Consider the following 134,471-nt stretch of genomic DNA (forward strand, 5'->3'; position numbering starts at 1 on the left):
AGTCGGCTGGGGTTGTCGATCGGCAACTGGTTGAGTCGGCGGGCCCTTCCAAAATTTACCGAAATACCCCCGACGAATGAGGGCTTCAATCTCATCCTTGAGCTGGATGCACTGCTCGGTGTTGTGGTCGTGGCCTCGGTGAAATCGACAGTACTTCCGACGGTCGAGGCCTTTTGCCTTCAGAGGTGGAGGCCGTCGCAGGTATTCTTCCCCCTCGATCTCCATTAGAATCTGTGCACGAGGAGCGGAGAGAGGAGTGTAGGAATCATACCTGGGGCGTGCCGGTCTTGGAGTCTGTTGCCGGGGTGACTTTTGGATTCGTCGGGGTGGCGAGACCCGACTATCGGTCGGGGGCCTGCTGGGTTCGGCGGGTTCCCGACCCTTCCTCCGCTTCTCCTTCGGGCCTCTGGGCTCGGCCAAGCATCGGTCGGATGCTCCTTCGTCCGCGCGCATGTACTTGTAAACGCACTCCAGTAGCTTGGCGTACGTTCGGGGGAGGGTCTTGTCCAGAGAGTAGATGAATCGGGACGCCCTCAGCCCCCACTTCATGGCTGAGATAGCCATGTCTTCGTTGAGGTCCCGGACCTCAAGCGTGGCCGTGTTGAATCGTGCCACGAAGTGTCGGAGCGTCTCATTCTCCCCTTGTTTGAGGGAGAAAAGGCTGTCCGACGTTCGCAGCGGCTTCCGGCTGGTGCTGAAGTGGGCCACGAACGAGTGCTCGAGCTGCCCGAAGGAGTGGATACTTCCCGATCGAAGATCGGAGTACCAGGCCCTGACGGCCTTGCGGAGTGTGGCGGGGAAGCCGATGCAAAAAAGAGCGTCGGTTGCCTCTTGGATCGTCATGAGAGCTTTGTAGCTCTCAAGGTGGTCGATCGGGTCTGTGGAGCCGTCGTATGGCTCCACGTGTGGCATCTTGAACCGACTGGGAATCGATTTGTCGAGAACTAGTCGGGAGAGAGGTTGGGCGGTCTGGAAGTCGACGTCGTTCGAAGATTTCTGGCCATCCACCTGCAACTGCGCAAGCCGGCGATCGATTTCCTCGAACCGGCGCTCGTAGTCGTCCGTCCGTCGGTGCTGGGAGACCCCAGGAGTGGAGTCTCCGGAAGATTCCGAGAGGGAGGCGGACGACGTTCGCGGTCGCTTCTCCTTCCTCGCTCGTTCCAGCAGAGAAGGAGAGGGCTGCTGGGACCGTCGGTCATCGCGCCATGGCCGTCCCTCCTGCTCTCCGTGGGAGCGCTGTTGTGGGCGCTCGCGCCGAGGCGACGGGGATCGGCGCGGGCGTCGGCGGCTGCTCCTGGAGGGCATCGGACGGGCCGCCGGCTGTTACTGGAGGCTTTTGACCGCGTCCGTCAGTACGGTCATTTGCCGTACGATGGCCGCGATCTGCGCCTCCGTGGTCACCGCGGGGTGCGGAGAGCTGGGCTCCACAGCCGATGGTGGCGGGGAGGCCTCTTCCCGGTGGGAAGAGCGCCTCGCCGACCCGGTGATCCTCGATCGTTGGGCTCTTATCTTCATCATCGTTCCCCCTACCTGGCACGCCAATCTGTTGCGGCCAATCGCCTCATCGTCTGATCGTCGGGGAACGTGCGCCTGCAAAATGAGAAGTCCACACTGACCGGAGGCGGCTCCGGCGGGGACCCTCCGACGGTCAAGTCAGAGAGGTGACTGGGCAACAGTGAAATGAAGACAGAGAGCTCAATCGAGAGAGAGAGAGAGGAGCGAGCCTGTGGTTTCCCAGTCGAGGAGTGGAGAGATCCCTTGCACTGTTGCCTTCCCCGATTTATATAGTGGAGCATGGTATGGCGCCGTCATTAATGACGCGGACAATTGAGGAATTGTCAACTCACTGTAGACTGTCAGAATCGCCATAAAAGTGTCATGTCGTCGTGGGGCTGTCAAATCACTAGGGTTGACAATGCCCTAGGCGGGACAATGCCCCTAGGTGGCAGTGCCGCATGTTGCTGTCAGAATTGACAAGCTCTGGCGGCTGTACGGCGATCGGAAGAGTCGACCGACCCTAGGTCGGTGGCCAGCTGAGTGGCGACGGGCCCCTCTGTTGGTCGGCGAGTCTTACGTGAGTCGGCCAACAGACTTCTAGGTTCAGTCGGTCGGGAGAAGTATGCCCGACCAACACATCCTCAGTCGGTAGTGGGCTGTTAATCGGCCGGTGATGGCGCCCGTTAGTCGGTCGCTCCGGCCGTCAGTCGGTCGGTCGGTCCCTCCGGCCATCGGTCGGTCGGCCCGGCCGTCGGTCGGTCGGTCGGTCAGCCCGACCGTCAGTCGGTCGGTCGGTCCTTCCGGCCATCAATCGGTCGGTCGGTGGGTATTCTCCAACATAACATAATTTTTCTTATTATCAAATCATGCACAATGTAATTGACATTTTTCCCGAGAAAGAAAAAAATAGGAAGACTTCTCTCTCATTAGCATGAACTTGAATATATTTATGTATCTCTCAACATCTTCCATATTGTCTTTATCCTCCTTGGCGATTGCCTTCCTGTTTAACATCCATGTTAACATTTCCCATCTCCATGCCTCTTATAAACTATGATGTAAGTTTCATCATTATCAATCTGTTCTCATTTTTTACTCATGAATGACACAAACTCACTATATTTTGCCATGGGCTTTTTCAATCAATAAGATACTATCGGCACTTGCAATTGATACAAACAAAACTGCAATTCAATTAATATCAAGTTGGCAAACCATATTTATTTAAATTGCATTAAGCTAAGTCATGCCTTTTATTGCCATCAATAAATAAAATAGACATTGTAATTTATACAAGCATAACTGCAATTCAATTAGCATCAAGCTCACAAATCGGGCTTATTTAAATTACATTTAGCCAAGCCATGCCTTTTATTGCTTTCAATAAATAAAATAGACATCCTAAATCGTTGGAGACAAAGCTATAAATGCCTTCATCATTATTGTTGCCATCATTGTCATTGTCACCATCATTTGGAAATTTTGAATGGCTACAATTCTCTCGTACAGCTTTCATGTAGAATATGGAAAATTCAAAAAACAAGCAGCTCTTACTTAGATTTAAGGCATCCATAATAAACATGCTATTGATCTTAGTCTCTTCATCATATGATGACATTCATCACAAAGAATCTATTAATTTTTTCATCATTTTGATGGTTTTCTGATATCTAAATTTATGTAGAAATCTTGGTTAGAAAGTAAATAATTTCTCGATTTCTTATTATGGCACACAATTCAAAACCAACACGAACCATATCTTTCATGACCCCCAGCCAACCCAGTCCAAGCGAGCTCGGTTGAGAGGAACCAAGACAAGTTGAGCACCGGTGACCGCACCCAAGAAACCCAGGCCACTCTCTATCCCCTGTCCCCTGCGCGGCTTTTATTCTGTGGAATCTGCACTGATTCCCCCCAACCATGATTGCGCCAGAGGGGCTCGATCAAATACCACGCCAGCCGTCGGATCAACTCACGGAGGCGCCACTGCGAGCGCGAAGCCCCTCGCTGCTGCCCGGGATCGGGTTCGCCGCCGTGGGTGCGGCGGCAGGGATGGGGGAAGGAGGAGGGCGGGAAGGGGATTGGGAGTGCGGGGGTTGCCGGAACCGCAACTACGCGTTCCGGTCCCTGTGCAACCGGTGCAAGCAGCCCCGCCTTTTGGTGGACACCAAGACCCCTGCCGACTCCAAGTGGCTCCCCCGCATCGGTGACTGGATCTGCACCGGTTCGATCACCTTCCCCTTCCTCTCGATTCTTGTTCCTATCTTTCTTTTGATTGCTCTATAGCTTTCTCCAAGTTGCTTTGGATTCAGAGAGTGCTTTATTTGTTTTGTAAGTCGGATCGAATTGTTTTTGGATTTTAATGGAATTTAACCTTAACCTTTCTGTTTTTTGGATTAAAAAAATTGATTGGTTAGTTGAGGAGCTTACAAGAATTAGAAGTTCTTTCAAATTGAAACTGGAGTGCGAAAAATGGGTGGGAATGAGTTTTGAGTTAGAAAAGATGGTGGAAAGGAACATTTTGTGTTGGTCATGGAATTTGTCTAGCTGAGAATAAGATGTGGTACTAGAGCGCTAGTTCTTCTGCTAAGGACACTGGTTTGTGTACCAATAACACTATTAAGCCATCTACTGCTACTATAGAGACCTTGAATTCTACTACATATCTAAGCCCAGTGGCTTTAGAGGTGTTCTATCCTGTTGTTCAGTGCCAACAACTTATTCTTCTTCTTCATTATTAATAGTGTTCTTGGAACGGCGTTATCCTGATTTGTGAAAAGAGGATTAGTGGGAGTATGATTTGTGTGACTCAGTATATCATGGCTTTAAGTGTCCCATGTCGGTGCTGTGTTTGCTTGATGCTGGCATGTCATGTGCTGTTCCAGGCTAGTGTTTGGCATGCAACCATGCCATATATCATGCAGCTTATCATGGTACATGACGAGTAGCACGATTGGCACATTAATCCTTGCAATAAGTACACTCCAACTTTTAGAAGGTGCAGTTTTCTTGTTTGTGTCTTTAGAGTAAGAACAAAATTAAAGAGGTTTTTGACTGGAGGTTGTCGAGGCCTATAATGGGAATGGGAATGGGTGACTACCATTCCAATCATTTGGTTGGAGAGACTCCCATTCTGATTTCGATTCCAAGGTGGATTGGGAATGGCCCAATCTCGCTAAAACTCAATCCTGACTATTTCCTAAGGATTCAAATCTTCATTTTGATCTTGATTCTGATTCCAATCATGAACTAAACGCTTCGAGGGATATGACCATTCTGATTCTCATTCCAATCCATTCCAATTTCGATTCCAGTCACGAACCAAACACCCCCTAAGTATGTGTTTTCATTAAAGATCATAGAGGTGGGATGTGCGAAGAGACTCTTGGTCTTTAGAATTATATTAAAAAGAAAAAAAGACAATGTTGGATGCTAAGCGAAGCAAGACTCAAAAGTATTTCAAAGTATAGGTATATTGAGAGACTCTATAGCGGAATATAGCAATTTTTATTGTGGCTATCAGTGAGGCTATTGCCTCAAGCTCTTGAATTGACCTTCACAATCTGACAATAGTTAACCACATTAGCACCTATATAAATGATCTGAAGTTGTTAGTATTTTGCTGACTTTAATTATTTTCTTTCGACCTCACCTGTTTTCATTCTCCTCTAACTTTTATGTCATTTGGTTTAATATGAGTGGAAGAAATCTGTGAATATCTGCTTGGTCAATAAATTTACAAGTAGGGGGTGACTAAGCTTGTGATACTTAAATTCCTCCATTGTTTGAATAAATTAAAAATTGGTTGGTATTGCTGTTTGTCTTACGTTACTGTTGGAACAACAGGGTAACTCTGATGGGTTGCAGATGTAGGTCTAATGATGCAGAAATCATTTTCATTGGCATATGTCTCAAAAGCCCTGTTTGGACCAAATATTCTTGTGCTTTGCTATTAAATAAATCTAAGATATTTTATTTTTCTCAGAATAGAAATTTCTTTCTAATTGTCCTTTGGTATTCATCTGAAATATGTTATTCTGAAGATATTAATGGTTACATGATAGACAAGGGTTCTTTATGTAGCAATGGCACTCACGAAATTTCTGTTTCTTCAAATATGATCATGGCTTCTTTATCACATTGGAATTAATTTTGGTTTACTTTATAAAGGTTGTCCTAACACCAGTGGACTGATGGAAATAGTTTGAAGCCATATGACCCCATGGACAAAAGTGTAAAAATTACATGATATCACAATTCATGGTTAATATTGCATGTGCTGGTCTTAACTTCTGGGTTTCTTGATTGAAGGAGCAGTCAGTGACATGGTTGTTGTTCTGCTATCCATTGAGGGCAACTTTTTTAGAATTAAATTTTTGAGCAACGGATTACTAATTTTTTTCACAGTTTGTGAGTATGGAAAACTGGATTTCGATTTTACTGCACTCTGTGGATAACCTTCTTTTTTTTTTTTTTTTTTCTTTTGGTTATATGTTCTTTTTACGTCTGCAGATAGTTCTCGATGAATGGATGATGTTTTATTCTGATTTTGGTTGTATAATTTTGTTGTTGACAAGTGTATCAGCAATTGAGATGTTGGAATAAACCCAACTTATTAAACCCAAAATACTCTAACCTGTATTCTTGTTTACAAGTCTATTTAACTTGAGATAAGGAATTTTGCTATATACTTCATGATGATTACTGCATGACTGCTTGTTTTATGCGTGCCTTCATCTGTATGGCTGATTGGTATTATGTTTATCGGCTGTGCTGTTCTTGCTGGCTGTACCACTGGTTGAGTCTGGGTTTGGGTTTGTATGCCAAATGGATTCAATAGGTTGCAGTAACAACAATTATGCATCCAGAGAAAAGTGTAAGAAGTGCGGCCAGTCAAAGGAGGAAGGGGCATTGCCAGCAATTGCAATGCCTGGAGTATCTATGCCAACTTATGCACAATATTTTGCCATGATTCATGGACTACCTGGATCAAAGATGAATTTTGGGATAACAGGGAATCCTGCTATTCATCCACTTCCCCCAAGTTCTGATTGGTCATACAGGGGACCTGATAGATATAGGCTTCAGCCTGCTTCCAGCTGGTCCTTAAGTGGTAGCAGTGGAAGTGAATACTCACATGCAAGTAACAGAAATCAGCTTCCTGTGGCCCCAAAAGGATGGCGCAATGGTGATTGGATATGCAACTGTGGCTTTCACAACTACTCATCCCGTACACAGGTAACTTTTTTTCCACTCAGTGGACATATTTATATCAACAGCTTGCCCCTATTTTAAGTGGCCTCAGATACATTCTCTATTTATTTTTTAAAAATTAATATTGTTCCAAGTGTTATACAATTATCTTTTTCATCATTTTGGAGGAGATCTAAATGTTCTATGAATTAATAATCATGTAGTTTTTCATACAAGGATTTAGTGATTTCAACTTCATGGTTCTGATTAATTCTCTAAGCACTTTGTCCTAATGAAGCATGAACATGGATATCTATTGACAAGTGTCCATGAATCTTCTATTTGCACTGCTGCTTTTGAGAAACAGATTCATTCCTTGGTAGATAATGCAACCACTTAGGATTCAGGTTCCAGGCTCCAAATCCTGTGGGTGTTATTGAGTAATTTAAGATTTTGCTGCTCATGCACATGTACATCATGGTATATTTTGACATGTGTATATTATTACATACTGTGCAATCTATGAGCACTTTATATTTGTTATTTCTCAAAGGTGCTAGCTACAAAGTAACATACATGGGATGTGTTAGTCAAAAAATCATACATGGAGTTCCTAGTGAAAATGAAACTAGCATATATTTCTTGGTGATCTTATACTTGAAATAGATCACACTTCATGGAAATGTTAATCTATGGATGTTCTCCTACTTCATCACTTGATACACATTAGGAAAGTATAACTAAATATATAGTTGTTATTTTCTCTCCTTTTATGTTAAAATGATATGAAAACTCTCATTGTTTTTGTTCTAAAACATACATTCACAATCATAATACTTGCACATGCATGTAAATGTTATACTCTTTTCTCTTTGGTTACTGAAGTGCATTGTTCCCTCTTCTTTTTTAAATGAATGCCCCCGAGTCAATAACTTTAAAGTCAACTTTGGTGGAGATTTACATCTCAGTAAATGATGGGTTAGAGCAGGAATTCTCATCAGAGATGTCAACTATTTTGTCCTGGGTCTACCACCGATGGTAGAAACCTTCCATATGGCTGAACTTGAAAGAGCATGGACAGGATTACCTCAGTAGTGAATTTACAGATTGCAGAGTCATGCTAGAGGGGGTTTCATTGGTGCTGATTAACTTGATCCTTAAGGAACGATTGTTGATTATCTGCAACCTTCGTGTTGAGGACATTGATGCTTAGTGGAGGAAGATGTTATACATAGGGTTATTCATGTGCATGGAGACGGAAATGGACCTGCTGATCGGTTGGTTAAGAGCGCCTTGGCTTTTGGAGGATCCTTTATTGTGGAAGGATTTTTTTTCCTTTCATCTTCTTGAGCTGGTGAGAATAATAATGCAAACTGTCTTATGTGCAGTGATGTAATTATGTAATTGTCTCTCTCTTAACACACCCCTTCTTTTCCCCAAACACACAAAAGGAGGGAGAAAATATATCAAACTCACTGGCTACTGTATCTGATTATGAACAATTTCTCATGTTTAAAACATGGATCTTTGTTCCGTATGACCAAAAGTGAAAATAAAATCGTTAGCTTAACACATCCATGACACATGGGCCTGCACACATATGTATGTATGCATTTACAAGATAGTTTTGGGTAATTGTATAGCCTCAAATACACTTTTTTGTTAGATGGTATGAACAAAAAAGAGTTTTTCTTATCACATCATAAACACAATATGAAAATAATTTTTTTGTTGCCTTCAGCATTCCGCACATTAGGAAAAGCTATACAATTTCTTTAATGCTTTGAGCTTTTAGTTTTATGCAAATTACATACCGGAGCTTAATTTCTTCTTTCTCCTGCAGTGTAAGAAATGCAATGCACCTGCATTGTCTGGTGTTACTTCTTCAGCACTGAGTTCAGCAGTTTCAGATACATTTCCAGGTATATTCTTTTTCATCTATTTCAAAATCAAATGATGTGCATCTCGATGTGGGGTGTCAGGCTAGTTCTCATTGATGATTCTTTTATCACTTTCATCATATTATTATGTATGCCCTCTCTTCGGAGGCACACTATCTGATTGGTTGGATAAACATGATGCATTCTGTTAAGAATGTTTGTTTCGCATTTCTTTTTTGTGAACCTTATCATTTCTCTCTTTATGCCACATTTTTTTGAACTAGTATCTGCTCTAACTTAGAATGGTAAAGATGGGGTTTTCATACTCACAAAATAGGTAAAGAACTTTCGGAAAGCAAGTGCAAACCTGATGATTTCTACTTTGCTGCATACCTTCATCATGTGGAGGACACTAGTAGTTTCTAGATCACTGTCAATGTATTTTCTAGTTAATGTGCGCATTTTCCTTCTAGAGCTTTTATCCTGCTGTTGCTATCATCTTTCTAGTTGTTTCCATTACAGTTATTCTTTATCCTTTTTCATATGCTGGTTTAGTCCTGTAAGACCAGATGCAAGACAGATAACTGAACCTGTTATGATGCATTGTACTAGATAGACATGTGCGCAGATATCTAATGTTGTGGAGGAAAGGGTATCTACTGATTTGCTTCATCAGAGCAGACTACGATACTTGATTAATAATACATTATGTTGCTTGATATGGATTCTCATTCCCCATGCGAATGGTTGCAAATTACTTCTCAAACAGATTTACGTAAATGGTTTCCTATGATTGAATTCTATGTGATGCATGTCATCCTTAAAATTGTTACTAGCTGTAAGGGCTCTATTCTTTTGATGCATGTCTATTGTCACTGTCTTAGTATATTGATGCAATAAAAAATGTTTATCCAGCTTTGAGAACAAAACGATTGGCATCGGAAGAGCTTGTTACTGACTGGAATAATAAAAGGCTGAATGCAGGAGATATAAATAGTCAATTTCTGGTAAGCCTATTATTTAGCAAGATACTTATTGCTGTTTTACCTGGGATGAAATTTTATAGTCTCATTTCTTCTTCTTCTCCTTCTTCTTCTTCTTCTTTTGTGGGAAATCCAAGACAAGTGGACAGCAGCAGTCATATCAGGGTTTCGAGCAACCAGTAGGATCCAGTTATGATCAAACATTTGGGATGTATGCTAAATATTCCTGTGGGAAATTGTTGCCAACACCAACAATGCAAGTAAATATGCAGCCTGCACAACAGAGAGCAGTGCCTATGCTTTTAGGAAAAGGGTGATAGTGACTTCCTTTCCACAGTCACATATGTTGATGTTCTTTTTTCTTGTTAAGTTGCTATGATATTCTTCTTGATTATCAGACATGTATTACACTACCAAGTAAACACTTGATCGGACCATTGATTTAGTCCTATCCATTTTTTTTAATCCTTTTGACAATCGTAATATTCAAGGTTCGCCGCTTTGGTACTAGACCCCATACTAGTACTATCCTATGATAGTGTCGATATGCGGTTTGGTGTGGTCTGCTAGTGTCGGTGCTGTACCAGTATTGTACGATATGCTGTATACCGGGGCGGTGTGGGATGGTACGGCAAATCTTGGTTATAGTTGTTACTCGCCCAATTTAGAAGGTTATCTGTTATCCCCTGTTTTGCAGAGAACTGAGAGAAGTATTGACCGATATGATGCGATAAATTTTTTTATTGGTCGATGATACTTTTCTTTTTGGTTGATGAGGATTTTTGCAAACAACAAGTTAAACTTTTAATTTTCTTTCGCAGTTGTTACATAAAATTCTTCTAAAAGTTATTTCTTAATTTTGACACAGTAATTTGAAAAATGCCACTGCCATTTACATTTTCTTATGACATAATGTTTTTGTCACTTATGTGTTTTCCGTCATCTTATTCGTTCATTTGCAAATGAAATTTTTACTTTGACAGCAAGATATTATGAATTTACATTGACTTGAACAATATGGATGTTGCAGCCACTAGAATCTTAGTGGTGACATGTATTCTGAAGTTGGTCATTTTTGTTGGAAATACGGTAGCCAGTTTGGAAAACTTCATGGAGTATGTACGTAATATTGTTCTTCATGTTTGTCCCAGTTGAGGTTTTTATTTCTCAGTCTATAAAATTTGTTACTTCATTTTAAGTTCATTTGACAGGCTTAGTTGATAACCATGAGCTTGTAGTGCCGTGTTAGGTGATGCATGAATGAGATGCTGAATTTCATTAGACAACTTTTATATTTACTACCTTACATGTCTTGATTGTGTGGTGCGAGTCTATGGAATTGGTTTGTTAAGACTAAGGCCCTATTTGGCCAAGCTTTTAAAGTGCCAGAAAGCATTTTCTGGCTCTCAGAAAGTATGTTTTTTGGCTCTCAGAAAGTACTTTGGAGTGATACAGTGATGTTTGGTAAAAATGTTGAGAAACTATTTTGGCTTTGCCAGAAAGCTGAAAAGCTCTACTTGGGGAAAGCTGTATCTCCAAAAGTGCTTTCTAGCTAATATCAAGAAGCTGTTTTACTTTCCCCAAAGCACTTTATCAGTATGGTTACCAAACAGCAAATAGCTTTTTGTAAAAGCTCTACCTCCAAAAGTTTCACTTCTCAAAAACTTCAAAAGCTCTACTGCCAACAGCAATCTTAAACAGGACCTAAATATGCCAATTAATTCTTGCTCCATTTATTAATTTTCTTGTAACATTTATTAACTTTGTTCTTCTTATCAGTGCAAAACAATGGCGTGAAGGGGATTGGATGTGCTGTAACTGCAATAATCATAATTTTGCATCTCGTTCTTATTGCAATAGGTACTATTATGTTTTGTGAATGCTTTATAAGATTATCGATAAGCATGGTTTAAATCTGCAAACATTTTTTTTCATTTATGAACAGCATGGTGAGTTTCTAGTTTATTTTAGCAAAAAGTTTTGCAGTGAAACAATAAGAGATCCCATGATCAGTACTGATGGATTACTTGGTTCAATGAACTGATCTGTCTTGCAGCTAATATTAGTCATAAAGCTATGGGTCTTTCCTGTTCTTTAATTTGAAACATCTGCATTATGGATAACTGTAAGGAAAACTCTATCTGTCTATGTAGATTACTTTGATATGTTAGGATCTGTCAGCTAATCCTTTTTTAAGCTTACACATATTCTCACAGCAAAGCCGATGTTTTCATATTCTCTTTAAAATTGAACTGCTAAAGTAAATCCCCGTGAAGTGTAGAAAAAACCAGTTTCATGATGGTAATGAACTAAAATACTTATTCCAGTAAAATAATTTCGGTAAAAGACGAATTACAAGTTGACAGTTAACTAATTTCAGCAGTCATGTCGATTCTTGATGAAGAACAGAACATCACTAAGAGTATCTCAGATTGGATTCACAGAGTTCAAGCAAGCAAAATTTCGGGGGAATAACAATCTGTGGTCAATGGTCAATAATTAATCTTTGCAATGCATTAAGATATTTTAGATTTCACATTTTTACAATGCATCACCCTGTAGACTCATTGTCTTCACCAATCATCACATTTCCATGGATGGTAATTTTGCAATTTGTCCATATGTAACACTTGTTCAGCTTATTTGTTGGATACTCTTTTTCATCATTTTGATTTTTAACCTAAGTTATAATCTATTGTTCATGCAACAATTTCACACAGATTATCCTTACCCAAATTCTCATTACAATTTAGATAGTTCAAGTATGTCCAGGCCTATCCACCACACACATTGCATGTGCCTGGCAATAGCATGTATGATGTGAGATATCTACATCAAACATGCAACAGAAAATACCATAACAAATCCACCAAAAAGCAGTACATCTGTGACGTAATCATCGGTCCATTGGTGTTTCTAGTTAGAGTTTTCTTTAGTGTAAAATTTTGAGACAGTTCTTTGGGCATGAATTGTGAAATCAATAATTTATTAGTATTCCTGCTACTGTTTCTTTGTTTTTGTAGCATCCACAATGAAGCAATGCATTGTGTGTTTAATTCATAGTTTTTAGAATTTTAACGCATCTTTTCATTCTCCAGTTGCTTTATTTCACTATCTGAAGCTTGGATCTTATCAATCTGATGTTGACTGATAATTGATCCGGATTGCTTTCAGTTGCCCTTTGATTTTATTGTGCTGATCCAATTTTCTTTTCTGGTCCAATTATTCAAATATCACGCAATTGGTGGATCGGTGATTCTAAATATTTTCTTCATGCAGATGTAAAGTTCAGAAAGACGTTGCTTTGCATTCTGGAAGTGTTGGGTAGCATATCTCCTTTGTTCCTAGACATGGCTGATTGGTCTTAGAGCCTAATTGAAGGCTGGTCTCAGAACCTACACTTGATGAGAAGAAAACCATCAGACGAGAAGTGGGTTTTTTCTAGTGCTGAATAAAGATTCACTAGTGTGCTTAGTTTTGTTTATATTCTTATAGTACAAATTCATTGGTAATGTGCCTTCTCCTGGATGATTGCAAACAAATATGTACTCATAAGACACTAATATTTGAGTTCTTAACTGAAGATGTAACAGGGATGTAATTATGAAGATTATGCTGCGTGTCTGTTAGTTTTACAGAGTATATGCAACTGGCTCTAACCAAATTGTTTAGGTGAAGCTTTATCTGCAGGCCTTCTTTTACTGTACAGATGCCCTGGATGTTGGAATGTGTTAACCATGCAGCTATTTGTTTGTGCTGAAACCCATTCTAGCATTAGATTCTAAGTTGGTCTATCTTCTTATACTTTCTAAGAAGTAGATTCTGAGTTGATCTTTCTTTCAAACAGGAGAATGGTCTACAATGCTGCTCAGATCTTCCAGAGACCAACATGTAAGGAAGATCATGGCTCCTGGCATGACATTCATGGATCTTTCATGAATGCTTCCACCCCTTTCTCATATGTCAACTCTTTTTTTTTGGTAAACTATATATCAACTCTTTAGTCTCGTATTTTAACTCTTCATGGAACTAACGTCATTCTTGGAACTATACATGTTCATCATGCTATATTGTACTATTTATTTATTATAAATTTTAGCATTTGCGGTGCTGCCATTCCATCTAGAGGAAGTTGTACTCCATGAAAACATGCAATCATGCAATGACATAGAATATCATGGAAGATTTTCTTCTTATTGTTGTGGTGTGGGATGGAGGGTATCTTTAGTCCTATATTAGTTGTGAGTTGAGAGAGATTTTGGTTTATATAGAAAGGGGTCATTCATTCCACGTGAGGTATCTTTTGGATTGGAATTTGAGGAACAAAATCGTGAGACCCATATGTTAGGGCAGACAATATCTCACGTATTGAGTTACGAGCTTTTGACCGCAATAATGGTGCATCATATAGGAAACCATCTCTATGACTGTAGGATCCCTCGTGTTCGTACATAGACTCCTGCTTGACTGGAGGGGTTATGGTAAAAACAAGGAGGTATGTACATAAATTTTTCTTTGACTAGAGGGTTATAGTGTGGTATAGGAGGAAAGATATCATTAGTCTTATATTGATTGCGAGTCAAGAGAGACTCTGGTTTATATAAGAAATGATCACTTTTCACACTTGAGGTACCTTTTGGATTGAAATTCATAGAGGCAAAACTATGAGGCCCATAAGTCAAAATGGATAATATCTCATGGTTAACGGCTCATGGCTCGGATGGGTTGGTCTTCGTTCCTGCATATGTGAAGTATTGTTCGCTTTGGTCTCTGATACTATGGTCTGGAGTCTTATAGTTTTATTTTTTAAAAGATGCCTAATGGGAAAGAGAAAGTCATATTTTATATAAGTCAGAGTCTCTTTCGACTCACAATTAATATTGGACCAGTGATGTCCTCTCATCTATCCCACGTCACAATACTTATAATATAAATTTATATATATAATGGACTGCATATGAAGAATTTTTAGTAATAATGTGAATTTTTTTTAAGTTGATATCTCTCTCTCTCTCTCTCTCTCTCTCTGACCTCCTCTCTCTATGTGGCTCTGGCTTCCTCCTTGCCCTCCTGCCCAATTTTCGCCCTTGATCTTGCCATTGAAAATTTTCCAAACGGACAACCGAGTAGAGGGCCCAATTTTCTCCTTTGATCTTGCCATTGAAAACTTTCCAAATGGACAACCGAGTGGGTTCTGCTCAGTAGATTTTTATACGAGACATAGGTATCAGTATAGCCTATACAGAATTTGCCCATCGAAGTAACGAGATTGGGATCGATAGACAATTCTAGTTGCAGCATTGGGGGAAAATGTTCACCGAACTCCAAATTATGCAACCACTTGTATGATTTTAATTATGTGGTGCCTTTTTACTTTAATTGAACTTGTCAAAAGAATCATAAATCAAATATATTATGCAAGAAAAAATAATTTAGTAACATGAAAATCTCCTACAGCTCCTTCCTAGCAATTATAGGTGGATAAGTAGAAAATTTTCAAGTTAGCAAAGTAGCTTTTTTTTTTTTTTTTTTTTTTTTTAACATTGTGATTTTGATGTTATTAAGAATTTCTCCATCAAAAAAAATGCTAAAAGCCACCCATTTAATCACTTGTCACATTATCAATTTAATGTGATAACCAATGATTATCAAATCAATGTTAGAGCCCCATCCCACATCAGTCGACGCTATTTACAACACCAATCCCTAACTTCAACATTAGTCCAGTGACATGAGTGGTGAGCTCAAGTGACTGAAGAGATGATGAGCAGAGGTAGTCTTTCTCCATTGTCTACTAAGAAGTATTTTGAAAACATCAAAATTATTTGCTATAGTATTTAGTAAGAAATACTTCGATCTTTTAATAATATATATGAATTATTTACAGTGTTACTAAATTAAGGTCCATGCATGTATACTAGACATCCCAATCCCAATTGAAATGGGAGCAATTTGAAAGCTACACTTAATGCAGCAGTTGAGTAACAATTTTATAATATATTTTTCTTGTTTTTGAAGTTGTTGATGTGGTTACCAATAAGTCATCTTCTTCATTTATATATATATTTTTATAGTAAATATCTAAAATAATATATCTTTTTTTTGAAAAATATTTTATTTAATATTTTATTATGTATTTCAAATAAATAATATTTAAAAATAATATATTTTATTATTTATAAATATTTTATTAGGATAATTATATTTTTGGCCTTCTAAATTTCATAAGTATTTTTAACTGTCCTATAATTTAAAAATTTTTAATTAGCTCTCTCGATTTTTCTATATAATTTAATATAATATTTCTAGCTCATTCCCGCTGCTAGAAAATTACACGTAATGTATAAGTGATATTTTTTTCTTTTCAATATTAATTTAAGCATATGGATGATGGTGGTATATAATAACTAAATTTTTTTATTTTGATAATATAGTACATGAATGGTGAAATAGCATCTAACATGTATCATAACAAAATTTTTAATTCACAAATTTTACTATATCGTCAAAATAAAAATTTTTAACAATCATATCATATCATCATTGATCTATTAATATTGAGGACAATAGGAAAAGAATGTTGTGTAGATTACGTGCGGCTTTTTAGTATCAAAAATTGATCGGAATCAGCTAGAAAGTATATATCAAATTATATTTGAAAATCAAACGATCTAATATGAAACTTTTAAACTATAAAAATTGTTTAAAAATTCTTGTGTATAATTTATCTTTTATTTAATACTCCGGTCTGGTGTCACGTTTGTAATTCATTATATTTGGCTCAAGTGTCCTTCCCCTTTATCCATCGGCAATAAGAAGGTCATATCCGTCTTCTGACTCTGATCAGGCCGCAAACCGAAAGCACAGGATAAAAGAGGGAAAAGAAGCCGGCAAACGCGGACCGACGCCTCCGTAGGTACCAATTTTCGGATCTCAATGCCTCGATTTGATTCTTTTTTCTCCTCCGAATCGATCATTTTTCTCTTCATGTTGGAAATCGTCTCAAAACTAGGGCTAGGGTTTTATGAGTTCAAGGTTTCTCTGTAACGAAACACTTGATAGTTCTTTCCGATTCTTGAAACTGGGTATAAAGGGGGAGCTATTGACTGGTGAGGGTTTATTGGTGTTCATGGGACGCTAGTAGTTCCCAAAATGTCATCTTTAATCGTTCTTAATTGGTTATATTTGGAGCTTTGTTTTCTTTGCTATTTCTGATTCATATTCTCTTTGGCTATATGTTTTTCATGTTTAGTTATGTGTGTTAAATTCTCTTATTGAAGTACGAATGTTGAGTAGAAGATCCTAATACCCCTTGATTTATTTTTTCCCTGATAGTTTATTTATTTATTTTTTTTAATGCGCTGGGACCAACGCTTTCTCCTTTCCATCCATATACATGCTTAGGTGCTGTCTATTGATATATCTTTAATTCTTCATACAAGCATTTACATTGACGTTCAGGTTAGAGTGTGTATCTAAGTTGTTACTTGATAAGTAGGAGTGAAACTTGTGAGTTTTTGAAACTTTGGATGTGATTCAACAGTTTTTGCTTTAGTTTTAGTAGGAATTACTGACATATTTATATACTCCAAATTCTCTAGTTACCCTAATTCATAAAACAGCTGAAGATATGTATGGGCTTCTTCATTTGAGTGTTTCTTCTTTCTTTTGCATGCCAAGGAAAGCTTTGACCTGTCCATTAGGCTGCTATGTCTACGTGACTCTGTACATGTGACTCTAGTACTTGGTTTTACATGCCTAGATGTTGGGTGCATTTTTTTCCCCGTTTAAAGTCAATAAAGATCATGATTGCTTACAAGTAGGTTTTAGCAAATGGTGATTAATAGAATGTACATTTAGTGATTCGTTGCTCTCTTTTATTATTTTATTATCTCAATAGTTCATTTTCTCTTGTTCTGACCATAACAGGTCTCAGTGTGCCACAACCTAGTGAGAGGTCATGGAAAGTCAAGTTGAGGATAGTGGGCTGTTGACCCTGAAAAGTCCATGTAATGAGACAGACATCACTTGGAGGCAGGAGTTGGAGCGGCAACAATCTCAAGTTGAAACATTAGAAGAAAAACTTTTGGAGGTTAAGGGTAATACCCAATATTCTGAGGATGAAGCAAAAAGTGAGTTAGAATTTCTTTGGCATAGAGTCAAAGCTACTGAAAAATTGATAGCCAACTTGAAATCAGAGGCTAGAATGATGGCTGATCCTCATTTAACCTATACTTCATGTGGGATTAAATATCTAGAGGGGGTTGGGTTTACTGATAAGCGTGGCATACCATTAGCTGGTTGGTCTAAGGATGTTGATCTTTCTTCTTTTGAAAGTTCAGATGAGGAGATGCAACTGGCAGGTAGCATGGACATTGGATCCATCAATGCTAAGGCTGGAGCATCTATTAGTGATATATTGAAGTCAGTTCGTATTGTAAAAAATGTGATGGAATCTCTTGTTAAGAGAGTTATAATGGCAGAAACTGAAGCTGCTAGTGAAAAAGAAAAAGTGAAGTTTGGTTTGGAAGAAATTGAAAGGAAAACGCTCCAAATTGAGACCATGTCAGCAAAAGTTGAAGTGATGGAGAAGTTTGCAGTGGGTACAAATAGTATTTTGAATGAAATGTGGCAGAAGGTTGAAGATATGGTACAAGAAACATCTAGGCAAAGACAACGAGCTGCAGAAAATGAACAGGAGCTCTGTCGTGTGAAGCAGGATTTTGAGTCACTGAGATCCTATGTTAACAGTCTTATCAGTGTCAGAGAAAACGTGCTTTCATCAGAGAAGCAATTTCAAACAATGGAGAAGCTTTTCGGCAGGTACTTTTATTGTATATTACTTGATACAGAGTTACTCTTTTAAACATTTAGAGACATATGAGCTACCTGTTAGCTGGAACCCAGCATAATGGAACCCACCTAGCAATTTAAAATGTATCCATCTTGGTTATTTGCAAAAATGTGCTTGTCAACCAAAATTCTGAATTTAGATTTGTCATGCATGAACATGAAACTTTTGAATATGGGAGCCTAGAAGGCATCTGTCCTATAATGCATGTATATCCATCCTTGCTACCTGAATTATTATGCGAAATTAATATTACTTCTATACAATTACACTAATTTGCAGAACTGTTATTTTCCTAATTGTGTGTCTTTAGCTCCTAATCATTCATAGGCATTAAACAAATGACAACAGAGCATATGCTAACTACGATTGTCTATATTTATTTTTTATTTTGTAAAAGAATCTATTATTGTGGATTTTTATATGCACGGGATGATTTTATGACAGATTCAAATTGTTTCATGGAACAGGCTAATTGCCAAGACCACTCACCTGGAGAATGAGAAGGCGCAGAAAGAATCTGAAGTTCAGAAGCTCATGGAGGAGAATGTTAGTCTAAGAGCTCTGTTGGACAAGAAGGAGGCACAATTGCTGGCCATGAATGAACAGTGCAAATTCATGGCATTGAACAATTCTAGCATCTAGTTCATCATTTATTATCCGTCTTGCGACCCGAAGGCTGCCTTATAATGGTAAAGTTCCTTGAATCATATTGGGTTTTACTTTTTTTGCTTCACAAAGTAAGATTCTACCGGTATTGCATTTTCTTATAAGGGGCTTGCAGTTAGCGGACCTGCATCTATTACTTGAAACAAGAATTATTGAAACTCACATTAATAGTAGGTGCGCATGACATATTAGGTCATTTCTTATCAAAAGTAACACTTAAATTCATCATAGAGTTGAAATCCCATGATATAGAAGTATATTTTTCAAGATTCGCTGACTCAGTACCGGAATCCTTGCTGGTTGCCAGCCATTATGGTACCGTACCATACCGACAATAAAATATCGAAAAAATTTCATCCAACGGCAAAAAAAAAAAAGAATGAAAACCGAGCCGAACTGGATTGAACCGGTACCGTACTGTACCAAACCGGACCAAACCGTCTGGTTTTAGGCGGTTCGGGCCGATACCGAACCGATCGGTTCGGTCCGATTCAGGTCATTTTTCAAAAATTCGGTTTGAACCGGACTAGTTGCCTGTCAATACGGTACGGGATGTATGGGCCGATTCAGACCGGTACGGAATACCATGATATTCCTGTAGTCGTCCTTTATATATGTCCTTATCAATTCAGGTATGCTTAAAGGAAGAGTGCAACATTGGAGAAGCAAGACAATCATTTTGGAGGATACATGGACATGGTCATATTTGTGATTTGCCTTTCCTTTCCAATTGGATATCAGATGGCTGCTGAGTGGTTCTTAAACTTCTAAACCTTTGGAATAACATGAAACCTGCCGTCATTTGTTAAAAAAAAAAAAACTATCTGAATTGTACAGTCTTTTATTCGCTCTGGGTTATATGACATCTGTATTATACCTGAAAATAAAAAAACCAAAAAATCTTTATCTTCTGTTAGTTATACCAATATGTCATTGTTGAATTCCATGTTGGCAGATTCTGTGCTTCAGATGGTATGAGAATGGTGGAACCTTTGTCTAAAAGTTTTCGATGAAAGGTATCCTGTAAATTGTGTGGTTTTCCTTTTAAACTATGCTTTGTATGAAACCTGACCGCTCATTTATCTAGTCACCTATCCAATTGTTGCATTTTATATGGAAGGAACCAACTAGGAGTCAATATCTTCTCTGAAAATACTTAAAGAAGAATGCCTATATGTGCTGTTTCTATAATTCTTCTTCCATGTTATTTTTACCTTTCCAACTTTTGTTGCCTTGTTGATGACACCTGTTAGCTGGCTCTATTGCTTTCAGAACTAACTGGCGACCAAGCATCTGCATTATGACTGGACCAAATGTGGGTTCGAGGTTGATGGGCTTTTTTTTTTTTTTTGGCAATGAGATGAAAATTAGAGAAAATGCCAACTGACCAGATGGTAAAGTGTCTTGGTTGTGTTCAACCAATCCTGCCTTCACATAGGGTGGGTTTGTTTAGGAGTTTCCAGGGAGGGATAAAAGGGATGTGAATAGGCCAGGCCCAGTTTTAGTTGAAAGCTTTAATGAAGCTGGCCAGAGAATATTAGTCTGAACCTGGCGCTGGCCTAGGCTCTAGTGGGGTCCAGTTTAGCTTATGGCCAAGATCTGATCAGCAGGCCTTAGCTGAAAGTAATTCAAGCCAACATATAAGAAGCCTAGGTTAGGCACTGGGAAAAGAAAACCTGAGCCTGTGCCCAGATTCCCACAGGCCACAGCCTCTGAGTCTAATCAGCAAATTGACAATCGTAGGAGGCTAAGCCTGTTGGTGAGTTTATAAAATTAAAAAGGAAAAATGAAACAACTTAATCTTATTTATTATCATTTTGCTTTTTGAGGTTTCAGTTAGTTTTGTAGGGTTTCACAGTTTTGGTTTTTGTAGTGCTTCAGGTTTGTATGCTTTTATCTTATTTTCTGTTATTTTTGGTCGTTTAGATTTTTGTGTTTGAGGCAATGGTTGGCTGTTTTTTCTTTGTTCTTGCACATATGTAAGTGTCCTTTTGGTAGTTTCCGTCGAGTTGTTCAAGAAACTTATTTGTTGATCAATTTCAGTATTTCACCAACTACTACATGGATGAAGATCAATTTAAATGGTTTCTCGTGGCCATAGATGAAGCAAAGGCCAGTCTCAAGGCAGAGTTCTGTCCGAGCCATCATGTGGTTTCCTTTGCGATGCAAGTTAATATACTTGATGTTTATTCTGCCGGCTGAGCTTCACCTACTTTTAAATGCTTTTAGTTTTTCGCTTTATAACATTGTTTTCATGCTAGTCCAGATCTATGTTTCTGAAAATCCAATCAAGTGACAATTATTAGCAAATTAATATATAACATTTGAAATTATTTTTGTTATTAATATTTTTATAATCTAGTATTTGCAAGCTTGTTTTTTTAAAATAAGAGTGAAAGTGGTATGGATATTTCGGATCCGTTTTCGTACTTGAATCAATCCGGATATAGACAGAATTTTTTGAGGATCCGACTAATATCCATATCCATATCTATATCTGGCAAAGAAAGATAGATATGGATATGGATAGACAACTATCCGATCCGTATCCGAATCTACATATAGCCCTATAAAATTTTATATTGTACTTATTAATTTTTAAAGAAAATATGTTTATGTTATGAACTTGATTAATCATCTATCTAGTAATATTTTTGATTATGTAATCATAAAATTTAATTATCTAAGTTATATTCGTCATTATATCCATACTTTTAGTATACGAATTGTATCTGTATCCATTTAAAACATATATAGATATGAATTTTTGCATCTGGATAATATCTGTATCTGTATTTGTATTGATTAGACAAAACAAATATGGATATGGATATGTTGATATCCTATTCGTATCCAATCTGGTTTCAGCCCTACTTTAAAATCCTCTTTCTAGGCAACAGGGCTGTGTGCTACTCGTATTGGTGCTTGATTTTAGGTTTCTTGCAACCCAAGAGCAAAAGGGAATAAAAATTCAGTAATCAATGGTACTTTTATCTACATGAGGCATAGTTCTTTCCTTTCACTGACTTCTGCTTTCAAATATTGGGTCATTCACTGTTGGTGCTCCTGGAAGTTGATTATTAGAACCATCTATGTCAAGCCTTTAATCTAGCCAATCAACACTTCTTTCCAGTCATTTTATCCTTTTGGTACATCCGATATTCATTCAAACTTCTATGTTGTGTTATTTTACATCTTCTGGAGGCTTTCCCTCTGCACGTCCGGCCTCATGTCAGGATGTAGGTGATTGAACTGCAGTTCAGTGTTGAGCTTTGCAAGAACCATTTGGTAACCCCTGAGCTCCTTTTCATTGAGTTCTTCCTCCAGATGACCATGTCCAAATGGAATCTTAGTTTGTGTTTGTTTCATTTCTCCTATGCTTTGTGTTTATTTGCAGAAGTGAGGGGCGTCCAAATCTTGTGTATAGTATTACAAATCTTGACCAAAAAATGGCCGAAGGTATAGGTTGGTCATGATGTGTTCTCAGGGTCATGTTTTGCCTGCATTTTCCGATAGACTGGTTGCTGTTTGAGGACACACAAAGCTTTCATTAAGAAACACTATGGGGTGCTGAGTCTTCCCTGGAAACTTGTTGGATTAATTAAACTCCACATTATAGTTCTTGTTTTTAGGTTGGATTGGGAAAAGATCAAGGTACTACATAATCATCGTTGTACTAGATATCCAGCTTACTTTTATGATTTCTTTCTCAGTTCATTCCTGTAAAGTCTGCTTTTTCTGTGTTCCTTCATGCCAACACGTAGTGTTAATATATTCAAGTGCTTCCTTGATAACAATCAAACAAGTTTGCTTGGTTGAGATATCTTGAATTTTTCCATCTTTCTGAGGTGAATGGTAATTTGCTTTTACAACGCACAATGCTTGCAGGGTGGAGAGAAGAAAATTAGGAACAAAGAGAACCTACTGTGACTGCAAGAAAGTGAACTTGTTTTGGATTAAAAAAGGTGGCCATGATGTATTTCAATTACGAAGTGCGAGGAAATAGTCCCCTGATCCTGAAGAGCAGCATGAGAAGAGAGAACAGAAACCGTTGGTAATCTTGATGTGCATATGGTCCTTCAAAGAACCAGCAAATCCAACATATGTTGAGGATTAGGGTACGAAGGACCACTTGAGAAGAAAGATGCTCTGTTTCTCAACATTTTTTCTTCTAATTAATCTGTGACATGATTCAATAACATGCACCATTCAGCTTGAGGTCTTGGACCTTATGCCTCTTGTGTGTTTTGGAGAGGTTGGATGTAGATGCATGTGGGGAGAACTATCTGCACAAAAAGAAGCCGAATCATGTATTGTATGTGGTTTGGCATGCGCAACAACTATTACAGGAATTCCGAGTTTGTCTGTTCTTTTGGATGTCTGCTGACAGGATGGTTCTCAAATTGTTACATGACATCGTTTTCTGAGGGGCTAAAACTGGCCCATTATTTTCCATAATAGAGTAGCAAGATGGTGAGGTTGAGACGGGGCATTGCATGGAATGTTTGCAGAGGTGTAATACATGCAGGAGGATGTCTGAAAGTGCTTTTCACTGCTAATGATCAATTGAGGCACTTGGGGGATTGCATTAAGCAAGAACGAGATGAAAGCATCTCTGTAATCCGAACCTTACTTGTCTTCCTCCTTCCACATAGTCCTGATGGTACCTTGTGTTTGGATGGATATGTTCTATGTGCCAGAACATGTTCATGAGTGTGACCTCTGAATGGTCCTTATTCCTCCAATGGTGATAGACAATGTTTGGACATGTGATGTTTATCTTGAAAGGGAAAGATGATGCCATGAACTGGGTATAAGACGTAGAAAGCAAGGTCATTGTCATAAATAAAGTCTCCATTGCCCAAGATGTCATGGTAACTGAAAATTACTGAATGGCAGTTCCCCCAATTCACTGGTCCATTATGGATTCATTACCTCATCTGGGGTGCTCATCTTTCCTAGGCTAAGCTTGTGGTAGACTAATGCCATTGCTCTATGCAAGAGGGTATCTTGAAAACTTAGTGAAGTGTGCATGGGATAGTAATCATAAGAGGGCTTTTAACAAGGGAAACAGAGAGGTGGTCCAGATTTTATTGCCAGTGATCATGGTTTTGAGGGGAAAATGATCATAGTGTGGTTATCCTGGTGCCCATACCAGTTTTGTGGAAACATTCTGTTCCTATCGATCATCTTAGTTTGGTGAGGAAGGAGTATCTTGCAGGGAGTGCTTTAGTATTATCTCACAGAATGAAGTTGTGTGATTGATCTCTAACTTTTCTATTGATCCCCAGTCTGGCAGCCTGTGTGTTGCTAGCTCAAAATCGATGGACTTTTTTTAATGGGCGATTTAGCATAGGTCAATGTTTGAAAGAGACCCAGTGACTATCATTTGCTGACTTAGCAAGCACACCCAAAATGGTGTTCATGTGTAACACCCAAAATGGGGTTCATGTGTAGGTTTTGGGTTGCATTGTATGGCTTAAAAGCTATTAAGTCTCTAGTGACTCAAATTTAGAGAGAGGCATCTATCTTGCAGATTGGTGGATCATCTATGCCAGAATGTGTGAATTGGTAAATCAAGTCTATTGCCTTTTACAAGCTTATACATAAGAAAAAGGTGATTGGAAGATGTGCTCAAAGGAGCTCAAGTTTTCATTTTTTGAACCATGAAGGCTAGCCTGATCAAATAATAATAAAAAAAAGGTGAAGCACTTGTTACATGAATGAGGTTGATGGACAATTAGGATCCCTCAAAGTGGTTAACGTTTTCTTTTTGTGGTTAATATTGTTGCATGAATATATGCGCAATTTTGTGAGGTGCACTTCTCTCAGTTTTTCATTTTTCTAAGCATTAAGCCTCAACATGATCCGAGGTTTAGGTTTAATCTTATATATATATATATATCTCTGAAAGCAAGGTGATGAGGTTATTTGTTTATGGGTGGAGAGGTGGCAGTGAGCTTGCTTGATTTCAATTAGGCTATATTAGCCCACACAACTTTTCTCCTATGTATACAAGGTGGAACAAAGGATGGTATATTGTAATTCATTACTAAGAAAGGAGCCAGATAGCTTGCTATTAAAGAGTCTTGGGGGTTATACTAAGGTTATGCTAGTGAAAAAAAATTGAACAAAGATTACATCATAGATGGTAAAATTAATGTAAGGTCATTAGCAGGCAATTTCCGACTTGCGAGAATGGCCTAATTGCTCCATCTCCCAACTGAGCTTAGGTGCAACCCCCTCATGCTCTGGCACATACTCCTGCAAGCAAAATTAATCTCTAGCAAATGGAAATGGAGACCAAAAAATGAGTCGCAAATAGTATTAGACTAATTTCTATTCACTTAAATCCAACTCTAGATTTCTGCTCATAAACTTCAACAATGCCCACCTGGAAAAAATCAGTACTCGACAACACTCATGATGCTGATCTTGTTGAGCAGTAATGGTGTCCAAAAATGGCATGGTCGTATAATAGGGCTGACAAAGATACTTTTGTGGCAATGTTTCACAGTTACCTACATTTGTATTTTGATCATCCTGAGAATATTTTTTTGGGGTACTCTGAGACTGTTCATTAAATTGAGACCATGCATGTAGGACATCTGATTAATAGTACCTTGTTTTTATGAGGCCCACACAACATGTGAGTTTGTCATACTGATTGAGTCCACACAAAAAGGATGTCTGTAGGTACGCTTACTGTGTGTCGGTGTTTCATTTGCACGGCTACATTTTTTTTTTTCATAATTTTTTTTTTTATAGAAAGACTTTATTAAGACAAATTCCACGTAAAAATTTTCTTGTGACTTTTCTATTGCTCCTCAATAGGAAGTCTATAAGGTGCTGGATAAAAAGTTGTTACTCTGCTCTTTCATTTTTTTTTTTCTTTCATCATATACATCAAATATGCAATATTATATTTTTTCTTTTATTTAATTGAAATATCAACTTGCAAACCAGCATGAGCTCAGCTGGTTGACATTGCACTCCATGTTGGAGAGAAGTGTAAGATTCTGACTTGATGATGGCCTTCCCCCATATTGCTTTTTTTTTTTAAAAAAAAAGGGGTATGTTCTATCATTATCTACATGTGAAATTAGTAGAATATTGCATCATAATCTAAAATGTATGATTATTTGATTAAAATATCCTTCTGCTCTTCCACACTAGGTGGTTTTTGAAAAACTTTTCATCAAATTAAAAAAAAAAAATTATCAACAGATGAAGCAAAATGATTGTGAGAGAGAGAGAGAGAGAATTTTCACACCTCAAGTTTGGATAATAATTCATGGGCATTTTGTGCAGAAATGATAATATGACGAGCAGCAGGTGCAATGAATCCCTCATCAACAGCCTTGTCAATGAAAGACAGCAAGGAGTTGTAGTACCCATCGACATTCAACAAACCGACCTGGTATGAATTATAAAATATTAGGTCAAGAAGTTAAGATGATCTTATATCTCTATTACATTATTCTTATAGCTACATTAATTCCATGCGAAGGACATAGAGATAGTTAAAACAAATGAAAAGTTTTATAATTATGGGGTATGTTACATGGCATACCGGCTTGTCATGGATCCCCAACTGAGCCCAAGTGATCACCTCGAGGAGTTCTTCTAAGGTTCCATACCCACCTATAGAGCCAATCAACACAAAAAAAATATTTTTTACATTATACATGAATGTCATAGGGTTTGTTGAATGTTTACTTACATTTTAAGTGCAAGTAATATGTTGGTCTTGTCTTATTGTTCTTTGTCTTTCTTTTTTCCCCTTTTCTTTTGGTTGGGGTGGGGGGTGGTGGGGATGAAGCCATGTCAGTTGAGAACAAAGGTGGAGGCACCACATGTCATTTCAAAGAAATAATGCCAAAATCATCTGGATGAAAGACACATGGAGTTGCCTTTCTTTGAGCCTAAAACCTTTTTAAAGTGGAGTGCAACTGCTAGGACATAGCTTAATTTGCTATTAGATTACTCATGTGTTATGTAACATTAAACAATATAAACCTACTTAATTCCCTTTTGTATAGATTTCTAAGTGATTAATCATTAATTAGCACCTTGTACTTAATCATTGACTCCTTAGGGTAAGACTAGCATCATGCCGAGTCAAGGTGAGTTGATCTTTATGGGGACCGAGCAAAGAATAATTTTGCACCTGTTCATTTCAATAATGCTATGGGGCTCTTGTGGATAAGCCAATAGGGGATTGGTATGATCTAAGATGCTGGTGCAACTCATCACAAGAGAAACAGTGACAAGAACTGATGGCTAATGGAGTGAAGCATATCTTACCATTTTGTTCATCATGGTTATCAGATTGTTCAGATGGGATCAACTTTTCCTTGGCAAGGTCATTTGTCAACTAGTTGATGAAATGAATTTAAGTATTACATAACAGCACCATAATTAAAATAGATGCATGTACAAACAACCAGGGTGTACTTGCACTATTTTAGCGACTTTGATTACCTAAGCATGCTCAATTTTTAATCTAGGAGTGCCAGTGAACCCCAGTAAAGGAGCAGATCAGAAGGAGACCATTGAAATGGTGATGAGTGAACTTTTGTTCTAGACATTAATCTAACATCATCAAAAGCAAAGGGTGCACTACCAAGTATCAAATATATATCATGATGGCAAACTAGGATGCATGGGGCTTGGTATGCATACCAGGGAGCGCAATGAAAGCATCAGCTTGCCGTGCCATCTCGGCCTTCCTTTGGTGCATGCCCGAGACGGCTCTCACCTCTCCTACTGTCTCTCCTGTTATCTGAAATTTTTTTTTTTTTTTTTTTTCACCAGAATCCTTCCATTGTCAAGCTCCATCCATTGGTTTTAAGGTCATTTTATGACTCCACTTTTGCATCCAAGACTTGAAAAAAAAAAAAATGAAAGAGAGAGAAAAATATTTACAATACCTCTCTTGGCATTAGAGTCTTGGGAATCACCCTGCAATATAATATCGAAAAATTATTTTATAATATATGTATATGTGTGTGTTATAGATCAACAGATGGATGAAAGACAGACCCTATGACATGGCGGCCACCATTATAGACAGCATGTGAGACAAGACCCATGAGACCAATACTTCCTCCACCGTAGACCAAATCTATGTTCCTCTCCACCTGATATCATTTGCAAAAGAAAACAAAAAAGAATCAGCAAACAAGGGAGCAAATCACACAAACTATACTAAGTATAACTAAAGGCAGTTTCGACTTCCATGAAGGCTTTGTCTTTGAAAAACCAACTCCATGGATCCCTTCAACCATACAGAAGAGAAAGGATATGGGACTTCTCGTGCATGGGGTTAACACAAAGAGAAAGGAAAGGAATGAGAAGGGAAGTGATGACCAATTCGTTGCCAAGCTGAATGGCTGCAAGCTGGTAGCTGGCCTTGTTCCCGGGGCTACTCCCACAGAAGACGCACACTCGTCTGAACCGCGAGGGTGATCCCTTTGAGCTTATCATCACCCGAGCTTGTCTTTGGGCTTCCATCTATGGCCTACTCTATAGTAGAAGAACAAGGCTATGGCCTATATATGGATCCTACCAACTTCTAAGGTAAGAGAAAGTTTCCTCTTGCTCTAGGTTTGCAGTGCGAGGTGGGGGGATAGCTAAAGAGAGAGGGCTTCATAAATAGACGTTGGGCAACCTAGAGAAATAGCTTTTTATTTCCTTTTCTTTTTCTTTTTTCTTTTCCCTCGAGTAGGACCGGTGTGTCTTTTTGTTTTTACTGCCATCACTTATTGCAGCCTTAAGCTTAGCTTGAAGTATGGAAGTTGTCAAGGACCACAGGCAATAGAAACACTACTGCTCTTATCCAAGCACATTTAACTATAGAGTTCTGATGGTATCTAATGGGTTAGTGTTGATAAGATCGCATTGCAGATCATTTATATTTATTTGATAGAAAACTTTGGTGCATGTCATCTATTTTATTTTCAAGAAGATCATCCCTAAAAGGTATATTAAAAGACATTAGATTAGAGAACCAAGAAAATAATTGGGAGAGCCCCCACTCACCGAACTTATTCGTCAAACATGTACCTCAAATTATGGGGCATATTCTTTGGCTTTGGTTCCTAAAGCTTCCCTTCGTTCTTGCTAATTGTGGTTATCATGCACTCAAAAGATGTTTTCATTTGGTGTTTGAATAGCCCTGGTCAAACCAAAAGTCATGCATCCAAACCTATCACTTCCTCACTTTTTGGTTCGGTGCTGATTTTATGATGTTTCTCTAGCTAAATATTGCATCATGAGAAAGTTTGAAGCAGAGTCAGCTTGAGGAGGGTCCTACCTCTGTATGATGATCCGGGTCAAATAGAAGAGGATGAAATAATTAATATGGTTTAAGAATCTTAAGTATATATCAATAATCAAGTCCACCTTGTATTATATCCCAAGCAATTGGCAATTAATTGGTGCTTATCATACAATTTCCCTAATATTGTCACTGCACATTTATATATTTGTCGCTCAAATATGAAGGCCAAAGAAAAATTTCTGACAAAATGATTTGGTATTTAATTTTCATAGTATGAGGTGGATGTGATAGGCTCTATCTTGCTCAAGTTGGAAGTGTATCTTCATCGCAAAAAAAGGATTTATTTTTCTTGTATGAATCCATCATTGGATCATGCAATGATTACTTTAAAATCTATGCAGATAGATGAATGAAAAACTTAGAGTGCTTAGAGATTTGTGCAAAATGTGATTCAATGGTCAATATCATGAAAGAAGATCAATCATTCGTTCATACGAAAGATATTACCCAAATCCAGCTTGCCCTCTAACATATAGAATGGTCGATGGAAAAATGATGTAAAAGTTTCCTAGATGCCTCAAATCTTAGATTATACGGATAAATGAAGTTATGAGGGAAACTTGTCTAAGATTCCAGGAGAAAATAAACTAAAGTGTAAAAATTAGTATGTGACAAACAGGTTCATGAAACTATTTAAAGTTATATTACTCAAAAAAAAAAAAAAAAAGAAAAAAAAAAAAAAGGTTATGGGATGCATATCAAAGTGTGGCCCCAACAAAATTGTTGTGGCTTTGCATGCCAGCTACATAGAGTGGGACAAGTGCAGCGGTGGGGGATGTAATTTTAGTCAGATCCACCCATGCACACGTGCATGTCCCCACGCGTGCAACGCCAAAAATCGGGCGGTGGGAGTGGTGGGTGATTAGAAGAAGCTTCCTAGCCATGCACTGAGTCACCTTTAAAGTCAGCAACGGACCCAACCCAACCCAATAATAAAATCCCCTTCACATTAAGTCAAGAATTAAGTTGGGAACTATGAAGACATTGATGTTGAGGTGATGTTGCCACGATTTAAAAATTTGATGTCACGCATTATTAATTTTGGGCACCCTTGGGAGACATCATCCTCCAATTTATGTCAAGGCTTTGGGCCTCCTCCTTGTCCCACGCGTCATCAGCAGCTCATATCATCCCATCTCAATCCATCCACCAGCCTCATTAGGCTGGCATCCACTAATTCCCTTAGATGGCTCTTGGCAGGGAGGATAAGTTTTGGAGGAACATCCTTGTATTATAGAGAGGATAGACTATTCAGTGAAAGAAGTCTTCTTTTAGCATTTTGACTGAAGAGATAAATGGAGAGAATAAAAGAATATGTTTCATTTTTGCAATGACAGGCTTTATTATGAGGATAATATTGTCCTTCCACCTTTTTTTTGTGTTCAAAGAGTGGATTGGAGCAACATAGTAATTGGAGGAGATAAGTTTTCCGTGAGATACCTCTATTCCAACAAAATGATGGAATAGAATCCTCCTTTCTCTGTCTTAATGTTTTTTTTTTTTTGGTTGGTTGCACTTATCCAAATAAGGCTATTCTTAGGGTGTTTTGAGATCCTCATTTGGAGGGATATCCTTCTACTTATCCCCTCTACAAAATGTAGCCTGGCTGTGCTTGGATAGGGAATAAGTGGGAGGACAACCACCCTTGCTCTTCCTAGCTATTGGTCTTTCGAGTTGATAGTGCAGGTTTATTCCATACAATGCTTGAGGGGTTATCCATCCCACTTAAGTCATTAAGTTAATTGGATTTTATCTGATTAACATTATCCGAATATGGCCCACATTAATATATATCGGGGTTTATTTTACATATTTTTTAGATTGATCTACTTTGACTAAGAATAAACATTCGATAAAGTAATAAAGATATATTTAATGGTTATTATAATAAAATCAAACTTTATACCATCATCATGGATAATATCCATCTTTTAGTCTCTGGTGGCTAATTTAGAAATTACCTCTGATGGATAAGATATGTTATAAAAGGATATTTCTTATGGACTTGGTCTTCAACTCACCTAAGAGTAAGGCTGCAAACGGATCGGGTTGATCCGTGATCCGACCTGACCCAATCCGGTTAGACTCGACCCGAATCCATTTAAAAGACCCATGGAGCCGGGTCGGGTTCAAAAATTAGATCCGTTCATCTTTCCGGGTCGGGTCTGGATTTTCTGAATTTGGATCCGATCCGACCCGACCCGATTCGTGAAGATTTTTGGATTAATTTGGATCTCAAAATATGTGATCTGATCCGATCCGACCCGAACCGGATCCAAATATAAGACTTGAACTCAGTTAGAATGGCTCACCCAAATAAAAATTTGAGTTTGGGCCAAAAAAGTGACTCATCCAAATTCTTTCTTAAATCTCTTACTAAAATCTTTAATACTGTCGCATTGCCACAAGATCATTAATGCACTGCACAAAAAATGCCATTCTTATAGCTAACCTCCGAACTTCTCTAAAAGTCCTTCCACAAATATAAAGTAAACTGGAGACATACCAATAGTTGTTCATAATTAAAATATCTAATTACTTGTTTACTGTTGTACATTACTATTGCTTTAGGGATGGTATACAATATCCAATATCAATGGGTGAAGTGAGAAGACGTATGATGGGAGGAGAGGAGAGAATATCTATATGAAAAGATAGATATGGCCATGCTATTTTGCTATCAACGTGACCACTAATTTCACTTTATGTAGATTTTTAAATCCGTGATCCAATCCGACCCGAATTAGACTCGAATCGGACCCGCATTTCATGGATTGGGACCAGATTATATATGGATCCGATCCGACCCGAATGATCCAATGGGTCAATAAATTCGGCCATGGATCCGATCCGATCCGACCCGACTTTTTATTGGGATGGGTATGGGTCCAATATCAAGACCCGATCAAAAAATCAGATCGGGTCGGGATCACTCAAGATCCGATCCGACCCGACCCATTTGCAGGCCTACCTAAAAGATTGGGAGGTCCTCAGAGTTAGGATTGAAAAATTAAAGTGCTGCTTGATGATAGTAAGGAGCACATCCAACTCGCTTTCTTTCCAAGAGTTTGTGAGGTCTTCCCCATCAAGAATACTCGAAGTTGGAATTGAAAAATCAAAGTGTTGCTTGACAATAGCAAGAAGCACATCCAACTCAGTTTCTTCTTGTGGTTATAAGTAGGCTGATTCAAGCAATTTTGGACGGCATCGATGGCTTCTTCTTTATGCAAGTTCTATTGCTTAATGAAGTTCTAATATTATAGTATCAGAGCCATGTAGGTTATTTGGTTTAAAGATTAAAGCCTTTCTATCCATATAGGGATTTTATGGATATAAATCTGATGAGCCATCTGACCGGTTGCTAGTAATCATGGTCATCATGATCAGGAGTCATTTATGGATTCCATATCCGCTATTTGTTTTATAAGTTTTTTTTTATTTTTTTAAAAGATCTATTAAAATGAATAAATAAATAAGAGAGAAAATGATAATTAAAGGAAGAAGAAAAGGGCTAACAGTGCTCTGATTTTTCATTGTTATGCCCTTCTCTCATCAAAGTGGTCGAACCTCTGATCTTCCTCCATCAGTTGCCGGGACTTGCCGATGGCGGCCTCCATGATGTTGGATGTATGTCTTCCATCTATATTCTAGAAAAAAAAGAAGGAAAGGTAGGGTAGTGGATCTCCCACTGTCAAACTAATAGTAGTTTCAACTACTAAGTATAACTAAAGGTAGTTTCAACTTTTATGAAGGCTTTATTATGAAGATAATATTTTCCTTCCACCTTTTTTTGTGTTTAAAGAGTGGATAGGAGCAACATAGTAATTGGAGGAGATAAGTTTTCCTTGGGGTAACTCTATTCCACCAAAATGATGGAATAGAATTCTTCTTTTTCTGCCTTACCTTTTTTTTTGTTTTTTTGGTTGCACTTGTCCAAATAAGGCCATTCTTAGGGTGTTTTGAGATCCTCATAATTTGGAGGGATATCCTTCTACTTATCTCCTCTACCAAATGCAGCCTGGCTGTGCTTGGATAGGGAATAAGTGGGAGGATGACCACCTTTTCCCTCCCTTGATGGTGTAGGATTATTCCATACTTAAAATGCTTGAGGGGATATCTTTTCCACTTGAGTCATTAAGTCAATTCCATGGGAAGGAGTTGGATAGGCTTATTGCCTCATATGGGATAGCCAATTATCATATTTCCCCTCCACTTTTTCTGCGCACTCTTAAATACGTAAAATAGGAGGATAATTTTATCCTTATGATGGAATCCAAATCATCGGAAATCCGAAACCTATTACACACACTCTATTCCCTCCTCTTGTCCCCTCACACTTATTCCTCGAACCAATTGCCAAAAGACCGTTATTCCGTGGTATAAATCTATCTCTTTTAGTTTTACTGTATCCTAATAACTTTTGCTAATTCCCTCAAAATCTATTCTGCAACCAAGCATAGCAAATAGATAACCAACCCCATATTTTGAACCCAGCAGATCAAGCCTGACATGATTGCTAGAATGGCCCTTTTTTGGATCTTGGAGCTTGTTATATTTGACAATGGTAATTTTTTTCCAAGAAAATAAAATGTGCAGGGTTCATCAAAATTCACACAAAATCAATTGTCAAGGCATGACTCAAACATAGACCATTGATACCCAGCTTCCATTTCCTTGCCAACCGAACAAGTTGGCAGCCTTGATGATGAAAAAAAAATATAAGCCAGCCAAATAACTGAAAAATTCCAACTTGTTCTTAAGAGTAATGCTAGCTTGAGCCCAAGGGCACATTAATGCATGTGCCAACTTAGTATGGTCTAATAAGCATAGGTATTTGGTCTGACAAGTATAACTACATGCCATAAGGCATTTGCAACTTAGGATGGCCTAATGAGCATAGGTATGTGGTCTGACCCTTCTTCTTCTTTTTTTTTTTTTTTGAGAAATAGGGAAGCAACAGTCATCCAATTTTATTGGAAGAAGAGAGTTTTACATGAGCTATTTACAAATGGAAAAGAAAGGTGGTGGTCAGACAAGTATAACATGTTAGATCCTCATCAATAGAAAAAGCACCATATCACTAGGTTATATGATATGGAGTTCAATCAATTCTACTAGAAATTGTGGGCATGCTCTGGATGGGCGAGCTGATCCAAACTCCCTCTCCCTTTCTTTCTCTGTCAATCTTTATGAGCTGTCATTCTACCACTGCTCCCTGTTAGTAGGTGCATACTTTTAAAGTACCTGACATCTAGCACATGTGGACTAATGTCATGTCGTGGAAAATGATGATAGCTATAGATAAAGAGTGAGAGAAACCCATGGCCATACCATGGGACCCTCTTATTTATCATCCCGTCAACTCCACAAGTATTTGTTATTTGTTCCCTTAACCCTAGCTCTTGTGGTGGTGATGGGCTTAGATCTTTACTTTGATCTCTGACAACATTGCATCCATATGTTGTGATCACCATTTTGGACCACCTAACCTCTTTAATTAGTCTACCTCTTTAGGTTAGCAGGTCATATTGTTTGGTTGTGACCATGGAGTTGGGATGGAGGGCTGGTGGAGCCATGCCAAACAGTAGCTTGAGAACTCCATTTCATTTGTGAGCGTTGTGGTTAGTCTACCATAATTGCACGGCTTCATTCTTTTGGGGGTGTAGGTGGAGTTAATGGGTCACTATGATGGTAATTGCAAAGAGTAGGTGGTTTCCGGTGTACCAAAATCCAAAAGCTTGCAACAATAAAAAGAAGCTAGTAAATGACTACGTGAATGAACCTAGCGAGAGAATGAATGAATAGGGCCCATTATTATTGGGTATTATTGGTGAGAGGGTTCGGGTTTTATCTTTCGAAAGAATGAATGAGTTTTTTTTTTGCCGGATCTCAAAGTATTCCAATGTTTTATTTCTATCTATCTGTATAGATCTCAAAGTAGAAATCACATAATCTAATGATTGATATTACAAAAGAAGAAGAATCATTCTTCGCACGAAAGATACAATCCGAACCCTTGGTTGGAGGGCATGCATAATTGGATCAAAAAGGGAGCAAATTCATGGGGCTAACATAGCGCAAGCCATAGGAACATTTGATGGTATCATGGACCTTAAGATAACTAAAAGAGCCAGTAATCTAGATCTATTAGGATCCTTATAGGTCACTGTGTATTGGATCTGATTCAAATTGTATCTTTCGTGCCAAAGAATGATTCACCTTTTTTTCGTGACATCAGCCATTGGATCGTATAATGACCGCTTCAATAGTTATGCAGGCAGATAAAAGAAAGAGATTGGAATACTTTGAGAGCTATGCAATGCACGATACCCGGGAATGCCAGGCAGACCAGCTGACCCAGTCAAACTAGTATATTGACCTCTGGAACTAAAGTGGTGCAGAGTGAGCTTTGTATCTAGCCCAGTAAAGAAAGAGTCAAAGTCCAAATTACAAGAAGAACAAGCGGCATAATAATTTCTTTGAAGTGTTAAGGTTTATGTTGGACCTTGCTCAGCAAATATTATGGACTCATTGGCATTACAAGATTTAGGCATTGTTTGGGTGCTCTGAGAAAAAATTCCAGAGAATAAAAATACTCTAGTAATCCAACAATGCAACAAGTGATTACTGCAGGCAAAACATACTCCAATTTTCTGGAACTTCAGGTGTCCGGATGGTCACAGCATTTTCTTTCAGAAATTGTTCTCTTCCATGAATGGGGTGCATGTTGTGCATGCTATGTCAAGTATCGACCAGTGAATCACATTAACACTGACTGCATGCCATGCATTCCATGCGAAGAACCAACCATGGCAATGCCAGCCGCATGCTATACCTGGTTAAAAGCCCTCAAAAAGTCAGCATGTTATCATTGCTTCACATGCATAGATGAAATGGTTTCCATCATCCATACTGCATTTTAACAAGTATTGTATAAGCAGAAGAACCAAAAGATTAACATCGTATCGAAAAATAAAAAAACAGCGGATGCAAAGAACTATTTTTATTAATAAAATTAGTTGCAAAAACAGCTTATTCCAAACAGCAGAAATGAGTGAGGATGAGAATTACACACTGACATCGAAATATGTATGACGTATAATCACATAGGAAGGTGCCTTCATCCAAAATGGTGGCAGAGGAGGGTGCTAAGCGCTCACAAAAATACATGAGCAAGCATCATCCATCCTCAGCCCTCAGAAAATATACATCAAGCATTTTGTGAGCATAGAAGGTTTCCATCCTCCATTCAATAATCCAAAATCTAGATCCATCAATAGAATAACAAAGATTACTGATCATCCTGTGCAGGATTGTTGTACGGAGCTTTTGTATCTTGCAGATCATCATATGTAGCTTTTGTATCTTGGTCCAGGAACCTGTAAGAAAGAGTCCTCCCTCTGATGGTACACTCAGGGATGATCGTATGTAGCTTTCATACTCTTGCTGATCATCATATGTAGCCCCATGCCTCCTTTTTTCTGTGTAGAAGTAGTCTGATGTCTCTATTCACCAATTAAAATAGAGAAACGCATGACAAATAAACATACAGAAACAAATAAGAGCACCTTTCTGAGGCTGTTTCAGATTTGAACATAACCATATGCATTCCCAGTAACAAACTTCTATGAGTTGGTCTGGAACTTGTCTCACAAGAGGCTTTGTCTTGTAATTTCAGGAATCTTAAAATTACCTTTATAATGCAAGTGGTGCAATGGGCATAGATGCAATGACACTGAAGATTTTGTATGTTCTCTCTCCATGAGTTGTTCATCATTCTATGAAAACATTCAAGCACTAGGTTGCTGTTTACTGAAATTGTGCATGAAGCATATAATTCAACAGTAGTGCAAACAGGAAGGCAGAATTTTTCTTTTTCTTGCTTTACAAATTTTTTTTTTTTAGTAGAATTCAACATTCTATGCATAGCAACTGCAAGTTTATCAGATGTGCCTGAAGAGGCTATTGCATAGCAATTGGCCACCTGCTCATTCCAAAGAAAGCTTAAGCATATAAATTAGAGAGAGAGAGACCCCACAAATGCAGCTAGACGAATTTCAGTGATGACCACATTAGCCCTTGAGAAATTTGTATTTTAAATTGGCAGAATTTTACATGAGGACCAAGGAAAGTGTTTAGCTCTCAGGAATCATTTACCAACCGAGGGATAGCACTTCAGATTCTGTATCAGCAGGCTTGATGGAAACAAGTGTGGCAATAATGTTGCTACCAAATCACTATCAAACAAATATGAGATGCATTTGACCAGACAAACAAGAATGTGGCATTACATGGTTGCGACCCATTCTGCTTAATGAGTTCAACCATACGATCCACATCCTCCTTAGTGCAGAATAGAATTTGGCCTCCATTAAATCATTTGCTCCATCTTGGATAACACCCTCTCCATTGAAGATCAAAACCATTCACCAAAACCTATTCACCAATGTCCCGGCAATACAAGCATCACTCAAGACCAAACCTAAGTCGGATTACAAAAAAAGCATGGATTACATTAGTATCCATAAAACAATTTATTTATCTTTTAGGCAAGACAGTGGATGAACAGTCTGGGTAAGGACCATTTGGAGTGACACAAGATCCTATGTTCACTAGCAAGATAACACAACCAAACAGCTACAGTGAAAGAGCACCTTGATGGAAGATGTGTATCCCATCACGAATCAGTACAAACCTTTATGCATAACTATGTGAAACCCCTTGCCTCACAAAGAGCGATTTATCCACATAATGCGGCCTCCAAGTTTCATGCAGCCCCACCAATCTTTAAAAAAATCCACCTGGAACATAAAAAGTAGGTAATACAAATGGCAATGCAGAAAAGAGCCTTTTGTTTCAAACTTGCTCATTATATAAAAAAAGCCAACCGTGAAATTGCAAAAGCAGCATGATTTGTTTTCTGATTTCATGGTAAAATGCTGCTTGAGTAAGTTTGGTCAGCTCAAGTTCAATGAGACATGATAGGAGCATGCCTACAGTAAAAAAGAAAAATAATAAAGAATATTTTTACATTGACATAATATTACACTGCAAAAGAAATTTCTAAATTAACACAAACTATTCTCATGCCCCTGCTTAAGGATGCAAATGCCGGAAATAACTTGCATAACATAATCAGTGATACCATATAAAGCAAAGGTCCAGTCATGAAGTTTGCTCGTGAGGCCATGCACCTCACTTTTCTTCCACAAAAACATTATTCTTATTAGCAAATGCCACAATTCATATTCAATCTCTAAGAGAAAGAAAGAATTAGATGGACTAGAAACAGGAGCAAAATTATCAAACCTACTCCAAAAATCATGACTAATGTGATCACAGCCGTCCATCACATGCTCCTCCTCTTGGATCAACTATAAGAATCACATGTGCCTAGCACTATTACCTCTCTTCCATTTCAATAATTTTTTTCCTGGTTAAAATGGTTAACTCTGAAATATTTTCTACCCAACATACTGCACTAGCACTTCACCCAGCCTGAGAACTTGCAAACCTCTCTTCATGCTCATGAAAATTTATGGTAAAGACCAAGAAACATTCAGTCTGTATCATGTAATATTGCCACTCTGAACCTACAAATCATTATTTTCTTTTTTAAAAAAAAAAGCAGCACTTAATTTTTCTCATACTGATTTTTTAAGACAGTACAAAATTTCTTAGGAATCCTGCTTTCCTGCACCAAAAGCTACATGCCATACCTGCTCTGCCAATAGTTAAGATAGAACAGTTAGTCTTCCTCATTCTTAATTTTTAAACAATCAACATATTGAAACTATCTCAATTTTAAAGTACTGTAGCTGTATGTCATCTTTTGAACTGAGTAGTGTCCATAGTTCTATGCCCTCAATGGCCTACAGAAGTGTGCATGACATACCTGACATGAGTATTCAAACCAGCTGAATGCTCAGCATACTTGTGTACAATGATTACTACCCGAAGACACCTGAAGAATATATCTTATTTCAGACAGCCGCAAAATTGGGAAGCTATGCTTGCAGAAAATGTGCTCTCTTCTTTTGCAACCATGTTGCTCTAAAAGTTTGTATACTACATCCTGCTTCAAGAACCACTGACAGGCCTTGATCTTGGAACTATAATAGGTCTACAACAGACAAGAAAAATCAGCAACTCCATGATGAATAACCCCATACTGATCCAGATATATGCCGTCCTCCTCCAGTTCCATATCAAACTCTTAAAAAGAGGAAGATCTGACTCGAGTTTTAAAGATGCAGCATAAATCTCAGGGATACCAGCACCAGGCCTGTACTCTGCCCTTTGTTCAAGAATGACCCTTATGCATACAGTAGGTTCACTTCCTTCTGTAAAGCCTCTCATTTTTAATCTGAGAACCTGCGATTCCGAAGAATAGCCTGCTAGTAGAGAACCACTTTTGAGAAAAGTCTCTATTAAGTGAATATGAGAGCTCTTGAACCGTAGCATGCATGGCTGGCGTGAACTAACCATGACTTTGCCATCTGCTGAGAGAAACTCTGCCCTGACCTTACCTCAGCAAAACCACACCACAATGGTCAAAGACCATTAGCATCATAACAAATATGATAAAAGTGGGGAAAAAATAAGGGACGGATAAAACAAGATGTTTCTAACTATTTGCAAGTCTGAACTGCGAGTATTTATATTTTGTTTCTCAACCATTTGTACTAATTGATAGTCACAGTCAATCAGCAAGCGGTAAATCATAAATAACAATAACAGGGGAAAACACTATGAAACATAGGAGGCACAATATGAGGAAGCCATCACATTAATTACACTACCTATATTCCCTTTCCTCATTGAAATTGCATCAGTCAAGAGAATACTCCACTTAGTAAAAAAATTGAAACCCAGAATGTAACATGAAGGATGATGTAATACAATATCTGTTCCATCAGATGAAAGCAAGCTGCATTTTATTCTTATGCTAATTCATTTGTAAGGACTAATGCACGCATGCATAGACACACATCGGTTATGTGATAGGAAGTTCTTGAGTACTTATACAAGTTGAAGGAGCTCAAATACTAAGTTTTAGCTAGCTATTTTAAATGGGATCCTAAGTCGTTACAAATGGTATCGGACCAGATCCAACCCATGGTTTACGTGTAACTAGGGGAAAATTCAGCATAGGTCCTTTTAGAGCTGACCATGGGCCAGTTTTAGCATTGCTAATTGGATTTGGTTAGATTTGGCCAGGACTTAAACAAGGAAAATATGTAAGAACCCATGCAAGTGTGTGTTTAGTTTTACATCAGTCATGGGTTGAAAAGATCTTGAATACTTAAATAGGACCACCAATCAATCTAAATGATAACTTCTGGCTAGCTACTTTTGGTAACGCCTAGGGTCATTATATCAACCCACTACAATTTGTGAAAATTATCTTATTGTCCTCTAATAAGATACCTCATGTGAAAAATATTGATTGATAAATTAATAAATTAAATGCATTTATGCATATGTATACATACATATGTATGTATGCAAGTACATATAAGAGTATTTTCATTCATAGAATATATGAGAAGCACGGCATCTTTGGTAAAAGAGAATTTATATGTTGTACTGCAAAGTGAGAGGGGGGAACAGATTGAGTTTTGTTGCCTGTGAATTCATTGGTCATTCGTTGAGCCAATGATTATTAGGAATGAGGAGCAACAATACGTGCATGTTGCTCTCCAGTCCTTTATTCTTTCAATGGTTTCCCTCCCATTAATATACCACTTCACTCTTTGATTTCTAAGCATCTTAAAGCTCTTCAAAATCCATGCTGGTACAATGTCAAAAGCACACAGTATTTGCAAATCTCTAAAATATCCAAAAACATACTGATAAGAATATATAAGATCATTATTTCAACACCAATGTGAATCATACAGAATAAAGGGAATTAACAATTAGACAAAGAGAAAATTGTGAACAAGAGGCAGATAACAGAGCAACATACCTGGAACATGCCAAGGTTCCGATTGTAATCGGATTCCGGCAAAGTCAATGAAATGGTCAGCTGTAATTTGTGATTTGGAGGCACCAACCGCCAACCCCTAGGCTTCCACGTTCCAGCCTTTCCACCAGAAACCAAACCACCATTACAAGACCCCACCGGCACCAGAGCATCCGGCGTCGGCTTCGTGTAATCAAAATTCAATTCCTCCGTCATCTGGAGCGGCTCCTCGACAACTCTGCCCATGAACAGGCTCCCACCTAAGAATGCCGCCATCAAGAGCCCAAACAGAACCAGACAGACATAGAACGACCAGAAGCACCCCCAAGCCAACCTCGCCGCCAACTTCCCCACCCCTTGCTGGCCCCCAAGGCTCCCGAAGACCAAGAGGCTAACTTTGTCCACTAAATCCTTCCATACCCTCAAAACCCTCCCTTTTATCCCATCTCTTGCCCGTCTTAGGGTGCCGAAAGGATTGGTCAGAAACAAGAAAGACCAATGTAGCAACCGAATAGGAAACGTGATGGAACTAATCAGCAAACCGAGTTGGAAAAACACGGATTTGATCACAAAACCGGCAATGGTCACCAGCAGGCCCTGAGGCTGAGATCCGGCATCGACAGGCGGCGGTTCTCCGACACGCGCACCGCTCGTCGCAGACGATCCAACAGAAATTTCCGGGCGCTGGTCTCTTTCCGTGCTAATTTGATCCGAAGTAAGAATAGAGCTCGAATCATCCGGCTTCTCCTGAGTCTCCTGATTAAGAATAGAGCTCGAATCATCCGGCTTCTCCCGAGTCTCCTGATCTTTTAACGCGAGGAGGATCTTGCTCCGGCTTTCTCTGATGCTGGTGATGCCCGAGGGGGGATCGGAGGTGGAGGAGTCCTTGGAGCACGCGGCGGCGATCCGCCGGGATGACGGCCTGCGGCGGCGAAGGGAAGAGGTGGCGTGGGAGTTGATCTCGTTACCGGGGCGGTCGGCGGTGGATTCGAGAGGGGGGGCGGGAGGGGGGTCAAGCGTTTCTTCGGGAGGGAAGGAGTCGAGGGCATCGAAGAACGGATCGGACGAGGAGTCGCCGTCGAGCTCCGTCTCGTCCATGAGAGGATAAGTCGAAGAAGCGAGAAGGGAGGATAGGAGGAATAAGGAGGTGGGAATAGGGCACGGCAGTTCATCGGACCAGGAGAAACTCGTGGAGAACAGGGGGGGGAAGGAATAAACTGACGACTCACGGGAGGTGGGATTCGGGAACGGGATTAACGGGGTTAAGCTGCCGCCTCGGACGGGGCGTTTCCGTTGCCTCCTTTTGGAGATGTTGCACGTGGGAAGGTCTGTCCAACGCGCGAAAGAAGGATTTAGCTACGTTCTGCAAATCTACCGTTGGATCTTGCAATTCTCGCTTCGAGATCTGCGTAGCGGATGAATCAAAGAGCTCAGATGCTTTGAGAGCTGTGTAAGGCGCGATCCAACGGTAAAATCGGCAAAGAAGATCAATCATTCTTTCGGGTGAAGATACAACCCGAACTCGCTAAGCGACAGCTGAACGGAGTTTGTAATTGAATTTAAAACTGGCTGCGCAATGCAAGTATTATTTTATTTTTAATAAAAAATAAAATTTATGTAAATAAATAATTAATATTAGAAAAAAATTTGAGTTTTAATTTTATATACAGTGATAGATCTAAAAATTTTATTTTATACAGTCAATATAATAAAAAAAATGAAGATGCCACAGAAAAAAATAATAATAATAAATATTATTTTTTAAAAAATAATAAAATTTATAAAAAATAATAATATATAATATTTTAAATATTTTTATAATAAAATATTATAAAAAAATATTGTACATACATGCATCGCACGATGGACGGTTGTACGCAGCCACGCCCATTATGTATTACGTAGCACTAGAACCTATGTGGCTATCCATTGTGCGATGGATGGTATCTGTTATGTATCGCACCATGTAGTGCATAGCAAAAGATCTGCGCTCTTAAATGTAAGAGATGGATGAATAGAATTGAATTGGAGTATTAAAAAATAAATAAAAAATAATTAATAAAAAGAATGAGAAAGAGAGAGATCAAAGTAGTATGAGAGCGGGAGAAATAGGATATGTGACTCATTAAAAAGAGAGAATATATATCATAATAACTCTTTTGATGTGATTTGTTTTGTCATACACTTCTTTAAAATTTTACATAAGATATATGATCAATTTATAAAATTAATAAGATTGATTATATATTTTTTATTAATATATATATATAATATTATTTTAATTTTTTTATGGGTCAATTGATCCAACAGTTAATCACTTGCGTCTGTCAATATTTATATATATATATAATTTTTTTGATAAGAGAATAAATTTTTTGATAAGGGAATAATTTTATGGTTAATAGCCAAAGGAAAAATGCCAAATGGAGTGATAAGAAGAGGAACTGTGAGGAAATGTAAGGGGGAGGAAAGGGGAAGGAAACACAGGTGATCGGTGTGCCCTCCCCATGAGATACACGTTGTTTTAATTTTTAAACATAAAAAATATTTAATAAATAATTATGTTGATGGAAGGATTTGAATCTTCCATCTTATGGCTACCAATCAAGTGCTCAAATTATCTGATCCACATTTGACCGAATATTAGGAGCATAAGGAAAACATAAGACGAAAAAGATTGAGGCGTGAAACTTGGATGGCAAGATATATCTGCACACTGGTATATTTGGAGATTTTGTGTTATATAGTAAAGTAGATTCATATTTACTAAAAAAACAAAAATAGATTTACTGGAGATACGAGCCTAAACAAGAACTTGGCTTTGCCGGAGTCCTTTAAAATTAAAAGTGGAAAAGAGATATGATTGATTGGATTCAATGCTCGACCATTCAAGGGTTCGATGCAACCCAAACGCAAAGGCTATTGGATCCTAATATGGGTAAGATAACGTAAAGAGAGATGTCGAATGCTTCCTGTCGTGGATAGGAGACTTCGAGATTATATGGATGAATCTGGCTCCATCTCAATAAGAGATATTGTCCGTTTTGGTGCTCAAACATATCGTGGCTTATACACCAGGCTCTTGGATCCGACTGATTTGTCCTTGACTACTAGACCTTACGGCTTATATATCAGACTCTTGGATCTGGCTGGTATGCCCTCGACTGTCGGGCCTCATGGCTTAGTCTCTAAGCTTGGGCCCAAAAGATGTTTCTTAAGAGAAGGAAGGTCTCCCATCCAATATAAGGTAGAATATCCCTAACTCACAGTAGATATAGGACCAAAGTCCCCCCCACAACACTTCCTATGATTTATAGGATGTGGAGATATATTTACATGTTCTAATATTAGTAACATGTTTACATATTAGGGTATAGGGTTTTGCTGCAGTGCTTTAAAAGATATTTTAGTATTTTTATTTTTTATATATTTTTGATCATTGAATCAAATATGAACCATTCGAGTTTAAGCTCAGTGGAGTATTCATATGCATGACTAGTACGATAAACATTTTGAAGTTTAGAATTATTTTATACTACAATCAATTTTTTTTTCAAAAAATCTATTTTTCGAGCCATCGAAATAAGGGGGTGTTGAACGCAGAGGAGCCGCAGACATCAGAAGTTGGGGGGCCGGCGATGGCGGCGGCGATATGGCCATGGAGAAGTTGCAGGTTGAGGAGGGCCGAGGGGAGGGGGGTGGCGGTGCGGAGAAGCCACAGATTGCAGAGGGGCGAGGGTGGGGGGTGTGGCGCGGAAGCCACGGCAGGGGGGGTTGATTATGAGCCCACGCCAGGTGCAGCAGGAGGGGTGTTGTGATGGCACGGAGAAGCCGTTGAGGGAGGGGGCGTGCAGGGTCGGAGTGGGTGCAGAGCAGCCACGGTCGCTGGAGGTGGGGGGTTGTTGGGGGGCCACAGAGCAATCACGACCATCGATGGTGGGGGGAGGGAGGGTGGGGGGAGTGTAGAGTGACGGCAAACAATAGAGGGGGGTGCATAGAACTGAGGGCAAAGGAGGTGCAGGCCGCACGGAGCAAGGGGTGGGGGGGTGAGGTTGGTGGCACGGAGGAGGTACGGGCCATAGGAGGATGCATGCAGAGGAGCTGAGGAGGCACGAGGGATCGAATGATGGTGCGTGGGGCCGCGGGGGGAGGGGGTGGAGCATGGAGGAGTCGCTGGTGTGGGGCCGGGGAGGTGGGGGCATTGGGCACGGTGGTGAAGCCACAACAAAGAAAGAAGAAAGAGAACTAATAATAATAATATATTATTTTTAAAAAATAATAAAATATATTAAAAAATTAATATATAATATTTTAATTTTTTATAATAAAATATTATAAAGAACTACTATAGCAATATCCTAGAATAAATGGTTTAATAAGAATAACATCAATCACCCTAACATGAGGATAAATTATGTAATAACACATCAGCCTAACTAGAATTATTGCATGCCTCCTAAAAGACAGTTATCTAAGAAAATATGTTATGATATCTTGAGAATTGCGCACATCTCCATATCAGCCAAGGCTGGTACCAACTTGTGTTTATTAAGATTGTTAAAAATTAAAAAACGTTGCAGGTTCCACACGGATCATGGTTTTTCGGGTCAAGCATGGATCAAAGATAAACTAATAGAAATATTTTGAGTTCTTATATATATTTAGTAACATCCTCTCGTACTCAACAATTGCTCGATATGTATAACATAAATCATATTCCTTTCTTATTTGCTTGGTAAAATTTATTAAAAGTCTCAAACTTGACTCCAACTACTATTGTCCTTTTCTTTTTCTTTTTTCCTTTTCATATTTTTGACAACACAGAGCAGAGCAGCAAATGTTACCGAAAAACAAAGCAAGAAAAAATCCATGAGCATCAACTGAAGCTAAATGGCAGGCCTCACGAGCATAGTGGTATGCCCAAATCCATTCATGATGTATACGAGCAATCTTAAGGTGTAATGCAGATATAAGATCACAAATGTCCAAAAAGATAAGGATGGTTCCCTTGATCCAACACCACCAACTCGGCAATGTATCTTTTAGAGTTTACTTATTTATTGTTATCATTGTCTTCCAGAGTTTCGCTTAGAAACTTGTGTGTTGCCTCAAGTGTTAATGCATATGGTTTTGACTCTAGACATGTCTATGGAGTGTTATAATATTTGCTTTGGTGCATGAATAGTTGGGATCCAAAAACTGTCTTATTTGCTCCACTTAGTTGAAGGTGGTAGCTTTTTTTTTTTTTTGCTCTCCACAGTCTCCTTCACTTTGTCTCTTTAGTCTTCAATCCCGAATGCAGCCAAGTGTGATATGGTGGGGAGAATGGTGAGAGTCTATTCATTAAAAATCATACACATGTTGGGTTGCCATTTACTCAAGGCTGGAATGGAAACAAAGTCTCGTGAAGGAGATTGATCCGGTAGCAATTGAGGAACTTTGGTGATTCATGATTACAAACTTGTCTCTGGTATTGGAGGAGCTTCCACCCACTATTGCCATTCTTGGCCCTTTTTATTACCTTTCACTTTCAAGGTTCCACAATAATCTCGATCTCTCTTTTTTAACCATATCCTATTTATTATTTCATACATGGACTTGTTTATTGGATCTTATTTTTTAAAAAAAAAATAATTATGTGTCCAAAGTAATGATTTAAAATTTATTATTTTATATTTTTGAATGGACTTTTGGGTTTATTTTTAGAGATGCATCTCTTGGGTGTTCAATCAAGGAGTCATGTTTTGGCTCTAAAGACATGTCTTGATTTGAACTTGAAAGACACATCTTTTGATTGGTAGTTAAGTGCAAGAGATATATTCTTTAATTAAAGGGATGCAATATATCCAAGAGATACGTTTATTAAGTAATGGAATGTTATCTTTTACTTCGAGACACTTATTCATTTTTTGTCCCCTCACATCGATAGATTTTTTGATCCGATGGAGCTTAAGATCCGGAAGTGAGAGAATAAGAGTAGATTATCCACTTGGCGATATTCAAAAAATGTGAATGAATTAAGGGTGTACATTTATTGAGCTTATTATATTATTGAGCGTACATCGCTAACAATATTTTTCTAAAGATTCTCTTAATTTTTTTTTAACCATATTAGTAAGGATCATTAAGGATTATATTTGAATGCATATTAAGTTCATTGTATCTTGAGAGCCGAGCAGCTATACACACTTGAACATGAACGAGTTTTACTACAAAGAAAGCACCTTCCATAGTATACCTTTGAGTTGGGTTCTTTTTTATACTCTGCTATTTTATTTCTTTTATTGTTTGAAATATTATTTTCAATAGTTGAATATTCAGACCCAAACTTGATGAATACTCCCTGACCTTCGTGCTGATGGGTCAGACTTGATTCAAAATTTTGAACCAGTCCTTCTCGTGGGTCTTGTTCCATGTCAAGACTCCCTACTGCTGTAGAGGTAAGACTTGGGTCAAAATTTAGACCTGAACGTTTGCATGGGTCTGCTTCCATACTGGAGTGATTGAAATGTAGACCCGAACCTTCTCGTGAGTCTATTTACAGATTGCAGTGATTGGCAAACCACAGATTGTAGTCTTCCTTCAAGTCTTTTTTTTTTTTTTTTTTTTTTTTTTTTTTTTTTTCTGGTGGTGGGTTATACTAGCATAGTTTCATACGTATAACATGGACCATGTTAAATGGGTGAGTAGGTAGGTGAACCATAATCCAGAATTAGAAACGGTTCGATCCAAGTTTTCGGCCATAATCCAGACTTAGAAACGCTTCGCAACACAGTTATACTTGGATCCTAAAAGCTATCATTACATTACAACTATCTTAGTGCTAAAATGGCCATCATCTTAGAGAATTTCTTTTTTCCGATTGATCAAAACTAACTTATACAACATTAGTTAAGTTTATGTGTCCCTGGTGCAACCACCGGACTGTAGTTCAAGGGATTGGGTTGCATCTTTTGTGTGAAAGAATGATCAACCTTAGTTTGCATGAAACCACTATTGGATCAATAGATCTCAAAGCATTCTAAAATCCATCATTCATCCGTGGGCATATATATCAAATCGAGCAGCTATTATCCAAGGATGGTTTCGCATGAAGAAAAGTTAATCATTCTTTCATGTGGAAGATGAACTCCTTTCTCGTAGTTCAAATGGTATGCCTTTGTTGCTTAAGATAAAATATGAGAGTTAGATTCTGCAATATACTTGATTCTCACTTTGGATTCTGTTAGTTGAGAAATTATTGTCTATACCATGTACATCATGTGGACCATGCATGCAACCAATCATCAAGACATATTGATGTAGGTTTTATTCATCATGTATTCATCTTAGTGATTAGTTAATCAGATACACTTCACTCATTGACATGCATGATGCATACTATAAGTTTTTTTGTTATTCAGTATTTTGTTTGCAAGTAGCATGCCTCGAGTTGCTTAGAAACCTCGATTTTGGCCCAACTTTGGCCCAGTCTGTTAGCAGGAAGAGTAATTCTTTGTACACCGCATATGGTGTAGAAAAAAATACACCACCTCATCTTAATCAGTCATATAGTCATCATTTTTTAACGTGCATTTAATGCATATAGATCTACTTTTTCATTTGAAATTTTGAATGATCATCTTATAGTTATATTATGACATCTTGCAGTCATAAAAAATCATAATTTGATCGCAGAATATCATGAGAAGATAAAGAGTTAAAAAATTTCATAAATTTTTAATAATAAAAATATATATTTTTTTTATAATTTTTAAAAATAAATTATAACATCTGTGTACAGGAAGTCATAATTTTATCATAAAATATGATCACAAAATATCATAAATTTTTAAAAATATATAAAAATATTTTTTTATTCAAAATTTTAAATAAAAAAATAAATTATATATATTAAATATATATTAAAAAATAATGATTATAAGTTCTAATTAGGTGGTGTGCAGGATTTTATTGCACCATCCGATCAATTTTATTGTACCGCAGAATTGGACCACTCTCTTTCTCCCTCTGTCTCTCTCGTTCTCCTTTAGACGAACCAAAAAAAAAAAAAAAAAAGGATTTTTTTCGTCTCGCCGTTCCCCATTGCTCACGCTTTGTTCTCTGCTTCTCGGATCGAGAGAGGAGGCACCTATAGCGAGCGATCGGATCGAACGAGCGACGATGAGGGGATCGAGGCGGACGATGAACGTGGTGGTGGGATGGGTGAAGCGGCAGCCGCCCAAGGTGAAGGCGTTCCTGAGCGTGGTGGCAGGCATGGTGGCCTTGGTCTTCCTCAGATTCGTCGTGCACGACCACGACAACCTCTTCGTCGCCGCCGAGGCCGTCCACGCCCTCGGCATCTCAGTTCTAATCTATAAGCTCACCAAGGAGAGGACCTGCGCAGGTCAGTGATCCCCTCTCTCTAGTTTGAAGTCATTCCATCTTTTATCGATGAAATTGGATGTTTCTATTCTAATTTTGGTGGCAAAGGTTAAAAATTTTTGCTGCTATTTATTTGATTTGTTATTCTGATGAAGCCGTCGAAGGTCGCAATAGTGATGTTTAGAATGGCTTGTAGATGCCCTAATCTAGATGAACTATAATGCAAGAATTACTAAAGAATATTAAAAAATGTTTTCTTTTTTTTTGATAAATTAGGGTTTCAACATGTAGATTTCGGATTTTCTTGGAACTGGTGGTACTATTAATAGTGACGGTGATTTTTTAGCTCAGTATGAGTCTCAATCATTTTCTTTTTCATGAAGGTTTTAGGTCAGTACTTAGATTGGGATTTTGGCATATGGAAAAATTTGCAAACAGAAGATATGATTCTCTTCACCAATTAGCACCATAGGATCACCAAATTGGATGATTGCTAGCTTTATTGAGATTTGTCCTTTTGAAGAAATGTGAATTTGAACAAGTTTTGTTGAGGTTTGGATCTTATGACTATGAAATGCGACATGTCAGAGCCCAGTTGCCACTTACTGGGTTAGGTTGGAATGGCCGAGTACAAGTACCTTGAGGATATAATTATTTTAAGCAATCATGAGGGTTACCTTGGAGTGGTAGTTGTGGATATATAAATTAATAAATGCGGCTGAAAATAAACAAGAGATATTACAAACCCATTGTGTGCGACTGGTCATTATGTTGGTAATTATAACTTTGGATTACTCTTTTTTTATCAAAAATTTCTGAAAAATTATCTTGCTCTAATGGTTTGAGGTCAAGTATTATGTATTGAAGCTACACTTGCAGTTTTTAGGATAATGCTTGATATGCTGGTATATATAGACTGCTAATGATGATATCATTTCATCCATATTGCCTATAATTCAATAGTAAAACACAAAATTGTAAGAGATCCAAAGCGACTTAGGCTTAGGAGATGCCATACACCTTTCTTGTATAACTTTGATGAAGATCAACGATTATTTAACTCCAGGAGTTTTTGTGAAGATGGAAAAGTTATAAGCTAGGTAATGTTCATTTTAGTTCATAGAGGAAGTTAAGATTGACCTACTCCCTGCCTCCCGGAAAAGATGACCATGTAACTTCATTTTTGGGGTTTGTGCATGTTTCAAGCAGTTAATAGATGACTTTGTAACTTGATTTGATTAGTTGTCAAAATTTGTTTATGAGTATTCTTAATTGTCCCGTGAGTTACTGATTGTGTTGCAACTGCTCCCATTTCCATGGATTTATCTTTCTTAATCCATAATTTTCAAATGCTACAGGACTTTCACTCAAGTCTCAGGATCTAACAGCTTTATTTTTAGCTGTTAGATTGTACTGCAGTGTTGTTATGGAGTATGACATACACACACTACTGGATTCTGCTACACTTCTGACTACCCTGTGGGTTATTTATATGATTCGATTTAAACTAAAGTCAAGTTACATGGAGGATAAGGACAACTTTGCAATATACTACGTGGTAAGGCATCTCTTGACTTCTCCAATCTTCCATATTAAGAAGTTAAAGTTCACTCTTTCGTGGAACTACCATATACTAAAACCTCTAACTAAGGCTTTCTTCTATGTGTTCATTATGTCTTAATGAGTGAATGATGGATAAAACTTGCTCAATTACTTATGTTAATAATATTTGAAATGAAATGAGCAGCATTCAATGTTTAGTTGGTGTATATGAAGGCAAGCTGAGTGTTACTGAACCCAATCAAGTACCCAAATTTGGTGATCATGCTACCTTAACGTGTTGCACTGCATTTTTTCAGAACCAAAAGATTTGGTTTGGTGTCAAATTTATTTGTTGTTAGTTTTGTCTGGCATACTGTAATGCTGATATTTCTTGCATCAGTGTTTATCTATCTTTCATTTATTAATAATCATTATCAATCGGCGAGGGAAAAAATAGAAGCATTAACTTATCAATGTCATATTCATGCTATATCAACTTTTCCTCTATGTGATAACAATGCCACCTAAGATCAATATTCTCCTGCAAGACAAATTTAACCTATTGTACCAAGGATTTGTGTGTCATCAATATGGCCTATACCAACCGGCACATTTCACTCATACTAACCCTCTGCTGACCCATGTTGACCTGTATCAATGCAATGGAGGCCGAACAGTGTCTTGGTGTGGGACCATACAATGGTATGTACCATACTGTGATTTTTCAAACCATGGTTATTATTCTGTTAACTGTTGTTTTCTCTGTTGTTTTATATATCAAGAGATTTTATTATAACGGGACTTGTTGTCTTGTTTGAAATGTAAGATGTTTAAGTGTTGTGACATGGCCTTGGCCAGCACCTTCAAGGTTGCTGTCCTTAGTAGTTACTGCTCATCATCCAGGCATGATATGACAATTATTTTCCTTAGATCAACATTTTCCACTACCAGCTGGCCCTTCCAAAATCTGGGTGGGTTACCTTCATCGGAACTGGAGCATGGCCTTTCTAAATTGGAGTGACTTATCTGCTTATTCTGAGACTTTGGACCTGTATTGTACTTGAACAAGATAAGAGGGACCTGTGTTGTACTTGAAAAAAGATAAGAGGGACCCTCAACCTACTGTGCTTTGGTTTTTCTGCTTCAATCATTATTTTCCTTTTTCAACATATAAGTTCTTTCTGCATCAATCAAGCTCTACTGGTCTAACTTTTCTGTTCAAGAGATATGCCAGCCAACTTAGGACTGCACGTTTCAGTCTTTTTTCCCCTTTTTTGCTTCGGGCAGTTTGGACTGATAACAGATTGAAGTCATTAAAAGTTTATTTAAAATTTATAACTGATAACTAGTTTTATTTGTTACAGATGTATTTCCCCTTTCTTTTATTTCTGATGAGTTCAAGTGGTTTCATGGAAAGCTCTCTCATGTGGCTGGCTATTATGTAACTTATACTGACTTAATGGTTCAAAAGATGGGAAAGCATAAATGCACAAGGAGAGATGGTTCATCTCATATTATATGACCTTGGTTGTTACTCAATAGTGAATTGAAAAATTTTATCTCAAGTTCTGACATCCATCCATCCATCCTACATACATGCATACATACATATATACATTCATGCATGCACACATGCATATGAATTCAAGTGGTTTCATGAAATGCTCTCATGTGGCTGGCACATGTGTGACTTATACTGATTTTTTTTTGGTTTATGGTCCAAAAGTTGGGAAGGCATAAATGCACAAGGAGAGATGGTTCATCTTATATTATATTTCAGACCTTGGTTGTAACTGGACAGTAAATTGAAAAAAAACATCTCAAGTTCTGATGCAATGCAACATATGCAGCACAAGTTCAACTTCGAGAGATCAGGCACCACTTATATCTACCACAGGGAGTTCTCTCAAAAATTTATGCAGTTTTATTGTTTTTGACATTACTGGCATCACAACTACCATCTGTTGATTTGTGTGAGCAAAAATAATTTGCAGCCTGTATATGCTTGAGGATGCTTGCGTATTTTTTTGATATCAATTATAGGACTTCAAACTATACCCCCTTATGGGGGAAATACAATCCTGAAAATCTAGAAGTTGTTTTCTTAGCAATCTCCATTCTCCAGTATGAGGTTAAGGTATTTATTTTGCAATTTGTTCATGAATCATAGGATTAATGTTGTATACTCTTCGCTTCATATGGATGTAGGTGGTGCCTTGTGCTGTACTAGCCCTTTTAATTCATCCTTCGACCGCACATAATATTGTGAACAGGATTTTCTGGGCCTTTTGTGTTTATTTGGAAGCTGTCTCTGTGTTACCCCAATTACGCTTGATGCAAAACACAAAGGTAAAAGCTGAAAAATGGTAGCCCTTGCTATTTTAGGAAATGATTTTTTTCCCTAAGAATATCTTCATTTATGTTTGGCAGATTGTTGAACCTTTCACAGCTCACTATGTATTTGCATTGGGAGTTGCCAGATTTTTGAGTTGTGCACACTGGGTCCTTCAGGTTTGATTCAGCAAGTTGAAATCTCTCTTACTATTCAGAGATGTGTTCTATTTAGATTTATTTGGTCCTACATTATTCATTATGCTTGCACATGCATGTCTTGGTGTGGTGTTCTTTAAAGAAACTTGTAAACAAATTTCAATTAATGCTACAATTCTTAACAGAACCTTTAAATATTGTATGCTAGGTAAATCGTATCGGTTTAAAGATCACACTTTCATATTTTGGTTTCTGGCATGAGAAAGATAAGCATCGAGATTGACAAACTAGATTTCTAATGAAGACTAATTGGCTTGTTTAATTAGTGATGTCGCTTAATTGTGATTTGTATCATTGCATACTTGGTGTCAATATGATGCCAGTGTTGATTTTCTTTTGGTTGTACATTTTGTGTGGTTATATATGTACATGCAGAGAAACCATATGCATGTTCGCTTATCATCATATATATGTTATGTGTATATTTTGGTCTTATTTCATAACTTTGTTCAAATTTGTATGATATTGAAGTCTTTTTTGCTGTTTAGGGCCATTGTGGAAGTTATGGGGGATTTTGATGGAGGGCCTGTTCATATGTTTGTTCTTTAAAAGACCACATTATAATTTTGAGTTATTGGCATATTATGATCATCATGACACATTTTGTTGTATAGTAGCTCAGTATTTTGACCTGGTTGCTGGCCTGTGCCTGGAATGGAAGATTCTTGTGCTAAGGTTTATCCTTTGGTACTCTGTTTTTAGTTTTCCGTGGGACATGTTGCCTTTTGATCTTCCATTTTTCTTTGGTATCACTTCTCTGCCGCATTTTGGGATGGGCTAGAATTGGAGCTATATGTTTCTGATGGTTTTAGAAGTTTCTTGGTTCTTTTTTGGCTTCGTCAGGTATTAATACCCTTATGTGCATTTCTTATTTTCTGTTTTACATATGATCTTAATTATCTCACTTCTAACTTCCCATCTTTCATTAAGATTTGTTGCCTTAGCCACTGTCCTTGTGATTATCTATGGTCCACATTTTGTGGATTTTTTTTAGTACAAATTCTTGACCACTTCTAGCTTTTTGTTTGTGTCTTGGATATAGTCCTCGGATGCAGTTGTTTGGTTCTTTGCATTGTTGCTCATCCTGCTTACCTGTTATACTTTTGCATTTTTACTTATGTAGTCACTCGAAATCATCTCCTCTATGGAGTTCCCTGTTGCTGCTTGTGTCTGCATCTTGTTACGGAGATGATGAGTTTTATGATGGTTGAGGTGCAATATTGAGTAGAAAGCAATTTATAGAGCAACAAAAGGCAGATTGCTGGCTTGCAGCCTAAGACAGGCATTTTTCTACATGTATATCAGTACATGTACTGTTTTTGATGGAAATCAGTGCATGTACTAGTAGCTCCTGTAGCTACCATCTTCATTCTTCATATTTTTAGTGCTCAAATATGATTTTGGGCCCAATCAAACAAATCTGACATTCTAAGGCACACTAAATGTGTGCTTATTTGTACCAAAGTTCTGTATTTTTACTGTTTATTAAATCAGGGATAATATCTTTTGTTTATATATATATATACTGCAAAGATATAAGAACGAAATATAAAAGAAAAAGAAAAATAACTATGACATATAAAAATTCAGGTTACATCAACCAATATTAGGAGTATATTAGAATAATTTCAATCTTTTCAACTCGAGGACTTTGGAAGGTGGACTTTGATATATATATATATATATATATATATATATATATATATATATATATATAACAGGTGGTTAGTAAATGTATGTAAGGTGTTTTAAATTTATGGATTGCTCGTCTCGTACTTATATTTTAGGCACCATTTTTGAGGTGAATTGTTTGGTAACAGTGAGGATTGTTCTCGTTAAACACTTAGAGCATTGCAACGGCCCAGATGTGCACCTACGCAATTGATGTGGCTGCTCATGATTGGCAGCACATGGCATGGAACACACCCTTCATCTTGTGTGCTGCCAGCTTGGCAACCATACACTGAGGATGCACACAGAGGGGCACACATGAGCATATTATTTTCCCAAGTCATTTTATGGCTGTTGTGTCTTATTACTAGCTTAACTGTCTAAGATATCGACCCAAGTTAGCATTATAGCAGCAGCAATGACATTACTGCAGACAATAGAAAAGAATGATTGTGAAAGGAAAGATTAATAACATCTGAAATATCAATTTAGCTCTTGTATTTACAAAGCCATTTTAGAAATATATCAAGTACCAATAGAATTTGACTATTACATTATTTAAAATTAGCATCGCTGACTTGTTTATACAGCCAATATAAATGTTGTTGTAGAAATTAAAGTGAACCTTTATTTCCTTGTTTATATAAAATAAAGAGAACACAAGTTGTACTGTGGGTTCTTTCTTAGTTATTTAATCCTGAGTTTAGGGAATTCATGGAATGTAACAAGTGCTTGCTTGTGTCCATTTTGAAACATAAGCTTTCGTCATTTGTTTTGTATTTTTTAATGTAAAAACTGTAATGTTACGTGTGAGATTAAATCCTCCTTAATAGTTGTTCTTATTATTATTTTTAATTCATTCTTAATAGTTTGCTAAAACATGTTCCTTAGATTCAGGGGTTTACAAAATAATGCTTGGAGAGTGAAAAAATATTCCTCCTACTTATTACCAAACACCTACAAGCTTCTAAATCTTTTTGAAAATCTCCAATTTCCTATTTTAAACTTCTGAAAATGCTTTATGGAGAATTGGTCAGTCAAGTGTATGCAAGATCATCTCTATAAACTCGAAAAAGGCGAACCAACTAAAGCCTTGAAAGTGGGATTAATTTTGGATGTGTATCTGCAGAAACCAGTCCAATCTGGCTGAAATATTTCATTTTTCTACAGACTATAAAATATGTAATAAAATCTAGTGCAGCCAGCACAATATTAAATGAAAAATACTAGCAAATGTTAAGGTGAAAATACTAAGAAACTCTGTGCATACAGAATAATTATATGGCAGAAATTAGCTAGCATGGTGATTGTGGCTAATAAAGGGTAGGCTTCTTAAATTTTAAAGCACTAATTAAATGCTCCAATTTGTATTAACATCATCTCTAAAATGTGCTTCTTGCACCATTTGAGAAACTTGAATAAAGACGTTTCAGATTTTACTGCTCAGAAAGGTAAAAAATTATTAGGAAGTAAAGAATTCTTTTTTTTTTTTTTGTGTGGTGTTGTTGGGGTTGGGTTTTTTTTTTTTTGTGTGGGGGGGGGATGCTTTATTTGCTTTTTTTTTTTTAAAAAAAAAACTTTCATTTCAATAAAAAATCCAGCAAAATAATGATGTGGAATTGAAGTTAAGCTCTTAATTTCGTTTGAGAAAAAGGAATTTGTAATATCTATTAACACTAAATTTATTTTTATGTTCCTCATTGTGTTCTTAGAATAATTTCTTATAAAAAATGCAAACAAATGTTGTGTTTTAGGTTCTGGATACGGGTGGACGCCTGTTGACAGCTTTGGGGTATGGGTTGTGGCCCTCCATGGTTCTCCTCTCGGAAATCGTTCAGACCTTCATCCTTGCAGACTTCTGCTACTATTACATCAAAAGGTAATTGCCAAATTTCTGTCATAAGGTGCCTTAACGGACCAGTTTAATTCCAAAATCTCATATATCTTTTGTTTTACAGTCTTGTTGGTGGACAATTGGTGCTACGTCTTCCTTCTGGGGTGGTATAAGTTTAAAAATTCTGTACAACATCTCAGTTATTGTACCCTGAAGTAACATAATATGAAATCTGGATATGTGCGTCTTCTATTGCCTGATCCTTCTGAACCTATAGCGTTTGTGAGTTTTCACCAGTGAGATCAAGTTGTCAACACGTGCAAAGTGGATGGAAGTTGAATCTAATGTAGATATCCTGGGTGGGAATGCATTGGTTTTTAGCTGACTGCCTGTACCTTAGATAAAGCTCCAACCTTTTATGGATCCTTTATCCTTTTTAGCTCTTTAAAACTCCCTGGCATTCCTGCAAGCATAAACCTCATGGATATATTCCTAATATCAGCTTGTGGATACTTTGCCATTACATTATTTATTGTTTTTAAAGCATGACAATGCATTGAGATCGTTGGATGTCATCGGCTGATATATCGGTGGGAAAATTGTTTGACGTTGATCTGAGTTCTCTCCTCTTGTTGGAGTAAAGGATCTTCTTGGAGGAGGATTTTGTTTATAGACAAACAATTGAAATATGTCCATGAGAGTGCCAAATTGTGTAAACTGTGGAGGATATTAAGAAATTCAGCCTCTTAACATATGGTTGGTTGATTAATTTAATTCAGACATGTATCTGAAGTAACTATGATCCTTGGCACCATTAAGATTCGTGCTTGTACTGGTGTTGCTTGACAGTATATCTGTGCTATCGCAACGCAGACTCACTCGGATAATTCCCGTCTCCTGTATTGTTCCATCTTCCATATTTTGGAGTTCTTGCCTTCATTCAAGGAGGAACCAAAGCATGCAAGTGTTCGATAGGACCCTGCCAACGGATGATCACAACAATCCATGCATCCTCTGTTGTTCATTGCTGTGTTCGACGCTGCTGCGCTAGGAATATAGTGGTGGAGAGGTATCCAGGGACTTCTTCATGTTTGGAGTTACAAGCATGCTGGTTCTTGCCATTAAAGAAAGTAGGAGCTAAGAACATACCTTTTTCTGCCACTTACCCATTTTATGGTGTTCATTACTCTGTGCATGGGTTTGAAAAATTATTGATTAGAATCATCCTATCACGAATATCTCCAACAAAAGATGATCACATCATTCATTGTTATTGAAAAAAGAGTATTATTATCCAAACTTGATTTGAAAGTTTTGGAGGGCAAAAAATTTACTTTAAACATTAACCGATAATTTTTGCTAGTTTGAATGAAAGATTGATGTGATCATTTTTTATTAGATAGTGTAAGGTGTACGTGGTAGAATGATTTTAATCAATAATTTATTCTTTAGATGTTGCATGCATCCTGCATGGGCTTCCGTTGTTGGTTGCTACGCTCTGCCCTCTCCAACAAACCAAAAGAAAAGAAAAGAAAAGCTTTTTCCCATGCAAAAATGGATCTTGTCATCCATGGCACAACTTAAAGGAGCATAACCAAGACAAAATTAGTGTTGCAATGGAACGTTAACCGATGAGGGACAAAATAGAGCTGCTTCTTCCCTTGGGAGAACGCAAAATAATAACATTCTTTTTGTTTATTTCATTATGAAGCACCAGATACCATCTTCCTGTCATTCTCGATTTGGACTTCTCCAGACTCGTCTGCCTTCTCCGTGCTGCCATTGGCCCGGATGTTGGATCTTGAAGGGGACCAAACAAATGGCGAGCACAGCGCAGAGGGGGTCAAAGCTGGCGGCCAAAGAGACCAGACAAATTGAAGTGAGATACGATGTCACATCCCATAAAATTTTCCATGCTCAAAAATATTCATAACGTCCTCCATTACTGCACCTCCATGCAGATGCATCGGATTCCCTCGAGAGGCCAGACCCCACCAACCCAGAGAGCTGTTAATTATGAGTTTCTTCGTGTCAAACAGTTTGCGTATGCCTCCTCTCCAGTCTCTTGTTTCTGTAGACACGTGTGCCAAGTGTCAGGTGAATTATGTTGTCAGGTGTGAAGTTTCTCGGGGATAGAGTTCTATGGACAGCTCACGGATGCTTTGTTTGCCCTCAGTTTCCTGGCGTACGGCGTGGGGTCTTTACCTGCATGCATGGTGCCATTTTAGCATCTGAGAAGTAATGCAATGCATTGGGGTGGATGAAGGTGTGTTCTGAGAGCAACATGGTCAGCAGTTCAGATGCTTGTGGAGAAAATTACATGCTGGCATTCATGCACCAGAATTGTTGGGTGATGCCACTTTATTCACTGCTCCATTTGCCGTCCAGAGTGCAGTTCACATGGTTCCTGATGAATGGCCCTAAAATTTTGTGTTTTTGAGGGTAACGTGGAGGAAGAGACTTCCCCGGCCCTCAATTTTTGTGGATCACCATACTGTACAGTGAGCTCGGCAGTGAATGGAGTGGTGTGGCATTGCATTATTCATCTTAAGCTATGCTTTTTCAGGATCCACTTTGTAGTATATCATCTCTCAGGAGGGGAAGCTCTACACGTGCCAATGCATAGAATTTGAGGAATTTCAGGAGCATCATGAAAAAATTATTTATATATGCATGTATGTATGTATGGTAAGCTCGAATTATTAGATCAACCTAGTAGAAATATAGCTTTGGTATCAGAAAATAAAATATGCAAAAAATTGTAAAAGAAAATCTATCGAAGTAGACCATAACATGATTCTTATGTGATTGGCCTCATGCATTGCCACTTAGTCCATAGTAGTGTTAGCTTCTCTATAAATATATATCACATCAAATGAGAGTAGCGTTATTCTTATTCTCTAATAATCCTGCATTAAGGGATGGAAAGTAGTTTCTATAGAAAATTTACTAGATAATCACCGAATCATTATCAAAGAATCCTTTTTTGATGATAATATAAGAAGTCTTTAGTTATTTTTAAGCATATCTCAGTTTTTCTCCTATAGCACGCAATTCAACCATGGATATTGTTGTCTTGAAAAATCTGATGCCATTTATTGTCACCAATATATCACTAGCATTTCTAATAATAAAACGGCACCATCAAATCCATCTTTATTTTAAAAATTATCATCAAAATTAATCTTGAGAAAATAAAAAGATGGTAGCTCCTAAGAAAAATATATCATCTAGGGGAGCACAGAAAATATTATATTTAATGCCTAAACTAATGAACATTTGAGATTAAGAGGATGTCATTATGGGGTTGGGCCTCTCAAAAAGGAATTTCTATCACTAAAAATTTGCACATCTTAGCGGATATGTTATCAACAAAATTAAATTTCTTTGAGGCACTTTATGAGGTTTGTATATTGTGTGACAAGGAAGGACTAATATGATTAGGCCTTCTTATCGAGTTTGATGTTGCAATTCTTTCGAGGAGAGAGAAGGATTTTGGGTAAAAACGCCTCGAGTAATTGAGGTCTTGCGGTACTTTACCACTTTTCCTCAAAACCCAGTCTAATATTCCAATCTAATCCAAATTTAGACCCGAGGGCAGTATTCTAGTACTTTTTCTCAAAATCAAGTCTGCTATTCCAATCCTGTCCAAATTTAGACAAAACATTAAGAACAATAGAGCATACTTGGACCAGGAGATCAACTTGACATAAAAAGCAGGTGATCCATATTCAAATTAGAACCATGTGCAAGATGATTAAAAATTACTGTTAAGCTTGATAGAACCTCTAGTCCTTGTTGAAGTTTGTAAGGTATCCAAATTATTAAGAAGCATGCCAATCTTTCTTTCTACATGTTATGCACTGGACACTTGTGCTCACCATACCATGCTAAATAATGCCTTAAACGCCATTCGGCTCTAAAAATGAAGGTAATAAACACAATATGGCAAGAATGTGTTACCATTCACAATTGGTTACAATCTGATCAGAATTACTATTAATTCCTAATTTTAAATTGAAATAAAATAATTATGCTTCTCTCCCCCCCTCTCTCTAAGAAAGTATGATTAAAAAAAGCATATCAAACAAGAACATCCAAGATATTTCATGAAATACCATCATGGTCTTTCATGTGCGCAATTGCCCAATCATGCTCTCAAGCTACATTGTGATACATGATTGAAAATGTTAAAACATGATTGGGTTGATGCGCAAGGGTGTGCGATGATCTTTCGTACAAGAGACCTAACCTCGTGAATATCAAACCTTACCCAAAAAGAAAAGAGCCTTGCTAAAAGTGTGAAGAGGTTGAGATGGATGAACTCCATCATGCAATCCTTTTTGTAACTCTCCTCATAACGATGCATGCATTTTCTTCATGCAAAAAGCTCAACATCATGCAAATTGCTTTGTCATTTGAAGGCATGTATCAAACCATGCCACTTGATGGGGCCTATATTAACTTCTAATGGCTAGGGTCATAATTAAGCTCAGCTCTAATCGAGCTTAGATTTGGTCAAGCTTGATTTGAAACTAATTTTAAGCTGAAGCTACGAGATCTAAGCTTAATTTGTTCATCATTTTTTCAAGTCCAATTCAACCTTCATTTGGAATTGAGCTGATTATAAGTCTAATCAATTAGCCTGATAATCTTATGTCGATCCCAACTCAATTCAATCTTGAATCAAGCATGATTCAAGCTTGAATTAAAGTTTGATTTCGAGCTTGATTTAAGCCTAAATTAATTAATTCAAGGCACAAAAAGATACATTGTTAAAGCATTACAAGAACAGTCCATTATCCATATAAAATTTATGTAATGTAAATTATGTTCGAGCTATATCGAGTCGAACTTGATCGAGTTAGATCAATATTTGGTTCTCCGCTAGAAATTAATTTGAGCTAACTTTATTAGTTCAAGCTTGATTTATTTGGTTTCAAATCAAGCTTTTTCTCAAGCCAAGATTGGGCTGCTCGATTTGTTTGACATCATGCTTACGTCTAAACTCCTAAATTTTGATACTTCATATAGCATGATATTCATAGAAAAAATAAGTCTATTATGAACCATCTCAATGAGATGCTGTCTCACACTCCCATATGATCACTTGACTTCAAGAAAAGATCTCATAGACTTGGATCAAAATAAAGTTGTAGAGCCCCTCCACCACAGCAAAGTTGTAAAAATCCCCTCAAGTCTCTGAAATATTTTTTGAAAGGCAAACAGCATAGTTGATTGGATAGCTGTATTTATTTCGAAGTACTCTGAATTAATTAGGAGGATTTGAACTATTCATCAAAAAAAAAAAAAAAAAAAAATCCCAAACGCCTTAAAATTAAATTAAAACGGATCAAGATAACAGCTCAATCCTCCCCCACCTCCCTCTATATATACCTACGCTGCAGTCTCCGATCCCCATCCAACCCCAGATTTCGGCCTTCTCTTCTCCCTCTCGTACTCTCTCGTCTCTCCCTCGCCGTCGCCCAGAGAAGAGAACGAGAAAGAGAGAGAGGGAGAAGAGGAGGAGAGAGAGCGCGATGGGGGACGCGTTCTGCCCGGATTGCAAGAGGAGCACGGAGACGGTGTTCGACCACTCGGCGGGGGACACGGTGTGCTCGGAGTGCGGGCTGGTGCTGGAGGCGCACTCGATCGACGAGACGTCGGAGTGGAGGACGTTCGCGAACGAGTCGGCGGACAACGACCCCGTCCGCGTTGGCGGGCCCAGCAACCCCCTCCTCACCGACGGCGGCCTCTCCACCGTCATCTCCAAGCCCAACGGCGCCCACAGCGACTTCCTCTCCTCCTCCCTCGGCCGCTGGCAGAACCGCGGCTCCAACCCCGACCGCTCTCTCATCCTCGCCTTCCGCACCATCGCCACCATGGCCGACAGGTCCCTCTCTCTCCTTTTATCCGTTTGTATTATTGAGTTGATGGAACAAAAATGGAAATTTGACGTAGATTTTTGATGATGGTGGATAGATCTGGCGCCTGGCTTTTGCTCCAATGGCGCTAAATTTTGCTGGCCATGAAGAAAAGTCAAAATTTTTTTGGTGTTTTTTTGTTAAAAACTGAATAGATATTTTTGGGTCAGATGGTATGTTAGAAATTGGAAATAAATGATACTTAATTGAGCAAGGTGGAATTTTAATGATGTTTCACTAGAGACGTAGTTGAGATGGAGGACTGGATCACTGAGTCCTACGAATGGTGTGCAGAAGGAGAAAAAGAACTTTTTTAGGGGTATATAGGCATCTCAATTAGACTTTTGATTAAAAATGAAAGTTCGGTGCTGGATTCCTTGCTAGGTATGGAGTATTCTTTATGAACTTTGTTATTTGAGAACGTCAGAGGCATTGATCCAAAATTTGGGTTCTCTGACCCGCCCATATGAATGCAACTAAGTAATCAGCGCTCAAGATCTTAGCTCGTCTCCTATTAGAACTTAGAAGGCTGGTTTCTGCAAAATCTAGATTAGTATATAGGGGTCATGTGATTCTCTTTGGATCACTAATTTGAGAATAATCACCTTTTTCCTTTTTATTGATCTTAGTTGCCTACATGCTATTTGGTGCCACACGAGTTTTGTATATCGATTTTTTGCTTTAGAAGTGTTTCCCTTTTTTGGCTGAAAAGCTTTAGGATTTTCCTCTGAGAGCAAGAAAGTCCTACTGGGAGTGTTCTTGTTGGGTCATTGAAAGGTGAGAGACTGAAGAATCATCAAGGGGGGAGCGGCTGGAAGGACATTTGCTGTTGTATCTAAATAAACGCTTCTGAAGTGAATTAGGTTTACTTATGATTTTATGGGCATTTTTTTTGTTTAATGACACTTGAAAAGCACTCCAAGAGGGCTTGATGGTACATAAGTTACCAAGATGTAATGGATTCTTTATGTCGAAAATCTGAGAGGTTAAACTTAACTTACACCTTGCCAGCCATTATTTTTATATACTGTTGGGTTCAGTTCTGAAGAAGGGGATGATTTTAATAAGAGGGACCAGAATTCATACAGGAAGACCTATTAAAGAAATATATTTAGGGAGAATTTTTGGAGGCAGAAAATGGGTTCAGAGGAATTATTAAGTGCATGTCTTGGTGCATTATCTGTCTAAGAAGCAGAAATGGGAATTTAATTGGACCATGGGGTGGTCTAAAGGGATGAAAACCTATCTGGCTAAACTTAGATTGTTCGAACTAGAATTTCAAGAGGGATTCTGGCCAAAATCATAGGTTGGGAGGAACTTCAAGCCAGCTTTGGGTGCATTTTTCTATTTTCAATCTAGATCTGGAGTACAATTTTACAGATGACTGTTTTAGATGCATGGTATATACCTATGCATCATTGTCATAGTTACAAAGAGGACTAGAAAAGGTGCCTTTTGTTACAAGTGCTAACAAATAGCATTGCATGGCCATAGGCATAAGAGTCCAAGTCGGACACCTATCTAGGTATCTAATTTGGCGAGAGCAAATATACAAGATACAGAAATATGTAGGTCAAAAGCAATAACTTTGAACAGATTATATAATGAATTATTAATGTTGTAGACCTTAAAATATTAAAAGGTACTATATATTAAGTTGTTTCATCTGATACAAAATTGACAAGTGCATCCTTGACGTTAGTGCTAACAAATTAGAAAATGATTCTCATATGACCGAGATGATGTCACTCTTGATTTTATATGTGAAAAAGTAATCACTAGTATGTTAAGAAAGGTGCAATGCAAATGAAGCTAGTGATGATTCGTAGATTTCAAAAAGGAATAGTTGACACAAATTATGAATTTTAGGATCAATGTTATGCTATCTTTTTTTGCTGTTCTTTTGAAAAGACATGCACCTGATTCGAACTCCATGCATAACTCAAGCACAAGAATTTCATGACATTTCGCAAATTTTTAAACCTCCATCATTAACCGAACCTCAAGAACAGCTAAATCCCACTTCTCATTATCTTGAGATTTGTGTGAGAGCCATTTATGACTCAGTGTTGGAAGAATTTGACCTGCCACTTGTTTTTAATATCCATAGTGTAACAATCAATGTGTATTTGAAGTGTCCGATGCATATTCTCAAGCAAAAAAAGTGTCTAATGCTTACCCATCTTGCTAATGAATGTCAATATGGATTCTGAGGTTGAAGCAAGTGTCTACATAACATAGCATATAAGTTGGGGGACTGTATGATTGCTTCCAAAGTAAAGGGGTTTATTTATAACAACCATGTTAATGTGAGAATAAACATTTTCTTCCGATACAATGATGTACATTTTCTTTCCCAGACACAAGCAAGATACTTATTCTATAGTAGTATATTCTTGTATTTCTTAATGGTTAATTCTGCAATGGAACATCAAGAACTGTAAGGTACATTAAAGAATAGGCTAATATATTATTGGCCTTAAGTAAGACAACTTTATAACTGAAATAGTAGATTCACTTTCTCAGAAAGGTGGTGTGTGGGTTTGTTGACTTCCTTGTTGCACATATCTACACTGATCTAAATTCCATTGAAAGGCTTGTTGTAATCTTCTTTATTCTCTTAATATATTGATCACTGAAAGACTAGGCTGACAGAAGAAAAAGCTACTCAATTAAAATTCATAATACAAAAAGGCCATTTAAGATGTTTGTTCTGTCTTGAATGTCTGAATCAGGTACTCTGAGAAGTTTAATAATCCCTGAACAAATTAGTCATCATGAGAAATTATTCACCATGTTTCACACCTTAATTTTATTAAATCATCAGTTAGAAACTTGGTTATGTCTTGACATTCTTACAGTTCACTTTTTTTTTATGTTATTTATATAATTTTTGAAGTCGTTTGTGGTTTATTCTATTTTTACCAATTTTAGGATAACATGCATGAAGGGTTATGTGTTCTGAAGTTGATTATTGCATTGAAAAATAGAGGTGCTTACGAATTCATTTGGAAAAGTGTTGTTTTTTATGGACTCTTCTATTTCCTTTGTTTGTTATAAGATGATGGGATTTCATAATTTTGATTTGACACCAGAAACTGCAATGCTTAAAACTCGTGTCTTGTGCTGGTATATTATTAAAGTTTGTTGCTATGTAAAATTCATTTATCATTTTGTCAAATTACCTTTTTTTTAAAGTGCAGTGATCATTGAAGCTAGTACTGATCCGATGGTATTTTTTTGCCTTCCAGGTTGGGTCTTGTTGCAACTATCAAGGTACAAAACTTGTCTGGTTATCATTCCCAAGTTTCCATTATGTAGAGGTTTTGTTACTTGAATATGAATTTCAAGAAAAAGTTTGTCTGATGTGGGGTGCTTTTAATTTCTGAGGCAATAGTAGTAAGCAAGGAATGGAGTCGAAGAATCAGAAGCTTCAACACTATTTAGGTCCACTAGTTCCATCGGCATTACTACATTTCTAATGAAACTAGCGGAAATTAAGTTACATTAGCATGTCTGAGTCTTCCTTTATGCTGATAGGCATTTTTATGGATCATCTGTTCTCTATTGTTTTCCCCTCTTCTCAGATTCTGCCTGTCCATGCATGCTTGCTTGCTTTTGTTTCAGCTTTCTAAAAGACACTTTTGAACAAGGTTTCTGCTCTGTTTCTTCCTTCTATGGTTTCATGTACTTTATACTGGACATTATAACTGTACAATTTTGACTATATAAATGTACAATATGTTTTAATGCATAATTACCTTCTAATACTTGCTTAAGATTTCTTTTTTTATTTAGAATTTTGATATGGGCATGTGTATATTTGAAGATTTTAACCTATTATACTTCAGTAGTCTAATTTATCGTTATTTGAAAAGTTTAACCTATAATAATTCAGCAGTCTAATTTGTCATTCTGCACTCATCTTAGAAATACCTTCTCGCAGCGTATCTCTCTCTTTGCTGCTTGATTTGAGCTGTTGGATGATATTTAACGATATATTAGTTAGGTTTTTTAGTTGTATTATCAACTTATTTTCTAAATATGGTTTTCCTATATGTTGGCTTTCCTGTCTGTTACTTTTGTCATCACCAAATCGAATTTTCCTGGTTGATCTTGATGTTCCTGCCATCACTGGTTGTAAGGTTATTCTCTTAGTAGTTGGATGATGGTTCAGAATCAATTAGGCATAAGTAAGTTGAAGGGAATGCTCAAGTTGAATATTTTTTTTTTTTTCGGGCTAAGTTCTTTTTTTCCTAATAATAATTTAATATTTATTTCCTGAAGGATCGGGCTAATGAGATATATAAAAAGGTGGAGGATCTCAAATCCATTAGAGGAAGAAATCAGGATGCAATTTTAGCTGCTTGCCTCTACATTGCTTGTCGACAAGAGGACAGGCCTCGCACTGTAAAGGGTATAGCTCATCTAACTTCTTGACAAGTTTTGATTTTTCATTTTGATTGTACATGAACCTCCTTGTATTATTTTCACTTTAATTAGAGATATGTTCTGTTGCCAATGGAGCTACAAAGAAGGAAATTGGCCGTGCAAAAGAGTTCATAGTAAAGCAGCTTGAAGTTGAGATGGGACAATCAATGGAGATGGGTACTATTCATGCAGGAGATTTCCTGGTTAGTTTCAGCACTATTATTTCAGAGATCCTATTTTGTTTTGCTGGAATTAATTTAGATTTTGATTTGCTTGTGTAACACGGGCTTTGCTTTCTTTTTCTTCTTCTTTTTTTTTTTTTTTGTTTGACATTCTCAAGATTAGAAGTTCCTATAAACATGTTCATGATCCTTACCATGGCTTCTTTTTCTAACCTCCTAAAATTTGCAGAGACGTTTTTGTTCACATCTTGGCATGACAAATCATGCGGTTAAGGCTGCTCAAGAAGCAGTACAGAAGTCAGAAGAGCTTGATATAAGGTACTGCTTTTGGAATGCTTAGTTTAAAGTTCCAAGCAACTGCCATATGCCATATCACTTTGTGATCTTTTTTATGTGCAGTATTAGACCAAATACTCTGTCATTCTATTTTTATCTCCTACCATGCATTCATCAATTTTTGCTCGTGCTTTGTCGGTAAGCTCAGTTGACTTTAGGAAAAGATCTTTTCAAGCTTTCTCAAGACCTTGGGCACCAAGCAGAGTCACAGTCACTAGGGTGGCCTTTTATGTGTTTCTGTAACAGTAATCTAGTATCTAGAATTGTCCGATTTTAGAAGCATACAATCTTTCAAATTTATATTCAAAGTTCCAATTGTATCAGTTTACAATGGTATTCAGGTTTTAGATATATTCACATTCATGTAAGTATCAGTCTCATAGAGCGTTGACTTTTAAATATGAATTGTATATATGAATCGTCGCTTCTAGAAGATGAAGAGCTATCATATTCTAATATTCAAATTATTTGCAGGAGGAGCCCCATATCAATTGCAGCAGCTGTCATTTACATGATAACTCAATTGTCGGATGACAAGAAACACCTCAAAGGTTCTGGGAACTCCTCGTCTATTTTGTCTGTTGCAGTTAAAATTGCTCGTATTAACCTGAATTTTTGTTGCAGATATATCCCTGGCCACCGGAGTGGCAGAAGGCACCATAAGAAATTCCTACAAAGATCTGTATCCCTATGCTTCAAGGCTCATTCCAACATCCTTTGCCAAGGAGGAAGACTTAAAGAACCTCTGCAGCCCATAGTTTGGTATCGACCTGTTATACAGAACATGGAAATATAAGATTGATCGTTGAGGGTGATGCTGACCGAACAAAGCCTGGTTTGATTGATTTTGTTGATCATTCAGTACTTGGTTGTGATTTTCATGAGCCTGTCTGTCTAGTTTTTGCAAATGGACCTGTGGATGGAAACTAAATGGGACTACATCAAAGGATGTGTTTCATTTTTCTCCACATCAGGGAGTTGATCAGCAGATGCTGGTTTCTGATGTGAAAGAATTTCTGCTTTCCCATCTCAGGGTAATCATATTTTCCATTGTGACCCAGAAAAGGGGTCATTTCTATAATAGATGCAAAAAGCTTTCTTGAAGGTAGCCAGTTAAAAGTAGTCTATATCATATGGAGGTAATAGACTTCACCAGTCAGTGTGCATGAAAAACTGTGATCAATAATTTGCTTATACAAGATGTTTTTGCTCCAAAAGCGTTTTATCTTGATAATTGAGACTATGCATGGGTTTGATTCTTGTGTTTAATTTTGTCAGGCCCTTTGAAGAGACCATTTAATTTATAGTGAAGCTATTCATCTCATTCCGGGCATTCCGTTGTTAATTTGCTTTTCCTACCATTATGTTGAGTGGGTTTTTGTTGTTCTCAAAAATTGAAAAAGAACTTTTACAAGTTCAAATATGAAAAATGTTTATGTTTAATGAATTTAATTCTGGGAAAAGAGGAGTTTGTCCGTTCATGTAATGTTTGGGTCAACTAACGCACCCCAAACTTATCTTTATTCCTCTCTCTCAAAAGAGCCGCAAAGTTTCTCCTGACTTTTTAGATGCTGCTGGTTTCTGTTATCTTCGCTGTACTTGGATCTTTTCAGTTGTTCTTTCTCTATTGTCCTACAGGAAAAAAAAAAAAAAAAAAAAAGCCACAAAGTGCATGTGAAAAGGAAGAGTGTTCATTATCACTTTGTCATCATTAAAAAAAAAAATCATGTGCTTGATACTTGTGTCATTCTTGTTCCATCACAAGTCAAACATGCTTTCCTCGTGCCCTTGTCATGGTAATCAAGGGAACAAATGTATAATAACAAAAATACTTTGAGGAGACCAACTGTAACAGGTCCACTTCAACAATTTGTTGTTGTCTTGTTGGCAATCATCTGTATTTTTTTGAGTACTCAGTTTTTGCACCAAATGCTAGCATGTCACATGATCTCTCAAGTTGGTTTTGTAAGTCTTCATGTCCTTCTAATATGCCTTACCTTTTAAATTAAGAATTCTTTATTATTGTGCATCCTACTTCGCCAATGTTGCATCTCATCCTTCATATAATGGTGTCTTTTTTATCGGGTGATCAATTTAACTAGGGCCATCAACGTGTCAAGGTTAGGTTGGATCCATGAGTAGTCCAACAAGGTAGGTGGGTATGTACTGCTCGCTTTTACTTATGACTTAATGACATTTTGTATGTTTAATTTGTTAGGAAACTGATTAACATGCTTAATTGCATGGATCATAACTTCTTTTGTTTCTTTTTTTTTTTGGGTGCCTGTCTCATTCCATCTTATCTATGAAATATGAGATGGATTGCTGTCATTTCACTCTTAAAAAAAAAAAGAGAGAGATTATAGATCACAATTCCTGCTTTGTCTAATATCGGGTATTAATCAACAAACAAGTAGGTAATTTTAAGAATAAGATCTAATACATGATAACTACCTAGACCCAAGCATACATGCTGTTGTAGTATGACATTATGATGTATTAAAAAACCAATGTGACCGAGGTTCAGATAGAGTACAACTGATGCAGTATTATTGAAATGTATGGATGACATTTTCCCAACCTAATTGGTGAAGTGGGACCATCTGTTACTGATGCAGATGCTGAAATAATCTGTCAACTTCTTAGTGGTTGAAGGAGATAAATGTGGTTCGCCCAAAAAAAAGGAGATGAATTAGAGTGTCCACAATTGTCCACTAATAGCTCACATGGTCAGCATTATTCAATTTATTGAATAGTTGTTGCTCATTGTCAATTCAGAGTTGGTGTGCTAGTGTGCTCTCACTGTCAGTACTATATTTTAATTTATTGTCTTGAAGTCAATCTAGTGTTGCTATTTATTAGAGTGTGAGGAATATAAAAGAAGTCTAGATCCTTTGTGACCTTCCAGTGGTGGGATCTCTCCCAAAGTCTGATGCGGCCCCACATTGCTTGTGGTGCAGCTTAGTCCAATCTTGTGTCAACCGGCCATGGAAGATCAAAAACTCAAGTCACATGACTCAACGTAATAAAGAAAGGTTGAGCTAAGTAGAAATTTAATATGCTAAAAAAATCTCCTTAATTCTTTTCATTCTTTATCACGTTTGAAAATTTTTAATTGTCTTAGTCTCATCCATTTTGATCAATCCTATAGGCAAGCTTATTGTAACTCAAAGCAAAAGTTATTTTATGTTGTATGTGATTAGAAATATAGGATTCTAATTCTACTCTAAACAAATATAACTTACAGAAGTTAGGAATTATAAATCTGGACCGGAGTCAAACAAACCAACAAAGCAAAGCAAGCAACCATGATCAGACCCCATGGTAACAAAATTTATGATTCGATAATCTCAATTATTGTTGTCTTTTTTTTTTTCACCCCAAAAAAATAAGTTTGTGCAATTCAATCACAAGCGTTGTTTTAATGGGTGAAGTGAAAACAGGAAACGACGTTTGGTACTCAAGGAAAGGGTATCTGACATGTTGACCAAGCTGGCCGCCGCTACCCTCGTGCCTTTGAGAATGTGGAGACCGTTCACAGCTTTTGGCCAAGTCCACGATAAAACTGCGGCTTAACATACAAGGTTTCTACAATTACACGATCTAGTAACGGTTAGAGATATACAAGGCTTCTACCATATATATATATATATATATATATATATATATATATATATATATATATATATTAGGCTCCATTCGATCGGATTTCACTTTCCATCCAATTGGATCTCTTTTCATTGGATCAGCACGCATCTCAGAGCTTTATATATATATATATATATATATATATATATATATTAGGCTCCATTCGATCGGATTTCACTTTCCATCCGATCGGATCTCTTTTCATTGGATCGGCACGATCTCAGAGCTTTTTTTATAAGCTAACGGAAAAGTTCAATGGGATGTTAGTTGAGCTGATGTATTAAAAAAAAAGTAATATTCAATGGGATGCGATGCGACCATCATTGTCCACTATCTTTCAATAACCCCTCCACCTGCCTCTTCTCTTCTTCTCTCTCTTGTCCTCACTCATGGTCGTCGTCTTCCGGTAAACCCCCCCACCTGCGCCTCTTCTCTTCTCCTCTCTCTCCCCCCACCCACGGCTATCATCTTCCTCTCTTCTTCTCTCTCTCCCACAGTCGCCGTCTCATCTCCTCCCAAGCCGAGTTTCCCACTCCGCGGTGGCTATCTTCTCTCCTCTCAAACCCCCCACTGGTCATTAGTAAGTATTTTATATGAATCCTTAACATTATTTCTCTCATCCGTTAGCTGATCTAGTGTGTTAAAAAAATAAAAAAGAGAGACGTGGTGCCATCGAACCCTTATGCTGAAGGCACCTTCATGGTTGATGAAGGCATCTTTATTCACCGCCTTTATTGACCATGAAGATGCCTTCATCGGTGCCTTCACGGGACCGGATCGGGATGCCACGGATCGCTCAGATCACTAACAATCGTCGTTCCTTCTCCCAATTCCTAGTTTCCAGCCTTCGTAGAGCAATTTAATCCCAGAATCCATTGACTCGATGTCGAAATTAAGAAGACGAATGTTTAAAAGTTGAGTGATCCTATATCAACCCATGATAAACAACAAGAGAGGTGGATAAACATTAAGTTCTGCAAAAATAAACACAAACTATTGGAGTATAAACACAAACTCCAAATAATAAACAGAAACTACGAATAATAAATACAAACATACTGTAAATAAACACAAACTTTGTACGGACAAATAGAAACTGTGAATAATAAACGCAAGCTCTGTGCCGATAAACAAAAACTTTCCATGAACTCGAGATTCAAAAGTTAAGTGATCCTAGGTCCACCAACGATAAACAATAAGAGAAGAGGATAAACACTAAGTGCTGCAGAAATAAACATGAACTATTGAAAAATAAACATAAATTTCAAATAATAAACATAAATTATGTACAGATAAACAGAATTTTTTCAGGATAAATACAAACTCGGAGTTCAAAAATTGAGTGATCCAATGATCCACCCAGGATAAAACACAAGAGAGATGATAAACATTAAGTTCTATCCAAATAAACATAAATTATCGAATAATAAACATAAACTTCAAATAATAAATAGAAATCGTGAATAATAAACACAAACTCCGATTGGGCTCTGGTTGGAATTTTATGTTTATTATTTGAAGTTTGTGTTTATTATTTGGAGTTTGTATTTATCCTCTGATAATTTGTGTTTATTTTCGCAGTACTTAGTGTTTATCATCTCTTGTTGTTTTATTTCCGCAGTACTTAGTATTTATCCTCTTTTATTATTTATCGTGGTGGACCCTAGGACTACTCGACGAGTTTATATTTATCCTGAGAAGTTTCTATTTATCGACACGGAGTTTATGTTTATTTTTTATAATTTTTATTTATTATTCGAAGTTTATATTTATTATTCACAGTTTTTATTTATTATTCATAGTTTGTATTTATTATTCAAAATTTATATTTATTATTCGTAGTTTCTGTTTATTATTTAGAATTTATATTTATCTTCCGATAGTTTGTGTTTATTTGGAGTAGGACTTAATATTTATCATTCTCTCTTTTTGTGTTTTATCTTGGATAAACCATTGGATCATTCAACTTTTGAACTCTGACTTTATATTTATCTTGAAAAGTTTCTATTTATCGACACGGAGTTTGTATTTATTATTTATAATTTTTGTTTATTTATACAAAGGCCCGAATTATGATCCGATTTAAAGAGCTCGCGTTGTAACCTTAATAAAATTTTTTGTGCGGACCGATAGAAATATTATATTTATTTTGAAAAATCTTGATTTATCGATACTTTATTATTCGTAGTTTCTGTTTATTGGTCCAGAGTCGTCTGTTGTTATGAAGAAGCTTTTTTACCCACAAACTGCTGTCATCTATTATTATCTCTTCATCACGATGGATTTCGAACAGCTTTCAGAGCTGTGCATTGGTGATCTAAAGTGGATTGGATTCGCGTAAAAAAAGATTACCCTTCTTTCACATGAAAAATATAATTTTTATCCACCTTCATGAAGGTGCCTTCAGAAGGCTGAAGGCACCTTCAGCCTTCCTGAAGATTTTTTTCTCTACAAAATAGGAGATCCGCGTCCTCTTTTTCCTCCTTTATTCATGGAATAGAAGTTAATAAATCAATAAAATTTAAATTTAAAATCAAAAAAATTATTTAAAAAAATGAAACGAAGGCACCTACATACATGCTCCATATAGGCGCCTTCCTTTCAGATTCTTTCGACAATCTCTTCAATTTTATGTTTAAATTTTATTGATTTATTAACCTCTATTTCGTGAATGAAGGAAGAAGATGATGACGTGGATCGGAGAAAAAAATCTTCAGAAAGATGCCTTCATGTATGATTATAGGTGCCTTCATGCATGATTGTAGGCGCCTACATTTTGATTGTAGGTGCCTACAATCAAGATGTAGGCGCCTATAATCATGCATGAAGACACCTTTTTGAAGATTTTTTTCTCCGATTTTAGGTTTAAATTTTGTTGATATATTAACCCCTATTCTGTGAATGAAGGAAGAAGAAGAGGGCATGGGTCAGAGAAAAAAAAAAAACTTCAGATACCTTCATGCATGATTGTAGGCACCTGCATCTTGATTATAGGTACTTACAATCAAAATGTAGGCACCTACAATCATGCATATGAAGATTTTTTTTCTCAACCCGCGTCCTCTTTTTTCTTCTTCTTCATTTACGGAACGGGGATTAATAAATCAACAAAATTTAAACCTAAAATCAAAAAAAAAAAATCTTCAGAAAGTGTAGACGCCTGCATCTTGATTATAGGTGCCTACAATCAAGATGCAGGCGTCTACAATTATGTATAAAAGGCACATTTCTGAAGATTTTTTTTTTCGATTTTAAGTTTAAATTTTATTGATTTATTAACCCTGTTTCGTGAATGAAGAAAGAGGAAGAAGAGGATACGGGTCGGAGAAAAAAACCTTCAGGAAGATGCCTTCATGCATGATTGTCGGTGCCTACATCTTGATTGTTGGTGCCTACAATCAAGATGTAGGTGAGTACCTTTCTGAAGATTTTTTTCTTCATGGAGCAGAGGACCCGCGTTCTCTTCTTCCTCCTTCATTCACGGAACAGGGGTTAATAAATCAATAAAATTTAAATCTAAAATCGAAGAGATTATTGAAGGAACCTAAAATGAAGGCGCCTATATGCTCCATGTAGGCGCCTTCATGCTTCTTTCTTCCATATTCCTCCATCTCATTCAATTCTTTCGACTTATTCTTTTTTAAACAATGCCTGAATGATTCATCGGTCTTCCATTTTATTTCATTTTAAAACATAAACATCATCAACAAATGAATTAAAAAAAATAAAATATTATATAGTTTGAATGTATGTATTATCAAATTAAAAATAATTTAAAATTTCACACAAATATTATATAGTTTGAATGTATATATCATCAAATTAAAAATAATTTAAAGTTTCTGGATGAGCAAAGTATTACAACGATGGTGCACCAAGCATCATATGAATAAAAATAACAAACAAAATAGATGACATCAGAAAGCTCCTTCTAACATTCACCATATCTCATGCTGATATACTGATATTGCAGCCTCCAAAATCTGACGATCCAAAAATTTTCAAGCACAAGTGGCTCACGATCAAGTCGACAAGGACAGTTTCAAATCTTTGCTGGAAGTTCTACCAGAAGATCTGTGTCTGGTGTCAAGTCCCACATGTTCAGATGAAAATGTAAGAAAAATAAATCATAGAATCTTAATAAAAACCTGATGGAAAGAAGACAAGAAAAAATAAAAGCTCGATCGTAATGTATCAGAAGAAGCGGAATGTAGGGACACCTAAAATTTTCTTATAATTCATGTAATATTATGTACCATCAATGCCAACTGTATGAGTCTGATGCGCTTTGAGGAAGATTCAAATTCTCCAGTATTAGAACATATTTTTATAGACCTCTCAAGCTAATACGAAGCTTGCAAGATAGCTCTAACCTCTTAAATGACGAGCGGTAGCCTCGACCGAGAAGCTAAGCGTCACCGCCCATGAAGAAATTGCTCCACCCCATCATCACATGATAGAGGGAGAGAAAGAAGCCTATCAAAAAAGCAGCATCCCGCCCCTATTAAGTCACAGGACATCCCTTGACCACTCCCTATTAAGTCACAGGGCGCTCTTTAACCGCTCCTGTTAAGTCATGGGTGTTTTCCTTTTCAAAGACATCCAGACGTGTAATGAATTCATGGGACTAAAAGTATAGACACTAAAAATATAAACTCTATGCCGATAAACAAAAAATTTTCAGGATAAATACAAACTCGTAGTTCAAAAAATTTCAATTTATTATATGTAGTCTATATTTATTATTCGAGATTTGTGTTTATTATAGAAGAATTTGTATTTATCCTAAATCCATTTGTGTTTATTATTTAGAGTTTGTATTTATTCTGGGATGGTTTGTATGGACTTAGTGTTTATCCTATCCTTTTGTTGTTTATCCAGCATGGACCTTTGAATCACTCAATTTTTTGATACCGAGTTTGTGTTTATTCTGAGCAGTTTATGTTTATCATCTCAAAGTTTGTATTTATTATCTAGGATTTGTATTTATTCCAATAAAATTTATACTTATTATTCAGAGTTTGTATTTATTATTTAAAATTTCTATTTATTATTCTGAAATACTTGATATTTATCCTACCCACAATTGTGTTTATTCTATCCAGAGTTATTTACAGTTTGTATTTATCCTATCAATATAAATGTAAACAATGAGAAACAACAATAAGAAATAATGAGAATACAAATTTTTGAATGTAATTCATATAAAATATTTACTAATGATCGATGGGAGGTTTGGGAAGAGAGGAGATGGAGGTCACGAGGTGGAAAACTCAGCATGGGAGGAAATGAGACGGCGATCACGAAAGAGAGAAGAAGAGAGAAGGCATGAGTGAGAGGCTACCGAAAGATGATGGCCACAAATGGGAGGGGAGAGAGAAGAAGAGAGGAGCCATGGGTGGAGGGGAGATTACTGAAAGACAACGGCCATGGGTGGATAAGGGAGAGAGAAGAAGAGAGGAGGTGGATGGGGATTATCGGAGGACGGTAGCGGAAGAGATAATAACGGTCTCGCATGCTGGCCTTATATCACGTCGCATCCTATTAAATGCTTCTTTTTTTTTAACACATCAGCTCAACTACCGCCCTCCGAACTCCTCCGTTAGTTTATAAAAAAATTTTGAGATGCGCGCCTATCCAATGGAGAGGGATCCAACCAAATGGAAGCTGGGATCCTGTCGGGCAGAGCCTAATCTCTCTCTCTCTCTCTCTCTCTCTCTCTCTCTATATATATATATATATATATATATATATATATATATATATATGAATGTTTTTCTAGTGGGTAGAAAAGAACACTACAAAGAACAACTAGTCTTGTACCAAAGAAAAGATCAACCAAGTCCATCATAATGGTATTCATCAATCAAAAGCAGACAGCTTCACCTGTTTGTGATGATTAAACATCCCAACAGCAACTCAATAGGAATTAATAGTGTGGATCTTCCAGGCATAACACTAAACAACTAATTTTTGAGAGAGAGGGAGAGAAAGAAGGAGACCATAAAGTTGGCGACTGTACCATGTCAAGAATTAGATGGCTTTGTTCATGTATTACATGGCTTTTATGGCTCTATACCAGTAACGAAGACCAAGTACTAATCACGCATTGGAGAAATCAAGGCAAACTTGATCGGTCAAAACAAGTTAAGAACATGATTTTATTCATATGACTTGCTACAGAATTACCAAAATCACATTGTGATGAACTGCCTCCTGGACATTATTCGTGCTTATCTCCAACTTCAAATGGATCATCATGCAGCAACCTTCTTCGAAGTAACAGAGTTAACAATTGTGCCAAATTCTGGACCCTGCAGAACCAACAAAAACAGCAATGCTTATCTGCAGCCTGTTGTGAAAACAACTAAAGAATGTGTACAAGTTAAAATCTGTCATTATAAATTACAAATGCATAAAAATCATCGATGTTATGATGCTACAAAACTAACTACAAGCTTTAAGCCTGCGCAAGGCATGAGCTTACACCTTTGTCTGAAAATGGGACCTTGGAATTAACCAGCATCGATTACCCTGGGAGAAGCCAGAATTGCTTCATCTATGGCAGGCTGGAATACGGGTTACCAGTTTTGGTCCTCCATTAGTTTCAGAACTAAAGATACAGATAAATTTCACCATAAAGTTGCAGTGCTACAGAATACAATAGACGTAGCTTGAAAAAGGCAATAGCACTTTATCCCGTGGTAACTGAAAGCAAAATATTGATCATTTGTCCAGAGATCAAGGGTAATTAATATACTTGTTCCAACTTGCACAATATAATTTATATGATTTCAATCATTAGAGCAATTTGCATCATTTTCTGAACTTTTTGCTTACGATTGTATTATCACACATTCATGAGTTAGCGACACTGTATTATACCATTACTTGCATAGTTTGTTGGTGGAAAACTGTCTTACTGCTTCTCTGTGTAACAAGTTTTATCCGACAAGTAAATTGGTAATCAAATTATCTTGAGAGACTCTTGTATGAAAAAAAATAGGTTACATTGTCAATTTCTCTGTCTTCCATGAAATGAAGAACTAGATTATCTCTTCAATGTCCAGTATAGCATCTTTAAAATGGTTAGATGCATCAAGTCTGGTATCGCTGATTTAGATGTAGACTATGGTTAGGTGTGTATTTAGGTTTAGGGCAAATTTTTACTAATTGTTTGATTTTATATTCAATTACTGCTATAGCTTTTCAGGGGTCATAACTTGAAATTTGTGTCCACTACCATATATGGTTTACGTGGCCTCATAAGGCACATCTGTTGGACCTATCATGGCTGGAAACTTTTGTGACACATTAGGAATGTTGATAGTTTTAAAAAACAAAAAAAATAAAAAATTCTCGTGGCCCATTTAGTTGTATGTTTGGGTTAATGAAGCAAGCCAATTTGAGTCAAGGTTTTAGGCTCTGGTTGGTTGTTAAAAAATGATGGAAAAAATGGAGAAATTTGCTTTTCAGTACTTGATAATACAACAAAAATTCAGGGAGAGAGAACCAAGGAGAAAATGAAGTGACCAAACTTTCCCCCATGAACAGCAGCAGTTTCCCATGAGCATACCTTTAAAGATGCGCCTCCAACAAGAAATCCATCAATATCTTCTTGCTTTGCAAGTTCTGAACAATTGCTCCCATTCACGGAACCTATAAGCAAAGCTTTAAATTCAATTTTTATATCTTTATGGGCAAATGAATTAGAAAGTGGTTAAACACTGAATACAAAACTATCATTACATACAGAAACATTAGTAAATCCTAGAAGATGAAGCAGGTTGGCATACATGCAAATTCTTCCTGGAAGCCTACCATAAGAATATCTTAGCCACCAGTCAATTAAATAGGTCAACATGGATATATAGTTATCAAATATGAGGAGAAGAAGTTGATAAATTAGTTTCTGCCACCCATGAAAACACAGATGCACAATGAGGCACCAACACTAAGGAATTGCTCATGAACAAAGTTTTGGAGCTAAGCTGTCTCAGGGATTATCTGGTTAACCTGCACTGAAATCATTCTGCATGCATATGCTCACATAACAATATGTGATGGTCATGATTGTTAATGATAAGACATTTCTTGGAAGCAAAAGTCACATTTTATTTCTTTAGCTCTTGTTGACCTCCACAGCATCACCCACTGCACACACACACACAAAAAAAAAAAGGTAGACTGAAAGATGAACAAAATTAAAAGGAGGATACACTAAGTTGGAATTTTCCTACACACAAAAAAGAAAGGAAGAGAAGAAGAAGCAAAGAAAATCGCTGAATCACCCCAACCTATTGGAATTCTAATGTGTTATATACGCTTTGGCATCTGTATGTCAAGAATTCTGCTATATTGATGAAGAAACTTTATTTAGTTTTCTTTTATTTAGTTCTCTTTCTGCTCAAGTAGCGACTGGGGAAAACAATCATAAATTTTCATTTATAAAAAGATGGACTTTATGTTCCTACTGAAGAAAATCACAAAAAACTTACCATCATGTGTAATATATCAAATGCTAACCAAGGATTCAAGTGCTGACAACTTTGCTGTTCCTTGCCAACAGGGTGTTTGCAGTGGGCACACATTTGTTGGGCTCAGATATTGGCTGAACACAGAGTATTTATATCACAGGATACTGACCCACGAAGTTCTGGCTCAGGTCAATATGGCTCAGTACATCTCAGCACTAGGCTGAATTTAATAGAAGGAAAAAAAAAACTTATTTTTGGCACTGCCGACACACCCATCAGCACTGCCAGTTGAATCTTATTACTGACACATAACAACAGTAACCTCACTGATCAAATCACAAAAACTGAATAATGACAACATGACACATTTAGAACCTAATGCTATCATCTCATAGTAATGGATTCATAAATCAGGTGTACAAGAAAACCATTATGGAGATGAAGAACAAATATACAGTTGCAAACAATTACCTCCATAGATGATACGAGTACTGGATGCAACCTCCTCAGAAATATTCTTCTTGAGCCAATCACGAACAGCACCATGTACTTCCTGAGCCTGCTCAGGAGTAGCTACTTTTCCGGTGCCAATAGCCCACACAGGCTCATATGCAATTACAACATCTTCCCAACTTGTGATACTATCTGAACAAAATAATGAATAAGCAGACACATTAGAAACTATTACGTCCTATCCTGCTGTGGCAACATGGACAGAAAGTAGTGATATGAAAAGCTTGAATTAACATCATAGCCCTAAATAGGAATGCCACGTGAATGAGGATTCACAAAGCTGATACCAAATAGTTGAGACATGGCTTGATGGTTATAGTTATGGCAAATACAAAGACAAAACATCACCTGCAAAAGCCTTCATCTGCTGAAAACAGACATCAAAAGTTTTCCCTGCTTCTCTTTCTTCTAACTTCTCTCCTATACATGCAATAACCTTAAGATTCTGGCTCAGGGCATATGCAGCCTTTTTCCCAATAAACTGAAAGTTAGAAAAAAAAAAAAAAGCTTTTTTCTGTTACAAATTTAATATTCTGATAAGTGAATCTTAAATCCCTAACCTTGTTTCAGCAAATACATGACAAGGCTCATTAACTCATTAATATGTGGAAAGCAATATTCATTCTCTACATGGTACCTTGTCAGCCTCACCAATGATATGTCTGCGCTCAGAATGCCCAAGAATAACCCACTGGCAACCCATATCTATCAATTGCTCTGCACTGTAGATTGTCAATTGAAAATTAGAAACTTCATCATGGCAACAACTAAATGGTCCAAGAAATTATTCTGAAAAATAGAATCAGAAGACAACAAGAGACTGGCTACATGCATACTAGAGAAAGCAAATATTTGTTATTAGATCTGTCAACAGATAAAGATATCTTAACTAGTAAATAAAGCATATAAATACTTCAACTTGCATCTCGATATTCCATATCATAATGCAGAGAGAGATGAGCTAATGGTAAAGGTAATATCAAAAGATATTTGTGTTTTTGTCTGCTGATATTTTAAATTCAAATTAGTAGCAGGCAATAAATTTATGTCATTTAGCACTCTGGAAATTTAAATAGTCAGGTGCAAGTCATAATTCATCCACACACCGTTTTCACCAAACTTTCCTAGCAATAGTGCCCTGACCCTTCTATCACCAACTCAAGATCAGGGATAGATTGTCCCATGCTCCAAATTGCTTCCATGCACAGTTCTCATGTGAAATGGACAAAGAAAACAGATTTTAGTTATTTATTGATTTACTCTTATGAAGGCCATCCTAAAGAACTTGGTGCAGCTCTTTGTTTATTGTTTAAAAACAGAAGCAAAATGCCAGTTGTTATTTAGGATAAACATCAGTTATCCATTAACATTAGCAAGGCTGTGCATGCACCACACAAGCTCTGCGTACATGAAAGAACATTAAAAGTATAAGAAAAATAACTATTAGACTTAAAATGTATCTACAACATTATTATGTTGCATTAAAGTTACCTTTTCTTAAGAGTTATAATCATATTTCTAAAGCATGCACAATGGGATAACAATCACATTTTTGTTCTTAAATACAGAAAACAAGGGTGCAAAAAAAATGTCAACCATGCCCCAAGATTCAAAATTAAAACGATAGGTGGTAACCACTGCCAAACAAGCCACAGGAACAAGTTTATATTGTTTCCACAGAAAAAAAAGAGACAAAAATGAAGAAAGTAAAAGGTTCCAATTGACATTGCCTTATTTCTCCAGTGAATGCTCCACCTTTTCCAACCCAACAATTCTGAGCAGAAATCTCAATACGATCGGTCAATGAATTCTTGACCTGGTCAATATAGACAAATGGTGGTGCTACAACCACATCTGCATGAACAACATGAAAAATAAATCAAGAGACCTTGCAGAATTAAATTAATAGATGATCACCAAAACAAAAGTTAGGTTATGGTTAAACAGCCACGAAATTCTGCAAATTAAGAAGTTATTAGTCTTGGGATAATTCAAAGAAGCACATTAGATTTAGATGCATTAATCACAGAGCTAGCATAACTTGCACAACTAAACTAGCATTTTCCAGTAATGCTGGGTGAGCCCATTGTAAGCATGGTTTTCAGCCTCTAAGATCTCAACCCAAATATCAAGTTGCATTGGTATCAAGCAATTCACATATACAATAATCAGTTATTATATAATCACATTTTTGCAGTATTAACATGTTGATATTTCAGTTGTCATGCATGGATCAGGCTATTGAGATATATATAAATGATTTTAAAATTCTTCAGCTTTCCTTCTCCATTGCAATAAGCAGATATATATCAGCTCATCTTGGTATTTAGACACATGCCAAGCTTACTGAGATTTCTAAGATCAAAAACTTCAACTGTGAACAAAGGGCCTACTCTACGGTAGTAGCATGTTGAAGCAACATAAAGATAGTAAAGAGAAACAGATTGTCTTACCAACATCGCTTTCCATTTTACCACCATTCAAGTCGGCAACAAGTTTGCTAATAGAATCCTTTGTTCCATTCTAATTAAAAAAAAGAAAAACATTAAAAAAATTAGGTGAAACAGTAAATTTAGAACGAAGATCTTCTGAACGAACACAAACTCTAATATAAAAAGAAGTTAATCTTGGAAGAAGCTGACAGCAAGATTTGAAAGTCAAATGACAAGATTTATCAATGTTAAGGTAAAAAAGTCAAACCACAAAATTTATCAATGTCAAGGAAACATGAATTATAGAGATCAATTGCAATGAGTGGAGATCATATGACTGGGCTAGAATGCTAGCAAAACCATGATGCCATTCTAAAAGCAAATCAATAAGAAATGGAAAACTCGTTGCCAATGAACCATGCTTTCAACCATTTTTAGCTTATGCATTTTACTACATGATGCAATGCATGGTGATGCTACTACATCACCATACTTCTTATGTGGTTCAAAAAAGGTTTACATGAATTACTGTTATAGCTAATGTTCTAAAGCATAATAAAAGATTTAAAGAAGCTTATCTCAAGAATAACGAGTGTCTAGAATGAATAGAAAAAGTGATCTTAAGCATAAATAGTTGGATAGAATTAATCGGACAAGCATCAGCCAGAACACTTGGTGTTTTCTCCACGAGTATCTTCCTGTCAAATTTTTATATCTTCCAGATGATAGAACCTTTTAGTATGTTATTTCTTTGACGAGAAACTAATTTCTTTCAAAAATACATGTTAACAGTTCTGCTATTCCACTTGGATTATGTGACATGTATATAGTTATTGATCTTCACAGTTTTAAATAAGCTGTAAATTTTTCCTGAACAACTAGTTTCTAGGTAAATCATGTTTTCTTAGCCTAAACCCAAAGTCAACCACCACATGTCTATTTGTCTAATTGTCATGCTTTATAACCCTCTGTACTAAGTCTCACTTAGACTTGCTAATGACTAATAGGTCCCTTGGAATGCCTAGTCTCCAAAATATAACATTCCAATGAGATTTGTGGGTGCCTGAACTGTTGCATCCTCTTATGATCCTCTTACTCAGCTCTCCTATCCTCACCTATCTCAGTGAAAAGAGTTGTGGAGCAATGTGATTTCATATACCTTAATGGTGAGTTCACAAGGGATATAACTAATTTCTACATCCAACATTAAATTGAAGTTGAATAAAGCACAAGCTAATCCATATTTATTAGCAAAAATTTATAAGCGATTGTGAACAAAGTTTTAAATCTTATGGTACAGAGGTGTCTCAGTTTCTCTATGGAACAAGGCACCCTGCTATCCTACTGTCTCAGCAGTCATCATGGTCAAGCATCCTCCGTCTCTCTCCTCCTTCTTTACTTTATTCATTTCTTTCTTTCTTTCTTTGTTTCTTGTTGTTGTTTCTTTCCTTTCTTCGTTTTCTGCCTTTCCTTCTTTGTTTTTTTTTCCCGCTTCTTCCTTTCTTTCTTTCCTTTTCCTTCTTCCTTCTCTCCTTCCTTTATTTTTCTTCTCCTTTTCTTTCTTTCTTTCCTTTTTCTTCTTTGTTTTCTTTCCTTCTTCCTTCTTTCTATCCTTTCTTTTTCTTCTCCTTTCCTTCCTTTCCTTTTTCTTCTTCTTTCTTTCCCTTCTGCTTTGTTTGCTTCCTTTCTTTCCTCTCTTCCTTCATTCCTTCTTTTTTTTTTTTCTTTTCTTTTTCTTCTTCTTTCTTTCATCTAGTCCTTCTTTACTTTCTTTTTTTTCTTCTCCACTCCTTTGTTTCCTTTTTCTTCTTCTTTCTTTCCTCTCTTCCTTCATTGCTTCATTTTTTTTCTTTTCTTCTTTCCCTTCTTCCTTTCCTTCCGTTATTTCTTTTCTCTTTTCTTCTCATTTCTCTACATGGATGGGTTTCGAAGTCCTGCTCTCATCCTAGACCATCTTCTCACAAAAACGAGACAGACAGCCAAGACTTCCCCCATCCTATTATGGCTTAAAACTTTTGATTTTGAATAACAAGTTCACTTCCTATATAAAGTTCCCACGGCCATCACTACTACCATTCTTTGAACCTAGACATAATACCTCTAATCATCCATGGGTGCAATCCCAATATTGTATTTTTAATCTCATCATGTAAGGTATTCATAATACAATCACATGCCAAAGCTGACTTCTCCATGCTATGACTCTATTAAAGAGACAATAACCATTTTTTTCTCTTCTTCTATTCACAAGGGAATCAAATTTCTACTGATCAATTAGCTATTGGCAGTATTGACTCTTAATAAAAGAAAAAAGAAAGGTGGAAAAGAAAGATAGAGGATATAAAAAGAATTTATACTTACACATTTCCAATTTCCTCCAACAAAAAACTGCAAGCACAAAGAAAGCAAGGTATTAGAAGCAGAAAAGATTATCAGGATCTAAATTTCATGTGAAAATAGTTATCTTCATATATGATGTAAAATGATGAAACCCTAGATAATTTTTTCTTAAAAAGAAAATAAAGTACGAAAAAGTTACACTTCATTGATCAGATACAAAACAAGAATATACCCAGTCATGTTACAAAAAAACTTAAACATTACATAACAATTATTTATCAGAGAGAGTGTTTTTTAAATTCCTTTCATTGCATAATTCTGGAATTCATCTAAGAAAGTTATTTCCAATTTTCTAAGATTTTCAGGATTGCTCGATCCCAATCTCTCCAACTCCATCCTCCTGCCTCCTCATTCAGCGGCCAGCAAACTAATGAAGTCATCAGGTGAATTGCTTTATCACAACATAAAGTTTCCACGTCAACTGTTACTATCTCCCAATACTTGGCATTCAAGGTTACCGTCATGCAACAAGCTCACTGTACCTTGGTAGAGTGTACCCATCAGCAAGTATCACAAACCACCAACGCACAGTTTTATGATTACTGATTAATAAACCACAATGCTTGGTGATATTCTCTCAACATGGTCAAATCCTTATTGATACTCTGCAGTTTTGATGCAAGACTCACTGGATATTATTTTTTTTACATAAATGTGAGATAACTAAATTCAGTTGTGTATTCACATAATCACATATTCATTAAATACATCAATCCAGAATCAAACACAATGACGCTATTAAGTGTTCCTGATCTTAACAAAAGGTCAGATTTCACAAAATCAGATACAGTCCACCCTCCAAAAACATTTTAAAATTTACATATAGTTACAGAGAATCTATCAAATTCATTCTTATTATAGTCCTTGTCAACACAATCACCGCTAATAATCGTTCTCTCCAAACCAATGACCAAATTGACATAGACTGCTTAGACTGCTGCCAGTCTAATATGAATATGATCCCTATCTTTGTACTCCCTAAGCATTAATCATGAAAACTGAAATAAGGTATTGCCATGGTGTGTGTGTGTGTGTATATATATATATATAACGTTTCACTTAAATCATTCAAAAGATCCAGATGTAAATCTAATCTGACTTAATCCAGTTCAAAGATTGTCGCTATTCCCATGTCCACGAGATCTGAAAGGGTAAATAATAATAATAATAATAATAATAATAATAATAATAATAATAATAATAATAATAATAATAATAATAAAATAAAGGAAAGATGAAGAAGAAGAAGAGGGGAAAAGGGATGACCTTTCCGGTTCCGGCCATGGCGACGACGCGTCCGGGAGCTCTAGGAGTAGAGAAGAGGCGGCGTTGAAAGCAAGCGCGATGCAAAAAGAGGACGGAGGACAAAGACGGGGCGCGCTCGCACGCGAGGCGGAGCCCCGAGAATCGAGGTGCCAGAGATATCGCCACCGCCATTGCCTTCTTCCCTTCCGCCCTTCCTCCCTCTCTCACTCACCCCTCTAAAGACCACACCAACCACCGGGAACCGGGGAAACGAAAAATATAGGGAGAGAACGGGGAGGCGGTCATTTTGGTCGTTGCCTCTCGTTCATTTTATTATTATTTTATATGGAGAGAGATTTTTTTTTTTTTTAGATAAAAAAGAAAAAGTAATAATTGTATCGGATAATGTCCTCGGTAGTCCTTCCGACACGTGTTTCGGAGACTCTGGCAACTGGCAAGTTGGCATAGGAAATTGATGCCATAACCATTTGTGTGTGTGTGCGTGCGTGTGCGCGTGCGCGTGTATGTATATATGGTGGAGTTAATAGATAAACTGAAATGTAATTTCATTTATAGATGAAGTGGGTTTAACTGGTTGGGGCCTCACCATGTGCATGGGAAATTAGTGGTTAGAGTTGTTCTATAGATTTTGGACCATTTAATAAAATATTATCATATTATTTTATAATTTAAGATTTTAAAATTTATTATTTGATTAAAATATGAATAGAAATAAAATATATAGTTAATTATAATTAGTTATTTTTAATCTAATTTTTATTGGGTTTTTTAAAATCATTGGATGAGATGGTGATTGGTGATGTTTTCCTGGGTGGCCCAAATTCACCGGATAAAATAGTCCCAACCAATAATTTCTCGCATATAATGGGCGCCGCAGACGGAAGAAATTGGAATCAGCATGCATGTGGCATAAGGTGATTGGTGACGTTCACAGGGCACTAGCGGAAAGACCCAATTATATTGTGAAAAGTGGATTGACGGCGGCGAGATGCCAAGTTTTTTTGAAAAAAAAAGTTTCAGGTACCAGTGAGATGGGACGTGAATGCTCACGGGATGAAAAGCTGGTTCCGGGAGCAGCATGGAGTTGGAATAAGAATTTATTCAGAGGAAAAAAAAAACTATCAGGTCCTAATTTGATTTGAAATTATTTTTAATTATTTTTAATTTTTAATTAAATTAAAAAAATTTTGAACCGTAAATAATTTATTTTTGAATCTCTATCGTCTACTATTGCCATATACTGCTGTTTAAGTCCATTCAAATGATCGAAATGATCTTGACACTTTTGGAAGGAAAAATTAATCCTTCAGAAACTTACTTAGCGATGAATTTTTAGATTATTTACAAATATCGTCCCTCTAATTTTCTCAAATAAAATATTTTCTTAACGCCACATCCGTCGTCGCCGTCGCCCTCGGCACTGGCACCTGACGCTGAACCTTTTCACTCCATCTCTATTAGCAGTGAAAGTGGTAATATCTCTTTTATACCCTCTATTTTTTTCTCTCTCTTTTCCTTCCTATTTTTTTCTTTTTCCTCCAACCTCTCCGTCGTTCGTATGATTCTTTGGATCCATAGCACGGTCTCGGGTGATCCATCTTTATCCCTATTTTGTTGGTTCCAAAATACTACCATCCATCTTTAAACCAAAAAAAAAAAAATATGGTCTCCTTTTTTTTATTTATAGTGTTTTTCATTTATTATATAAGTAAATAGTTAAATATATTCTTAAGTATTTATTTATTATATTATTTAATAGCTTGATATGTAGATGAATGACTGATATCTGCTTCATATTCTCTTTATCAATATGTTATACTACACATTATTCATAAAGCAAATAATTGTAGATGGATTGTCATATGGTGGTGGCAAAATACGGACAAGAAGGGAACATATTGAGGGTGAATCGAGGGAGCACATTCGATGAAATTACAGATAGGATATGCAGTAGGTAGGGTATAGATAAAGACATTCTGATACTGAAATATCAGCTTTCCATCCTAAAAAACTCTATGTTTAAACTCAAGAATGATGAGGATGTCCAACGCATGCTTGATTTTCACATTGCACTGAAGTCTCCGTCAATAGAGATCAATGTGGAGACCAACTTTAATAATAGATCAGAATCAACTCGTCTAATTGAGTCAAAGTAAAATTTTTTTCTTTAATTTTTTTATTATTAATTGATTCATTCAAATTTCATTGTCCACAGTACTTATTTCATGTTTTTGATAGCATACTTGGTCCACAAGACGTTGGGAGTATAGCTCTCACGATCACAGCTTCATCCCAAGGTTCTACATCTACATCCGGTCTTCAATTAGTTAGATCATGGGAGAATGTCATAGCAGGCATTGGTCAGTTATTTAAAGATGCAACTCATTTTAAAGAGGTACTAAAAAATTATTCAATCGCCTATAACAAAGATTATCAATTCGTCAAGAATGATAAACTAAGAGTTACTATCAAATGCATCAATGAAAGTTGTCCATGACGACTATATGCATCAAGGGTTGAGCAGCAGGAGACTTTCAAAATCAAAACATTCAATAACACGCATACTTGTGGCAGTGGCGTTGGGAGGGCCGAACATCCAAAGGCATCGAAAATATGGGTTGCGGATATAGTGCTTCAGAAAGTTAGAGACATACCATTGTATAGACCAATTGATATTAAGAAGGATATTCAAAAAGATTTTGGCATTCATCTTCCTTACAGGCAAGCTTGGCTTGGTAAAGAGGTTGCTAGAGTTACATTACATGGTGAAGATTATGCATCATTTGATCTCTTGCGATGGTATGGTGAAGCAATGGCTGAGACTAACCTAGGAAGTTTATTTGTACTTGAGTATCTAGATGGACATTTTGAGAGGGTGTTTATATGTTTTCATGTATATTTAGTTGGATTCAAAAGTGGATGCCGTCCTTTATTGTTCATGGATGGAACCCATATCCTTAATAGATATGGTGGTGTAATACTCTCAGCAGTGGCACTTGACATTGAGAATGGGATGTTTTCACTAGCTTTTGCTATTGTTAGTGCAGAGAATGATGCCAATTGAGTTTGATTTTGTGAGAAACTCCATAATGTAATTTATAACAATGAAGATTCTTACTATCATCAATTATGTTTTATTTTAGACAGAGCAAAAGGCTTGACAAAAAGTGTGAGGATTTCATTTTCTGATACTACCCATGATTATTGTTTGCGGCATCTAAAGGAGAATTTCAAGAAAAAGCTCGATGGGTTGTCTGCAGCACAAAGAGAAAAGGTGTTGAGCCTACTTGATAGCGCAGCTTATGCAATACAGATATCACAATTCATTGGTTATATTAGTGACATAAGAGAGATTTCACCGAAGGCATGTGAATGGCTTAGATATTGATCACTAGCCAAATGCTCTATTTAAAGGAAAACGATATGGGAAGATGTACTCTAATGTTGTGGAGTTATTTAACAATTGGGCGAAAGAGGCACAACAACTTCTAATAACTCCTATGGTAGACATGCTACGATACAAGATGATGGAGTTAATGCATGAGAGACGTGATCACTCTCACAAATGGCAGACATATCTAGTTTCTAAGATTGAGGAGCTAATAAATATGAACATTGAAGATGGAAGGGGTCTTACAGTCCAATATTCGAATGGCGAGTGGTTTGAAGTAGTCACGGATTGCCTATACGAAGTTAATCTTAACACTTGTACTTATTCATGCAGGTATTGGCAGGTCTCTGGTCATCCTTGCTCACATGCATGTGTAACGATAATTAGAAAGCATGAGTCAGTGTATACATATGTATCTGAATTTTTCACAGTAGATGCTTATCGGAGAATGTATGAGCATGCCATCTTTCCTATTGCGGATATTTCTAAACCTACAAGTGTAAAACGTGAGGATCTGATTATAAAACCATCTATAACCAAACTAAAGGCAGGAAGGCCTAAGAAGAAGCACATTGAATCCCAACCAGAGGAAGTCCATCCGCTTAAATGTGGGAGATGTTATAATGTTGAATACAATCGGAAGACATGCAATGCCCCAATAGCTGAAGAATAAGTATATCTTGAAGCCTGTATGGTTATGTTTTGTTGACACTCATATATACAGGGAGGATGAAGTTATAAAAATTAATTTTTTTATGAAGTTAATTGATTATTTTTTATTTTTTCAGATTTACTCTCTTTTGGATGCAGCTCAACAATTGTCCAAACAAAGAAGGATTTCAATGTATCAAGAATCTATATTTTTGCGGCCTTTTTGATTCTTGAAGCCTGCATGATTATGTTCTGATGACACTCATATGTACAAAAAAGATGAACTTATAAAAGTTTTTTATGAAGCTAATTGATTGTTTCTTATTTGTTTCAGATTTACTTTCTTTTGGATGCAGCTCAACAGTTATCCAAACAATGAAGGGTTTCAATGTATCAAGAATTTATATTTTTGCGGCTTTTTTTATTCTTGAAGCTTGTATGGTTATGTTCTGTTGACACTCATATGTATGAAAAAGATGGAGTAATAAAATTTTTTTGTAAAGCTGATTGATTGTTTCTTATTTGTTTAAGATTTATTCTCTTTTGGATGCAGCTCAACAGTTGTCTAAACAATGAAGGATTTCAATGTATCAAAAATCCATATTTTTGCGATCTTTTTTATTCTTGAAGTCTGTATGGTAATGTTCTGTTGACACTCATATGTACGGAATAGATGAACTTATAAAAGTTTTTTTATGAAGCTAATTGATTGTTTCTTATTTGTTTCAGATTTACTCTCTTTTGGATGTAGCTCAATGGTTGTCCAAACAATGAAGAATTTCAATGTATCAAGAATCTATATTTTTGTAGCCTTTTTGATTCTTGAAGCTTGTATGGTTATGTTCTGTTGATACTCATATGTTCTATTGAGACTCACATACTTATAGAAAAAAATATAGTATATATATAATTACTTTCATCCAAATGTAACCAAATTACATCCAAATGTAACCAAATTACATATGAGCTATTGATATTTTTGTGCTTTATTCACTTCTATCAATGGAAATAGATTATTGAACCTACAAGTACATTGTACATATAAATAGATTGAATAATAGTCAGCTACTACGCAACCAGAGATGAAAATCTGAAAATGCGAAGGGGGTTCGTATAACCAGAGATGAAAACTGGATAAGCAGACATCAAAATTGGATAACCAAACATGAAAATTGGATAATCAGAATGAAAACTGGATAACCAGACCACCAACTCTGGCACGAAGATGAACTGGCACGTTAGCTCAGCACATAATCTGAGCATAGAACTGTGTAACCTGAATCTATAACACAAATCCGAATATAAACTTGTACATGTAAGTAGCTTGAATAATAGTCAGCTACTACGTAACCAGAGAAGAGAACCTGAAATCTGAACATGGACACGCTAAGTGGGTTTGTATAATCGGAGATGAAAGCTGGATAACCAGACATCAAAACTAGATAACCAAATATGAAAAATGGATAACCAGATATCAAAACTGGATAATCAAACATGAAAACTGGATAACCAGATATCAAAACTGGATAACCAAATATGAAAACTGGATAACCAGACTACCAACTCTGACACGAAGATGAACTAGCACATTGGTTCGGCACATAACCTGAGCATAAACCTGTATAACCTAAACATTAAGTGGCACATAATCTGAATATGAACTTTTGTATCTATAACACAAACTTGTGCAACCTGCAGGGGAACTAGGAGGATTGTACATGTAAGTAGCTTGAATAAGGGTCAGCTATTACGTAACTAGAGAAGAGAACCTGAAATCTGAACATGGACTTGCTAAGTGGTTTCGTATAACCAGAGATGAAAGATGGATAACCAGACATCAGAATTGGATAATCAAATATGAAAACTGGGTAACCAGATATGAAAACTAGATAATCAAACCACCAACTCTGGCACGAAGATGAACTAGCACGTTGGCCCAGCACATAACCTGAGCATAAACTTGTGTAACCTAAATATTATGCGGCACATAACCTGAATATGAACTTGTGTATTTATAACACAAACTTGTGCAACCTACTGGAGAATTAAAAGGATTGTACATATAAGTACCTTGAATAAGGGCCAGCTACTATGTAACCAGAGAAGAGAACCTGAAATCTAAACATGGACTTGCTAAGTGGTTTCGTATAACCAGAGATGAAAGATGGATAACCAGACATTAGAATTGGATAACCAAACATAAAAACTGAGTAACCAGATATGAAAACTGGATAACCAGACCACTAACTCTAGCACGAAGATGAACTGACATGTTGGTCCGGTATAGAATCTGAGCATAAACCTGTGTAACCTAAACATTACGTGGAATATAACCTGAATATGAATTTGTGTATCTGTAGATTCGTATAACCAGAGATGAAAGATGGATAACGAGACATCAGAACTGGATAACTAAAAATCGAAACTGGATAACTAGAATGAAAACTGGATAACCAGATATCAAAGCTGGATAACCAAACATTAAAACTGAATAATCAGAATGAAACTGGATAACCAGACATCAAAACTGGATAACCAAACATTAAAACTGGATAACCATAATATAGACCTGTGTAACCTAAATAGAATATTATGTAATCTGAATATTACTTGGATAACCTATCCATGGATATGTGTAACCAACTTAACTAACCATAAAAATTGTCTTAACATAAATCTGTGTAATGAGGAATAAAAATTGGATAACCAGATAATCGACTGGCACATAAGCTGCAGCTCAACAGTTGATCAACACATAATCAGACAACTGACTGGCATGAAGAGCAGATAAACAGTTAGCTTTCAATAAATTTCTTTAAAAATAATTATTAGTTATATAATTATATTTTAATTATTCATCCACAAGTTAAAATAATTGGTGACGTTCACAGGGCACAAGCGGAAAGACCCAATTATATTGTGAAACGTGGCTTGACGGTGGCGGGATGCCAATTTTTTTTTTTTTTAAAAAAAATCAGGTACAAGAGAGATGCCAAGTTTGGGCCGCGAATGCTTACCGAAGGAAAAGCTGTTCGATGGTTCAGGGAGCAGCATGGAGTTGGAATAAGAATTTGTTCGGAGACCAATAAAGGAACCCATGAGTCATGCAGGCCTGTGGCTTGGTTGAGAACGTAGCATTCCATCTTACCGGATTTACGGGTTGTTATGTTTTTTTTTGGCCTGTCCATGGAGAGGGACGTTACGTTGTCAATTGATCGGTTCATGAGGAGCTGGTTGGAGAGATACAAAAATGACAGTCCGGTAGGGTAGATTATTTATTAGATTTACCAGATCTACAGTAAACCTAGGGTAAAATGAGGTCATCCAATAATTTCATCCTAAGATGAAATAAATCCATTTAAAATGATCTCACTCCAGATTCACAATAGATGATCTGGTCCATTAAATAATTAGCTGTTAGATAGACACCACAATGTGCCCTTTATTAGCCTCTACAAAATGCAATATGCTCTGCTTGTTCCATATGGAATTTACTTTGATAATGTGTAGACCTAGAGATTCTATCTCAATTATCTTATTACATATGGATCTTACTATAATTACTAGGAGATGTTGTAGGTTCAAAGTCATAGTTGAGGTAGACATGATCATTATTTTCATCCACTGCTACTTGCTCTACAGGCTTATAAGGCTGATATTATCTTGAGCTTCAATTCTATCCCCCTTTACTATTACATGTTGCCTGGCATGACTCTTATAGTTACCATAGGAATCCGAATAGTTGTGGGTATTGTGCTGAGGACATTTTACCCATCATCGGTAAGAAGGACACTGTGATAAGGGATTTTTTAAGCAGCAAACTGAAGCTTTCTTCCTTGATCAAGAGTCATTTCTGCACAATTGATGAGAAGTTTAAAGTCATTGTGATTTAGGTTTACTTTAATGCTTTGCTTGAGCTATATACTTCCAACATTTTGGGGTCTCTTTCAGCTAAAGTTGGGTCTTCCCCTATTTGCCATGAGAATGGGACTATCTTTTTCATTTTTGTCCTTGGGCTTCATCACGTCTCATGTCATACACTTACAGAGACCTGCTACTGTTTTGTTCTTGGGTGGGCTGTTATGGCTTCTTTTTTATGTAACAGTGTTCGGCCACTTTGATTCTCTGTTGCACAACTCTTTTACTAAGTATGACCTCCTATTATGTTATCTGTTGCTATACTCATGCAGTATATTTTATTCAATCGGGTTCAACGTTATCTCCAGGCTGCTGCATGTTTTAATACGTGTACAACATCATGAAATTTCATCGGGGGACAGAACAGACACCAGCTCTGGTTCTCAATTGGTCACCTGCATTTCTAGTCTCAAACAAGCTGCTTCGGGCTTCTTATCTGCTGTACTAAATGGCTATTATGTTTCTGATCACCCACTTAGCGACTGTACTCTTTATACTCTTATAATGTATCTTCTGACTAAGTTCTTAACTATGCTCTCTCGCTGTAATCCTTACTTTTGTTCCTCATATGGGCTACTATAAAACACTCGATAGCCTGCTTTTGTTACTCTATACTATTCTTTTGCTTGCTAGTATAAATAAAGCTTTGGCAGTTCTACAAGCTAGTATAAATAAAGCTTTGGCAGTTCTACAAAAAAAAAAAAAAAAAAAAAAAAAAAAAAAAAAAAAAAAAAAAAAAGAAAGAAAAGAAAAAAAAAAAAAAAGAAAGAAAAGAAAAAAAAAAAAAAAGATAGACACCACAATGAGGATAGTAAGAGATGAATTGAGGGCTCAATTTTATTATGAGCGGACCTCTTTCACATGCTACTAAGTTGTTTTGGTAGACAATTGGAACATGGTTATATGGTCAATTGGATGATTGGAGATGCTATCCTTTTAATTATTAGATAGCAAGGAGATAAAGAGACGTGGGGATCCTTCATAGTGTAATCCACATTGGCTGCCGCATCATCAGATTACAAGATGAATGGCTGTCAAACATCCAAAAATAATGTGTTATATTGGGCATATGATCCAAAAAAGCAAGGACATATCTTTTGCATGAAAGAAGAATTCATCTTCTCCATCTGAATCTATCATTACATCATCAACTGCACATTTTGAAACCCATACATACCGATGATGATAGAATTAGAACTACTTTGAGATTTGTGCAATGGATGATCCAACCATAATTTTGCACAACTAAAAGTAAATCTTTCTTTTACGTGAAAGATGCAATCTAACCACACTACTACGATGCATCTTGTTTGACAATTACCAATATGATAAGATAATATGGTGGCTATCAAGAACTGTACAGCACCTGCGAGGAACAATGCAAAGCATACACCAGAGGTGATCTCGATCCAATAAATGATATTATATCAAAACTAATATAATACACTATCTTTCGTGCAATATCAACTCCCCATACATAATAAATCTCATATTTTTATTGTACCTATCATACAAATGTTTTCCTTCCAATTGCCGAGAAGAGAGATTCTGCCCAAAGTGGGAGCCTGGCTGTGTAATTGCTCATCATCAACTCTATCTATCAACAAAGCGGCAGCACCGTCCGATTTCCGCGAATGTGAACATCATGGGTCCCAGACCGGTAGATCCATAGGCCTCTCTCTCCCTATATATATATATATATCTAAGCACTCGAGCTCGAGTCCCCACGGCGCCATTCTGCTGCGGTTTGCGCCCATCGGTCTGGACTATTGGGTTTCTGCCATCGCCGTGAGGGCGTTCTTCGCGAGTCGCGACCGAAACAGCGCAGAAATTTTTCTCCGGCGCTCCCCTCGGCCGTTGCCTTCTAGCTTTTAGCCATGGGGATTAGGGTTTTCTCCTTCCTGGTCGCGCTTCTCCTCCTTGCTTCTCCGGTCATCCAAAGTATCTCCCTCTCCCTTTCTCTGTCTTTCCTTCCCAATCTCCAATTCCCAATTGATCTGAGCTTCCTGGTTCTTGCTTTTGATCTCGATCTCTCGGGCAATTCGGTTCCGTTCGAACGTGATGGGTTAGATCTTCTGTTCATCAAATGTTACGATCGTTCTAATAAAACTTCGTTTTTTTTAAAAAAATTCTTTAGATGGTTCTTTATATCTTTAGAACTATTAGATCTGATCAAATTAGAATTTTATTATGTTGGCATAACACCTTTTTTTTTTCATTGAGAGTGTAGTTTATCATTTGATATCTGTTGTTGATCGTGATATCATGATATATGTTATTGTGAAGTAGAATAAGGTCGTCTTGGAAACACGGCATAGGGAGATCGAAGAAAAGACCGGAAAAGATGACCTTTTTATTGGGGAAGTTTGTGAAGTTGTAGAATGAAAAGAGTCTGGAATACTGTTTTATTGAGAAATTTTTAATTTCGAGCCCTAAGTAAGCTGCTTGGTGGGACTCTTGAACGTCACAAAGAGGGTCTGGCTGCCCACTTGCAAGCTCTGTACTTACAGAGAACTGAGAACTCAAATAAAATATTCCATTTTCCCATTCTTCTCCTTTTTCTTGTCTATGAGCTCTGCGAGCTAGATGTGATATTTATGCCGTTTTGATAATGGAATTAACCTTTAAAGCATGAGGAGTTCTCTTCTTTCTGCTGAAATTTCAAATATGAAATTTATCTTAGATTAATTCGGAAAAGTGACCTTCAGATGAATCTATTTAACATACATCCAACTGATTATGTAGTTCCACTTAAGCTGTACTGTCCGTATCTCTCAAGTTTTAGCCCATACAGTCACTTCACTTATAAGAACACTGTAGCATTTGCTTTAAAATTGACTATAAACTATGACTTTATAGGTTCACTGCTTGTTGTGCTCCTTTTCACTGACTACCTTCTACTCTTCCAACAGCATCAATTAGTCAAGTATGAATCTCATAGAGATTACAACAGTAGTATATCTCTTTTTTTTTTGGCTCTATGTGGTTCATCATAACTTTTTGATTTTCACTTTGGCAGTTGTGAGATGTCAATCAGAGGCAGATGTTGATGCGATTGAAGTTGTTGAAAGGGATGATCTTGGCATTGTTGGTGATGACACCCAGGTCTTTGGTGATGGAACCCTAAGTGCAGCTTCTGGAATCGACACAACATGTGTATTTCCAAAAAATGCTGCTAAATGTAAGTATTATTTTCATAAAACATTCAAAATAGTTAATTGTTACCACCACCACTACAATTACTACTAGTACTACTACTTGTGATGCCATTCTGCATTTTGAAACTTTCTTCTTTTTTTTTTTTACTTCAGTGGTTTCAGCAGGGGAAGTGACTGAAATTCTTGTTGGCATGCATAACGAGGGTAATAACCTCATCTGCCTCTTGAGTTGCTATATAACCATTGATATTTTGTACTTTTCTTAGTCCAGTTACTTTATCTCATTTCTTTATTATTGTTTAACACATCATCTGTTAGATATTGTTAATCATATGCTCATTTTATTGTTAATTTCACTCATTTTATGTATAGATACTGAAAAACAGATATTCATTCTCTCTTGTGCTTTTTAGATGATAAGCATGCTTCTTTTGACTAATTTTATCTCCTTTTCTAGATTCTATGATTTGATCTATCTATCTATTGTATATCCTTTCTTGATTTTATTGTGAATTCTGACATTCTCAATGGTTTTTTTTTTTTTTTTTTTTGAGTTTATGGAGAACTGTATCTGTCTTTGTGAAAGTAATTCAAACTTTGAGAATCTAATATGTTAAAGTCATTTTGTAAAGAAATAGTAATCTACAAGGAGTATCTTGCTATTGTTGGATAGTATGAACGAGTAGATTCTCTTGTGGATTTGTAATCAGATTAGCTTTCACAGTGGTCTCCATGGTCAAACATATTCAGGCAAAGGCTGATTGAATGATAATAATGACTTCCCTTAGACATGTTTCATGATTAGGACACTTTGTCTGGGGAAACTAATGGTGCATTTTGGGATTTAGTCTGAACATAATTTCTGTTTATACATTTTGACTTTTATTTACTTAGTTCTGGTATCTTTGTCTGACCCTGCAAATATGGGCTAATGATCTACTCATGCATGTGTATGTTCTTTGGTATATAAGCAGGCCATGTGGAAGCTGATGCCGCTACTTGTGTTGCCACATGATGCCTTTATCCTCTTTAGCTATTTATGATAGTTATTCTACACTTCAGCCTTAAGTATTTGGGTCGCATGCTCTCATAATTGTATGCTGGCTTGCTTTATAAAGATATTTCTAAAGATGTATAAGAGTAAGGCTTTGTGAAAGCTGAAACCTCTACCTGTATTGGCACATGATGCCTTTGTTGTTTTTAGCTGCCTGTATATGACTAGAGTATGGCACATGTGATGCATGCTTAGTTTTTATTTTTAAATAATAAAATTCATCTTAATAAATTGCATAATAAATACTAGAGCAAGGATCTGAAACCTTTGACCTTACGGGTAGCAGCTACATTCTTTAACGGATATGTCGTGAGAAATTGAGATAGCATGTGGGATGGGGAAATGTGGACCATCAAACACACCTCACACATGATCGCATTAGAGGAGTTGGCAGTGGGATAGATAACTGTATTCTCAGTATTCATATCTCTTAGGCTTCCGCTGTATTAAATGATGCCTGTAAGAATTCATGAAATTGTACATTTTTACTTTAAAAAACCTTATTTATACTCTCTACTTTCACTGTTCGTGTCTCTTGAGCTCCTATTTTTTTAAGATGGTTCGTTTAAGTATTTACGAAGTTGTATGTTGCTTCTTAGATTGAGCTATAGAACCTTTCTGTATAGGAAGATCAGCCTATTGACAAAACGGATTGGAGAATTGGGGGAAAAATTTAATATATCTACATGTAGTGTGCCGACCATTAATTATTTTAATTAGAGCATATGTTTTCAATTTCTCTGTCTGAATGGTTATTGTGGCATGTTGGTCATTTTAATAAGATTTGTTTCACTAACGTTTGTGGGCATTTCTTTTAGTAGTTTAATCTAACATGCATGGTTAAACATTGGTTTCTTATGGAGAGTTGCTAATGTTTATTGTATTTGGTGGTTATTGTTTTATGTTGTCCTTTATTGAACCATTTGGTTTTTGTTTTGTACTATGTCATTCTTTGTTGAATCCTTTTTTTTTTACGTTCTTCTAATGCACAATTATTATATTAATAAATACAGGCGAATTGACTTTAAATGTCATAGCCATGCATGGTAGCCTTCATCTTCCTTATGATCACAACATGCTTGTTCAAAATCTTACCATGCAGGTGAGGTGCATCAAGTTCAAATTTATGTTTTCTTGCAATTTTGGTGGAATTGGCATGTTTTTCTCAAATATAGTTCAGTTTTGATCATCAAATATATACTTTATGCCTGTCTGATTTATGCCTTCCACAACTTTGCATTATCCTTTGAAATTAAGTCTCATACAAATTAGTGCTTTGCCACTTGGACTCTCATTGTCCTTTTCATTCGTACTATCTTAAAAGAAGTGGTTCAGAAAGGATTGAGTTCTCTTATCAGTTAAGACAGAGTGATAGTTATGAAGTTTAAGTTTGAATTAGGTGTACAATTTTTTTTTCCCATTTTTATTTTTTGATTGTGTTCTCTGTTTAATTGCTTTCTTATTTTGTCACTTGAGTTTTATGTCAAGTCTCATGGAAGAAGATTGTTTTGTTGTGTTTTTCATACTTAATTTTGTGTCTAGTTTTTGTAGTGATTTTTTGAGTTCTACTGGAAGCAGGAATATCATTTAAAGGTCTGACTTTGAGTGTAGGTTGGATTAAGATTAAACTCATTAAATTGTGATTTGAATAGATTCTGATGGTCTTTTAGAGTTTCACCATTTTGCTATTTTATGAAAGTATTTGGTTCTTTTTTTTTTCAAGAAAGTCTAGGGAAAGCTTTATAGATTTCCTAGTTAAATAACAAGTCATAATTAGCAAATCCTTATGGACTAATGGTGCCTTTAGTTTTAAAGGAGAAGGGTAAAGAAGGTGTGACAACAATTCTTGTGATGAATATTGATAGATTGAAGTTCTTTCCTCTCTATCAAGCATTATAGCTCTTCTATCTTCTCTTGTCTTCCTAGATTTCTCTATATTCTATAATCTTCTCTCTTTACAACTTTTCTCCACTCTTCCCTCTCCTATCTCTCTTGTGCTGTTTTAAAGAGTGAAAAAGTTATTCTATATTACTTGAAGGTGTGATTCACGCAATTAATTCAAAAGGAAAAATATTCGATGGACTTTTTTTTTGGGACATCTGTTGGACAGTTATAATGAATAACATGTTACTTATCAAATGGACGACACATGACTGATTCCAGAGAAGGAAGTATTTGATGGACAGCCACAATCCTATATATTAGGTAGAGAGGAAATGTATTTTCTATGAGTTGAGTATAATCCCATCAATAGATGATTTGTTATATGCAACACATGCAGGTAATGCAACAAAAATTGAAGTACTTGTTTGATCACTATGATCCCATCATTTGAAGAAATGTCACTGCTATGTGGGTGAATGATTGAAGAGGACAACGTACTTGATGTATCATTGTGAATTAAGATGAGGGACAAATTTTAGGATGATTATGATCCATACGTTAGTTGAAATATCAATGATTAGATTTTCATTTGTACATTTTTTCTATAAAAGTAGATTATAAAAACACTACCACTTTGGTGACACACCATTATGGGTGCAAATGAGCCGAGCAGCTCATAAGCTGCTTGAGGTCAACTTGAGTTCAAGCTTGACTTGACTCAACTGTCACTGAGCTTAAATAGCTCGAATGGCTTTTTGAGTCTAGCTTGTGAAGCAAAATACTCAACATGAAAGCTCATGAGCCTAGTCAAGTATATATATTTTTAATAAGATTATATTTTATTTATAATATATTGTTAATTTAATATTTTAATATATAATATTATGTTTTATTTTGTTTTAGCCAATTTTTTTTGATTATGACCAAGGCTCGAATTTGAGCTTGAGTATGGCTCGGTTGATATTCAAGTCGAGCCAAGTTGATCTCAAGTACTGCTTTATTTTTTTAATTCTAGTCGAGCCTAAGTATTTTGAATGAAGTTGATCTTAAGCCTCTAGCCACTTGACTCAGCTTGGCTTGATTGCACCCCTATTAAACACCATTCTTGTTTCAATTTCTCACTAACATATTATATTATATACTTAGAGAATAGAATAATTAAAGTGAGAGGCTCATTTACCATAGGGAGTGTGTTAATGTAGATGCTCTAAAAGCTGTGAATGGTGCTTCATGATGATGCAGTGACACCATCTCATTGGTTCATCCAGCTGCTTCAGTTATATATAGTAGGGTACTAATTAGTGCTTCTGTCCAGTGATGCACGGTAGCACCATATAAGCAAATCCTGCCTTTGTTGTACATTTGCCTCTTGGGAAAGAAGTCAGAGAGAGTCAATTCCTGTAAATTTTGAAGGATATAACAACTAACAAACTATATTTTAAAGCATCAAATTGAAAGTGACATGTTCTCCAATCTATAATTAAGCATACGGGATTATGAATTAATAGGCCTTAAAACATTAATTTCCTTTCTATATTTTGTGAGAAAAAGATGAGAGTGTCTATCTTTCCTCTCTCAGAAAATACTGGTTTGCTTACATAAATGTATGCATACATATATAAATGCTTTTCTTTATACATGATTATGTACATGTATGGACATTAGCTATCATCTACAAAAATATTTAAGTAGTTTACTGGTTGATTAGTTTGTCATCACTAAAAAAGAAAAGGGAGAAGAAAGTAAAAGAATCATGCATGACTTTGTGTGCGTGCGTGTGTTTTTAAACTTCCAACATGTGCCTTGATAGATGAGGTGTCAACATGGTCATATAATTAAAAAATGTGTTTTCTTTATTGAATTATCATTATAAGTGCACCTAACAAACTCTATATGCATTTAGAGTAAATTTATATGCAACCTTTGCTTTTCCTTGGTGATCCAATCACAGTATTTGTGCTATCTTTGACCATTGGAGCTTAGCAGCAGGATTTTCCACCTAAGAAGCTGAATCTGCTTCTTGATCTCCTAGGAAACTCACTTCTACACCTGCTTCCTATTCTTTTTCTTTTTTATTTGAGAGACCCGCTTCCCCTACCTGAACCCAAATCCTCTCCTGCGACTGCTCCTACTTTAGATAACTAACAAGCATCAGAGTGCTGTTTTAATTGTCTATAAGGATTGAAGTTCTTATTGTCCATTAACTGTGACTTTTAATATACTCCTTCTATTTACTGAAACTGATGTTTTTGTGGAGCCACAAGTGGAGTTCAATCTTAGCATAATATTCTTTGTTGGAAAAAACAAGTTACCATCATAAGTTCTTTGTATAATAACATGGACCTATCATTTTTAACTTTCAAGTCCTTGCAGATAAAATCCAACCATAGAATTGCCTTTTTGTTCGAGCAAAAGCTACAGGAATATGATGTTGACCCATGACTCAAAGTAGTCAACTAGGATTTTCTAACTTTATAGCTGGTGATCTAGCCAGCTGGTGAGTGAAGTTGTTATTATGCTAATGCCAATTCAGTACTAGCGCAGTCATATGGAGATATCAGATTATCTCATATTCATGCCTAATAAGCAGTATGCTATGGAAAATAAGAGGAATGTTCTTTTTACCAAGATTCCATGGGACTAGGTCTCCTGAAATCATAAGATCATTTTTTTTCCTTTTTTCTGTAATTACTCATTCTGCGAATAAATTTGTACATGATTTTGGTATCTGTTTTGTGCAAAGTGTATCCCTGATTCAGTTGTTGTAAGTCTTGATTTTCCTTAAATGCTATGCCTTTTTTTGTTAACATTATTAATATCAAGCATTTCTATCCATTGCCTATCACAGGAGTTCTTCAATGCATCAGTGCCATTTGCTGCTCAAGCAACATTCCCTTATAATTTTGCTGTCAGCAAATTCTTGCAGGTAGTTGCCAGTATATAGCAATTTCATTTTTCTCATGATTTCTTGCCCTGAGGAAACATCCTCTTTTGGATTAGCAACTAGTCTTTTTTGGCATATATATATATATATATATATATATATATATATATATATATATATATATATATATATATATATATATATATATATATATAATATAGTAAGAGACTATGCTATAATTTTGAGACTTTACTAATGTGCTTGTACTGCAGCCTGGCTTATTTGATTTAGTGGGTACTATAGTTTATGAGATTGATCAGCAACGATATCAGAGTGTCTTTTATAACGGTACCATTGAAGTTGTGGAGGCTGGAAATTTCCTCAGCATAGAGTCTGTTTTCCTTGTTACTCTTGGAGCTGCCCTCATTGGCCTTTTCGGATTGTGGGCATATGGTGAATTACAACGATTCTCAAAGGTAAGTTTCTCTTAATGAGTTCCTTCATATTCTATAAAATCTTGGTTGTGATGTCAGATTTTTGAATGAAGGAATCATATACTCTGTGCTCCGCAAGAGTAGATGTTGACAAGATTTCAGATAGGCAAATTGATTATGCAGTTTGCTATACTTGATATATGTTAGTGCTACAAATCACAAAATCTCTGCCAGATGGTTTTAGTTGCTGTTTTTCTTGATCATTATTGGCTGAAGCCCATGCTTTTAGACTGATGTATGGGCTAAGACATTGTTGCACTGTAAACTTTGGTGCATGTGCTATATATTTGTCAAAAGTAGTATCCTTATATTGTTTCTGGTGTTTCGCATATCATTATTCTTGTTCTTTGGTACGAACCTTATCGGAGTTGATGGTTTCTGCCAAAGATGTGGTACAAGTCCTAAGAATTCCTGCAGAAGGCTTAGGAAACCATATTTTCAGTATAAGTCAGGCTTATGCTTTTAACTTGTATTTAAAAGCAAACTAAATCCACTTCTATTAAACAATTGTTGATGACAGACTTGTTCACTGTTTAATTACCGTTAGTACCCAACTTTTCTTTTCTTCAAAAATTTAACAATGGATTTAGGTATCTACTTGTGAAAATTGAGTTCTTGCTCGTTTACTGTAGTGGCATATGATTGAATTGTTCTTCTGTCCATGTATTATTCTTCTTAGAAAACCAAGAGCGTGCCTAAGGTGGAAGTAGGTACTAGAGCAACTGATGCTGACATGGATGAATGGTTGCAGGTGAGCAATTAGCTGCAGCAGTATCAAATCAATATTCCTTTTTGCAACCATCTTGTGCTTAACTTTTCATTTTTATTCTGTTCTCACACATAACACCTGCTGCTTTTCTGACCAAATATTGGTATTAATAGTTCATGTCATCTGTTTGATTCACACTCTTTGGTTTTAAGCCTGATCGGATCCGCTACATCCAGAGAGATATGAAACCTTTTCTCTTTTTTGTGTGTGCATATTTGTTGTCCAGGGAACTGCATATGCTCAGTCACTTTCAAACAAGTCAAAGAAGAAGAAGTAGATTTCCATGTTCTTCAGAGTGGTTTCTATCTTTTAATTCAGCTTTATAGAGCAGGAAGGTGAGGTAGATTCTGACAACATGGTAGTTTTCAAGGTTGTAGGTGAGAAACTTGGACATAAGTGTGACATTCATGTCGCTTTTATGTCAGCATCTGGTGTGTTTATTCAACTGATTTTTTTTGTGTACTACAAGAAAAAAAATATTTTGTGAACTTTCAATTTTGGTGAAAACTATTGTTTAGACATTTACATTCTTAATGGTAACAACGAATAACATTACTTTGTTTAGCATTGCCATTGCATAATGGTGATGTATCTGTTCGGGAAATGTTGTGTATGTACACTTGACTAATTCTTGGTTGTCTCATGATCAATTTAAAAATTCTGTCCAGATCCAGAATATAGTGAGCTGGTAATTGCCAAATCTGCCTGTTACAGAAGCTATCATATATTTCTTTGTATTTTGCTTAGCAGGAAAATATTGAACAGTTAAATTAGGGAAAGATTATCTTCCACACAGGATTTATGGAAATTGAGATAGAAGTGATGATGAAAGAGCCTGTAGCATCTTACTCATGGCTCATTCGCTTGGATATTTGGTATCCGAAGCACGCTATTGTTAATTGCTGAATGCCTTTTGCTTGAGCTGTTGAGTCAATGTTGCTGACTTTGAAATTCCTTGTGATAATTTTGTCCACAAAGTTTTAGAGTGTTATCCAACATGATTTATTGGATAAAAATTTCCTTAGAAAGATTACTAGTAAATGTGCTTAGTAGATGGTACTTGTGATGCCTGATCTCGGCTTAATTGGGAGTCACTGCTGTTGCATCTGTATCTCTCAGTGTGCGATCTATCGCCAAAGCTGTGTTGGACATGAATTTTTTACACCGGACCTAATCCATTCCCATCTCTGCAGCTTATCCTTGCTGGTTGTTTGGTGCTGAGTGACTCTAGATGTAAAAAGATTGCTCATCTCCTATCCTCTATAGGTTTCCAAGTTCCCAATTTCACTGAGCTCCTATTGGAAATAGTCCTCATCATCTTTTGGTGTCCTCTGAGTACTGTGTCATCGGCAGAGGCTCTTCTTACCAGTGCTGGCTTCTTCCTTGCAGTTGGAGAACTCATCAATTCGAATTTATCCACTTAATAGGTAAGTAAAATTGGTGAGTCTGATGAGTTATGAAAGGGATGATAATTTAAATTATCGAAGTGCACAAAAATTATTCGGGGGAAATATAGTTGTTTTTTGAGGAAAAAAAAATGATCTCGAATATCTAAGAACTTGTGAGATGAGCATGTTTGGTTGGAAGGAATTACTTGGAAGTGCAGGCATCTATGCCTCCTAACTCAAGTAGATAATACTTTCTGAATATCAAGACTTAAGCTTGCAGTTCGGTCCCACTTCTGTCAAATTAAATATGTCACCTTTCTGTTGAAATCTTAGTTAGGCCCAGCGCAATTCAGGAAACTGCACTATAGCTTAGGCAATGCCCATCTCCCCACAACCAATGAAGGTTTACATTCAATTTTTTTTGATAACATTATTATTTTTATTTTATTCTATATATATTATACAAAGATTGATTTTGATGATAGCATGTTCATTTTGTTGTAAGGGATTGGAAAAGACTAGAATGCAATGTGACAAACTTGTCATAGTTGTACAACTAAGTTGACTAGTCCCATGGTTTTGGGAATGCATGATCGAGGCAGACACCCTCAACAAATAATGCACAACGAGTTGTGGTTTTCAAAACATATGGTTTCAAATAATGAGCATAAAGTTCATAACCTGTTCATGTAGTGGAGCACGCATTTTGGAGAACGTAAGAGCACTTTTTCCTTGATAATTATAATGTGCTTTTTTTTTTTTTTTTTTTTTGAGATGATATCTAAATATGGTGCACAGAGTTTCAACTGAAATGACCAATATTTGAAATTAGGCATGATTTGAGTTAAAATATAAATTAGTCCAATTTTACTCATCTATTATATAGTCATCAACTGCCAACCAATCTTAGCTCAACTAATTGGTACCCATTCTCGCTGGGAAAGGACCAGAATGGAACCTTGGTAGTGATGTCCCCACCATATTTCTCGAAAGAAGAAGAGAAACGAAAAAGACAAGATGCTTTCTTGGCTAATCCATAATGCCTTCGTTTGACCATAAACTCGAAGATGCCTACTAATAGCAACCAGAATAGTCGTGCTTGAAGTTAAGAATCAGTAATAATTGCTATTATCAGGAAGAGGCAATATAGTTGGTAGGGGTATTACCTGGAGAGTCATGTCAAAATACATGTGATTCCATGCTTTAAGCGTCAACCCCGGTCCCCCCACCAACATCAGCAAAAAAGAATAAGACAAAGATGGTGCGATGCCATTCAATCCGCAATGTGCGTATATGTAAATTGGTTTAAACATAGTTCCTTGGACCCAGCCAAGTTTGTCTGGAAATGAATTCAAAAGATAAGGGTAAGTTTGTTATTCGAGTAAAATATTTTTCAGCTATGCATCTTATCCATAATCCAAGCAAATAACCTCTGAAAAGTATCTTATCTTATTCCATGGAATAACGAAAAAGCTATGTTAATGTGGTTTGAATTTTGAATATTTTCATCGATCCAGATTATGACCTGACCCGAAAAGTCCGCGTTGCAATCTGAATAGAATATTTTGCGAAGTCTGTGGTGATAGTGGAGAGCAACATCTCTCACAATACGGATCAGTATAAATATTATATTTTCTACCAATCTTGACAGTTTTTATAAGAGGTTTGGGAAATCAGATTGGGGCTAGGATTTAGAGAGTTCTGAATGATTGTATCTCTTTTCATTACAGTGAAATTTTTTTCTCATGTCTTATCCCCTTGGATGTAGGCTTTATAGCCGAACTACGTAAATCCTGTACCATTTTTCTTCTTTTCTTTACTCTACGTGATTGTGCGAGTTTATATGTGTCCTATTTTGTATCTGTTATAACAAGCTCTTTATCTTAGCGGAGCAAGGGGAAATGCTGGGATAATAATTTCTACCACTAGAATTAAAATGATAGTTTTGAACTGAGATCTGGCAAGTCAACCTGTAAGTATCCAACTCATTGGTTCAATTGGCTCATTTGAAAAAAATCTAAACATCCTCCCCGATGAGTTTGTAATCAATTGTCGGTATCTATTTATTTTGAATTATAGTTAGTCTTTGTTAAAATAGTATAATTTTTTAAATGATGTTAGAGATGGCAAATTATAATACTCTGATCTCTCTGAGTGAGATAGATTTGAGCGGAGATTTTTATAGTTGGATCAAACCTAGGTTATCCGAAACCAAATAGTATATTAATAAGTTAGGATTCGATTTAACGCTTACGCCCAATGGTTTCTACTTGAAATAGGAGGCAGCAGGAATGATTTCTATTGGTTCAAAAATAAAAATCTTAGTTTACGGATAAAAAGTGGGGTGCATTAGTGATGATAAAGAAAAATAGAGAAAATAATATGTTGAAGATATATCATTATCATATTTTTTTTTTCAATTTAATATAATTTCCGCCAACATTAATCCCTTCTCGTTACCTTTCTCTCTTTTTAATTTTTTTAGGATATATGATTGATAGGAAAATTCCATGATAGATTCTTATAAACTAAATTGGTCGAACATGAATATATTCTTCTCAAACCCAATTTTGGGATAAAATAAGATGAACACAAAAGACTTAACAATTTAATTAATAATTTTATTTGTAAAATTTATTTATTTTTTCAAATGAACTACATATATTGGAATCTTAATCAATTCAAACCAAATCACACATAAATCTACAGTCTTTTGCTTATTAGCTGACAAATTAGAAAACCATGGTCAAAGAACCGGCTATGCAAATACCCAAAATACATTGCGCGCCCACCAAAATTTCCGGGACCATGCCCACATCCAATCATACCATATGTTACAACTTCCACCCGTCCTTACAAAGTGCCAAAATCCCACGCCTTCCTCTCCGTAGTTCAAAAAAAGCTAAAAATTAAAAGAACAAAACAATTAATCCCTCAAAAAAAGATTTTTTTTTCCCTTTTTCGAGGGGCAAAAAAAAAAAAAAACAAAGCTCTCATCTCAATCGTGGTATCTTATGAATCCTGGAAAACAAAGTAGTAGAAGAAGAAGAAGAGTAAGAGTTCTTCTCCCTTTGTATCTCCAGCCTCCTCTTCCTCGCCTGCGCCGACATCGCCGCCTTGTACGCGCTGCTCTGCAGCTGCTCCCACTCCTCCTCCTCCATCCCCCACTTCTCCTCCTCCGGCCTCGCGTTCAGGTCCAACGACGCCCACTTCTCCGCCCCCAACTCCCTCCGCGCCGCCGCCGACGCCGCCGGCGGGAGGCTCCCCTCGACGGACGTCCGGTCGACCGGCGGCGGCTGGACCGCGCGGCCCATCTCCAACCTGTAGGCCTGGTGGTGGGGGTCCACCATCGAACACGCGGCTGGCGATCGGACGCTGGTGGGGCCCAGCGGGGCCAACCCCAAGCTGCCGTCTTGCCGCTGCGTCCGCCTCTGCCCTTCCTCTTCCATCGCCCCCCGTACCACCTGATCCAAAACACCAAAACGCCTTCAGATAAATCCACGCACGCGATTATTTCCATTTTTCAAATTAAAATTCACGAATTAAAATGAACACAAATATATAAAATACCTTGGATTGTAGGTCTCTCAGCCAAGAATTTCTTGCTTTTAATTTCTGGTACAGGGCGTTGTACTCCTCTATTGACTGATTTTTTTCCAATCAAAAATTTAAAAAAAAAAAGAAGAAAATTAGTAGATTTTTTAAAAAGGGGAGAGAAAAAAAGAAATAGATTATGATCGAAAAAAAAAAAAAAATTTTACGAGGGAGCGTGAGAACTAACGCGCTGGAGATGAACTTTTCGGTCGGATAAGGAGGCGATCAACTGGCTCTGTTCCTTGACCCACTGCATCATCCACGAATCGAGAGAGATAAGACAACCGCATCATCCATCCATCAAGAAATAATACGAATCGAGAGGTAGAGATTTACCTCCTTGTGCCGCTTGGGGTTCTTGAAAGCTTTCACGGAAGAGGAGGGCGGCTGCGGCGGCCGGGAGTCGGGCTCCTCGCCGCCGCTCGCCGGGAAGGAGAGCGGGGTCGCGGGGCTCGAGGTCGCTCCGCCGCCGCGGGTACCGTCCTTCTTCTCGTCGTTTCCATCCGGAGGAGGAGAAATAGGAGCAGGAGGAGGAGGAGGGGGGAGGGAAAAAAGGGAGTTGTCGTCGCCGAGGGCGGATCGGCGGCGGCGGACGCCCCAGCGGAGGAAGTCGGGAAGGCGGCGGGCGTCGGCGTCGAGGATGAGCTTCGGGAGCTTGCGGAGTATCCGAGCCACCTCCAGCTCTTCCTCCGTCAGCACGGTGTCCGCCGGCGGCGTCATCTCTTTCTCTTTGAATCCAGTCAGGGTTTTACAACACGGCGGCGGCGGCTGAAGGAAGGGATATTAGTGGGAGGAGGTGGAGGTTGGAAGGAGACCGGGAGAAAGGAGCTGCCGCTAAGAGAGGAGAGAGAGGAGGGGACGGTTTCTTATAATGGAAAATCCACGGAGGGGCACTGTGGTTGTGCCACGTGTCTGGAGGATGGAGATAGGCTTCCTCTTTGCCTCGTTTCCCCTTATTTTTCTCTCTCCACCTCTAGGGTTTACGGGGACCCCGGGGGGGAGCGAGTGGGAGAGTGATGGACATGTAAGTCGCCGCGTTAGAGAAATCGACGCCGTACGATGAACAGCGTTGCGCGCGAATCGTGGTGTTTCCATGGGTCCCACTTGGGTCTTGGCGCGACGGGGGCCATGGGGCAATCCACGCCCCCGCGCGACAGCTGGTGTGTGGAATTTTTTCACATCACATTTATTTATTTATTATTTGTTTATATACTGATATACGTAGGCTTGGCTGTTGCTGGATTTGGGTTCGGTGATATCGTTAGGAGAAACCGGTTTCCGGTGTACTTTGGGTGGGGGTGGGGGGCCGGGATGAATGATTGGGGAAACGAGGGTCTGGGGGTGGGGGTGCGTCTGGTGTTGTGGCGTGGAAAAAAAAAGGTAAGATGGATATATGTTATTTGTGGATATTATAGTACTCTCTTTTTGTTTTTTTGGTAGCAGATATTATAGTACTCTTTTTTTTTTGATAAATAACATTATATTATATTATAGTACTCTTTGATAAGAAGATTCAGTGCTAAAGGAGTTATTGACTAAAGTTCTTGAAACACTTACTTATATTATTAAAAAATATGTACATATATGGAATACAACTTTAGCGGAAACAGAAATAGGAATGAGCTACCTCTCAAAATTCATAGACATGATATGCTGATCTTGTTTCTTAACTAGAATATGTTCTACAAAATAATATAAAAATACATTAGATAAATTAAAAATATTTAGTAATTTGAAATATTTTTTAGATTTTTTCATAAAATATAAAAAATTTTTTAGTTTGCGTTTATCACTTAAAAATGTATTGGGCCTCCCATCATGTGTACCCAAATAGTTGTATATATATATATATGAAAATTGGAGAAATAAATATGAGATGCTTTATCCAATAATAGATGTAGAAATTCTCTCAAAAATATTAGATATAGAAATTTATATATTAAATCTTAAAAACTTAAAAATCAAGTAAACTCTTTCAGTATTGTTGAAGAAGACAATCAAATGATCAATGATGTAGTTGCTTCTCTTGAATTAAAATCCTAACTATGCTTCAAGATTTCAATACTAAATTTGGACTGTATTATGTGTGAATGCAAAAACAAGAATGCAAATCAACTGTAGATGGCACAATTGAGAATAGAAGGCACTGTCAACAGTAACTAGCAATAATTTTTATCCATTGGCATAGTACAAATTGAATTATATGACTTACAAAGTTTGGTATGTATGTACTTTTAAAAATATTTAGGAGAAACTTTCAAAAGTAAGAGAAGGTTGAAGCAAGATTACCCTCTCTCACCACAATTGTTCATTTTTTTGCTGTCGATATACTTAGTATAATCCTTAACAAGGTAGCTTCGAAGCATCTTTTCTCTGATATTGGACCAACCAACTCTAGTCGCTCCATCCATTATATGCAGTTTGCAGACGATACCATCATCTTTTGCAATACATCTAAAGATCAGGTGAATATTTTGAAAATGATCCTCTTCTCTTTTCAAATTCTTTCAAATCTCAAAATCAGCTTTGTGAATTCAAACATCATTGGGATCAATTTGTCTATTGATGCAACCAAGGACTTCACTGCATGCTCAGCTGCACTGTCAATCAACTCTCAATCAGCTACCTTAGAATACCACTTTACTACTCAACTACCAATCAGCTCATTACTCACGCTCATCAAATCATCTCTCATTGCAATCCTAGTTTACTAAATGTCAATCCTTTCCCTGTCGTCTTCAATCATTCACAGAATCAACCGAATCTGTAGCAACTTCCTCTGGGGTGGGCAACCAAACTATTCTAAGGTGAAATTTTTTGTCAATTGAAAAGCGGTTTGCAGACCCAAAGCTTTAGGTAGGATGGGTATCACGAATCTTGACACCCTGAACAAATCCCTCCTCATAAAGTGGTGGTGGAACTATTTTGCCTAGCGAGACAAGGTTTGATGATATTTGATTCACTCTGTGTATTATATAAGGAAGGGGCCGCTAGTAGATATTTCTAATAGAGGTAGCTCTTTCTTACCATTCTGACGGGCGGTGAACAAGCTGGCACGAATTTTTAAAGAATTCTCACGATCTGTAATTAGCAATGGGGAGCAAATACATTTTTAGATTTATGGTTGGACTGACCCAGCACCTTTACACCATATCCTCTCTAACCTATTCACTCTAGCTCTCAACTGCCACACCACAGTTGTAATATTCCTGAGAAGTCAAGACAGGTCAACAAATCTTAGATCCCCTGTCCATAGTGCCATGTACAATGAACTTCAAACGCTCCAACCATTGCTCCAACAAATCGACTCTCATTGCAATCCCTATTTACTACATGTCAGGCCTTTCTCTATCGTCTTCAATCATTCATAGAATCAACCGAATCTGCAGCAATTTCCTCTGAGGTGGGCAATCAAACTACTCTAAGGTGAAATTTTTTGTCAATTGAAAAGTAGTTTGCAGACCCAACGCTTTAGGTGGGATAGGTATCACGAACCTTGACACCCTGAACAAATCCCTCCTCATGAAGTAGTAGTGGAACTATTTTGCCTAGCAAGACAAGGTTTGATGATATTTGATTCACTCTGTATATTATATCAGAAAAGGGCCGCTAGTAGACATTTCTGATAGAGGTAGCTTCTTCTCGCCATTCTGGTGAGTAGTGACCAAGTTGGCACCAATGTTTAAAGAATTCTCATGAATTGTAATTAGCAACGGGGAGCAAACATTTTTCTGGATTGATGGCTGGACTGACCTAGCACCTTTGCACAAGATCCTCTCTAACCTGTTCACTCTAGTTCTCAACTGCCACGCCACAGTTGCAGTATTCCTAAGAAGTCGAGATAGGTCGGTAAATTTTAGATCCTCTCTCCATAGTGTCGCATACAATGAACTCCAAACGCTCCAACCATTGCTCAGACAGGCTATTTTAGGCGGTAGGGCTGACTCTAGGACGTGGAGGTGGTCTATATCTGTGCATTTTTCAATAAGGAGCTGCTATCGCTTTATCATGCATGGAGGTATTTGTTCTCACTAAGGTCGAAAACTCTAAAAGCTGCCTCTCCCGAAAAAAGTGAAAGCATTCGGATGGCTGTACTCTCATCAGAAGATTCTAACGACAAACAATCTTATACGAAAAGGAGTATTGATAGATCCTGAATGCAAGTTGTGTTTCAGAGATGGGGAGTCAGTGAATCATATTTTGCTTTTTTTTCTCTTATTCTAGAACAATTTGGACCTATTTATCCAATGGGAGTGATCTTCTCAAGCTTCCAAATCACATCAATGATGTATGGTGTAATTGGCCAACCAACTGTCTCAGTGCGCAATGGGACATTCTGCATCTAGAATGAGCAAAACGGGAGGATCTTTCGATTTGAAGCGCATGCTCCGGTCATGACCCTGCCAAGATCGCTTCACTATTCTATGACTGGACCTTTTCTTTGGAGGATGGTGGCGAATTCCAGCCAGCTTCATGGCTCCTCACTATCCTCTATTTGCACCATTATAGCAGTAACCTATCTTAGAGATCAAATCTAAACCTTTAGTTTCTACTATAAGACAGAGCAAAGATCCTTGTAACTCGACCTGTTTCCCCCTCCATGTTTTCCCCTGGGCTTAACCATGCAATGATAAAGTTACAAATAAAACCCTTTAGTATTTTTTAAGCTACCATATAGTATTATCCATCTACGAGAGATGCTTTTCGTTCCCTCTGATTTTCCTCAAAAAAAAAAGTGTTTAGGAGAAACTTATTCTATACATAACAATCAAAAGTAGACTAAATTTGTTCGTTGGAAAATCAACAAATTAGATGAGATCAAAGATACTTAGAACCTAGCCAAAAGATAAGACCTAGCCGACTTCTAATGATGTTGGTGATTTTCTCATATTTTTTTTTATTTTTTCCATATTTTAACTCCTCTTATATATTTGCATGGCCCTTATTGTAAAGTATATGTAATTAAAAAAAAAAGGAAGTAAACAAAATTCTTAAAAAAAGATCCCTATTTTCACCCAATCTCCATTGATCCCTCTTCTAACCTTCTTCCTCTTTAGTGCTATCTCTCCCTTTTCAAGCAAGGCCCAATACAGAAGATTGCGCAATAGGACTGCCAGCCTATGTAGCTCCTCATCCCAACAATGGCAGCTCCTCCTCCACCTCAATTTAGGAGAAAAAAGAGAATTGAGTATAAGCAAGGGGACTTGTCTCATATGCCAAATTGGTTTCTGGAAATTTCTTTTTGCCAAAAAGCAAGGAGGGATTGGTGTAACTTGTAGGAATTGTTGCCAAATATAAAGGACAGTTTAGCATCAAATAGTCGAGTTAGACCACCAAACGCTTGCTCAAATGGCACCATCTCTTGCCACTTAGGAAAAGCCACAGAGGTTTTATGTTTTTTTTCAAAAACAAAGAAAAAAATTAGAACGGAGATTTGATTTTGAATCATATGGGCCATCACTTCGTTCGCAGAGTAACAGAGACCCAGTTTCTGTAGCTTTAGCTCAGTCTGTGGGGCCCACGTTTTGACCTAGATGTGGTAGGGTAGGTATAGAATAACAAGTGGAGATTACCCCCTTCTAACTTAAAAGGAAAACCAAGTCAGTACCAGCGGACATGGTGAACTCGTCATTGAGTATTTTTTGGGTACACCAAAGCACAATTTGCATCAATTATTTACAACCAACAAATTTTTGTATTTCATTAAAAAAAAAAAAAAAAAAAAAAAAAAAAAAGACCGAACTCGATCCATTCCATCAACCTCACCCTCCTTCCCATTTGAGGCAAAAATTAACTCAAGCAGTGAGCAAGCTTCAAAATGTTTATGTTCATATTGATTTTAGGATGTTTGTTTCAGTCATTTCATTACAGTAGTTTTATTTTGATCGAATACATCAACTTAAAATTATATATAAAAAATGAAAATTTTTAGTTCATTGAATCTGATTGAAAATTTTTAGTTCATTGAATCTGCTTCACTTTTACATTTAATTTTAAAAAAAAAAAAAAAAACATTCAATGGATAGCCATGGTTGACCCACACCGCTTCGGTTGTGACCTATTACAGAAAAGGGACTTAACATGTGACCTATTACAGAAAAGGGACTTAACATTTACTTGATGTGATTAATAAAAAAATATGAATAAGAATGTAACAAAGTTTTTTCTTTATTATTTAATTATCCTGTAATTGATATATGAGTTAAAAACTTTGTCCAATATTACTAAGTTCCCTAATTCACGCGCTAGAATGCTAAATGGAAAAACTATAATTAAGAAACAAGTCCTATCTGAGATTTCACAAGTGTTATACAGTAGGATTTTAGTCTTTGGAGATATCCTAATTTCTTATTTCCCTTCGAGATTAGCTTTAATCTATCATAAAAAATAACAAGTTGGGATTAAATTATTCACAGCCAAATAATCCGATTAAAAAAGAGAGAGAGAGAGAGACACTGCACCCAATTCTAACCCAACCAATCCACACACAAGGACCAAAATAAAATAAAATAAAATAAAATAAATAAATAAATCTGAAATCTGATGATTGGACATTTTATGACAAAAAACCCCACATATATCTTCGAGATCCCTCCCGCCCCTCCACTAAAATGGATCCACCCAAAAGTTAAGCAACGGGCTCTGCCTATTAATGATGAGATTACAAAGAATTGCTCATTTTTTTCTCTCTGAAACCAAAAAAATATACTGGCCAATATCAAACCCAATAACTGATACCTAGAGACAAATCTTTACAAGAAAGAAACCTATCTGTTGAGGAAGAAATAAAAGGATATAATCATAAAACAAGGTTAAATTAGGGCGTAAAGGAAAAAAATAACAATAAATTGTAGATAATAGAGAGAAAAAAAGGGGGAAGGATGGGGCGATGCGTCGGAGTCATGGAAGAATTAGAAACAGCGCATGCTTTCTTTCAAGAAAACACGCTTCTTTAATCGCAAACAACGCGTCGTCACTGCAACGCCCCCACCCCCAAATTTGCAAAAGAATATAATACGAACATATAAAATAAAACCCATGAAGGTGGGTACGAGAAAGTTGGATTTTTAATAGCTTGCAAAACGAACGGAGAATAATCTATTGGGATGGGAAATTGGGCATCAGAAGAGGGGAGAAGGTCGTGGCGTGGCGGCGTTGTTAAAAATAAAAACTGGGAGTCGGAGGCTCGGGAGGAGAATCCCTGGACTGGGTTTTATAGACGGGAGGTACCGAGTTAGGGTTAGGGTTGTGTTTCAGCAGGGTCGAACCCGGACTCGGGGTCGCGAGCCGGAGTCTTGCACCAGCTACAGCCTAGCAATACGCAACCTCAGTTTTGAGCAGCTTATTTTCACGTTAATACTCGTTCAGAAGTGGATCAATTAAATCTAATTAAATCTCTATTTATAACAATGATTAAACGTCTTAGAACATAAGACATTCTCTAAGACCACACTCTAGAAAGGCGTGGACTTGTCTCGGATGATTCAATCCGATCTATGATACTGAGGTGCCAAGGAAGAACTATTGATTAGATCAGATCCATCAGTTGAGTTGTCGACCAGTTCAATCACAGAGGAGAATACATAAGAGGAAGCAATAAACTCTGTATTTGCACATCCTATGTGGTTGGACTGATTCACCATTGATCTAGTGGATTTGATCCAATCAATAATTTAACGACGCTTCAACCTATTCACGGTACTTAAAATTTGAGACCAAATGGTTTGACCTATATACAATACTGGCCAGAAAAACTACTTCGGCCAAATTGCCCAACATGATCAAGTCAGTGGAGTTTAGATCAGATCAAATGAGACTCAAGCAATTTAATGACTTAGCCTAGATTCAAATTTCAAAACCTGGTTCTTTGCAAAATGCTGCGTGGCATTAGATTCAATTCAATAAACAAACTTAGATGCGTGGATATCCAATTCCGTTTGAACTAGCTGTTTCGATGGCTAGAAGGCACGAAGCACCGGCAGAACGAATGCAGACATCTGAAATTATATTGCTATGGTGGCAGAGTGACGCATATAATTTACTGGAACAAAAGATATGATCGACATGATAAGGACCCACGGAACAAAAATTAAAAACCCAGTTTGCCCTCCTAATTTTTTGTGGTTGCAAGCGTTCAATTCACGTCTGGAGGGGTTAGGGTTGTATCTTCCATGGGAACGAATAATTCACCATTTTTTGCAATATACACCGTTAAATCATATAATAGCCACTACAAGATCCATGCAAGCAAATGAAAGAATAGTTCGGCATGCTTTGAGACCTATGAAGGCATGATTTAACAGTTTAAGTAGCCACAAAGAAAAACCAATCATTAAAAGAAACAACCTGAACCCTGTCTGGAGTTGATATAAATTTGTCTGAACTTAATATCAACTGTTATTGATCTCCAGTAATGGTCACCACCCTCCAATTCCCCACATGATCGTTGTATTGTTAGTGGACTTTCTGGTACATTAATTTTGTGATCTTTACTACATATGTTATGATAATATACATCAATCAGAAACGACCTATCTGCAGAGTGCAAAACCAACCATAAAATAATCTAGTTGCTTATGATCACGCACACATGCACAGTGCATTACCTAAATTTGTGATGATAAAATAAGACTAACAAAAACATAGATGAAAAATCTCAACCTTTCACTAACAAATGCCAGTGATTTTTCTTCAAGAGATTTTATAAAAAAGAAATAAATACTTTCCTTCAGTAAAACCTCCCCGTTCTGGGGTTAAGATAATAACGTGGTGTGAGACAAACAAGACCTTATTTTTCAAAAGAATCAAACAGTTATGAAATGGTGACGCCAATGATCTCTGAACCACCGTTTGTTATTGATGAGCTAGTGTGATCAGAGCTCTGCAACCCCTCTTGGTGTGCATTACACCTCTTAGTTCAAGCTTTGCAGCTCCCTGCTGGAGCATTACAAGAATCCAGTCGGCAGATTGATGCTTTGGTGCCACTGATCGATATAATAATTTGTCAAGTTCCAGGATCTAATAGGCCACTTATCATTTTAATAAGATATTACCAACAGCGATCCTACTAACAAGTAGCTAAATGGTAGAAGATTTGGACATCAAATGAATAGAAAGGCCATATAAGGTACACAAATGACCTGACTATACAATATTCATGCCACGATACAACACAAAATTCCTAATGAGCTCACATGAGCAAAACAAACATTGCAGGAGAATGTCCAAAAGCTGCAAACCAATGGTTACATTTACTTCCAGGATGTCAAGTATACACGACCTAAAAAACTTCATTGACCCTTTTCTTGTGCTAAAATGTGGGAACTACCACAATGCTTCTACGAGAAAAGTTTGTGCAACTCATGCTTCACCTGGTGTATAAGCGCAGCATTTCTCTACAACCAAAAAAGCATGTAAGCAAACCTACCGAAAAAAGAAAACAAAAAAGCATCTAACGAAATGAAACGACATATAGTTAGGTCCCCAAGAAAAAAAAAGCATGATTATTGAACCTGAAATAAGGATCTTCTACAAGCACACAAAGGAGCATACCATATAGGATCATGCTACTGTTGCTGAGGCATGGTATCATTACAATATTTCTTGAAGTTCAAACATTCGTCAACCAGAAAGTCACTGCAACAATAATCTGATTAGATATGTTTCAAGAAGCTTCCCAACACTACCAAGCATAGGTACTTACAAGATGCGCTCAACCATCTCCGGCACATCCCATCTGGGACTCCACGGATAATCATTTATAGGAGGTGAAAATATCGGGGTGCCTTGAGAATTAAAATGCTGAAGAATATTACAAAATAGCCTGCTTAGTTCAAAGAGTATAAAACTCCAGACAAGAGAGGCAGAAATTATTTTTGTGTAATTATTCCTCAAACAGAGAGAGAGAGAGAGAGAGAGAGAGAGGCGGAAAAGAACAAGTTCCACAAAGAATTAATGACAAAAATTTTCCATTCCCCATTCAACACTTTTTTAAGACAGTGGTACTGTGAAGGTCGAACAATTTGTACATGCACAAGATTGTGGTGCTTTGCATGTATTTTACTTGCAAGGATGAGATATCTCCTTTGTGTATGCAGTGATTGCCATCACTAAGAACAGTAAGACATTGATCTCTGTCATTTCTTCTTCAGGGATTATATTTCTTAAAGCCTTGTATTTTTTATCAAGAAAAATCCAGTCCTGGCTGCAGGAGCATGAAATTTTCACCACAAATCCAATACACAAGCAACTCGATCTTCTAATACTTGATGAAAATATGCTGGCATCATGACACATGAATAAGATCCACTCAAGATGTTAATCATGGGTACCTCAACATTTTCACACAAGCGGCACATCAGGGTGTGCTTTAAAAGAGCCGAAAGCATCCATAATACAATTTCAGCACAAGATTGTAGCGGAATGAGGAGAAAAAAGAGGACAAAGAAGCAGGGGTGAATGGAAGAGAGAGGAGGTGGGTGAGGAGGAGCCAGAATGAGAAAGGGGAGGACAAGAAGAAGAGGGGTAAGTGGAGGAGAAAAGGGGGAGATGGAGTGTGGTGGAAGTCAGGCAATTGTGACCTGGCAATGAAGGTTGGACTTCAAGAAGTTGGGATATGAGATCACAAGAACTAGTTCAGAGGAGAAGAAGGTTAAAATATGGTCCTTAAGTATCTCATATAACCTAAAATTAGTTTTTAAAATATATTCTTGGTTATATGGGTTACTTAGTTCACCTAAAACGTTTGAATTGGCATGTTACTAACAAAATGAATTAGCATAAAGTCTTACATAATCTTGTTTTCCTAAAATCTAGTGACCCAATAGTCCCTCAAGGTTTATGAATCTCCATGCCACCACTAGACCCATATATGTTTAATTAGGATGCCAAGAAGTCAAGGCATAGCTAGTCCAAGTTCCTAGTACTTAAATTACCAAACTCTTTTAAGCCCAACTCAAAAGAGAAGGATCCCATGCATATCATATGCCACCAGCCGGCTCATACATATGTGTTGAAACTGGTCAAACCTGGAAAACTTGGAACTCATACTTCTTTAAAGCTCAATTTTTGATTTAACTATACAAGTCCAAGCTCACCCAGTGGACCTAACTTTCAAATATGAGCTTAGAAATTTCCAAAATTATTAAATTTCTATAATTATTACTATTACTGAATGATCAACATTTACCAACATAAATATGTTTCAAAATGATAATAAGAAATAACAAGAAAAACATAATTACCTGAGAACTTTGCAATGTCAAGATAGGCTGTTGCTTGGGGAACTGAGTGGGAATTGAAAAATGAACCTGCAACAACAAAATTGCATCCCTTAGCAGCATGTATTTGACAGAGTGAGAAAATGGCAATAAAACTGCATGATAGTCAAGAAGAAAGAAAGGTCAACTGCATGATAGTCAAGAAGAAAGAAAGGTCAACGGATGTTGCATTAGAAGCTAGAAAAGCATCTTAAACGTAAAAATAATTTGATGATTTGGATTTTGGACTACATATTCAGGACACATTCCCATAATGCAGCCTCTTCTTTACATGCAATTATAGTTTGAAGCGAAGCTCTTAGTTTTCCATCTAAGCTCTGAACCAACAACAGCAGCATTAAGATCATCAATAATTGATAACTTAAGATAGATTTTCAAAATTAGGCCTCTCCTTTACACCCAGCTGCCTTTTCAAGTAAAACCCTTCTTTTCCATCTGAGATTGGACCAACAACAGTAGCATTAATGTCAGAAATAATTGATAATTTTAGAGATTAGCAACAACACAGTTGTTTCATTGTACAAGGTTGCATATGGATGATTAGGTCTGAAGTTGAATGTCTGTGAACATAAGATGAGGTCATTATACAACTCAAGAGCAGAAAGGATGAGAAAAAGTAGGTAACAATTGATCCTAAATAGATGTGTCTATTATCTAGGTCACATAACCTGGCAGCTTATCTACAGAAAACCCAAGCAAAAGGAGAACCCACAAAGATTCCTAATATGAGCCAGTATAATGAATAAAAAAGTATTGTAAATATTAGATCCAATCCAAATAGAATTCCAGGTTCCAAGCAACTCAGCCACCGTAGTGACTCCAAAGACAATTTTGTGCCAATATTCAACTTCCATAATCTACATGACTAGCTACTTTGTACCCACAAACCTTTCCTCAATTCGAACTATCTGATATTAAAATATAATATAAAGCATATCTATGAATAACATTTTGGGGTTTGATTATTCATTTGATGTTGTTTATGAATATGAATTGAGAAAGTTTATAATATTATAAATGCTATGTAGTATGTTCTAATTGCCAGACCAATGATGTTGTCAAAAAGATCGTGTGCCTCAAGGTCTACTATACCAACCTATACTTCCCAGTACCAGGCATGCAATGGTACCAGTCTCGTAAGGGGGCTCGTTATGGTACTGTACCAACACATCGTACAGCTGTTGTCTCGCTTCCAGCAGCATACCATGCATCAATACATGGGTGTACCATGCCATTAAAGTATCAATATATGGAGCCTGGTACCGGTTCAGTAAACCTTACTATGCTTTTAACTTTAGACATTATCACCCAGGAACCTGGTACATAAAATAAATTTGATAAGTTCCTTAATATACCAGAAATGTGAAAACACCAGAGACAACAAGCACCGTGGCTCTCCTGCAAAAAACCTGATGAAAGAAATGTTCAGAGATCATTCTAAAAGTGAAAATGCAAGGGTAAGCAAAGAATGTCGAAAAACACACCGGATCAGCTTCTAGTGGCCTTCCAAATAGTGAGGGCAATGCCTCAATAAAACGTCTTCTAGCACCAACTGAAGCAACTGCCTCCACAACCTTCAAAACAGTCCCACTAAATTACTGATTAGGGCACTCAAATAAAAACTAGTAGCTTGTCGCATGACTAAATGAAGTAAAAGAGCAGAAGAACAACAAGTATACAAATGAGAAGAAACCTAAATCCATAGGTAGAAAATTGGGTGCCTGAGACAGCAGAAGTGAAAATATCTCGTGTTAAAAAGCCTCTTGACAGTGTAAATAATTAAGTCCTCTGAAGGCTAAGTGTTACTCGCTCTGCTACATGAGGGAGAAACCAGTGTCAAAAACACCACTTGGATTAAGTATCTCTACAACTAAAACTCGCATTGCCAGAGATGGGGCATATGCTTCTCCACCAACTTTTTAGTAGCCACCCTCTCTCACATTTAGTCCATGGCACATCTCAAGCAGAATTCTGGGGTGCAGGCCTCCTTTTCTTTCTATCTTTATCAAATGTAATGTAAAAAAGCTTGACAGAGAGACCATGGTCATCCATTAAATGCTCTATTCTTTTGAATAAACCAGAAGCATAACATATGCCAGATACTGATAGCTAATAACCACCAGATGCAGCAAATGCCAGGCAGACACATATAACACAGAGATTTCTATTAAATCCAGACACACTGTAGCTACATCTAAGAAAAGGTCAAAAGCTAAAAATGATAATAAAACATCTAGAGTATAAATAACATCTTTCAACATGAATTTCATCTTAGAAACAAATAGAAATGGGCAAAACCTGGATTTTGTTTTAGAGACAATATGGATTTCATGTTAGCGGCAAAGGCCCAAAGTATGAATGACCAGGGCTACCTAATTTGCAGGTCAGACAGGCGACTTGTGAATTGCTATAAATCATGCTAATTCACAGTATGTTTCAGAGTTCTTCAGGATTTACAAATTGGCATATTTCTTTAAACGTCATATTTCAATTATTCTGAGAGTATTTGGACTTTTAAAACCTCAGACATCATCGGACCTAAGAGATCCACAACAGATGCATTCCATACCTGAGAGGGATAAAATTTTTGGGTCATTGGAAAATAAGGAAGTGAGGAGTTGGTTAAAGAATGTGGAGAACTAGGGGGGACAAATACCTAAGAGGCTAAGACCTCTGTCGAGTCATTTGGAAAGTACATTGTATGCAACATATATAAAATTGGACAATATGTAGACTTTAATTCCCATCACAGTATTATTTTCTTTTATCAATGATCAGCAATTTCTGATTTTTCTGCTTTGTATTTTGTAAATTCTAACAGCTACCTATCCTAATTAAAGTTGAAAGTTCTGTTAATATTTAGGAAAGCATTTTCCAGTCCTGCCTTAATCAAATTGGGTTCCCTCGCAGGTAGTTGTTTCAAATTACAAACCTGAATATATACCAATGAACTACAGAAATCAGGTAACATAGAAAGTGACTACTCCTTAAATTGACCAATAGCAAGCTTCAATAATTTTCCATGAAAGAATGGCTAAAGAAAAAACTAGAGAACATTTCACAATTACAACAGTTCAGTTGTTAAATGAGTGAGCATCCAAGCTGGCATGCAGAAGTGAATTTTTATGTATCAACTATCAACAGAGGCACCCAACATTAAGATATAAGTCTGTAGCATCCATGAAAGATCAGTATTACAAATAGAACTGTTATCAAAAAAATAAACATGATAAATGTGACTGACCTGAGTTTTGAGATTTTCTTCTAAATTGGGAAGATATTCAGCCATACACCTTCACATGCAACATAATGACAATATAGACAGAACATGCATAAAAAATCAATTTTAGAAAATGATAATGCTGAGTTATTTTCTTTACATAGAGACTGCAAAACATAATTTTTCAGTCAGAAACAAAATATAGACAATACGGTATTATGATAGAATGACTTACATCCCATCTAACCATGTTGGAAGTTTGACATCTTCTACAGAGAACAAACTCCTCAGCTCTGAAGAAGAGACTAATTTTATGCGTGGAGCAGAAGGAGCAGAGGAATAACTTCTGCGTACAGGAAATACAACCTGCACCATGCAACCTTTGAGATCAAATTCAAATTTCTAAGAATGCCAATCATTCTTCAATTAAGCAAAGGTAGTGTACCAGAACCCAAACAGCTCGGACAAACAATCAAGATCATAATGTGGCAAAACCTGTCGGACCCATCCCATTTAAGGAATCCAAAAAAAACAACTAGCCTGGGGATCATCGCCATAGCAAAGGCGACAAATTAGCATTGATGTCCTTTGAAAAAACAGCTTAGCATGAATGTAATCATAAGCAACAGCCATTCCCTGATCTTTTTGGGATGGTTTTTGCTAATCCATTTCACCCTTAAAAACAATCAAAAACTAAATCTTAATCAAAACATTACCAAAACTTGTCATTACAGTTTCGCATTCAGGGTTTCTTCAGGCTCACCCTGTTCTTTACAACCTACTCCCAAAAACAAGAGCAGCAATGATCTTCCATAAACATAGTCATGAGTCATGACATCTCAAATCATGCTCTATCACTAACCACTCACTTGTTTAACTCCTACACCTAATGATCTCGAAAAACAGGACCAGCGTAATCTATCAGGCCCAATTGCATTTAAACTAGATTTTTGCTCGTTTCACCTCAAGAACTCTCAAAACAGTTGAAAGTGATCTAATTTCCCTTATAGTCCTCTTATTTTCTTTCTGCTTTGCTTCCATAGGATCCCAATCAATGCCAAATCCCTTTAAGCAAAACATAAAAGGGATGACCTACACCACAGGAAACTGATTGCCCAGACCTGCACTTCCACATCCGCTCTTCTAAGTGATTTGTGCATCATGATCCAATTGGAGGTTTAAATATTCAAATGGTTATGTTCATCCTTAGCTTTCAGTCTTTAGTTTTCTATTTTTGTACTATATTTGTTTACTATTTTTGGTCTATTTTATAGGTTTTTTGAGTCCTATTGTCAGTCAAATTAGGGTCTGTCAGTCCATGTCTTATTGGGATTTAGTCAGCAGCCATTAGTTGCTTTGGTACTAATTTTGACAGCCACCAGGACTTCAAAATCCCTAATAAAATAAGCCAAAAATACGAAAATAGAACAAAGACAATGAAAAACTGAAAATTAAATGAAAAATTTAACCATCTAAATATTTAAACTTCCAAATGCATCACATCACCAGTTCCGTCCCAATCCGTGCACTGTTTTGAATGATTTATTGATTCAAATCCAATTTTCAGTCTTTGTCCAGATGGAGGGACGAACAAAGAAAGAAGAGCTGAAGATGGATAAACAGTAAGAGGAAACAAGAACTTCCCCTCAAGGAACATCTATGCAGATGGGATTAGACTCGTAGTGCCAGTTAGGGATTGCATGATGTTCCACACCTGGTTGCAGACTTGAATTTCAAGTCGAGTGTCCCATTGAACAGGACCAACACCATACATTGAATTTTTAAATTACTCATTGTAATAAAAGTTAGAAAGTGAAAAGATGAAAAGAGAAAAATAAATGAAGCAGATGAATGCTAAATATCATCTCCCAAGCTTCTAAATTAACTAATGACTTATTGTCAAAGAATTGCTAGATTTCTTTCTGTCAATATATCATGACAACCTTACATGAACAGTCCAATTATAGCTATTTAATTTCAAGCATTTGCATTAGCATGTCAGACCTCAACTCCAATAAAGTATTGACAAGGTAATCTGAAAATATTTGGTTAAATAATTGTACAAGAATCTTCCAGAGTAAACAGGTATTATCAAAGAACAAAAGAGACCGAGAGGAAACCTGTAAGTAGATCTTTTGCTGATGTCTCCAAGGACATGCAAGCACCAACTTGTTCAAGTCTATATCCAGTAAGGGGACAGCAAACTTTACCTCCTCTGACTGCACTAGAATGTACAGGCAAGTTATTCTTAGTAAACAAAACGAAATAAGGATTAATAGAATCACTGACAATATCTTTGCATTTTTAGATACTGCAGACCAACCAACTGTTGAAACTTCAGAGAACTTACCCTGTCAGGTGAAGAAATCATACAGACTTCAATCCCCTGTTCCACTAAGTAAAGTTAGGAAACTTGTAACATTGCTTTAGGGGGAAAAAAATCTCTCAGAAATTAGCAGGAAACGTGCTGAATAAATAATTAAAACTTAACTGTTTTCCTTGAAAGTACAGACAAGTGAAAAAAATAAAAATCCTAAAGAAACCTAAAATGTTAGAGTGAAATTTCATGAGTGCCTCTGATTTTAATTTGCCACTCTACAAAAGTCATCTAAGTGCATCCGATATGCCATAACCATGATACCATAGAGCAAATGAATTTTAAAATAGACAAATCGTAACCATCCATGCTTCCTCTAATATATAATAATATGCTTCTAAGAAAAATGTCTAAACTTGATATTAGATGGGTAGCTTGTATATTTGCATAGAATGGACATAGCTGCGGGTTTGAGCATTATATAACAATGAGAATTTGTAATCTTATTATATTATATTTTAAAATATTTTATCAAAAATATCTTTGTGAAATGTATAAGGTATATCATGTTGTTATAAGATGAACATAATCATCCCATCTTACCTAAAAATAAAATAAAATATAGTATTCTAATATATAAAATATTATATAATATTGTCATCATGTTGTTATATTATGTAATATGTCACTATATTGTAGATTAAGAAGGTCTGAGTCCATCTAGATGTAATAGATAAAAATTAAATTAGAATATTTTGCATATATATCTTTCTAAACATTCAAATTTGCATAAATATCCTCATAAAATTATTATTTGCATATATATCCTTATATTTTTTTTTTTGCACATCTACCCATAAGGATATTTTAGTCATTTAAATTTTAAACTATTAATTTTTTAATAGCGTTAAATGATATGGGTACATATGCAAAAAAAAAAGAAAAAAAGAAAAAAAGAAAAGAAAAAAGAAAGGTATACATGCAAAATAAGTATTTTATGAGGATATATGCAAATATCAATTTTGAAAGGATATTCACGCAAATTTGAATGTTTAGGAGGATATACATGCAAAAAATCCTATTACATATAAGTTGTAGCAACCAACTTTAATCATCAAATGTTGCAATTCATCTTTATTACAAATCAAAGTTTTAAATCTCGAGGAATGAGGGTATTCCAATTTCTCCATGGAACTTGCCCTGTTGTCCCATCCTATCCTAATGGCAGTCCTAGTCATGCATCCTGATAGATATCTTACGTCTCTCTCCCCTTCACATTTCCTTTCTTTCTTTCTCTTCTTTCTTTTCATTTTTTCCTTTTCTTTATCTTTCTTTCATTTCTTTCTTTCCTCTTTCTTCTTCTCTTCCTGCATGGATGGATTTTAAAGTCCTAACCTCCTTCGGGTCTTGTTTTCTCACATAAACAAGATGGAATGGCGGGGATGCCACCAACTGCTAGGACTTAAAACTTTGATTCAAACCATGGTTGTTGTTCTCAATGATGGTTCCACTTGATGACTGCATGCTTACCATCTAGTCATATTTACCAGTTTGTTTGTGAATTAGCTTAATGATTTCATCACCAGAAGAACATGTCATCTTATCAAGCCTTTGTTATTGAAGTCAGAAGCACCAAACTGATTTTAGTTAGGACTCCTTTACGATCAAGCACAGGAAAAAAAAAAAAAAAGGAATATGTTTGTATTAGTTTATTACCTCTCTTGAGAGAATCGTGCTTATTTCAAACTTCAGCCTCGCATCATCAAGCTCCTCGATCCGCTTCTTCTGGTAGCGCATGTATAAATCCCTACATGCAAAAAAAAAAAGACAACGCTCAGCAGCCACGACCAAAAAAAATCTTTCTTTCATTTTGAAGCTTAACAAACCAAAAGCAATCATTCTTTCCACAGCCGACACTTCGGGTTGAACCCTAAGTGGACACACTCCACCTCAATTCATGGACAAGAGCCAGCAGCCGAGAAGGGTCTTTACTGTTCCAATCGCTCAAGCTGCTCTTCCTCAAGTGCACATCCCCCTCCCCTTCCTTCTCGTCCTTGACATCACCAACAGGAATCAAGGGGTGAAAGTCGTCATCTTCCGGTGGAAATACAATGTCCGGCGGCACCGACGGGTACCCCGCATTGTATATAACATCCCCTGCAAGAATCCAACATCTCTAAACCAAAGAACGCAAAGGAATTTTCTAACCATCGAAACCGATGGAAAAATCATAAAACTTAGACTGACACTTGATGTAATCAAGGCAGAAGGGGACGAGAAGGGTGAAGCGGTCAGCGTAGCGGCCGTTCTTGCTTCCGGCCCACACCGGTCCGACCTAAAGACCACCAAATTGGGAGGATTAAGAAATGTAGGGATTTGAAGAGACGGGGACCCGATCGGGATTGGGATGGTGATTACCTTGAGAGGGAGAGGGGAGTGGGCGAGGAGGTAGTTCAGCTGGGCGGCGATGAGGGGAGAGAGCACGGCGGACATGGCCGGCGCCGGCGGCGAGAGAGAAGGAGGGGGATGGGGGTCTCTCTCGCTTCCTGGGGAGTCGAAGGAGGTGGTCGAAGACGAGGGGGAAGAGGGGCTTCTGGGCGTGGTGTCGCGTTTCGCTTCTCGATTCATGACAAAAACAGAACGCGACGACACTTTCTTGGGTTTCGGGGAGTCTCGCTGTTGCTTGGGCTCCTGGACCTGGTAAAAAGAGGATCCTACGCGATCCAGTATGGCTGGGTAGCCCTATCCTGGATATTTCTAACCATTTTATAGAGACTGTGGCCACGTGCGCATGGATTCTTAGAATTTTTTTTTTTATAGATAAAAAATTTATCTATAAATTTATATTTTTTAATAAATATTTTTTAAATAATATTTATATCAAAAATAATTTATTTTTATTTTTTATATATAAAAAGATGACTTTGAAATCTTTTATCCATATTTTTTTGTATTATTACTTTTCTAAATAAGTTACTAAATTTATCTATACTTTTCGTGATCCTCTTTATGTTTTTATTTAAAAATAATAGATAACTGAGTGATTGAACATTAAATGATGAAAGTATTGAAAATAGAGATGGGGTATTTTAGGAATAAAATTAATGCTTACTTTACTGACTGATGAGAAAATAATTTAGCCATCCCTTAGGTTCTCCGTTTCATGGATAAATACTGTATATGATAAAGTAATTTATCTACTTCGAAAAGTATGAAAATATGAATAAATTGGTTGATGAGAAAGTTGATCAATTTTTTTATGATATTTATCTATAAAATTATCCATAAAAATTAGAGTAACTTAATGAACTATATTTAATAATACTAAAATAATAAATTAAGTTAATTTTTATTTCATTGCTTAAAGATTAAAGATTCCACATTAGCATGCAAGGTTTATATGGCTTGAACATATAAGTTGACTAGGAGCAAGCTAGATCAGGGACATAGTTAAGTTTTCATAAAATAAGAATTAGAAAAAATAAGAATTATGAAGGAGCTACAACTTCATGAAAGAGAAGTATTCAATAATCGTACGAGGTAATTTATCTTATTCACAAGAATAAGGGATAATAAAATCAGCATCTGCTTCATCTTTAAAAGCTGGCAAGCTATCCTCATATATAGTGAACCAGGAAGAGGTTAGTAGTGAAGAAAGCATGAGAAGATAGATGATTTTTAGTAATTATGGAAGCTTAGAGTCATAAAGTCTCCAAATCGCAGGGATTCCGAAAAATACCTCTAAAAGAGAATACCATATAATTTATTTTTGAGATTTTGTGCTCTAAAGGCTTCATTTTATTAATTCTCTTGTGTGACTACTTTTCTCCCTTGAAGATTTGCGTTCTTGGGGACTTATGCCTGGATAATTAATTTGCATTTATCGTCCATGGAGGAGTGGTTTCACAGTTCGGTAAAACTATTTGGAAGCTTCTAATTTCGGAGAAATGTAAACTGTTTAACTGGCTGTGTCATCACCGTAAGATACTTACTGCTGAAACTCTAGAAAGAAAAGGATTGTATGGTCCTAGTAGATGCTCATTTTGCTACTCTAATAGTGAATCAATTGATCCTACATTTATTCATTACACCTACTCTGCAGAGGCATAGAAAGGAATTATACACAGCTACACCTCCGACCCTCCACTTAGCATTGATCACCTCTGAGATGAATGGATATAGAAGCAATATAGTTGAATGAAAACCAGAACATCGGCAGCCATCGCTTCTGTTACATTATGATCTCTTTGGAAAGAAAGAAACAACAAATTATTCCAAGCCGAAGCTGCTACCGCCAATAAGATTGTTCGGATGATATTATTTTTGATAAAAGATTGAACCAAAAATGTCCAAGGGGAAGAGCTACATTCCTCCTTCTCAACCGGTTGCACGAACAGTTCCAGCATTGTTTCCCACTCAATGCTCTCTTTATCCCAAACCCCAATAAATCAGTAACAATCTTTTATTGGTGCCAACATCATCCATATTCATTCTGATTGATGTTTATGTTGGTGGAAGGAAGCTTGAGGCACCCCACAAGTCCGGTTGAGAGTTATGGATACTAAGAGAGTTTTCTTAAGTTTTTTCCGTCGCAGGAACCGAACTCCTTGGGTGATAGAACATTTGCAGGCCAATCCCCTTTCAATTGTCTATTTCTACTGGTATGAAACAACGTCATATAGATTTTTGTGCACTTGGACCGGAATGGTCTCACTGAGGGGAGGGGTGTTTTCTTTTGTTCCCTCCTATATCTCAGAGCACCCGTTGGGTTGTGTTGCGGCCAATCGCCTCGTCGTCCGATCGTCGGGAACGTGCATCTGCAAAAATGAGAAGTCCACACTGACCGGAGGCGGCTCCGACGGGAACCCTCCGACGGTCAAGTCAGAGAGGTGACTGGGCAACAGTGAAATGAAGACAGAGAGCTCGATCGAGGGAGAGAGGGAGAGAGGAGCGAGCCTGTGGTTTTAGAGTCGAGAAGTGGGGAGAGCGGATCCCTTGCACTGTTGCCTTCCCCGATTTATATAGTGGAGCACGGTATGGCGCCGTCATTAATGGCGCAGACAAGTGAGGAATTGTCAACTCACTGTAGACTGTCAGAGTCGCCGTGAAAGTGTCATGTCGCCGTGGAGCTGTCAAATCGTTAGGGTTGACAATGCCCTCGGCGGGACAATGTCCCTAGATGGCCGTGTCGCATGCGGCTGTCAGGACTGACAAGCTCTGGCGGCTGTACGGCGATCGGAGGAGTCGACCGACCCTAGGTCGGTGGCCAGCTGAGTGGCGTCGGGGCCCTCCGTTGGTCGGCGAGTGAGTCGGCCATCAGACTTCCTGGTCGGTCGGCCAGTCGGTCGGTCGGTCGGTCGGTTAGTCGGTCGGTCGGCCAGTCGGTCGGTCGGTCGGTCGGCCAGTCGGAGTCGTCCGTCGGAGTCGTCCGTCGGAGTCGGTCGGTCGGCCAGTCGGTCGATCGGTCGGCCAGTCGGAGTCGGTCGGCCAGTCGGTCGGTCGGCCAGTCGGTCGGTCGATCGGCCAGTCGGAGTCGGTCGGCCAGTCGGTCGGTCGGTCGGCCAATCGGAGTCGGTCGGCCAGTTGGTCGGTCGGCCAGTCGGTCGGTCGGTCGGCCAGTCGGTCGGTCAGTCGGCCAGTCGGAGTCGGTCGGCCAGTCGGAGTCGTCCGTTGGAGTCGGTCGGGGTCGGTATATCCCAACAGTTGCCCCCCCCACTCCTGAGCCCGATGTCGTGTTGGCTCGCGTGAACACGTGGGCGACGGCTTCGGACGAAAGGAGTGATTTTCCGTCTTTTCTTGCCCCGACTCCGGCGATCACATCAACGAACGATCCAATATCGGTCGTCCCGACTGTAGGTCGAGCATGCACGTCGGGTCGGAGGTCGGCCAACCTCCGAACGTTGCTTGTCGACACGATCATTCCGCAGAATCTGATAGTCGAGTAGCATCCGACGTATTCGGATAGGATAACGATGGCAAGTCGAATATCCGTTGTCCGGCCCTTGGTCGGATGTATGCGTCGGGATGTATGATAAACAGTGGCAAGCCGAATATCCTTCGATCGATCGTGACCAGATCGGTATGTCGCGAATACGACTGCGATCGTCTTGGCGTTTTGCCTTTCTTAGTCGAAGCTAAGTCGGCAAGTTAGCCAGCCGCATTAGTCGAAGCCCTTTGCCTTCAGAGGTGGGGGCCGTCGTAGATATTCCGCTCCTTCGATCTCCGTCATAGAATCCGATATGTCCTCGACGATCGAGACGTAGATTGAGCAATTGGTTTGGCGATTCGTCGATCAGGCCGACGACGGAGTCATAGATTCGGCGATCGGCAATCGAGCCATGTTGGTCGGGGCCTTTTGCCTTCAAAGGCTGAGGCCGTCGATTTCGACGATCGATGATCGAGCCATTGATTCGGGGATCGATGATCGAGCCGTTGATTCGGCGATCGGCAATCGAGCCATGTTGGTCGAGGCTTTTTGCCTTCAAAGACTGAGGCTGTCGATTTCGGCGATCGGTGATCGAGCCGTTGATTCGGCGATCGACGATCGACCGTGTTGGTCGGGGCCTTTTGCCTTCAGAGGCCGAGGCCGTCGGTTCGACGATCGATGATCGAGTCATGTTGGTCGGGGCCTTTTGCCTTCAGAGGCCGAGGCCGTCGGTTCGGCGATCGGTGATCGAGCCATTGATTCGGCGATCGACGATCGGCCGTGTTGGTCGGGGCCTTTTGCCTTCAGAGGCCGAGGCCGTCGGTTCGACGATCGATGATCGAGTCATGTTGGTCGGGGCCTTTTGCCTTCAGAGGCCGAGGCCGTCGGTTCGGCGATCGGTGATCGAGCCGTTGATTCGGCGATCGACGATCGGCCGTGTTGGTCGGGGCCTTTTGCCTTCAGAGGCCGAGGTCGTCGTAGATTCTCCGCTCCTTCGATCTCTATCAGGATCTACGCACGAGGAGCGGGGAGAGGGGCGTAGGAGTCATACCTGCGATGCGTCGGTCTCGGACTCCATTGTCGGGGCAAGACCCATCTATCGGTGGAGGGCCTGCTGGGTTCAGCATGGGCCCGACCTTTCTTCCATTTTTCTTTTCGGTCCGTGCCTTAAGTCAGGCGCCGGTCGGAAGCTCCTTCATCCGCGCGCATGTACTTGTACGCGCGCTCCAGCAGTTCGACGTATGTTCGGGGGAGGGTTTTGTCCAGGGAGTAGGTGAACCAGGATGTCCTTAGCCCCCGTTTCATGGCCGAGATGGCCATGTCTCCATTGAGGTCCCGGACCTCAAGCGTGGCCGCGTTGAATCGCGTCACGAAGTGTCGTAGAGTCTCATTTTTTCTCTGCTTGAGGGAGAGAAGACTGTCCGAGGTTCGTGGCGGCTTCCGACTGGTGCTAAAATGGATCACGAAGGAATGCTCGAGCTGTCCGAAGGAGTGGATACTTCCCGATCGAAGACCGGAGTACTAGGCCCTGGCAGCTTTGCGGAGCGTGGCGGGGAAGCCGATGCAAAGGAGAGCGTCGGTTGCCCCT

The 134,471-nt window shown here is 37.3% G+C and overlaps 11 protein-coding genes across 24 annotated transcripts; 6 read left to right on the forward strand and 5 right to left on the reverse strand.

Annotated features, from left to right (window-relative positions):
- The first annotated feature begins 3,380 nt into the window (after positions 1–3,380).
- LOC105059604 (uncharacterized) lies at positions 3,381–13,230 on the forward strand. Its single transcript, XM_010942963.3, has 7 exons — positions 3,381–3,721; positions 6,338–6,735; positions 8,534–8,612; positions 9,486–9,577; positions 9,691–9,866; positions 11,333–11,413; positions 12,833–13,230. The coding sequence occupies exons 1-7, from the start codon at positions 3,418–3,420 to the stop codon at positions 12,879–12,881; spliced, it is 1,179 nt and encodes a 392-aa protein (XP_010941265.1). The 5' UTR covers positions 3,381–3,417; the 3' UTR covers positions 12,882–13,230.
- A 3,112-nt stretch (positions 13,231–16,342) lies between these two features.
- On the forward strand, positions 16,343–26,521 carry LOC105059605 (uncharacterized). 7 transcript variants are annotated; one of them, XR_012137470.1, is made up of 6 exons: positions 16,343–16,469; positions 17,483–18,376; positions 18,875–19,096; positions 20,029–20,089; positions 21,117–21,242; positions 22,962–23,450. XR_012137470.1 is itself a non-coding variant. In XM_029268597.2 (4 exons), exons 2-3 carry the CDS (start codon positions 17,514–17,516, stop codon positions 19,047–19,049), a joined length of 1,038 nt encoding a protein of 345 aa, XP_029124430.1. In that variant the 5' UTR covers positions 16,343–16,469; positions 17,483–17,513; the 3' UTR covers positions 19,050–19,096; positions 26,385–26,521. The 7 variants fall into 7 exon arrangements, 4 of the variants coding, with proteins under 4 accessions (XP_029124430.1, XP_010941272.1, XP_010941266.1 ...); XR_834309.4 differs by lacking the exon at positions 21,117–21,242; XR_012137471.1 differs by lacking the exon at positions 20,029–20,089.
- On the reverse strand, positions 25,096–28,714 carry LOC105059606 (cytokinin riboside 5'-monophosphate phosphoribohydrolase LOG1). The gene is made up of 7 exons (XM_010942972.3): positions 28,446–28,714; positions 28,119–28,216; positions 28,007–28,037; positions 27,759–27,858; positions 26,647–26,717; positions 26,347–26,490; positions 25,096–25,337 (listed from the first exon to the last, which is right to left on the reverse strand). Exons 1-7 carry the CDS (start codon positions 28,587–28,589, stop codon positions 25,245–25,247), a joined length of 681 nt encoding a protein of 226 aa, XP_010941274.1. The 5' UTR covers positions 28,590–28,714; the 3' UTR covers positions 25,096–25,244.
- Positions 28,715–36,404: 7,690 nt separating this feature from the next.
- Positions 36,405–42,616, reverse strand: LOC105059607 (seipin-2). Of its 5 annotated transcripts, none has more exons than XR_002166269.2 (4): positions 41,390–42,616; positions 39,314–39,942; positions 38,114–38,219; positions 36,405–36,899 (listed from the first exon to the last, which is right to left on the reverse strand). XR_002166269.2 is itself a non-coding variant. In XM_019855502.3 (2 exons), the coding sequence occupies exons 1-2, from the start codon at positions 42,482–42,484 to the stop codon at positions 39,499–39,501; spliced, it is 1,539 nt and encodes a 512-aa protein (XP_019711061.1). In that variant the 5' UTR covers positions 42,485–42,616; the 3' UTR covers positions 36,405–39,498. The 5 variants fall into 5 exon arrangements, 1 of the variants encoding a protein (XP_019711061.1); XR_002166268.3 differs by having other exon boundaries at positions 36,405–37,900; XR_002166267.3 differs by having other exon boundaries at positions 36,405–38,219.
- Positions 42,617–49,361: 6,745 nt separating this feature from the next.
- On the forward strand, positions 49,362–57,922 carry LOC105059609 (uncharacterized). The gene is made up of 6 exons (XM_010942978.4): positions 49,362–49,772; positions 51,109–51,308; positions 53,501–53,641; positions 53,723–53,803; positions 57,268–57,392; positions 57,472–57,922. Exons 1-6 carry the CDS (start codon positions 49,550–49,552, stop codon positions 57,518–57,520), a joined length of 819 nt encoding a protein of 272 aa, XP_010941280.1. The 5' UTR covers positions 49,362–49,549; the 3' UTR covers positions 57,521–57,922.
- A 4,833-nt stretch (positions 57,923–62,755) lies between these two features.
- On the forward strand, positions 62,756–69,437 carry LOC105059610 (transcription initiation factor IIB). The gene is made up of 7 exons (XM_010942979.4): positions 62,756–63,240; positions 66,523–66,547; positions 67,559–67,688; positions 67,775–67,905; positions 68,114–68,202; positions 68,695–68,771; positions 68,845–69,437. Exons 1-7 carry the CDS (start codon positions 62,888–62,890, stop codon positions 68,976–68,978), a joined length of 939 nt encoding a protein of 312 aa, XP_010941281.1. The 5' UTR covers positions 62,756–62,887; the 3' UTR covers positions 68,979–69,437.
- Positions 69,438–75,810: 6,373 nt separating this feature from the next.
- On the reverse strand, positions 75,811–87,238 carry LOC105059611 (triosephosphate isomerase, chloroplastic). 2 transcript variants are annotated; one of them, XR_003802720.2, is made up of 10 exons: positions 86,957–87,238; positions 85,652–85,678; positions 83,312–83,381; positions 82,589–82,712; positions 81,496–81,580; positions 81,207–81,339; positions 80,817–80,990; positions 79,445–79,527; positions 78,058–78,182; positions 75,811–75,948 (listed from the first exon to the last, which is right to left on the reverse strand). XR_003802720.2 is itself a non-coding variant. In XM_010942980.3 (9 exons), the coding sequence occupies exons 1-9, from the start codon at positions 87,125–87,127 to the stop codon at positions 78,126–78,128; spliced, it is 924 nt and encodes a 307-aa protein (XP_010941282.1). In that variant the 5' UTR covers positions 87,128–87,238; the 3' UTR covers positions 77,878–78,125. The 2 variants fall into 2 exon arrangements, 1 of the variants encoding a protein (XP_010941282.1); XM_010942980.3 differs by lacking the exon at positions 75,811–75,948 and having other exon boundaries at positions 77,878–78,182.
- Positions 87,239–90,387: 3,149 nt separating this feature from the next.
- LOC140854267 (uncharacterized) lies at positions 90,388–91,020 on the forward strand. Its single transcript, XM_073249810.1, has 2 exons — positions 90,388–90,617; positions 90,681–91,020. The coding sequence occupies exons 1-2, from the start codon at positions 90,388–90,390 to the stop codon at positions 91,018–91,020; spliced, it is 570 nt and encodes a 189-aa protein (XP_073105911.1).
- A 5,623-nt stretch (positions 91,021–96,643) lies between these two features.
- LOC105059612 (translocon-associated protein subunit alpha) lies at positions 96,644–105,726 on the forward strand. Of its 2 annotated transcripts, none has more exons than XM_073250125.1 (9): positions 96,644–96,735; positions 96,783–96,857; positions 97,954–98,097; positions 98,228–98,278; positions 100,142–100,230; positions 103,861–103,938; positions 104,169–104,372; positions 105,070–105,141; positions 105,386–105,726. In XM_073250125.1, exons 2-9 carry the CDS (start codon positions 96,794–96,796, stop codon positions 105,434–105,436), a joined length of 753 nt encoding a protein of 250 aa, XP_073106226.1. In that variant the 5' UTR covers positions 96,644–96,735; positions 96,783–96,793; the 3' UTR covers positions 105,437–105,726. The 2 variants fall into 2 exon arrangements, with proteins under 2 accessions (XP_073106226.1, XP_073106225.1); XM_073250124.1 differs by having other exon boundaries at positions 96,646–96,735; positions 97,936–98,097.
- Positions 105,727–109,306: 3,580 nt separating this feature from the next.
- Positions 109,307–110,991, reverse strand: LOC105059613 (uncharacterized). The gene is made up of 4 exons (XM_073250249.1): positions 110,478–110,991; positions 110,329–110,391; positions 110,118–110,192; positions 109,307–110,011 (listed from the first exon to the last, which is right to left on the reverse strand). Exons 1-4 carry the CDS (start codon positions 110,859–110,861, stop codon positions 109,541–109,543), a joined length of 993 nt encoding a protein of 330 aa, XP_073106350.1. The 5' UTR covers positions 110,862–110,991; the 3' UTR covers positions 109,307–109,540.
- An 8,159-nt stretch (positions 110,992–119,150) lies between these two features.
- Positions 119,151–129,676, reverse strand: LOC105059615 (uncharacterized). Of its 2 annotated transcripts, XM_010942983.4 has the most exons (14): positions 129,376–129,671; positions 129,205–129,292; positions 128,907–129,114; positions 128,674–128,764; positions 126,991–127,026; positions 126,761–126,859; positions 124,876–125,006; positions 124,665–124,713; positions 122,905–122,994; positions 122,776–122,829; positions 121,385–121,450; positions 119,845–119,942; positions 119,694–119,777; positions 119,151–119,536 (listed from the first exon to the last, which is right to left on the reverse strand). In XM_010942983.4, exons 1-13 carry the CDS (start codon positions 129,583–129,585, stop codon positions 119,708–119,710), a joined length of 1,290 nt encoding a protein of 429 aa, XP_010941285.1. In that variant the 5' UTR covers positions 129,586–129,671; the 3' UTR covers positions 119,151–119,536; positions 119,694–119,707. The 2 variants fall into 2 exon arrangements, 1 of the variants encoding a protein (XP_010941285.1); XR_012137487.1 differs by lacking the exon at positions 119,151–119,536 and having other exon boundaries at positions 119,688–119,777; positions 122,776–122,828; positions 122,903–122,994; positions 129,376–129,676.
- Positions 129,677–134,471: the final 4,795 nt, after the last annotated feature.

This window comes from Elaeis guineensis, chromosome 16, assembly GCF_000442705.2.
Source record: "Elaeis guineensis isolate ETL-2024a chromosome 16, EG11, whole genome shotgun sequence".
Lineage (NCBI taxonomy): Eukaryota > Viridiplantae > Streptophyta > Magnoliopsida > Arecales > Arecaceae > Elaeis > Elaeis guineensis.

Excerpts from the sequence above, each read along its gene's own strand:
- LOC105059604 (XM_010942963.3), top strand. The coding sequence starts at position 3,418 with ATGATTGCGCCAGAGGGGCTCGATCAAATACCACGCCAGCCGTCGGAT. Across the intron at positions 3,722-6,337 it reads CGGTGACTGGATCTGCACCG|GTTGCAGTAACAACAATTAT; the intron begins GTTCGATCACCT and ends TGGATTCAATAG. Across the intron at positions 8,613-9,485 it reads AGTTTCAGATACATTTCCAG|CTTTGAGAACAAAACGATTG; the intron begins GTATATTCTTTT and ends ATGTTTATCCAG.
- LOC105059605 (XM_029268597.2), top strand. The coding sequence starts at position 17,514 with ATGGAAAGTCAAGTTGAGGATAGTGGGCTGTTGACCCTGAAAAGTCCA. Across the intron at positions 18,377-18,874 it reads ATGGAGAAGCTTTTCGGCAG|GCTAATTGCCAAGACCACTC; the intron begins GTACTTTTATTG and ends TTCATGGAACAG.
- LOC105059606 (XM_010942972.3), bottom strand. The coding sequence starts at position 28,589 with ATGGAAGCCCAAAGACAAGCTCGGGTGATGATAAGCTCAAAGGGATCA. Across the intron at positions 26,718-27,758 it reads TGCTTTCATTGCGCTCCCTG|GTGGGTATGGAACCTTAGAA; the intron begins GTATGCATACCA and ends TTGGCTCTATAG. Across the intron at positions 25,338-26,346 it reads AATTATTATCCAAACTTGAG|GAGTATGTGCCAGAGCATGA; the intron begins GTGTGAAAATTC and ends TTTTGCTTGCAG.
- LOC105059607 (XM_019855502.3), bottom strand. The coding sequence starts at position 42,484 with ATGGACGAGACGGAGCTCGACGGCGACTCCTCGTCCGATCCGTTCTTC. Across the intron at positions 39,943-41,389 it reads GGAACCTTGGCATGTTCCAG|GTCAGGGCAGAGTTTCTCTC; the intron begins GTATGTTGCTCT and ends TGCTGAGGTAAG.
- LOC105059609 (XM_010942978.4), top strand. The coding sequence starts at position 49,550 with ATGAGGGGATCGAGGCGGACGATGAACGTGGTGGTGGGATGGGTGAAG. Across the intron at positions 53,642-53,722 it reads GCTTGATGCAAAACACAAAG|ATTGTTGAACCTTTCACAGC; the intron begins GTAAAAGCTGAA and ends TATGTTTGGCAG. Across the intron at positions 57,393-57,471 it reads TGCTACTATTACATCAAAAG|TCTTGTTGGTGGACAATTGG; the intron begins GTAATTGCCAAA and ends TTTGTTTTACAG.
- LOC105059610 (XM_010942979.4), top strand. The coding sequence starts at position 62,888 with ATGGGGGACGCGTTCTGCCCGGATTGCAAGAGGAGCACGGAGACGGTG. Across the intron at positions 66,548-67,558 it reads GTCTTGTTGCAACTATCAAG|GATCGGGCTAATGAGATATA; the intron begins GTACAAAACTTG and ends TATTTCCTGAAG. Across the intron at positions 68,203-68,694 it reads TCAGAAGAGCTTGATATAAG|GAGGAGCCCCATATCAATTG; the intron begins GTACTGCTTTTG and ends AATTATTTGCAG.
- LOC105059611 (XM_010942980.3), bottom strand. The coding sequence starts at position 87,127 with ATGGCGGTGGCGATATCTCTGGCACCTCGATTCTCGGGGCTCCGCCTC. Across the intron at positions 82,713-83,311 it reads TAAAATGGAAAGCGATGTTG|ATGTGGTTGTAGCACCACCA; the intron begins GTAAGACAATCT and ends TTGTTCATGCAG. Across the intron at positions 78,183-79,444 it reads TTGGAGGCGCATCTTTAAAG|GGTCCAGAATTTGGCACAAT; the intron begins GTATGCTCATGG and ends TTGGTTCTGCAG.
- LOC140854267 (XM_073249810.1), top strand. The coding sequence starts at position 90,388 with ATGTACTCTAATGTTGTGGAGTTATTTAACAATTGGGCGAAAGAGGCA. Across the intron at positions 90,618-90,680 it reads CAATATTCGAATGGCGAGTG|GTATTGGCAGGTCTCTGGTC; the intron begins GTTTGAAGTAGT and ends TTATTCATGCAG.
- LOC105059612 (XM_073250124.1), top strand. The coding sequence starts at position 96,794 with ATGGGGATTAGGGTTTTCTCCTTCCTGGTCGCGCTTCTCCTCCTTGCT. Across the intron at positions 98,098-98,227 it reads TCCAAAAAATGCTGCTAAAT|TGGTTTCAGCAGGGGAAGTG; the intron begins GTAAGTATTATT and ends TTTTTACTTCAG. Across the intron at positions 100,231-103,860 it reads TTCAAAATCTTACCATGCAG|GAGTTCTTCAATGCATCAGT; the intron begins GTGAGGTGCATC and ends TGCCTATCACAG.
- LOC105059613 (XM_073250249.1), bottom strand. The coding sequence starts at position 110,861 with ATGACGCCGCCGGCGGACACCGTGCTGACGGAGGAAGAGCTGGAGGTG. Across the intron at positions 110,392-110,477 it reads ACCCCAAGCGGCACAAGGAG|TGGGTCAAGGAACAGAGCCA; the intron begins GTAAATCTCTAC and ends TGGATGATGCAG. Across the intron at positions 110,012-110,117 it reads TGAGAGACCTACAATCCAAG|GTGGTACGGGGGGCGATGGA; the intron begins GTATTTTATATA and ends GTTTTGGATCAG.
- LOC105059615 (XM_010942983.4), bottom strand. The coding sequence starts at position 129,585 with ATGAATCGAGAAGCGAAACGCGACACCACGCCCAGAAGCCCCTCTTCC. Across the intron at positions 128,765-128,906 it reads GCTCTTGTCCATGAATTGAG|GGATTTATACATGCGCTACC; the intron begins GTGGAGTGTGTC and ends TTTTGCATGTAG. Across the intron at positions 122,995-124,664 it reads AAGAAAATCTCAAAACTCAG|GTTGTGGAGGCAGTTGCTTC; the intron begins GTCAGTCACATT and ends ACTGTTTTGAAG.